This window comes from Adiantum capillus-veneris, chromosome 7 (assembly GCF_014529385.1).
Source record: "Adiantum capillus-veneris isolate H3 chromosome 7, ASM1452938v2, whole genome shotgun sequence".
NCBI classification, from domain to species: Eukaryota; Viridiplantae; Streptophyta; class Polypodiopsida; order Polypodiales; family Pteridaceae; genus Adiantum; species Adiantum capillus-veneris.
This window is the reverse complement of record NC_140937.1, coordinates 52,254,503-52,398,681: the sequence shown is the minus strand read 5'-3', so window position 1 is coordinate 52,398,681 and position 144,179 is coordinate 52,254,503. Positions and strand designations below refer to the sequence as shown.

The 144,179-nt window shown below is 45.1% G+C and overlaps 1 protein-coding gene and 1 pseudogene across 1 annotated transcript; both read right to left on the bottom strand.

The window, feature by feature from the left end:
* Positions 1–23,820: 23,820 nt before the first annotated feature.
* On the bottom strand, positions 23,821–143,752 carry LOC147453852 (cyclin-dependent kinase-activating kinase assembly factor-related / CDK-activating kinase assembly factor-like protein). The gene is made up of 5 exons (XM_086515920.1): positions 143,607–143,752; positions 85,601–85,674; positions 85,378–85,481; positions 24,932–25,009; positions 23,821–24,782 (listed from the first exon to the last, which is right to left on the bottom strand). The coding sequence occupies exons 1-5, from the start codon at positions 143,747–143,749 to the stop codon at positions 24,546–24,548; spliced, it is 636 nt and encodes a 211-aa protein (XP_086372046.1). The 5' UTR covers positions 143,750–143,752; the 3' UTR covers positions 23,821–24,545.
* On the bottom strand, positions 113,028–119,149 carry LOC147453853 (uncharacterized; annotated as a pseudogene).
* Positions 143,753–144,179: the final 427 nt, after the last annotated feature.

Here is a 144,179-nt window from a genome sequence, read left to right as displayed (position 1 = left end):
TTAGCAAGCTTTAAGCAAGTGCTAAGAGCAGAGCATATATTCGATTTCCATACTCAATTCGAGGGGTTTGGAATGACATTAGAAGGAAAAGTTTTGACATGGTTCTAAAACATTCCATCAAGTAGACAGAGACCATACACCTATAATGAAACATTTTCCAGGAAGATCAAAGAAGAGATTGAAAAACTGAAAGAAGCTGAATTCATTTATAAAATTCAACACACAGATTGGGTGTCTCCAATTGTGGTAGTATCTAAGAAGAATGGAAAATTACGAGTGTGTGTTAATCTCAAAAAAGTGAATGCAACTACCATTAGAGACAACTTTCCTCTTCCAATAACTGAGAATGTTTTAGAATGAGCGGCAGCAAAAGAAACTTACAACTTCTTAGATGATTTTTTGGGATACAATCAACTTTTGGTTGACCCAAAAGATCAGCATAAAACTGCTTTTGCAATAGAATGGGGTATATTTGCCTATCGGGTTATGCCGTTTGGGTTAACTAATGCTCCACTCACATTTCAGAGATTGATGAGCCATGCTTTAAAAGAATATCTTTGGAAATTATTGAAGTATACATGGATGATCTATGCGTACATTCGTCAATCCAGGCTGATCATTCTGAACACCTCAAAAAGGTATTCGAGAAATGTAGACTTTATAGGATTTTCTTAAACCCTGAAAAGTGCACATTTATGGGAAGACAAGGGAAATTTCTTGGACATATCGTGTCTAGAAATGGTATAGCTACCAATATTGAGAAGATTCGTGTCATTGCTGATTTGCCTAGACCAACAACAGTCAAGGGGGTACAAGCCTTCATGGGACATTGTGGATATTATCGACGGTTCATCTACATGTATGCTATAATTGCAAAACCCATGTAAAGCTTGATTATGCACTTTGAATGGACCGAGGCATGTGAAGATTCCTTAATGAAGCTTAAGCAAGCTCTCACCTCAGCTCTAATATTGAAACACCAGATTGGGATAAGGTATTCCACGTACATGTAGATGCTTCAAACTTTGCTATTGGTTGTATACTAGCCCAACCAGGAGATGGAAAATTTGACTTTCCTATTTCTTATGCTAGCCGACAATTGAACATGGCAGAAAATAATTACACCACAATTGAAAGAGAAGGACTAGGAATGATCTATGCCATTAAAAAGTATAGACATTACCTATTAGCCAACAAGTTTGTGTTCTTTGTGGACCACCAAGCTTTGTTATATTTGGTCAACAAACCATGCAGCACAGGGAGAATAGTGAGATTTTTCATCATTCTTCTCGAATTTGATTTCACTATGGTTGTAAAAAAAGGCACTACACATCAACGAGCAGATCATTTGTCAAGGATTGTTTCAGGGGAATCACCTAAAGGGGTAGACGATGATCTACCATATGCCTATTTGTTCTTGGTGGAAATGATACCTAGATGGTCGGAAAACATTGTGCCATTGATGACAATAGCTCAAGTGGATTCACAAATACCACTTCCTATCACAATTGATTTAATCGAGCAATCGGCTATGTATCAATTACTAGCTGGACAGATATATAAAAGAAATCGAGAGGGGATATTGCTTTTATGCATTAACCCTGAAGAAAAGGAACAATACCTAAGTTCAAGCACATGTTACCATAGTAGGACTTCACTTTGTTGAAGATCAAACTATGCAACAAACCTTAAGACTTGGAGTATTTTGGCCGACTATGAGGAGAGATGTTAGATCTTTTGTAAAAGATTGCCCTCAATGTCAAAAACAACCACCCATTCCTCATGTAACATTATTGCAAATGTCACATGTTCTTAAGTGGAGTAATTATCTGGTTACTTACTTATCGAGCCGAACATTTCCTGAGGATATGAGTAAACGCCGTCAAAGAGCAATTGAAACTGAAGCAAGAGACTGTGCTCTTATTGGGAACCGATTGTATCGGAGAGGTAAAGATCAACATTTGCGTCTTTGTGCAAATGAAAACGAGTATATTCCGATTATAGAACAAGCACATGTTGGATTAGCTGGAGTTCACTTTTCTAGTGAGACCACCACAAGAGCAATCTTGATGGTAGGCATATGGTAGCCAACACTTTTTGTAGATGCCAAAGAATATGTTCGAAGGTGTGATGCTTGTCAACGAGCAAAAATGCCAACACGAGTAGACAGCATGCCCTTAAGACCAATGATGGGGGCTAGAGCCTTCGCAAAATGGGGTATAGATTTTCTTGGACCAATATAGCCACCTGCTTATAGAACCCAAGCTCAATATATCATTGTAGCTACGGACTATTTGACCAAGTGGCCCGAGGCTAAAGCGACTCAAAAGAATGATGCCAGAACCACTGTTGCATTCTTATATGAGTATGTATTCACGAGATATGGACTGCCAATAGAGATTGTTAGTGATCGAGGAACTCGTTTCCTCAATGAGGTAATAGATTATTTGCTTAATGAGTTTATGGTCATCAATAACCAATCAACTGCCTATCACCCACAAGCAAAAGGACAAGCTGAGCATACGAATAAAATTCTTAGCTCGGTACTGACCAAAGTGGTTAGTTCAGGAAGGACAGACTGGGAAATGAATCTCCATGTTGCTCTATGGGCTTATCGAGTTTCATTCAAAATAGCTCTAAATGCTACACCCTTTAACCTTGTTTATGGTCTTGATGCCATACTGCCAATAGAATTTCTATTGCCGACATTAAGGGTAGCACGGAATCTTGAGTGGACTGGACATGAATTGTCAGAAAGACTTGAAGATTTGGAAAAGCTAGACGAGCAAAGGCTAACTGCTATAGCTCATATCTATGCACAAAAGCGGAAACAAAAACAGTTTTTTGATTTCCACTTAATCACAAAAATTTTCAAGAAAGGGGACTTAGTTCTAGTCTGTTCCCTTAAGCAACTTATTCCCAAGTTTAAGAAAAGGAAAACGGACCATTTACCATTGAAGATGTATCTCCAAGTGGAGCAGTAAAATTGTCCACCCTAGATGGTGAACCAATGGCTAATTGGATTAGTGGATGTCGTTTAAAGAAATATAACTTGACACTAACCAATGATTTGCTAGAGAGAATGCATGCATTCAAACAAAGGAAGATCAAGCGACATCAGGTTATTGATGAAGCCCAAGAGGAAGCTAGACTTCAAGTACTCAAGCGTAAAGCTGCTCTAAAGAATCAATAGATACCGATTCCCATCAACACTTTGGAACTAGATGATCGAGAATGGGAATTACCTAAAGACGCAGTTTCAACAGATGATGACTAGTTAGATGGAATAGATTTGCGCATCAAAGTACAGCTCTACAATCATAGCACCAATGCTTTGATAGACACAGGAGCTAGAGTGAATGCAGTCAATTATTCCACATACAAGAAGGCAACAAGTCAAGCATTGAAAGCAGGAATAGCAACAATCAAAAGATGCAACAAGAATCCAACTCCCACATTGGGAGTAGTCAACTTGAACGTGGTAGTACATGGATGTTCATGTCCGCATCAGTTCGTATGCTTACCATATGAACACATGAATGAGACGATGATTCTTGGAATTCCCTGGATGCGTACATACATAGCAGTACCAGATTGGGATTCGAATCAGCTAAATCTATCTCCTAAAGGAGAGCAACTCATGGTTCTAGTTGCACCAAGCAAGGAGGAATAGAAAATAAGGAATCAGCAGACCAATCCACAAGCAAATCTTCTCCATCTCCTCGACAATCAAATGCTACAGGTAACATGCAAGGAGTCAGGCAGATTTGGGTACCAAAAGCACAACTTAAAGATAAACCAATTCAGATCTGGGTGCCTAAAACTTCATCGAAGAAACAAAAGACGATTCCATGGATTCGAACGCAGTATCGAGTATCTCCGAGCAAGGAACCTAACATGAAACGGGTTTGTAAGAAAAAGGAGCACTTATCTTCTCCACAAACCATGATACCAATCAAACAATGGTGAGTTAAGTCTCAACAGGCTCTAACACACCATGCAGCACCAAGCCGACCGAGCTACCAATGGCGAGAAAAAGCTCGACAACAGTCTAACGTGCTACCAACAGCTCAAGCAATCAGCGTGCTAAAACAACCTGATGGTAAAATCAAACAGAGCACAAAAGCTACAAGATTTGCTCTTTGGAAGACATCAACAGCAAACGTCGACATCGGAAACCCTTGAGTTATTTACTCAAGACCCAGCTCTTACACAGCATATTGGTTTGAATTGCATTGATCTTCATATCATGGTAGAGCCAATCACGGCTATGCATAGACAAAATTGTTCAACCCATGCACGCAGCCATCCCAGAGTACGCCATATAGGAGGGGTGGAAGGGCACTAAGTGAAGGACACTAAGTACTAAGTAATTAAGGACAATGTTTGAAGAGGGAGGAAAAAGCTCCATGTTAACGTGTGATTTTTTGCAAAATTACCTAATAATGCCCTTATAATTCATCATCAAGGGAAAATTCATTGATAAAATCTTTCCGATGAGTGTAAATAGTGTATATACTATCAGAAAATCATCACAATAGTCCCTTTTTGAGTATTTTTCATCATTTTTGTTGATAAGAAGGCTTAAAAATGAAGAAATCCAACAAAAAACAATAAAGCAGTGTTTTTCAAGTGATTTTCTTAATTATTGGATTTCTACTTTACTTTTTTTTAGAGAATTTTGCTTTTTTTCAAATAAACAGGTCAAAATTAATAATAAATAGCAAGAATGCTCAGATGGAAAAATTGAAGGCACGAAGGTGATCAGAAGGACAAGGCGGACAAGCACAAAAATTTTCAATGAAATCAGAAGATGGAAGCGAGAAGCCTAAATTAGACGGCCACGCCTACTTTTGCTAAATTCTTGCAGAATGAGCTACAGGAATCCTATCAGAGAAATTTTTGAGTCTAACATAGATTTCACGGCCTAGTAGGACTAACGAGAGAATCTGGGGAAATTTGGTTTGGGAAGTCCAGATATAGATATCCATGGTAGGCTAAAACCACCTTCCACTTGGAGCCTTTGCAGAGAGAGATTTCGGCCTCTTTGGCGCGACATTTCCGTAGCCCACAGTTGACCTTTTTCAGTGCCGTCTCACACGAGACATGAGGGGAGCAATGCAAGCCACGGAGAAGGCCAAGAAGAAGTTAAACCAAAAAGAGAAACTACAAGAACTTCCTGCGTATCAACTGGACCCCGAGTCAGTCAAGGTGGCAAAAGCATCCTATCTTTCTAAAGAACAGTTGGAAGAACACCACACCACGGTCTTCACTGGCAGATTCAAGAGTGAAAAAGGGCATCAGGTGGAGTTGCAGTTCCTGCCTAAAGAGGTCTATGATGTGGCTGCAAAGCCAGAAACCAAAGAGGCTAACCGCAGGTTGGGGCTCAGACATTTCTACGAACAAGAGCCTTGCGGAGTGGACTTTCAGAAAGCTTACGAGCTTTTGTCCACAATCAAAGAAGACGGAACCGCCCAGATATCAGACACCCAAGGAAACAAGGTCGAGGTAGTAATTACAAAAGAAATAGTGGCAGAGGCACTCAGACTACCCACTGAAGGAATGACCATGCGGGCAAGAGACAGGAAGACCGCAGGCACATTTACCAAGGAGAGAGTCATGGCTACATTCGCCGATCTCATCCACAAACAGGTGAAAGAGCCAGCCCGTCTGTACCATCAACACTTCCATTTCCTGGCAAAAAGGCCACCAAGGTACACGACACCAAATCATGCCGTGGCCACCACCTGTACTCAGGTTCTGAAGTCAACAACAAGGAAGCCTATAGACCACGTGCAGTATGTCTTGATAAAATTGAAGGCCACCAAGAAGGAGGGTAAAATCACATACTTGGGTGCGCCAGAAGTGTTGACAAGAATAGCCTATCATGCCATCGGCATGGCTGATAACCTACCGCCTGCCCCGGATCAGAATACCTGGATCTTGGCAGCACAACCCTCTCCAAGAGCTACAAGATCAGGTAAAAGATCTTTTAAATCAGGTGATGAATTAGATGACAGCTCATCAGAGCGGCACAGTAGCGAAAGCTCTGACAACGAAGAAAAGAGATCTAGGAGGGAAGAGATGAAGAGGAAAGTTGTGGCTGCCCACCAAGAGGAGCCATCTCAAAAACAAGCACGTTTCAAAAGAGAAAAACAGGCTTACCAGTGCAGTAGGCAAGCACAAGGAAAGGACCCAGAAAAGTGTGTACCACAGGACTGAAAGGACTTCGAACAAAGCATCATACAAGAAAAGAGGTCAAGGATCCAAAAGATTATTTAGAAAGAATGTAACAAGAGGCAGAAGCCTTCAAGCTGAAAGAGGCTGAAGAAGCGGCAAAGAAAGCTGAGGATGCGGCTACCCAAGAGCAAAGCCAGGTGTCTCCCCGACCCACCTCACCGCCGCCGAAACAACAGGACCATCCCATGCCCACCACCATCACCGCCAAGCCAAGATACGAATGAAGAAACGGAGACCAAAAAAGGAAAAGATTCTGAATTCACCCACCAAACAGAAGCTACACAAAAAGCTGACCACACCGAAGGACATGAGGAAAAAGAAGCCGAGGAAACTCAAAAGCCGGTGAAAGAAACTCATAAGGAGGTAGATACAGAAAAAGAGCATACCACTACACATGAGACGGAGCCCGAGCCAGAGAAGGTAGAAAGGCCAACACCTGAAGAGACGGTAAGGGTTGAGACCACACCATCTACTTCCACTCAGCCAGAAACTATCGAGGCATCAAAGCCTCAAGATGGCCAAAGAGAAGAACAACCATCTACCTCTACAGAACCACCAGCACTTACAACACAGCAAGAAGCAACACAAGAGGCTGCAAACACGTCCCAACTAGCAAGACAGGAGGAGTGGCAGTCCAATGACGAAGTTATTTTACAAGTAAACGAGTATGCAAGGGAGATGCAAGCCATGACAGAGAAACGCCACTCAGCAGCCTTAAACTGCAACACAAAGGCCAAGGAACTAGAAATAGTCAATGATGCTCTTCAAGTAGAGCTCAATGACAGGATGATTACTATCACTAATCTCCAAAGTCAAGTGCAAGAGCTAAAGACACAAGCGGAACAGCATCAGATAGCCAGGGACAAACAACAAAAGGAAATGGAGGAGTTAGGTGACCTCTTCACTAAATTATCTGATGCCTGCAAAGGTGAAAGACGAGCAGCTCACAGAAGTCACGAATGAACTTCTAAGCACCTCTCTGTTAGCTCAAAAAATTCAAGTGCAGTTAGATTTAGCCAACGCTTCTCTGCAATATTCCGAACAGAGAATCAATGATCAAGCCATTTTCTTGCGGCAAATCAGAGAAAATCCAGTCATGGCCTCGATCAAGGAAACAAATGAAGTGTACAAGGCACTTGAAAAGAAAAACAGGGATTTAGAACTGGAATTAAAGCTTGAACATTCATAGCGCAGAGACCTGGCACTGATGCGGGCCCAAAGAGAGGAGGAGCTCCTAAAGGAGATAGCAGAACTGAAGCGTATAAATCAACTCCTCAGAGATGGAAATCCCGACACACGGGAAGAGGCAGGCACTTCATAGCCGCCCCAAATTGACATTCCCTTGGTCTCATTTGTTGAATTTGAGACGCAGTCCACAGCAGAGCCGAGTGGTGAAGAAGACTTTCAGGTCCACATTACAGATGAAGATACAGTGCCAATGGTCTAGCTGTCAAAAGCTGAAGAAGACTCACTTGAAAAGAAGATCAACTTAGAGGTGGATGAGCAGTGGAAGGCCGCTATGGATTGGGAGTTGAGAGTTTCACACTCTGTCATTGTCACTCAACTCACTCCCAATCAAATCAACGCTCAATGGCACCAACTATCCCTGCCATACCCTCTCATCAAGGTAGAACTTTTACAGGTAAAAGAAAGGCTATACAATACAATGATATGCAAGAAGATGGCACAGATAAAGACCACCCAAAGTGGAGGTTAAGCTGGCTCAACAAGAATCCGAGATACCTGATTCTGTTCACAAGAGCACCTGCAGCCTTACAAAAGATCCCACATTCTGTCATGTACCTAGAGTAAGGACATGGAAAGCACATGAAGCACAACAGAAGAAGAGGCCAACTTGGCTCAACTTCCCCAGGCTGCCAGCTCTAGAGAGAGGCCAAGTGACGGAGGAATACATGGTGAAAACCCTTACGGGCGACATGACATTCTTCAAGAGTCTGCCTGATCTCTCCTGTGAAATGTTATATAAGATCTGCAAGATGCTACTCACATGCATATATGTTTGAGCCTGAGCAGACAGGAGCCCCATGGCTCTCATTCTTGGAAGGGAACAAAGGCCTACGCTACGATCTGAGTGAGCAACCTTCCGAAGAAATCCTTTATGGATTCTATGCCAGATGCATGTTCCTGCCCTCGCATAATATGTTGGCCTTTGAAGAAGCATTCTACACTCGATTCTTCACCTGGAGAACGAAGATATTTGCACCGGTGATAAGCAACCTCACATCTAGATTTGTAGACTACTCACCGGTGGAACTGAAAAACCAAGTCACCATGCAATTTTTGCAAGTGCCTCACAAAGAACGCAGAATTAGATACCAAAAGGCATTGGAAGCACTGAAAGACCGCCTCGCCCACCCTCAACCTGAAGACTACTTCAACCCATAAAGTTGTGTCAAGGGACGACACAGACGAGGAGGGGGGGGATGTTAGCAGCAAGCTAACGCAGACACCATTTTTCGGAGTTCTCCTTGTAAAACAATTATTATTTTGATAAATCGAGAATATTGTAACTCCTATTTTCTTGGTAAACTTTGTAATTAATGAGCCAGGGCTACAAGCTTCCAGATTGTATCAGCCAGTCAATTCCCAGCTTTGGTAGAATTCCAGATTATTAGTTTTGACCACTCAAAAACCTTGGCTAAGGTATAAAAGCCAATTTTTGTAAGTTTTTTAGAAGTTTTGGATAAGAAATACACAGCGTGAGCTAACAATGCTCACTCCTCTCCTTCTCGCGCTTCCTACTCCCTCCCCGGTTGTCACATTGCGATTGCGTTTGTTGCATTGCAACCGCAAGTAAGAGCTCTACGCATTGACGTAAGCAGTTCACAGTATTTCGTAGCTTTTGGTGTCGTCGACCCGCGGCCTAATTTCATCATAGCTAGGAATTTACACTTTCAAATCAAAAACTAAGCATAGGCGGGGTATTGGGGTATCATTGCTAAGCATTTAGATGCATTCTAGGTCGAAAACGACTAGGTCAAAAATCCACTGCTGTTAATAATCGTGATTTCGGAACTTGACCTAAAGTGGGATTTGAGGCCATATGCATGTGTGCTTAGGTCTTATAAACTTGAACTAAAAGTTTCATTACGTTTGGATGTCATTTGATGCTGTAACGGATGTGATTTGCTTGCCGATGAGCGATTGGCTTTTGGTGATTTCAGTCACTTAAGTGTACCTTGAGTTAGATGTGAGTTGTTAGTTATTTTCTAAGAGATTGATAACCTCTTGTAGCCTCTATGCACTAGTCGAGTCAGCTTCGTCCCATGGTTTGACAAATTAATCATGGTTCTCGCTAATAGTGCAATAAGATAGGATGGTGAGGTTAGACATGCGTCCCACAAGTTATCTTCTAACTTTTCTTTTCCTATGACAGCTGCAAGAGCTTCAAACTTCTTAGCAACTTCGGCAATCCTTAACATTTGGGAGCGCATTGCCAAGTAGTAGAGCATGTCTTCCAGGCCTAACCATATTATGAGCTGAAGTAGCATGAGATTGGCAAACCAATCTCTTGGATTGCTATCAATGTAGATAAAAATTTGACAGAAGGGTTATTGGTGACGGATAAGGTAACTACGGTCAACACTCTTCTAACAAGTTGTGCTTCCTAGCATGCTAAAGACGTTGGTCATTATTTTTAAGTAAAAGATTTCCCATTCATCCCTAGACAACCGTGTCACCATATTGTTGAACACTATGGCCAAAACCTCATTTCCCTAGCTAAAGCATTCAGACGTCACTCTGGCAGCCATTCGTTACTACAAAACAAACATTCAAAGAAATTACAATGTCATTGTTTGAACACTTCAACCATAACTCAAACCAAACACTTCCACTCAAGAATACAAGTCAAACAAGTATCACCAACCAATGTCACTTATAGATGCATCATGAATACAATATCTTTTCTCAAACAGTATGCATAAATGCATGCACAATGCATAACTAACCCGACTAGCTTTAGGCTATCTCCATAACCTTAAGCATTGGCTCTAATACCAGGTGAGAGATACCCCTCCCCGGGGGTCTATGCACAAAACATACAATTTACACCTTTATACAATTTATGATATACATCAGAGTTGCGGAAGCATTTGCATAGGGGAGGAGTTCTCAGCGCCTGACCAAGCATGGAGTTTAGGCCATGAGCCAGACTGCATTCAAAGGTACCTACCGACTAGTGCTACCCCTGAATGGGTGTTGTGAATGAAAGAGTATTCAAGAAAAAATATAACATTTTGGAGAGTGAATATATGTGTACACCGCATTGCGGGAAGAGAGAGAGAGAGAGAGAGAGAGAGAGAGAGAGAGAGAGAGAGAGAGAGAGAGAATATAGTGGAGGGTGAAATAGAGTGCACAAAGACGTGAGAGAATGACAACAAAGAATCTTTAAATGCCCCATCTAAATGAAACAGGTAACCATGTATTAATGCAATGACAAAATGTGGGTATACCATAGCATCAAAAGTTTATGACAAAATAACTAATAGAGTAGTGAACCCTGTGTAGGGATCAATCGGTCCACCCATCCACATTCACTCTACTATGGACAAAGAGAATTTCACTTCATCAGGAGCGAGCCAGAACACCTCCAACCTACCTGAGCTAAACATAAGCTAAGGCCGTTTCACCTCCCTCCATGAACCCAAGCTCTAAAAGGATCCCAAGTACTAGCATGTGGTAGGGTATCAACACCAACCATATCAGTTTAGATGCCACGCCTCTTCAATGCCTAGCACCGGGTGTTTAGGTAAATCCAAGGCAAAATCCCTGACGCGTAAGCCATGTAGGTCATTCAACCCCACACATACTAACCGTGTAGATGAGCCTAACAAAAAGAAGAAGACCTAGGCAACACCCCCGATCCAGCAAAGCCCCGGGTCAACGACTCTTTAGCCTAAGGCTAAGCGATGTAGGGGATCCTAGTATTATAGCGATGATGTCATGAGAAACATAACACATGAGTCCAATCACAATAGCACTTTCCACATGCACAAACAATCTTTTCCAAGCAGTTAGACTGTACAGGGTCTCTATCCTTACACGTCTACCATGAACCATCTAGATCACTTCATGATCTAATCCCAAAAACCATAAACCATAATCCCATCATATCACACGGGTGAGCATTCCACCCAACTTGGGTGAGGCACGACCAATCCTGCATAACCACTTTAGAACATAACATGGCTGCAAAAATTTCGGCAGCATAACCATATCCAAAAAAACAAACCATGAGCCACACCGGCTTCCATCATAAAATCACAACCATAATCCATGAGGGAATCTCAGCCCCTAACCGCCAATCATAATTACACTGAACCAACTCCCACACTTGGAGTTTGACATAACCCCTGCAATCAATCGGAGTCCACACACATGTGAATCTTAAGACGAGATTCTTTCATGCATAAAAATATTTTTTATAGCAACTAATTATGATATAAAGATCAATTTTTGACAACATCCAACCACGCAAAGTTAATGCACCATATCTGAACTTCACCTCATTAGCACATAGAGCTAGTTTTGACCTAGAAAGATGGAAAGCAATCATAACCATGCATATGAGGCATCCACACCAATCTATAAGTTTCCATACATCATATGATAACATTCCATCACCATAAACATGATGCAAAACAACTCCGACCTTTAAGTCAACCATAAACCATAACTTCGAACATATGCAAAAAACAACTTTTTATCATTTTTGGGAGCATGCATAACATGTTAATGAAAGTATTCCCAAATCAATGCATCAAGATCAGATCCATAATATAAACTATCACTCCATCACATCACTTTACCCATAAGGTACTTACACAACAAACGGTAACCCAAAAAAAAGGCACTTTAATCATATTTCCCTATGCGGTTCGGGATGTCTAACCATATACCTTCACATAAGTTTATAGGCATCTAATAATTGAAATCAACTCACCAAAAAAAACCCATAAATCATACATAAACAGCTCGGTTAACTCATGTCATATGCTACTCCCCCAAGTCTATCCATGTAGGCAAAACCGGTTATGGAACGATTGATAACTCGCATTCCCGAGGTGATAACGGAAACCTAAATTCATTTATCATCAAGTTTCATCAAAATTTTCAATTGCTTAAGTGGGTTTTCTCATCTAGTGAATCTATATAGTGGTTCTCCAAGGAGCCTGGCATCGAAAAATTTGGTTGTGCAGTGGACAGCAAGCTGTTTTTTGACCATATCTCTTAGCTCATGCGTGATTATCACATGACACCAAAGAGAGAAAATGTTATAAATGATGTGTTTTATCTTTGGTATAAAGGGTTTGAGCTGATTCATAACGGTTTGTGAGTTATAACCAAATTAGTGTTCCTACCGCCTTTGTGACGTGAAACGAAAAGCGCTTTTTATGCACACACGGAATCATAAACACATCATGTGCATAAATCAACGTGCTAAACATGATAAAATAATTATGGCGCGACTTCATATACATACTCAATTAATCCATACATGCACTCGTATACAAAAAAACAATCACTGAGAGGATGACTACTGAGAAAAACGAGAGAGAGAGAGAGAGAGAGAGAGAGAGAGAGAGAGAGAGAGAGAGAGAGGCTATGGAGTTTAGCGCTTCTCACCGTGCTTTAGAATCAATTAAGGGCTGTCAAAAGGCTTCTTGCCTTGCTGCAAGAGAGAGGTGATGAGAGCTCGGTAGAGGTATTCACCACGAAAGCTTCCGGAGAGCACGTACACCATGAAACAAGAGAGGAGATAGTAATCAAGTAGAGAGAGAGTATCCTAAGAGAGAGAGGGAGGGAGAGACAGAAGAGCTTATGGAGATGGTGATGAAGAGCTTTCACCACTCCGTATAATAGATATGTATAGCCTTGCGGTAGTAGACGCAACAAATGGCACTGGAAACTGAGCACTAACTGGCAATTTATAGGCAAGTGCAGCAGGTTATATTGGTCTTTCAATTGAGCTCCCTTTACTTTTCAACATTGCATTTCTCTCTCTCTATCTCTTACTGTGTAATCTATGGTTGTCTACCTTTTTTAAGCCACCTTGAGAACACACACACACACAAACCATTCCCTACAAATGGTATCAAAGCCAATTAATGGAAACACTAGCTTAGCAATCCTATTAACATCACGAAGAACCCCAAGTTGACAAGCTTCATTGAGTAGAGAAATACACGTTAAGTAATGCCACTAATTGGTTTTCTTAATTGGCAAGAATTACGCACTCTATTTTGAATCATATTTTAATAAGCCTCCACGGATGTATTTCTCATGCTAGGCACATCCCAACTTCAATCTCACGCCGATCGGCTTCCATGGATGTAGTCGCGAGGCTAGGGCGACTTTCTCTGTGCTCTCATATCACCTAAAGGCTGAGACATCCACAACTGAAGGCACACTCACCAAAGCACAAATTTCACAAATTCAAGCTAAAGATGAACAAGCTCTAGGTATAATTATCACCTCTCTATATGATAATTACGTACACTTACTGATAATTGCACCACAGCAATTCAAGCATGGACAATCCTAAAAGAAAATTTTGATGCAAAGCAAAAGATGAGCAAAATCAGCCTTAAAAATAACCTTTACAAATAAATGATGAATCAAGGGGAGGATATTTCAAGCTTTGTCAACAGGTTAATGAGCAACATCACTGAATTAACTTATATCGAGTTTCAGGTCCCTAAAGAAGACAAGGTTTATGTACTCTTAAGCACTCTCCCAGAAAAAATTGACAACATAGTCATAGTGCTAGAAGAAAAGGAACCAACACCCACATTGCAATAGGTCATAAATGCCTTAATTGAAAAAGAAACAAAGCAAGCAAAGAAGGCGTCAGCAAGTGGAGGAGCTTACATTGTATCATCATCTAGGAATTTATCTTTATCAACTAGGACCAAAAATAAAAAGTGTTATGGGGATAAACCAGGGCATTTCTCAATAGATTGTTACAAGAACAAGTTTTGATGCAACTGCAGCATCAAAGGACATCCACCATCAAAATGCCTCGGTAGTAGCAGCATCAACAGTAGAGAAAAAGGTAAAATCACCCTTGCAGAGGACGAAGCAAAGACGACAATGAAGACGAAGAGGAAGACAAATGTCTGCATGTCTGTGCCACCTCTACTCCCTTTTGTGAATATACTGATGTACTATAGACATGGATGTTCTTCCGCCTTATTTTTTTGAGGGGAGGATTTCTAAGTCTGTGTGACACCATATCTACTAAGACTATTTGTTTGTGTGACTATAGTCTGCTACCTTGTTTAATGGCACTGGCCTAGTGTTTAGCTGAGGCATTTCAAGCTCTTCGATGCCTTCCTCGATTTGAGTCATTGTTTTTTTATGCCAAATTTCTCAAGGCAATTTTCCACAGTATTCCACATGTTTGGTCTTATTCTAAGAAACTCGGCTAACGTAATCATACAGGTGACTGATGTCGACAAAATGTCTATCAACCCTTTTGCATCAATGACCTTGTTGGAAGACATTCTCTATTATGCTCTCTATTATGTGCTCTCCTGTATAGGACGATAGTGTCTTAGCAAATGGGGTTGAATATCTATAGATTGTATAGATCCTTTGTCTTCCCAATATGATGCACTTCTAGATTCATTTGAGATCGAGTCTCAATTTTCTCTATCGGTGGAAGATACACTCCTCTCCCATCACCAGTCTAGTTTACTCGTCTGCTTATCTCACTTGCTTCATTGGCCTCTCTAACTTGATTTTCGAGTTTGTCAAGACCATCTATTTCTTTGCAACCCTTAGGTATAGCTAGGTTAAATCCCTCAGAAGAGTTATCCTGTGGTATTCAACAGTATCCTTGGTTCTGATGCTGGGTCCTTGAGCTTTGGTATGTGCTCGTGACTGGAATCTAGCTCTTTTTGTTCCTGGTTTGGTGGGATTATTGATGTAGGTGGGACAAGGATCACATCCTCATGTTTTCCAACTGGTGGTTCTAGTAAATCTTAGGCTGTTTGAATCATTTTTTGGCACATTTCAAGCCTTTGCTTTTCTAGTTCCTCATATGGATATGATATCCACCTCTGTTCTTGGGTTCGGTTCTTTTTGAGCCGTGCTTCATAGGCTTTTAGGAGGGCGTCTGATGGCACATTAACCTTTTCTACCAAGATTGATCCTCCTGAACCAGCACTTCTAGGCTCACTTTTTGTGGATGGTTCTTCTGGAGGTTGAGATGTCTACATAAGAGAAGGTGAAACCGTTTCCTCATGTTGTCTTATCTTCTCTTTAGCTTGGGTAAGCTCCTCAGCTAGGGATTTCTTCTCTCATTCCCTTCATGATTTCATCCTAGCCTTTCTAGCTTTTCAACTATTCCGTTTGCTCTTCTAGGTGCATTGGTCTTTGGTTCACCCGTCTTTGAGCTTGTGCCAGTTTTTGTTTTCTATGTCTCTAAGTTCTCATCAGATTCCTTTTGAGCTTGCGCTCTCGTAACTATGACGTTTTCATTTTCCGAGCTACTAGGTAGTTGGACGATTCCTCAGACATTTGTTGTGATCTTTATGACTCGGTTTGGGTTTTTTCGGCAGGCGAGGATCAAGTGAATGATGCCATAGTCTAGACAGTAGGCATTGACTTGTGTGATCTCTGTCTAAGGACATTGTTTGACCAAGTGGTTGTCACGGCTTTTGTGACAATTTTCCTTTGGTTGAGAAGCCTCTTCTTGCATTTCCATCTCATACCTTCTTTCTTCACGTTGAAACAAAGGAGGTGGAGGTTGTACCGGCCTCGCCACTTCATGTGTTTCTCTCATCTTCTGTCCCTTTGAAGGGCAATACCCGCTTTGGTGGTTATATTACATTGTAGTCGGTACTATCACTTGTTTATTAGATGCTTCCATCATTGGTGTGTATCTCTATCTACAGGCATTCTAGCACCTAGCAATAGTGGAGGTTGATGTCCTAAGACAGGTTGTGGCCTTGAATCTCCTCCTGGTCCTAGCGCATTCCCCGTAATGTATCTAGGTGGAGTAGGTGCTACTAGAATAGGTTGTACATACCTCTCCCTAGAATATTCCATGCTATAGTAACACTCTTCCCTCGTATGGTTTGTCCATTTTCTCTCAATTTTGCACCACTTAGGCTCCCTAGGATCAGACCTTACAAGAGGAGTTAACCTCTTGACCATTTCGTCAATAAACTTTTCTTCATTGATATGTGCCGTTGGTTTTGCAATGGACTCACTTATTTGTGAATCATTGTTCTGAGAGGATGTGTCATCCTCTTGACTTCTACAATCCTTTTCTTTATATTCTTTGCAGTTACCACCAGATAAAGAGCTTATTTTTTATCAGTTCGTTTAGCGTCACTCTCCTTATCATATGCAAATCTTTCTGAACATCCGCATGTCTTACTCCTTGGATAAATATCAACATCAATCGTGCCTGCATAGGTAGTTCCTCTCTTGGACAGAACTCGGCATGTCTTTTGAGCCGTAATGCCACTTTGCGTACTCATTCACCCTCTTTTTGCTTGAATCTATTAATTTGTGAGACTGTATTGTGAGCTACTCTGGAGCTTCATTTTGATAAAGAAAAGTTTTTGAATCCGATATCGGTTGCTCAAGTTATGGCCACAACAGTCAACCTGTGCCTGGAGACTTCATATGCATATGATGTCTACTCACTCAGAATTGCTCCAAACTTTAATTGTATAATCTCTTTGATGTACTCTAACCACTCCAAGTCTCAGTTTGTGATTCTGACACTTTTAGACAGGTCTATCACTCCTTATTTTTGTCTGGTTGCTTGCGACTGCCCTGGGAATCCAAAGGTGATCCAAATTAAATGAATCTTGGTCTCTAGGCTTATTTTGTGATGGCAAACACTTCTATGAGCTCAGATGTAAGTTTTGGCTTCCAATTTGGCACTTGAGACATCATACGTGTATGATGTCTTTTGTGGTAAAATGAAGTGACTTTATCCCAAACACTCTTTATCACTCAAGCAACTCTCAACAACTTTCAAAATTCAATTTGAACACTTTTTGTGCAAGTTACGGTCAATACAAGCATGAACCTTGCCCATTTTTTGTCTTTTGGCACTTTTTAGCCCAAATGTACTCCAAATGCAATGAAATTTTGGCTAGGGACTTCTTTTATGCTCTAGGAGACTAGGGTGTACTTAAATGTCTAATTTGACCCAGATCTAGCCTCTAAGACATCATACGTGTATGATATATTTTGGTTTAGATTTCACTGATATTTCTACCCAAGGTACTCCTTGATGCATACAACAAGAATATGTGATCACATCAAATTCTGGATGTCAAAATTGCTCACTTCTTGGATGTGCAAAAAATCTCCTTAAATTCAAAGTTATGTGTTCAATTGAGATGAAATTTTTCAAACATGCTCTCTGTCGCTTCCACGCCTAGCCGAGAAGCTATTGCATGCAAGCCGATTGTTGCGGCTCTAATACCAGTTGAGAGAGAGAGAGAGAGAGAGAGAGAGAGAGAGAGAGAGAGAGAGAGAGAGAGAGAGAGAGAGAGAGAGAGAGTTCGTGTGTTCGTGCATGGATGTGTGTATGCATGGTGTGATGTGGGGAAGGGAAGAGGAGAGACATGCTCTGTTGTGTGGGTGGAGCAACCTCCTAGAAGTTGAGGAGCTCTTTATTCTTTTTGTATATACAAGAATAAGGGTAGTGGTCTCTGACCGCAGGCAAAGGCACAACGCCTTTACCTCAACACGAGGAACCCATTTTTTCATAATCGCACAAAACACATTGAGGTGCATTATCACTATGTCAGAGAGAGAATCTCAGTAAGAGAGATCACCTTGGCTTATGTGCCGACACAAGACAACCTTGTAGATCTATTCACAAAGGTATTGCCTCGTGAGAAGTGAGAAGTGAGAAGTTTTTTGCAAATCTTTGGGCTTGCTTCCCTTTGTGGATTGATCATGTCCTCAAGGCATGGCACTTCCCTATACACTATGTGCTATCTCTCGCTCACCGCATCACTCCCATGGGGGATTTGTTACCATATATGTGGTAGTGATGTGTGTGAACACACTTAGGATTGTGGGGGCATTTTTTCCCTCACTAGGATGTTTTCTCCCCCGTTCAGTGTATATATGCCCATCTTCTAGGAATAACTCATCTTTTCATTTGTGCAATAAGCAATACACTCTCTATTTGTGTGCCTTGAGCTTCTTGATCTTCTCCGAGATGTGTGTGTTTCCCTATAACCCTAATTCCAACATATTTAAGCATCCTCGTGGTTTCGTCAAGAAATGGCAAGACAAGAAAGTGTGCAAATGCAAGAAATCTCTATATGGGTTGAAGCAGTCTCCTCATGGAAAAGCTGACACTCATCTAGTTTAACAAGGCTTTTGTAACAATCCAACTAAAATCACTTTGTATGTCAAACATGATGGTGATGTTATCTCATCCTCATTTTGTTTGTAGATTATTTGTATGAATGAGACACACATTTCTAAATTCAAGGCTGAATTGAATACTGCCTTCAAGATGAAAGATTTGAGGCTTTTACATCATTACTTGGGCATTTAGTTTAAGTAATGTGATAGAGGTATTACTTTGTGTCAAGCAAGATACATAGAGACATTACTATGCAAATTTGGACTTGAGGATTGTAAACCTATTGCTACTCCAATGGAAAAGGTTTAAAATTGAGTCTTTGTGATGCTCAAGATCTTGTAGCTGTCACTCTTTATCAAACTGTTGTTGGATGCCTTATTTAGGTATGCGATGCGAGGCCATATATTCAATTTTTAGTCTCATAGGTCAACATGTTTATGCATAGCCTAGGGTCTAAGCATTGGCAGGCTATTAAAAGGATCTTTTGCTACTTGAGTGGCACTTTACATCATGCGTTGTTTCTATTCCAAAGAGGGATCATTGCCGCGAGATTTGCATGCTTTTTTGGACTCAAATTGGGCCAGTTGTTATGACACATGAGTGTCCACAAGTGGTTTCTATTTTATTCTCGACAGGTCATGCATATCATGGTTGAGCAAGAAGCAACCTACTGTGGCCAATTCCAGTTGGAAGGCTGAGTATAGGCAGTCTTTACACCTACAATGAATGTGTATGGCTCATACGTCTTATGGTTGATTTGGGTGTTAGAAAAGACACTACTAACATTATCTACACTAACAGTCAAAGCGCATTGGCAGTAGCAAGAACCAAGTCTTTCATGCTCACACAAAGCACATTCAGGTGCATTATCATTATGACAAAAAGAGACTTTTAGCAAGAGAGATTAGCTTGTCTTATGTGCCAACACAGAACAATGTTGCAAATCTATTCACAAAGGCATTGCCTCATGAGAATCTTGAAGCTTTCTGTAAAGCTTTGGGCTTGCTTTCCTTTGTGGATTGCATGTCCATAGAGCATGACACTTCCATGTACACTATGAGCCAGCTCTCATTCACCACTTCACTCTCATGGGAATTTGTTACCATATATGTGGTAGTGATGTGTGTGAACACACTCAGGACCATCACGGCACTTTTTCCCTCACTAGGAGGTTTTTTTCCTTGTGCATTTTGTATATGCACCCATCGTTGTAGGGCTAACTTATCTTTCTATATGCGCACTAAGAAATGCACTCTCTGTTGCGTGCCTTGAGCTTCTTCATCTTCTCCAAGCTATGTGTGCACCCCTACAACCGTAATTCTAGTAGCTGAGGATCTTGTGGGTTCCGATTCCATTATTGTTGTGCAAGAGTTACAAGTTATGGCATGTTATTTTCAATGTCAGTGTTGCACTACCTATTATTGAACATATTATTGAGATGGTAGAGATGCTCAAGCCCATGCCTTGATTGCATTATGCCAAATGTTCTATCATTCGAAACATTTTTTCATGCAAGGTAGCTAAAATTGCATGGAATGCACTTGCAAATCTATATTGAGTCAAAAATGAGACTCGTGTTGCTTAGCTTCGAAGAAATTAGAGAGTGACAATATGAATAAGGGTGACTTTATGGATAGTTTATGGACACATAATAAATATTTCAAGGTGAGCAATAGACCTATTATAACCTATACCATCATTCACAAAACCTTTATCCATAAAACCTGGCCTTATATCATAGCCTCACACAATGTTCCAAATGACCTTTGGAAAGATATGTTTCATCATGTATGTGCAAAGAGGGTAGTTGTCTCTATTCAGTTTGTCCTTTGAAGACAAAAAACATCATTGTTGTCATCTAGGATTGATGACTACACCTAATGCAAAGCTTGCATGTGTAGAGGAAATATTGCAAAAATTAATATGTGTTGTATAGCACAAGGCACAAAAGACTACAAAGTAAGTTTTGCAAAAATCTGGATTATCAAGCCATTAGTACTCCCAATGAGTCAATCAAAATTTTGGCAATACCATGCTCTACAAGCTTTCTCATAGGTTATGTCACCATGCAAACGCCCATAAAAAATCACCTCAATCTGAGAAAGTGAGTTAGAAGGCTATTGGAAATACAACTGCAGGAATGTGCTCAAATGTGGAGAAGATCAAGGAAATTCCAAGATCATGCAACATAGGAATTAGTATGTGATTGTGCAAATGCAAAGATAAGGCATGACCTAGTATGATGGGTATATAAACAAGCTGAGAGAAACAAAACCTACTAGTGAAGGGAAAAAATTTCATGGTGCTGCTTATTATGTTCACACACATCACCACCATAATATGGTAATAACAACAATCCCAAAGAACTCATGGTGGGACTAGCTTGAAAGCACAAGCCTAAGAAGCTAAAGCCTACAACCAAGGCCAATATCACACAAGCGATCATGTCTTGGGTTGTACATGAAGCCTTGCTTTGCACCCCTCGTGCAATTTTAAGATGTTATCGGGGGACTTTTTGATGCAACCAAAGACAGAGACACACACACACACACACACACAGAGAGAGAGAGAGAGAGAGAGAGAGAGAGTCTCCATGGCTTCTTCTAAAGAGATGTTGAAAAAGTTTGATTTAAAAGGAAAAAAACTCCTCAAAACAATCTGTATTAACTCATACTATTTTGATAGTGTTTTTTCATCTTCAATTTCTATCCCTTCAACCTTTTGCTTTGGTAATTGGTAAAAACTACATATGACCTGCACAAAATTCAAGCTTGAGGGATTCTTTGTAAGCAAGGGTGGATTTGACATAAGCAACACCCTTTCTTCCTTCCTTTGGACTTTACGCTGATAATGAAGTATTTGCTTGTAGCTATTTGCTTTTCCTTGGTAGCTTTGTTCTCCTCTTTCTTCTACTCCATAAAGAAATTTTAGACCGACTTGTGGGTCATCTTGTTGGCAAAAAACAAAATTGTTATGAGCTTCTTTGGATTGTGTTGCCAAAATTCTTTGAAGTCCCCACATAGTCCCCTCTCTAGCTCGAAAGCTTCACATTCTCTTTCTAGCCTAGCAACTTTTTGTGATGGCTCTTCCACTTTGACTGATGGTGGTACTTTGGCCCTTTTGCTCCGTTGCTCCCTCAATTTTTTCTTACCCTTGGTAGTGCTTTTCTTTTCTTCTTTCATGTCAAATGGTATTTGTGTAGCTTTGGCTATATCTTCTTGAGCCATATCCATGGTAGCCTCTTCTGGTTCATCGTCTGCTACTTCTTCTTCATCACCTTCTTCTTATGATAGATAGATTAGCTTTCTCTTAGAACGGGTGGCAGGTGACTTGGCTAGTTTAGCCTCTCCTTCAGCTATTTTGTTTTTAACTCTTGCAATGAGCTAGTTATTTTGGCCTAGCACAAGCATCAAGTTATCGACCATACCAACTACGTGGTATGCTATCCTTGTAAGAACTTATGAAACTCTAAAGTAGAAACCACTATTGCTTTTCTTCGTACTCTTCAAAGTGTTCAGCACATAGAGTGCATAGTCTATGGGCATTGGTTGTCTTAAATTCAATGCATTGGTGAACATAGAGGCCACCACATGGTTTAGTGTAGGGTGGTCTCTTTACGGAGAAGTGGAAGTGTTGGTGATAAAGCCTTGTGTAGTCTTTTGTAGGTTTGTGGCATATCTATAAATGTTGTGGCTATTGTGTTCTTGGTTAACACCTCAATACCTTTCTTCTCTTTGTGTCTCATTGATACCCCTTCTATGGGCAACTTCAAAGCTTCGGCCCCTACAACTCCTTGGTGATGTTCACCTCGACTGCTTGCCTTGGAGAGTTGGTAATTGTAATTGTGCCATCTTCTAGGATGGTGTTCATGAGTTCATAAGATCTTTGAAGATCTACTTCACATGGTTCCATCTCGTATCATGGTAGTAGTTCCAATCTTCTATTAGCTTCCTTAGTGCTCAGTGCCTTTGCCACATCATAGAATTCTTTTAGCATTAGCTAGAGCTCTACTACTTGGATGTTTACACTTGTAAATTTTCCATGGTAGATGGCCATACTATGCTCTTCAAGATGTGTTTCTACCATGTACATCTTTTTGGTTATCATGATGGACTCTTCTTCCAACACGTCTGTATTGACTGCCAACCCCTTTGAGCCTTTGATTTGAGTCCTTCAAAATTATTGAGATTTATAATTATTCTTTGACGGAACCTCCAAAACAATTTGCACTAGTGTAGCATGTTAGGTCTCTTTCTCTACATATAAAAAGGCAAAGCAACACATACATAGGAATTTTGATTGTTGGCCCTTTTAGCCTTTGCTTTTTGCTCTTCACAATGGTTGGCAGATGACATTAACAAGTATTTGGAACAGATTGAATCTCCTAAAAGTGATAATTTGTGAAAGGAAATCCCAACAGCTTACATGCATAGAATCATGCGCTTACATTGACAAAAGAGGAGAGAATGAATGCTTAGCAAATTTTCTCAACAAGATGAGTTGTACAAAAGTTTACATCTTGCTACTTATAGGGTTAATAGACATGTAGAAATGTTGAATGACTGTTATTTAAATCATTCCTTTCAATGACACCCCCAATCATGAATTAAGACCATGTGTTGGAAGTCTAGGCATGACTATATGCTACGAAACTGTATGCGACTTTCAAGAAGGATACATTTACCCAAGGTGAATGACCATTAATGGAAGAATAAATGGCAAGTAAATATATGATGGCACGAGCCTATGAAATTTGACATGCATGAAATTAGGTTCACAAACATGTCATAAAAGCTAGCTTGCATAGCTAGAAATTGGCATGCAACCTACCGCACAACCAACCAGAACTGATCACAATCACGTCAAAGCTTGGCCCAACAAGAAGTATATCATGCAAAGCATATAAGCAAGCTCTTTTAATGGACGCTTAACCGAGTGATACATCTATGTATCAGAGGCTATGATCGCACAGTAAGCAAGAGAGACTTTCAGCTACTCCAACAAAGTTACACTTTGTCAAGCATGCAATCATGTGACGAAGTGCAAACAAGTCATTATAGATACAATGCAATAAATATAGTCAAATAAAAATACAACCATGTAGCAATTCACTAATGCTTTATAGATACAATCAACAAGAACATGTAAACATTCGAGATTTTTGATGATCAAACGCCCAATCACACCCAATCAAATAGCAAACACATGGCAAATCTTTCTATATTGATTGTTATTGAGCAATGTAGCTATACCTACAGTGTAGTAGAGCATTTGGCCGATCCATCAAACTTGCCCAAAAAAGCGCAGGCCAAATGTCTCCAAATATGCAGCAAAAAGTGCAACAGCGGTGTGTCTTCACCTCCACTTTACAAGGGTTAATATAAATTGCCATCAAACAATACGAGTAGCCACTCATGACAAAATCTGAACATTTTAAGTGAGTCACACTGGTCTTGGCCTCTCAAGCATTAGTTAACTTCTCCTATCAATCACAATAAAACCATTGTCAAACCCTTCATAAAATCTTGAATCAAGCATTAGCAATGGGCATCCAATTGGATTTTCGAAACTCTTCTCATGCTGTTCTGCAATGATTACTCGAAAGTTTGTATGACCAATTCTGGTTGGGCTCATTTCCACCAAGGTTAGCCAAGCTAAAAAGGACTAATGTCATCCATCCAATATATCTTCGTAGCGACTCTCAACGACAAGCTGTTGTTCTACTTCAGCTGCTTCTTTATGACTAAGTTGACTTTACTATCTACCAGCAGTTTGAAAGCTCCACCCACCTCATGGATGAACGGCGTCAAATTCAGACCAAGTTATATACAACATGGTAGTATTCATGCTTACTACAACATATTCAATGCCACCTGGCTGAGACAAACCAAACTGAAACGGCAAGGCCTGAAAGCTACATTTCTTCCTTTCAGTTAACACAAAGACTCGAAAAAGCTTCCTCAAAAGCCCTCCGACGACTCAATTCAGGGGTCCATCCTCCTGCTCTTGCACCTTTTTCTTTTCTCAACTTCTTTGTTTCCTCATCCTCGACCAGCCCTTCACGGTCATGACTACTCGAAGCAGCAGGTTTGGGTTGCATAAAAGTACTCCCAGGTGCCACAGCTGGTGCATACATCCCACTCGGTGCCTGTGCGATTGGTTGAGCCTGCTTGAAGTGACACAAGCTTTTATTATGATCTACTCAGTCTGATGAGCCTGCTTGAAGTGACACAAGCTTTTATTATGATCTACTCAGTCTGATGAGCGCACCTCTTTCTCCCTTTAAAAAAAGGTTATTGAAAGTCCTAAACTTGCCTGTTCTGAAGCTGCTTCAGTGCTCACAGACGATTGTTTCACGGTTTGCTTTCTAAGAGCTGCTGACCGTTCCTCTACCTGTTGTCTTAGCAGCAACATATAAGGAAACTCTCTCTCTCTCTCTCTCTCTCTCTCTCTCTCTCTCTCTCTCTCTCTCTCTCTCTCTCTCAATCAATGAAAGTGGGGCTTTGACCCTTTGCATCACATAAAATCGACCATCGGTCCATATACAAGAAATATTGGATAAACCCTGATGAAGGTACAACGAGAACATGGGGAAAAATCCCATAACAAATTACTAGAAAACATCTCGGGATAAAGATACTTTAACCAGGTGGTGAAGTATAGCTATCTGGGAAGTGATCAAGCCAACACAAATCTGCCCAAAGCTTTGTCCGCCTCAGGCGATGTAGCGAAAACCACTAAATCCAATGCTCTTTATCTGACTGATATAAAGCATCTGATGTATAAACCTCCTGTAGCAGCTCACAAAAGCCAAGGGACTGTGAATCCCCTAGGCCGTGACTCTAAAATCATCTGCATCCATTCTCGTATTTCTTGATGATGGAACTCCACAAAAGGATGCGGATCTACGGCACAACCAAACTGTAAGAGAGGTAGGGGGGACCCAATCACTGTCCACCTCAAACGCCAAGGGAAGGTACCAAGATGCACATCTCTCTGACCAAACCAGCTTCCCAAAGGCCTCTCTAAACTGGCTCTCAAACAAATCTGCAAACTGTCTGATATCCATAAAGTAATTGGCCTCTTACCATTGTCTGCTCTTGTATGGTATCGTAGACAACCTCTCTCGTCCAGAAGGAATCATCATGTAAAACCTGCACTCTGAATCTGATCATGGGTGCTCTTTCTCGGCCGAGAAGAATGAGACGTTTCCCGAATAACTGCAGGAAAAGCATATCAACACATAGTGGCCCACTCCTCAAAGAAGCATCTAGGGATCTCCAAAGGCCAACTGCAAAGAATTGAGCTGGTAGAATCTCAGAAAGTGGGACATCTGCTGGAGGTACAAAGCCTGCTGAATAGTCAAAATCTTCAACAAACTGTGAAGACTCACTATATTCCTCCAGTTGAGCAAGGCCTACTATGAGAAGCACTCGCGACCGAAGCTCCAAGAGATCCAAAGCCTGCTGGACAGGTCTGTCCTTGGGCAACTCAAGCTGCTCCTGAGCTCCCGTCGATTGCTGATCCTCCTCTATCCCTCTGTCCAACTGCCCTGGAACCTCCTCTCGATCCAAGTCTAGTGACCTCTCCTTTGGAGGTCTATCTCGGGGCTTAGGCGAATGGACACATCCATTCGATGAAGAGCCGCAACCATTGGTCGAGGGCAAATGACTGGTCATCGAAGGAGTGTGCTGTTGGTGAAGAGATATGACTTTTGGGCGAAGGGTTGTGAGTGTTCGAGAACAGGAGTCCTTCCGGGTTGGCCACACTTCACATTTGCATCTGTAATGAATCAAGAAGAGTGTAGCAAGTCACAATCGTGACACTTGTGATCCGGTGGACACCTCGACTCTGATCTAGAACGCCTGTAATGCCACATACATGAACAAGGCACTTGTGGAGAAGAGAGATCATTGAGGTAGTGAAACCGGCCCGTAGGGCGGTAGACGTTAGCTTTCACCCGATTCTTCAACACTTGACTTTATGACACAAAGCAATGACTTAAAAAGGAACCTGTAACTGAGAATGGAATTACACTTCAAAACAAAAGCACGGCCAGGAAGCTAGAATGCTCCCAAGCAGACAGCGACACCTGTAGGCCCCAAAGGTTGGCGCCCCTTTCGGTATTTCTTTATTCTTTAACACAGGGAATAAAACCTGTGGTTCCCTACAAGCTACCCCGCACAATCTGGGCTGAATTCCATCTGTTCTGGCCCGATTTCAACAGCATAACTATACTAGGACCCTTCACAATTAGTATCCCCACACATTAGATGACTTTTCCAACGCATACGGACACTTTGCAAAACCTGGCGAGAATCTGCAGCATGCTGAATTCTCTGTTTTCTGCCCCAAAAATGCGCCAGATCACCTGTACAGCGGTCCCCTCGCGTCCCTGAACCTCCTGGGGGTATTAGGGTCCGTTTAGGGCCGAAACCCTAAATCTGCAAAAATACACAGCAGGTGTAATTCCCTGTTTCAGGCTCCGTTTCGCGTGCCGGTCGCATCCGTAGCAAGTCCTCGAGCTCCCGCACCTGTAGGGCTACTTGCCCTTTGAATCGGACGAGATTTCGCACGTGAAACCTCTCTGAATTCACCTGTACCTGCCAGGGATTAGCCGCTAGTTAATCCAGTACCTGTGCAAGAGGCTCTTGCCTCCGCAATCGCGCATGAACCCACATAACTGTACATTGGTCAAATGAAAAGCCCACTAGAGGGGCATAACATACTGCTCATAGGGGAGAGAGAGCACTGCGTAGCGTGCAGGGCATCACTCCCGGCACCGCACTGTACATAAGAGGGAGAGTAGACTCCCCTCAAAGTGGCAGAAGTGCTCACAGAGTGACACCTCGCCCAGTTTCCGATTTTGGCCAACTTGGCTAAAAATATCTCAATTGGTGCGTCAGTTGACTTGGCAACAGAGCAATAAAATGTTCCTCTGGTCATTCCAGAGCTAATGACGCGAACACATTTCACGGCCCAAAATAGCAGTTCCCTAAATTTTAGGCGATGCTTCCACGGCACTCACATTGGTCCTCTGACCCTCAATCACCATTGGAACCACATCGAAAAATGCAATTTCGGCCAACTACCAGGTGATTTACACTTGTAGCCCCACCGTGGCTAACCTTAGTCCATTTGCCCAACTTCAGTGCTCACTAGCCATTCGGCCCAGACTCTCACTGTCCGCCTCACACCATGCAACTCGGGCATTGGCATTTCCAGAGGGGTGCTTTAAAACAAGTCAAATAAAATTCCCCCAAAAAGCAATCAACAAGTAAAGTTGCCACAGACTCGTGACATACCTCCCTCTTGAAATCGCGAACGTCCTTGTTTGCATGAATATCAATCCATTAGTGTGTACAACACTTCGTGGACATCGTATCATGGCTGTCAACCTTTTCGTGTGTACACACGTGGTTAACATGGTACTAGACATACATGCTCATAGTTAACACTCTCGTGTATTCAACACTTGTTAACTCATGTATGGTCTACCTGTGAGATTGTTTCATTGACATAGTGGATAGCTTTCACACTGTGCCACTGACTTTAATAGACTACACTTGGAATCCTTTCAAGCATAATAAACCAACAGTTTAGAAATGCGTTCTCATGTACTCATTAGAAGCAATTGCTGTACTCTTGACAACTGACAAGACATACTTCTATAGCACTGAACAAACTTTTGGACAAAACTTTTATTCCCCAAGGGCAATTGCCAAGCAGGGTACACTTCTATTGCACTAATTCCATAGATACATGAGAAGTGCTAGCTCCTGGATCACCCCCCTCTAGCGCAGGTCTCTTTTCTTTTGACCTTTGCTCTTCTTGAGTTGGAGAATACGTAGGTGGTAAACCAAAGGCTTCAAGGTAGAGCTGCAATACATTTGGTGACTCTAACAGTTCACTCTCTTCCATCCACTTTGGATCCATCGGTGGATAGTTCTTTAACTTCACCAAATATCGCCTTGTAACCTTGCCTTTGACTTTTCTTTCCTTGTGTGCCATGATCTGTTATGGGACCAAATCCTCATCAAGCTCTTCAACTTCTGGCTGCTCTTGAACTGGCATATCCTCTGGCACATCACCAATAAATGGTCTAAGAAGACTCGCGTGAAAAACATTGTGAATCTTCCAATTCTCAAGCAATTTCAGCCTATAACTGACGTCACTGGTCTTCTCTATTACTTGAAAAGGCCCATAGTAATGCATACTAAGCTTTGTAAAGAGACTTTCTTTACCTTTTGCTTCTTTAAGCGTGCCTTTTCAAACCGCAACAGTATCCAATCACCAAGTGAAAACAACAATTCACAACGGTGGAGATCAGCAGCTTTCTTTTGCTTTGCTTGTGTCCTTTCAAGGGCATGCTTTATCTTCTGGTACATTTCATCCATATTCTGTACATATTGATCTGCCTGAAAGTGGTATGCAAAATGGGAGGAACTTTCACATGACCTTCGACAATTTCAAAAGGTGCTTTGCCTTTTGAAGAATGCATTGTACTATTATATGTATACTCAACCAACGGCAAATACTGCTTCCACTTGGCCTTGTGCTCTGACACATAGCACTTAAGCAGATCCAAGACAGTAGAATTTGCCTCTTCTAACTGCCCATCTGTCTGTGGATGAAACGACGATGAGAACTTAAGCGTAGTGCCCATATTCTCAAATATGCCTCTCCAGAATAGACTTGTCATCCGTGGGTCACGGTCACACTAACAATCAATTGTGGCATACCATGGTACTTAAAATATTGTACATAAAGAGACGTGCCATCTGATCTGGTTTTATCTTCTTCCTAACAGGAATGAAATGAGCTTGCTTGCTGAATCTGCAAATAATGGTCCAGATTCCATCATTCCCTGTCTGTGTTCTTGGAAGATCAAAGATAAAATCCATAGCTATGCTTTCCCATGGTTTATCTAGAATCGGCAATGGCTGTAACAACCCTGGTCATTGGGATTAATTGTGTGTACAAATCCTCTTGGTTCATAGCAAGATAACTACACTTACATCAAAAGAAAAGTTATAGTCTATAAGAGGTAGTATGATGGTGTCTGATGAAAGAAGTATTTCATTGAGTCTTTCAGGGCCAAAGAGAAACACTATACGTTGTTGAAAGTGTATATTGCAGCTAATCCATACATGAATTCTAATAGATCGCACAGAGTCGAAGCGATAGAAATTCTCATCAGTGGATTATTCATCTAGGATAACTCTAGTATGTAGATATGAGAGAAGAGAATTTCCCTCCCAAGCCCTATTCTTATCCGTAGGCAATAAGCATATTGCGGGGAGAGATGTACCTGTAGCAAGGAGAACCTAGAATTTGTAGAGAGAATGAATTTCTAAGGGTGAAAGAGATAGGTTTGGTTAAGGAGATGGGATTAGATATATATATGTTGGATTAGAGATGAAAAATAAAACAACAAGAAATCAACAAAATATCAATGTAGAACACATCTTACTTGACAAACCCTTCAGCACCATTTTTGATGGAGAGAGAAGAAGAGGAAAGAACCTTTTGCCTGTCAAACTTGACCTTTTGGCAAATCACGCATGCTCGCACAAAGGCATTCACATCTCTCCTCAAGGTGGCCACTAAAAGAATGTCTCAACCGCTTTCACTGTAGCATCTATGCCACGATGTCCTGCATACGGTGGGACATGACTCTCTATCATGACCTTATGTCGCAATGGCCTAGTGACACAGAGTCTGCCATGCATCATCATAAAACCATCTCTGAGGAGGTAGTGCTCATGACGTTGTTTTTCCTGTAACTATTCGAAGATCCTTGCAAAATCTTCGTAATTTGCATACTGTTCCTTCATGTCATCAAGCTCATGATGATAAGGAATTGACACAGCTGAAATTTGTGGCTTTCTTGATAACGCATCAGCCACAACATTCTTCTTGCCTTCCCTATGCACAATTTGGAAGTGAAACATGGAGAGAATGTTTGCCCATCGCATATGCTTTTCAAATAGCTTTGACTGTGTCAGAAAGTATCGCAAGGTCTGATGATCCGTTTGGACAACAAAATCAGTACCAAGCAGATAGTGTTTCCAACTTAAGGGCGCATGAATCACAATCAGTAACTCTTTTTCATAGACCTGCATGGTCATCTCTGGCCCTTGCAAGATTCTGCTCTCATAGGCTACTACCCTGCCATCTTGGATTAGCCCTGCACCAATGCTACTGCCACAAGCGTCACACTGAACCACAAATGACTTCCTGAGATCTGACAAAACAATGACTGGATCTGAAGTCATCTTTTCCTTAGAGAGATTAAAAGCTGAAATCTCTTTCTAGGTCCATCTAAAAGTGACCTCTTTCTTTTGCAAAGCATGTAAAGGTAAAGCAATCTCTGCAAAGTTGCGAATGAATCTTCTGTAGTAAGAACATAGCCCTAAGAAGCTACGGACATCGTGCACAGTCCTTAAAGCTAGCCATGTTTTGATTGCTTCTACCTTCGCAGGATCCATTCGGACACCATCCTTTGACACAATGTGTCCGAGGAAGTGGATCTCTTCCAAGAAGAACTCGCTTTTCTTGCCATTGATGGGCAATCTGTTCCTGCGCAACTCTTCGAACACAATGGTCAGGTGATGCCTATGCTCCTCTTCATTCTTCGAGTAGACTATCATGTCATCAAAGAATGTGCCAACAAAGTTCTGATATGGACGGAAGATCCTATCCATCATCCTATTGAACGTAGCAAGAGCATTCGTAAGACCAAATGGCATCACTAAGAACTCATAGAGACCAAATGTCGTTCTAAACACAGTCTTGTGCACATCCTCAGGCCTAATTCGAATCTGATGGTACCCACTTTTAAGGTCGATCCTGCTGAAAATTGCCGCACCCTCTAGGCGGCCAAGAATATCATCAATCCTTGGAATAGGAAACCTATTCTTGATGGTATTCTTATTTAACGCACGATAGTCAATACACATGCGCCACGAGCCATCCTTTTTCTGTACTAACAGCACTGGAGAGCAATACGGTGACGAGCTACGCTGAATCAACCCTTTCTCTAAGAGCTCCTCCACTTGGCTCATAATCTCTTTCCATTGCGCCTCACTAACCCTATACGGTGGCCTATTTGGTGGGCTACAACCTGGCACCAAATCAATCGCATGATCCTCGGGCCTCTCTGGCGGTAGTTGAGACGGTAATGAATCAGAAAAACAGCCATTAAACTTTTGCAAAAATGCTAGCCTGTCTTTATCTAGCACAGATAAATTTGACTAGCAACTATCTAAAACATCACGTGCAAAAACCAAGTACGCAGAAAGATGATTCTTTATTACAGAAGTGATAGCAGAAGCAGATACAATAGGGACTGACTCTCCTTTTAGCTTTACATCCAAGATGTGAGTTTTGCCCCTATGCTGTACAGTGATCTTTTTGTTGTAGGCATCCAAGACTTCATGCACTCGGAACATCCACGGGATCCCCAACAAGACATCACATCCTTCCAGCGGCATGATGTAGAACTCTTTTGTGTCCACATACGACTGAATATGCAGACGCAGCTTTCCAATGATGGGAGTAACGCACTCTAGTGACCAGGACATGCCAATCCTGCCTCTGCAATATACCCCATCTCTTCAGCTCTGATGCCCCTTCATAGCTAATTCTAGCGTGATAAAGTTCGCTTTGGAACCTCGATCAAAGAAGATAAGTGCCATCTGGTCTCTAGCTTTACCCCACGCTCTGCATAACTCACTGGCAGCTGTACTAGGCCTGTCGCCCAACATATCTGACACTAAGCCTGTCGAGGGCATAGGCTTCTTTCCTTTCCTGTCCTCTTTGTCATCTGAGTCAGCCGGCCTTTTCTTTTGTGGACAGTTGGTTGCAAAATGACCAGTCTGCTCGCATATAAAGCACTTGTTTTCAGCCATCAAGACCTTCTTTTCCTCGGGCATCTTACACATAAAAGGCTTCCTTTTCTACTTCCTTGCCTGCGCTCTAAAAGTCTCGGCTGAACCTTTGCCTTTATTGAACCTAGCTAACCCCTGGGACGCTTCAGGAGCCACTCTCGTAAAGGGCTGCTTTGCTGAATTTTTCTTTTGCAACCCTCCTTTCTCGTTGCTCAAAAACCCACTGTCTTCTCCTTTCAACAAGGCAAGACCAGTGTTAGCAACTTCCATAAGCTGAGTGAGGGTAGCCACTCTGTTCTTGGTACAATAATCGCGAGAAGCCCTTTAGGCAACCCACAACAGTACTTCTCAATCTGCTCTATCGATGGCACAAATCTATAGGTCACTGAGAGTAGTGCTTTACAAAACCTCCTATTGTACTCCAGCAAGCTCTTGCATGTAGCCGAAGTAAGCTGGTGCCAATCTGTCATGACATCGGCTTCAGATTCATTTGACAGCCAAGCAGATGCAAACATTTGCTTGAAGTAAACCCAAGTGGCGGGTGCCTGTCCTTGCATTAACAATGTCGTCCACCATGTGAGCGCATTGTCCTTTAAGAAAGTGGCAGCTTTCCTTACTTTAGAAGCCTCTGTAAAATTCCCTCCTGCATAAGCTATATCAAACTGCTGGAGGCAAGTGAGAGCCTTTGCTTTATCCTCGAAGCCACTAAAGGTGCTCAACTTCACAGCTGCACCTCCTTCTTTGTATGGTTTTGGCTTCTCTATTGGCCCCAAATTGTCATAGGGAAGCGTTTGCAGCATGGGCATTGTAGTAGGGACCATCTGTGCCCCTTGGTCATTGAGATTCTGCATCAAAGGTGCCATATCCAGCTGTTGTCCAGAAAAACCAGCCATGCCAAAATTGACCCGTCGCACCCCAAACTGGCCCTAATTGCTTTGAAAGCCTTGCTGCATGCCAATGTTACCATACATGGGATTTGGCGTCATGCCATGCATACCCCCAAACACTGTTCCAGGCATGTACTGCTGGTTTCCAGGCGCATAACCAGCCATACTTTGGAACACGGATCCACCCCCGAAATACCCAGGATGTACCGTGGGTGGTGGAAAAACCTGACGCATTGTCTGGAGACTGGTTCCCTGTCCATTCAATGCAACATTTTGACCCTGAAAGGTGGCGGGATGAACTGGCAAAACCTATGGAGTAGGGATCCTCGCCAACTGTTCATGGTCAGGAGGGACCTGTCTAAGAGCCTGACGTGACTCCACAACATGCGAATGCTCCCTATCCTGCTCAGTCGCATGGGACACCTGGGCTGAGCCTCAACAGCCTCTGTACGCTGAGGGCATTCCTCTGTGACTTTAATGGTGCTTGTAGATAATCCATAAACCTGGGATTCTACACCAACTGAGTGAAGACATTCACAGCAGCAACTAATTGTGTCCTGAACGCATCCTCTTCAAAGTGCCCAGTCATGAACCCTTGAACCTGTTCTCGCTGTGCATTCACACGAACAAAAGCCGTAGACAGTGGCGGTCGTGAACTCTCGCCAAAAAGGAATAGCCTGTCTACCCTGGGAAGAGGAACCCTCCTCTCTCGCATTGTCTGTCCTGTCAGCCATAGTGTAATTCCAAGTTCCTGTGCTTTGTGTCTTCGCCACAAACCAACCAAGGCTCACTTCTTAAGGAAAAAAGTGATCTTGTCCCAGCGACGGAACCATGAAACCGGCCCGTAGGGCGGTAGACGTTAGCTTTCACCCGATTCTTCAACACTTGACTTTACGACACAAACAATGACTTAAAAAGGAACCTGTAACCGAGAATGGAATTACACTTCAAAACAAAAGCACGGCCAGGAAGCTAGAATGCTCCCAAGCAGACAGTGACACTTGTAGGCCCCAAAGGTTGGTGCCCCTTTCGGTATTTCTTTATTCTTTAATAGAGGGAATAAAACCTGTGGTTCCCTACAAGCTTCCCCGCACAATCTGGGCTGAATTCCATTTGTTCTGGCCCGATTTCGGCAGCACAACTGTACTAGGACCCTTCACAGTCAATATCCCCACACATTAGATGACTTTTCCGATGCATACGGACACTTTGCAAAACCTGGCGAGAATCTGCAGCACGCTGAATTCTCTGTTTTCTGCCCCGAAAATGCACCAAATCACCTGTACAACGGTCCCCTCACGTCCCCGAACCTCCTGGGGGTATTAGGGTCCGTTTAGGGCCAAAACCCTAAACCTGCAAAAATACACAGCAGGCTGTAATTCCCTGTTTCGGGCTCCGTTCGCGTGCCGGTCGCATCCGTAGCAAGTCCTCGAGCTCCCGCACCTGTAGGGCTACTTGCCCTTTGAATCGGACGAGATTTCACACGTGAAACCTCTCCGAATTCACCTATACCTGCCAGGGATTAGCCGCTAGCTAATCCAATACCTGTGCAAGAGGCTCTTGCCTCGGCAATCACGCATGAACCCACATAAGTGTACATTGGTCAAATGAAAAGCCCACTAGAGGGGCATAACATACTGCTCATTGGGGGGAGAGAGAGCAGTGCGTAGCGTGCACGGCATCACCCCTGGCACCGCACTGTACATAAGAGGGAAAGGAAGCACTCCATAGCTCTTGCAACCTGTTGCAATCCGCCTACTGCTGAAAAATGCGCCCCCTTCCTCTTGTAGACTCCCCTCAAAGTGGCAGAAGTGCTCACAGAGTGACACCTCACCTAGTTTCAGATTTTGGCCAACTTGGCTAAAAATATCTCAATTGGTGCGTCAGTTGACTTCAGCAGAGCAATGTTCCCCTAGTCATTCCAGAGCTAATGACGCGAACACATTTCACGGCCCAAAATAGCAGTTCCCTAAATTTTAGGAGATGCTTCCACGACACTCACATTGGTCCTCTGACCCTCAATCATCACTGGAACCACATCGAAAAATGCAATGTCGGCCAGCTATCAAGTGATTTACACTTGTAGCCCCACCGTGGCTAACCTTAGTCCATTTGCCCAACTTCAGTGCTCACTGGCCGTCCGGCCTAGACTCTCACTGTCCGCCTCACACCATGCAACTCGGGCATTGGCATTTCAAGAGGGGTGCTTTAAAACAAGTCAAACAAAATTCCCCCAAAAAGAAATCAACAAGTAAAGTTGCCACAAACTCGTGACAAGTAGCAAGAGGCAGGACAAATGAGAATGAGAGAGAGATCTTGGAAAGGCTTACCATGCTGATAACAAGCTGCTCATACAAAGTGACCAAGGGTGGTCCAACATAGATCTGTCATGCCCTAATGGATAGACCCGAGGTACACACAATTGCGACTGCTACTGACACTGCCAACTGCTTGTACATGAGATGAGATCACTGACACGGTCTCCACATGGGCTATCACTCTTGGGCTGATCCTCCTCTTTGCATCAAGAGAGAAATGGAGAAAGAGAGGTACATGCCTCAAGGCTACAAGCATGGCTGCCATCTGGTCGATGTGTAGGTCTCTACACTCCTGCTGCACCAAGAACTAGGTGCTTTGCCTCTGCACCGAATGGCAACAGTGAGGAGGAAGCAAGGAGCGGTCACAATGCTGCCCATCACTGTCGATGGTGTTGTCCTCTTGCTGGGGATGAAAAATGCTAGGGCTGAATGGGAAAACGTTGGGGCTGATCTGTCAAGGGCCATTGCACACACTGCTCTCACCGAGAGGTTTGGGTCGGCCAGCTGTCCGCCAGCCCCCACAACCTCTTAAATAGAGAAAATAGCAGGAATAGGTACTAGATGCCCTCAAGGGCTATGTGAAAAATACTAGCAAGGCTGTGAAAAATACCCCCAGTTTGTAGGAGCCTGTTGGCCATGGTACAAAGCCATCTGTTAACCCTCACGGCACACGGACACCCATCACCTACGATGGACGCGTATTATGTATTTGGTAGAGTCAGGTACCGGGCTTGTCGGACCAATAGGGAAAGGTAGAGTGATCGTCGATGAGAGGCGCACTTTAACTTGGACATTCAAGGGATTAGTTGGTTAAGCATGGGCGCCCAAGTGTGAATGGGGTGAGCTCCTATAAAAGCCAACTAAACCTAATTTTTACTCATTCTCTCATTTGTGCAATTGAAGAGTGCTCTTGCTCCATCTCCATCTTCTTCTTCTTCACCTCCTTGTGTGTGTGTGTGTGTGAGAGAGAGAGAGAGGGAGAGTGTGTGTGCGATCGAGCATTACGAAGGCACGACGGCGGCGAAGCGGTTGAGCGCGGCACGACTGCAGCTTCTTCTTCATCGCGGCGAGGAATCCACCACGAAGGCGAGCGTAGAGCGGTGAGTGACACACCCTTTGTTTTCTTGAGCTTGCTAGTTTAGGCTTGTTGTGTGCTTGGAGCCGTTTGTGGCTCGCATACGGTGTATTGGCAAGTCCCTTGCTTCGACAGTGCGGCAAGGAGCGCACATTTTTGGCGCCGCTGCCGGGGATATGCCCTACACTAAGCTCGGTTAGCACTTTACGCTTCCTTGTGGTGCAATTTCTATCATAGGAAAGGCAGGGAAGGAGTGTGTGGAAGATTTCTGTTTTTTGCGTTTTCTGCAATTGCTGTCAAGTTTCAATTTCTGCTATTGTCTGCGTTTTTTCAATTTTTGCAATTTTCTGCATTTCTGTCAATTTGCTGCAATTTCTGCGTTTTTTCTGCATTTTCTGCAATTTCTGCAATTTCTGCGTTTTTCTGCATTTTTTTCAATTTCTGTATTTTCTGCATCAACAAAAAAAAATAAGTAATCTAAAAAAAATTTTGAAAAAAAAAAGTTTTTTGAGAAAAAAAAATAATAATAATAATTTGGGAAAAAAAAAATTTAAAAGGAAAAAAATTCGGAAATTAAAAACGCGACTCTTAAAACGGACGGGTTGGTTTGTATAAAAGATAGATCGGGATCGGGATCATTTTCCCAAGCCCAAGCCCAGGCCCAGGCCTCAGTCCTCAGTCTTATGATATATACTAGACTCACTCTTATATATATACCCTACTCCCTCAAGAGAGAATGAGAGCATGTGGGACAAGTCCTCCACTCTCCTCCTTTCTCTTCCCACTTGCACCCTTAGACTTTCTAGTTTGGGCTTAGTTCCCTACTGGAAAATGACAGTTTTAGGGATTCCGAGGGCATAGAGTGACCAAACGGAGGGCTGTAAAGCACGGCACGACCCTCTGACCGATACGCTCGTTTTGAGCTATCACACGGCCCATTCCACGACACGCTCTAAAAAATCTAGCAAAAAAACAAACAAAAAACACGCTAAAAACTAGTCACAAGGCCTCCTAGAGCAGCTTTTTGACACCTTAGGGTATCAAAAGCACATGCACTTACGCTCTGGGCGGGTGCTAGAACACGAGCATATTGAGGGTGCCTCTGTTCATACGGACACCCATTACCCATCCACGATAAGCTCTAGACCCTCAGCGGGGACACAAGGTAGCACCACCCAAGACCCTAAAATAGCCGCTAGTGATTCCTCCTCCGACTCAGAAATCATGGAAGCATACCCTACCCAAAACACTGAGAGAGAAGGCCATGCACCTCCCGAAGCTCCACAGCCTAGTACTAGTATGTTTAGCCGTTTCATGGAAACATTAGGTAGAGCTACTCGCTCGGAACCTGAGGCAAATGAAGCACACGAAGGGGGTGGGGAAGTGGACTCTCCTTTCACATCGCACGTGGACCCCACACCCCCAAAGAGTGTCCATGTGGATATCCTACCAACTTCTTACCAAGAAGGCCCTGTTGAGCTGCCTCCTTCAGAAGTTCCCTCTAGAGTACCGTTGGTGACAAGTAAAACCACGGGGAGCAACATTGCTTCTACCTCACAAGAAACCATTAACACGTCGACTCTAGAAGGATTGTTCATTAATGATCATTGGACATACGACCTCCACACTGAGGTGTTGACGGATCTACACTCTGGCCACGCCTACCATGTAGGATGGATAGAGATTGTACAATCCACCTCTAGTGCCACGAGCATCGAAGATCAACAGAAAATGATCTGTAATGTTATCCATGGCATTATTCAATCAGAAAGGCAAAACCGAGGGGTAAATATACTCTCAACTGGCCCCATGAGATTTCTGGATACGAGCAAGGCTCAACAACCTACTCTATCACAAATGGAGACTCCTCTAATGAGCCCCATGGACCCATCTTACGTCATTTCACCTGGGGTCTCTATGCAATCTGAGCCTCCGAGAGAAAACTTTAGCTTCCCTAACTTGGCTCAACCCTCTATTAAGGAAAACACAGTGCTCACTCCAGGGATAAGCCTGACAGAGAATGTACCGATGACATCTACGGTTAGCGCAGTGCCACTACCTAGTGTCGTAGTACCTAATATGGGGCCTCGACCATATGTGCCTCTAGCCCCTTATGCACACATGGCCCCCACACCTCCAATTGTACCACTTGCTTATGCTCCTCGAGTGCCGCTCCCTAGCTCTTATCCAAGTGGACCTATGCCCGGTTATGTTCCATATCCTGCATCATCTACACATATGCCAAGACCGGTACCCGTTCCTCTCCCACATATGATTCCAAGAGTACCTCCACCGGCCCTGCCTCCTCACATAGGTGACTTGGCAGCGTTTGCTCAAACCATAGGTCGATCTATCGCGGAAAATATGCGTCATGCATCTGATAGAGAGCCTAGAAGTAAGGCAGTACAAATTGCCAAACTCACGCAAAAATTCAATGGGGACGAAGATGCTAGAAAACACATTGAAGTGTTTGAACAAGTATGTGATTCCTTAGGGGAACACAACGAACTACATAAGTGCAATGCCTTAAGCTTGACATTAAGTGGGAAGGCTGGAGATTGGTATAGGACCCTAAGGGTGGACGAGAAAACAATCTACCCTACTCTTCGAAGGTTGTTTCTAAAGGAGTACATACGAGAAGGTGTGCTTTGGGGTGTAGCATCTCAGCTACAGAAGGCCGAACGTAAGGAAGGAGAGTCAGTAAGGGACTTCATTAGTCGTCTAAAGCACTTAAACTCTCGCTGCCCTGTAAATGAGCGCTTCAACAATAACCAACTGCTTGATCGATTCATTCGAGGGTTGAGGAATGAAGGAATCTATAATGGACTAGTGATTAGAGGTATCACAACCTGGGAAGATGTCACTGCCAATGCAATCCAATTAGAGGACAACTTGATGATAGCAGGCATGAGGGTGTCTACTGACACGAGATCCACTAGCTCACAAGCCATTGAGTATGAACCCATGACTGCAAAGCCCATTGCCAATGAGCCAAAGGTATTTGAGACATTCTTGACAGACCTCACCAAGGCAATCCAAGAGTCTCTTAAGGATAATCGACCCCCTCAAAATAGTCACATGTATCCAAGAAGGGAGCAACAATGGTGTTCCATTTGCTTAGGTCCACATAGCACTAGTGAGTGCCCTACGTTTAGAGTAAAATTTAATGGAACTTGCAACGCATGTGGTAGGTATGGTCACCAAGCTAAGGATTGTTTAATGATCAAACGTATGATGGCAAATAGACCACCTGTAGCCTGGACGGATGCGCCTCGAGCTCCTGTATTGATGCCTACTCCACCTGTTGAGCAACTATCGCAACACATGGTCCCTAGATCTCAAAATGTTGTACAAGCTACACCGTTACCACCTCCTGTGCTGGGACCGCAGCCCCCGCATCCAAGAGTCGCCCCTATGAACCAAGTGGGTTGCGAGCCATCAAATGCTTATCCAGATGGCTATGAGGAGGAAATAGACACTAGTATTGCCTACGGACTTGATACATTGGAAGAATGTCCTATATACTACATGGAAGATTGTTGGGGACAAGTCAAGCCGGTTTATCAAGCTGTTGCTTTCGCATCCAGAGGTCAAAATATCAACACCCAGGCTAGGAGGCCACCTCTTCAATGCTACGAGTGTGGTGGACCACATCGAGTAGCGGAGTGCCCTATTAGGCTGCAAAAGAATGCTGCACAGATGCAAGTGAATCAAGGGAGCACGTCTGCAATGCCAATACTCACATGTAATCGTTGTGGCATAGATCACTTGATTGCCCAATGCCCCTATAACCCAAATGCGCCTAAAATCACACCCCTGAATTTGGTCGAAATTGCTACTGTGACATCACCAATACCACCCGTCGCACCCGCTTATGCGATTACACGGTCCATGCTTCAAGGGCCAGGCCATATCCTCGAAGAGAGAGATACCGCGTTAGTTATCCAAGCAAAGAAAAAGAAGACACGAAGGAAGAAGTCGCAGAATACGGAAAATTCAAAGCCAAGTTCCAAAACAAACATAGGAACAGGAGATGACCCCGTGTATATGAATGACCTCGAGGATGATTCAGATTCAGTCGAGACAATGGAGACTAGAACCAATACCACAAAGAGAAAGACCGACAAAGAAAACCGTAACATGGGACCAAATGAAAACCGAATAAGAGAAAATCATAAAGAGCCTCTGAAAACACCACAAGTGTTTCCAAATCCAATCCAAGACCCCCAAGATAAACCGCAGGGGCAAAAAGGGAAAAATCGTAAAAAGAAGATTGGGACGTACCCAAACCCTGTAGACGAGATTAAGCAGGTGAAACATCTAAGAGTTTTAGTGGAGGAGACTCAAAGGAAACTAGAACCAGAACCCATGCATGTAAAAATTCATGACACTGTTTCCCACACAAGTTCATCCACCCCACATGAACCATAGACCGTTAGCCATATCTAGTATCATCCAAGAAGGGAGTGAGGACAGGACATCAGAAAGTGAGCATACACCCTTCTTGTTGGAAAGGATGTTTAACGAAGGAATACCTGATCCCATTGAGGAATATGAGATTCCATCCTCACCAGTTCCTAGTCAAGGACCTACACCCTGCAAAACGCCAATGAATGTTGCCAAACTAGTGGACTTCATGTCTTCTGAGGACCGAACCACGATCATAGCAAAGCTGTATGGAGATCCTGAGTTATTCCTTGCACTTCGAGCATTCCTTAACGGAGAGCTACGAACGGGATTACCGCAGTTTGCGCAACCAAATAGGCCTGACTCGATTATGATTGATGAGGAAAATCATGTGCAATCACTTGACTTAGATGGACACGAGTCTGTGATCGAGGTACCCATTAACGAATTAGGGCAGTATTTTGAAGGCGACGAGTCTAATGCGACCCTACCCATCACTACCAAGGGATTAACTATAAAGGGAATTCTTGATGGTGGTGCGGGAGTTAGCATCGTTACAAAAGATTGTTGGGAATCCATGGGAAAACCCCGCCTCAGTGTTACTAACATTGTGGTAAAGATGGCAAATGGTACCATAGCCAAACCTATGGGGATGCTCAAGGATCTTAAGATCAAAGTTCTAGGACACAAGGTACGACATACGTTCATTGTAATGGATTTCTCTAAACACCTTATGTCATATGAAATGATTTTAGGACGACCATTCATGAGGGAAGCACAAATGGTTCACGATTGGTCTAAAAATCATGTCTATTTGCAATTCCAAGACTCTGTCCTTAGAGTGGATTTGGTGACTGGTAAGGTACACCCCTTAGGGAGTAACACCATTATTGATCATCGCTCTGACACCACAGTTCACTCGGCCCCACTACAATATTGTTACACTTGTAAGAAGGATACAGACATTGGCCAAGATTCTCCTTATATGGATATCCTACCTGGGATGACTGAGTCGGACAATGTGGATTGGGTCCACCTAGCATCAACCATAGACACTTGGGGAAATAGGGGGACGACCTGGGTAACACCTGAGGGGGATGAAATGCCTATATCCTTAAATATGCTACAAGCAATGCATATCGCTTCTGACAAGACTCATCCTAAGGTAACGAAGAAAACATACAAGTGGGTTCCTAAAGCTTCTTTAGTGACCATAGCTAGTGCTAAAAAACAGAAGCCTTGTAAGAAACGTACCACTCGCTCCAAGAAAAATAAGAAAATGTTGCGATGGATCCCTAAACGACTATTGGAAGCCCAAGGCTACTATCAAGGAAATGATCAAATCTGGGTGCCAAAACGTAGATTGTGCTCTTACCTATCACCTGACCCAAGTGAGCCCAATCCCGTAGCTCCAAAACGAATCAATGATCGTGGAAAGGAAAAAATCACAGAATGCTACACACCCGCTCCCGAGCTAGTTTGGGTACCAAAGAAAGGACGATTTGTTCCACCTAGCTCAGGAAGGGGGGAGTCCCATGAAGATTCTAGCTCCTCATGTAATACATCCATAGAGGTAAAAGATTCTACACAGCCTCCATCTATAGTAGTGGATCTCCATGAAGCTACAAAAGAATCCACACCTCCCAGTGTTCAAGAATCACCTGATGAACCACTTCAAGTTCAATCCTGGGAGAGTACCTTACCACCGTTGCAACTTGACGAGGCACCTAGGGTAATAGAAAACTACTGGCAAAAATCCTCACCTATTACCAACTGGAACAATTGGTTTCAAAGGGTGACAAGCTCATTTCAAACGGTATGATCTACCCAAGGAAGGGGGGAGTGTTTGCTGACAGTCATCATTCATTTGTTTCCCTCTCAACCTTTTTCCCTGACCTCTCAATTCCGATCTTAGGGAATGTACATATAAAGCTTTATACTCACCAAAAAAAAAAAAAAAAGAGCAAGAGCAATTAGCAAACGAGTATGCACATTAAAAGTCAAAACATTAACTCAGACCTACACATGTCACATTTGGTACAGTGAAACAGAAACCTATGCCATAAAACACCTTTGATCCTCATCACTTGAGTGATGGAGGGTAGGTAAGATTAGTACGATAGAGTGTTTCTGTTTTAGAGTTGAGTGATTAGCAAAGATCTCTTTTCCCACTGATGTGCCTCCTAGAGGTATTGTTTGTGTTTCATAGTGTGTACAGGAGCGTGTTGCTATTGATAGGGTTTGGACCTTCATGGAACCTTTCTCTCGTTCACACTTCAGATCAAGCGCGACCATCAACACAAACAGGTGTTTCTTGTCCATTAGCATTGCCTTTATCTTTTTGCATCCATGTTTGTCTGCTTTGATTGTGATTGGTAGCATACTATTCAGCGCATTGGCTTAGTATCCAACATTTAATTCAATGCAATCTTTTGTCATAATCACTTGTTTAGGTGTAAAAATCAAGCAGTCCGACTAAGCTAGTTTGACCAAGCTAGGTATTAGAAATCTTCTCTTAATACCATGGGGAATGCCTTCCTAATAAACAATGGTTACTTAGGTTCTTAATCCGATTTGGGCAGCATTGTGTGAAATGTACTAGGGCTTTCTAGTGGGCTTAACCCTATTGACCTTTAGCGTAAGTATTATAAAGGGAGTTTACTAATGTGATGAGCCTGGGGAGGGTAACAGTGTTATATGACCCCCCAAAGTTACAAAATTAAAATGCTGAAAATGAACAAGCAAAAATCAAAGTGCCACAATGAAAAATTTTAAGCTGGAAGAGAAATCTCAGCTTGATTTGGTACTTCACTCACATGTATTGCCTATGGTACTAGAGCCCTAGAGGTTCCCAGTGTGGGCGCTTTTCCTTGAAAAGCAAAAAACCCAAGGCATACAAAATAAGCACACACATCATAATTGAATCACTGTGAAAAGACCTTGGGGGGTCAAAGAAAAAGTAATCAGTCAGGCAATGATTTCATGAGAAATTCCTTTTATGGTAGCTTAACTACAAGGTTTTCTAGATATAGCCTCTAGTCAGCCCTCGAACATGAATACTTGGCTCTCGCGATTAAACAACTTAATTGACCACTGAAAATTAAGAAGCTTACCCATGGTATTAATATTCGATCTCTAGTGCTTTTCGACCGTCAAATTAGCGACCCCAGACTTGTTTAATTTTCTACCTTTACATCTGTTTATGCATTTGATTACATTGCAATTTAATGTTCATTGCTATCAAATTGTTTGAAATTCTTTTACCAATCAATGTGTCTACCTAAAACTGCATATGCTTTTTAAGAGAATGCAATTACTGTGCCAATGTTGTTTGATTTTGCAGTGACTGAAGAAGGCTAAGGACATTCATCTCAAATGCTCTTCCACCTCGATGATCCAGCTTCAACTCAATAGCTTCCGAGGACGGAATCTACATCAGGAAGGGAGGCATGTTAACCCTCACGGCACACGGACACCCATCACCTACGATGGACGCGTATTATGTATTTGGTAGAGTCAGGTACCGGGCTTGTCGGACCAATAGGGAAAGGTAGAGTGATCGTCGATGAGAAGCGCACTTTAACTTGGACATTCAAGGGATTAGTTGGTTAAGCATGGGCGCCCAAGTGTGAATGGGGTGAGCTCCTATAAAAGCCAACTAAACCTAATTTTTACTCATTCTCTCATTTGTGCAATTGAAGAGTGCTCTTGCTCCATCTCCATCTTCTTCTTCTTCACCTCCTTGTGTGTGTGTGTGTGAGAGAGAGAGAGAGGGAGAGTGTGTGTGCGATCGAGCATTACGAAGGCACGACGGCGGCGAAGCGGTTGAGCGCGGCACGACTGCAGCTTCTTCTTCATCGCGGCGAGGAATCCACCACGAAGGCGAGCGTAGAGCGGTGAGTGACACACCCTTTGTTTTCTTGAGCTTGCTAGTTTAGGCTTGTTGTGTGCTTGGAGCCGTTTGTGGCTCGCATACGGTGTATTGGCAAGTCCCTTGCTTCAACAGTGCGGCAAGGAGCGCACACCATCGCATGCCAGTGCAATTCGCGGAAGTCCATACATCGTGCCGCATCATCAGCGTAAAATGCGGGCGTCCGTACAACTGCCACATCATCAGCAATTTTATGCATCTTCTGTGTGTGTGAGTAAGTGGGTCCTGCTTTATTTATTGTCTTTAGGTCCCCTGGCCCCATCAAACGGGGTCCCATAAGTTGGTGGGAGTTTTTTTTTAAAACTGCCCAATCCGACGAGGTTCTGTAAGTTTGGTAAAACTTCTTCTGTTGCTTCTACTTAGGGGTTAGGCCCAACACCGGGGATATGCAGGTTGGCTCTGTTTTTCAGTGGCTTGACACGTTGGCAGTTTGCGACAACTCCATCTAGAAAAGCCAAAGTAATTCAGCATTGCTACACATCTTGTAACCTCCATCCGGTTCCACTCGATGAAGAGAGGTTGGGTGATGACGAAGTTGTAAACGAAGGTCCATAGCCTCCACATACACAAATCAGCCCCAAACTGGAGAAAAACCAGAAAAAAAAGCAAGCTTCTTCTCTCAATCAAGTCCAAAACGGCACCGAATCAGCCAAATAGGAGCATCCAAGGTGGTCGTGTCACCTAGGGCTCTGATACCATGTCAAAGGTGGCAACGGAAGATGCAATGAAGACAAGAACTGGCTTGTGATAAGGTGGACACTCAACTCCGATCTAGGACACCTGTAATGCCACATACATGAACAACGCACTTCTGGAGAAGAGAGATCACTGATAACTGAGGTAGAAAGAGACCGGATATCTGAGAATGAGAGAGAGAGAGAGAGAGAGAGGCTCTCCATGCTTATAACAAGCTGCTACCAAGGATGGTCCGTCATAGATCTGTCATGCGCTAATGGATAGATGTAAGGTACAGCGGCAGTGAAAGTTGAACTTTGCTCAAGATCAGTGCTTCGAACTATGCTCAAGGGTTCCTTTTACTTACGGAAGGGAGAGCCTTCCGTTCCTTTAGTGAGAGAGTGCAATGGACACAAACAAAGTGGTGAACACTGTGAATGAAGGTGTTGAGACTGAGAGATAGAGAGAGAAGAAAACGACACCAAAATGTTGTCAAACCCCTCCTCCGAAGGCCCCACTCTCTATGGCGAGAGCGGTCTACTATTGATTGCACAAATCTCTACAATGCTTTGGACTTGCCGACGATGTTGACGACGGCGACGACGAGACGGACTGAAATCTGAAAATCTTTATCTGCAGAATTCTGACTCTATGTCGGTGACGATGTCGATGACGACGATGCAACGACAACGCGCTGAAAACGCAGATGCTGAAATCTGCGTTTTCCGGGCTGAATCTCCAAACGCTCGTTGATCTGACCGTGTAGCGAGGATCTACTGCGGGAAGGTGAGATCTACGAGGTTCGGGACTTCTACTGCGATGTGTCTATGCTGAAAACTGAAAACGCTGGTCTATCTTGGGGATTTGTCGCGATGAATCTGCAAAACACTAGGGGCTCATGCTGATGCAAAAACGCTAGGTTTATTCTGCTATTTGATGTCAAAACGCTAGGTGTTGTGCTATTCTGCTACTATCGGGGTTGATCCGCTGTGCAAAAACGCCAGGGCTGCTGTAGGGGAAAAACGCTAGGCTTTGCAAGTTGCAAAACGCTAGGTTTGCTGATGGAGGGAAGTCTTGCTGAGAAGGTGCCTGTTGAACCTTGGTTCCTGCTGCCTCTTCTGCCAGAAAGTGCTAGCGCTAGGTTTCTTTATATACTTGCTTGCTAAAATTGCCCTACCTAGTTCCCAACAAAAGTCACTTCATACTAATAAGTGAAAATTGGCTAAAATAGGGAAAATAGGTCTATGCACTGTAAAAATGCTCCTGATGGGTTCTGATGGAATATGATGATCATGCTATGTGCAACCAGAGGATATGCATCTAATCTAAGTGTCTGGACATGCACAGTCTGCGAACAGACTCGCAAAAGTGCCAGATCACTTCCTAAGCTAGACTGACTGTGTCATGAAGTAGCTTGTCCATGTACACATAGGGTTAGATGTGCATGTGACATCCCCTCCTTTTCAAAGTGAGGTACTGGTACCGAACTGTATGGCGTCGAGGGAGATCGCCAACAGGGTCTAGAATCCTGGAAAGGACTCTTCGCCGGCCCACTCTGATGCGTGGGTCATGCGATACTTGAACTTCATAAAGGTCTGCAATGCTTGCTTCTTTGGGCCGCGCCGAAAGCGACAAAGTCATCTGTGGCTCCTAAAAACATACTTATTCCATGTAAAGTGATTGGAAAAATGCTAGTCTTCTCTACAGATTGTGCATGTAATGTAGATGAACACATTGACGGAGTGCCAAACTGTTCATCAAACACACGCAAACAATGGGGTCGATTCTTGACTTTTTGTGATCTAAATCAATCAACTGTGGCAAAACACAATGGAAATGCGGATGCTTGATGCTCAATCCTTCTTGTGCTCTTTCGATTACTGTGTCATGCCAAGGAAGAGACATGGAATGCGAATTCTTGGAATGCAAACATTTCAGCTTTTCATGAGCAATCTGCATACATCCGTGCTCATTCAAGAATGAATCGTGTTCATCTTGCAATATGTCATGCCTATGAAAAGGGATCACATAAGGACGGTGACTAAAATACAGGACATCATCACAAATGAAACACTCGAACAATGCGTGCTGACTAATCATTCGAACACATAATACTTCCTATGGGGGATCTTTGGAGTTCGACTCGAGAGCCAAGATCGGTACTTTGTGATTGATCGAATCTTCCTATGGGGGTTCTTTGGACCTCGACTCGAGAGCCAAGATCGGTTCTTTGCGATTGATCGAATCTGCAATGAGGTTAGCTTCACTAGAAAAAGCATCAGCTAAACCATCATCCTTGTGAACAATCACATGTTTATCCTGCAAACCATCATGCTCATGAATAATCACATCTTGATCATGTAAATCATCATGCTTATCATCTCTCTTATCATTATCAAGCAAATCATGTGTGTCATGCTTTGGAAAAGAAGAGACTAAGAGAGTCTCCTTCTCCTGATTCTCGTCAATCTGCGCCTCCACACTAGAAAAGAGTCGGAACAACTCTTGCATGTGTTGGGCTCTCTGTGCTTCACGCTCTTCGCGCTTGCGATTCTTTCTTCAGCCGCTCAGCATGCTTGCTCGTGCTCACGCTCTATGACTGCCATTCTTTCTTTGTATTTACACTCTATGGCTGCCATTCTTTCTGCTTGTCTTGCTTCGTGCTCGCACTCAAAAGACGGCGCGTTGCGCTGCTTGTTGTAACTTTTTCCTGTCAATCATTGTCTTGTCGAAAGCCTCCATAGGAGTTAGTGCAATCCTTGGCGTAGATGGGGAAGTGTAACAGACTTGGACACTCCAAGTCAAGAATCAATCATGACAGCAACCAAATAACCACTTCAATACAGTTCACAATTCACAATAGATTTGCGTTGGCCCAACGGAGTTCCGTGCCTAGAGATATTGGCCCCAAAGACTAGTGCCCCTTTCGATATTTCTTTATGTATTAATCAGTTCAAAGTACAAGAGACCGGTTAGGGTTTCACTCTCAGACTCTGCGTCTAGATGCTCTGCAGAGTGAGTGTCCAAACCACTTATTTAAGGTTTACAAAGGTTGCGAAAAGCAGAGCCCCAAAAGCTTCAGATCCAAAAGACTAAAAGCAAAAACTCTTTTTTCTCTCTCAAACTTACTTGAGTTTTAAAATAAAGCAATAGAATTCTCTCTCTCTCTCTCTCTCTCTCTCTCTCTCTCTCTCTCTCTCTCTCTCTCTCTCTCGGCAATTGCGTAGAGAAAATAAAGCAACAGGATTCTCTCTCTCTGTATTCTCCAATTGCGTAGAAAAAATCTCCAATTGCATAGAAAAAAGCTGACGCCAAAAGCTGAAAATCCGCCGCACTTTACGGAAATTTTGCCGCGTCATCATCACGGAAAATCAGCTCTGCTGCCCTTTTATGGTTAGGGTTAGGGTTAGGGTTAGGGTTTAGCTGTTTTTTAGGGTTTGCAGGTTTTAGGGTTAGGGTTTCCAGAATCTGGGTTTTTAGCAGCAGTCAGGGTTCCCGCATACTCTCGGGCAGATACGTCATCACTTTGTGACATACCCCCCTCTTGAAAGCATTCTAATCGTCCTCGATTACGCCTGCAAAACAGACAGAAGTCATAAACCGTCTTAGCAGACACTGACTGTTAGTACCTACGTACTAGGAACACATATCTAGCACATGTACCAATCGACAGTCACATCACACGACATCACAGGACATCACATGAAATTCAACATTCATTTGGATCTTAGATCATGATTTATCGGCAATGTAGCTAGCAATCGCATCTAGATCCAATCGGGACCTCATCGATGTCCGATTGACTAACCCCTATTGCAACCATGTCTATTCGAGATCAATCAGACCAAAATGCTGCAGTCATTTCGTCTATCAATTCCTGCACTTAATAGAAGTCAAGAACAAATCAGTATCATAATCAAGAATTCCATTTCATAAAGTCATACAGCAGAATACTGTCAACTTTCAGTATCCCTGAAGCTCAAAGAGACATCAATGACTCTAGTATCTAAATCAAGGCATCAGTTGACAAAGGAGCGGAGTGACTCCCCTCTTGTGCATCCCATTGCACCAGATCTCCGGCCAAGCTAAATTCTGGGGTCCATTTGGAGTAGAATATGCTAAACCAAAAGCATCGAGGTAAAGTTTCACAATCTGAGGAGTATCTGCTAGGCCCTCCTCCTCCATCCACTTCGCATCCAATGCAAGATAGTTCTTGAACTTAACCAAGAACCGCCTTCGGACTTTTCCCTTATTCTTCGTATCCTTATGTGCCAAAATCTGTTCAGGAACAAGGATCTCCTCGTTTTCTTCCACTTCGGGTTGCTCATCAGGCTCCCCATCATCAGGCACATCACCTTTAAAAGGTTTCAAGAGACTCACATGAAATGCATTGTGAATCCTCCAAGTATCAGGCAGTTTCAGTCGGAAGGAGACATCATTTATCTTTTCAGTGATCTGGAAAGGTCCGTAGTATCGCATACTAAGCTTTGGAAAAAGCCTCTCCTTCCCCTTTTTCTTTCTCAGGCGTGCCTTCTCAAAACGTAAGAGCACCCAATCATCCTCCTTCAATTTCAAGTCGTGACGATGGCGATCCGCTGCCTTTTTCTGTCGTTCTCGAGACTTCTGCAAAGTCTCGCGAACCTTGGCAAAAGCCATATCTAAGTCTCGCGTATATTCATCTGCTTCAAAAATCTTATCTTTCGTGCTTAGGAAGGGTGGAACCTTCGCCAGCACCTTCAACGATCTCAAATGGCGCCTTCCCCGTCGAAGAGTGTATCGTGTTATTGTAGGCAAATTCCACCAAAGGTAGGTACTTTTCCCATTGAGTCTTCTGATCCAAGATATAAGACTTCAATAAATCTAGAACCACTGAATTGGCAATCTCAAATTGCCCATCAGTCTGCGGTGGAACGATGACGAGAACCGCAACCGCGTGCCAATGTTCTCCCAAATTGCCTTCCAAAACAAACTCAAAAATCTAGGGTCTCTGTCGGAGACAATCGTCTCAGGCATGCCATGTAATATGAAGATCTGGGCCACAAACAGTCTCGCTAAGTGATCCGGCTTGACTGTTTTCTTCATTGGAATGAAATGAGCCTGTTTGCTAAATCTGTCAATAACACTCCAGATACCATCATGACCACTTTGTGTTCTCGGGAGATCAAACATGAAATCCATTGCAATACTTTCTCAGGCGCGGGTCGGTATGGGTAAAGGTTGTAACAATCCCTGTGCTTTATGCCTGTCAAACTTGACCTTCTGGCATACTAAGCAACTACGCACAAACTCTTCCACATCCTTTTTGGGTCTCGGCCAAAAGAAGTATCTCTCTACCCCTTTCATGGTGCTAGCAATGCCGCGGTGACCCGTAAAAGGTGGACAGTGGCATTCAGTCATAACCTTTTCCCTCAACGGCTGTGTAACGCACAACATGGTTTTTCTCATCAAGTAGCCATTCTGAATGGAATCCCGCTATTGTCTCCCCATCCCGTATCCGTGTGAAAACGCCTACAAAATCTGTATCTGTGGCATACTAGTCGACCATATCCTCGAAGCTCCTATTATGTATCGCGGAAATAGCCAGAACCAACGGCTTCCGAGACGAAGCATCTGCCACCACATTCTTTTGTCCCTGCACATGGACAATCTGGAAGTGAAACTGTGACAAGATGTTCGCCCACCGCATCTGCTTTTCCCAAAGCTGCTTCTGTGACAAGAAGTAGCGCAAACTCTAATGGTTTGTAAAGACAGTCAAATCCGCTCTGAGTAGGTAATGCCGCCATTGAGTAAGAGCATGGATAACCGCCAAAAGCTCTCTCATAAATCCGTGTTGTCATCTCCGGCCTTCAGAACAATCGGCTCTCGTAAGCAATGACATGGCCTTCTTGCATTAAGATTGCACCCAGACTACGACCACAAGCATCACAATATACCTCAAATGACTTCTGCAAGTCCGGCAAAGTCAAAACTGGTCCCGTAGTCAATTTCACTTTCAATGTCTGAAAGGCAGTCACCTCTGTGGATCCCCACGAGAAAGGGACTCCTTTCTGAGTCAAGACATGCAAAGGGGAAGCAACCTCTGCAAACTTTCGAATAAACCGCCTGTAGTACGAACACAGTCAGTCCCAAGAAGCTTCTAACTTCATGGACATTCTTCAAATCGGGCCAATCACGGATAGTCTCTACCTTGGCCGGATCCATTTGCACTCCTGCTGCTGAGACAATGTGTCCCAAAAAGTGCATCTCTGGCAAGAAAAAATCACTTTTCTTTGCATTAATCACTAACTTGTGATCTTGTAATGCTTGAAAGACCTGAAGCAGATGATCTCTGTGTTCTGCCTCATTCTTGGAGAAAACAATGATGTCGTCAAAGAAAGTGCCAACAAATAGTCTGTACTCTCGAAAAATCCTGTCCATCATCCGGTTAAATGTCCCAGGAGCATTGGTTAAGCCAAAAGGCATCACCAAAAACTCAAATAACCCAAAAGTCGTCCAAAAAGCTGTCTTGTAGACGTCTCCCGGCGCGATTCTGATCTGATGATATCCACTCTTCAGATCAATCCTGCTAAAGCACGAGGATACCTGTAATCTGTCGAGTATATCATCGATCCTAGGAATCGGAAATCTATTCTTGATGGTGATTTTGTTGAGAGCTCTTTAATCGATGCACGTTTTCCAAGATCCGTCTTTCTTCAAAACCAACAACACTGGAGAGCAATACGGTGAAGTACTAGGCTGGACAAGACCCTTTTCTAAGAGGTCTTTCACTTATTTCATAATCTCTTCATTCTGTGCTCGGCTCACACGGTAAGGTGCCCGGTTCGGTGGTGTGCTTCCAGGTATCAGATCAATGGTATGATAATGGTATGATCTTCAGGACGAGCAGGTGGTAACTCGCCTGGTAGGCCCTCTGAGAAGCAATCGGCATGAGAGTGGAGAAAATCTTAGCGTTCTTTATCAAGTTTAGACATATTTGTCCTATCCTTATCGCTCAAGATCGAGTAAACAAACAAACTGAATTTCGTTAATTTAGAAATGGCTGAAGCCGATACAATAGGGACAAACTCGCCCTTCAGTTTAATATGAAGTACAATGGTTCTGCCCTTCTCTGTAGTCAATGTCACTTTCTTCGCCCGATAATCGACCACTGCGTTCTTCTTGTGGTACTAGGGAATCCCTAAGAGAACATCACAACCTTCCAAAGGCATTATGAAAAAGTCCTCATGCCCCAAATACCCCTGACAATGCAACCGAAGTTTGCCAATGACAGGTATAATGGCTACATCCTTGCCGGGTGCCGCTAGAATTGCCTCCGCAAGTGGTCCCATCCGATCGACAGTGATCTCGAGCTGCACCGCCAATTCCGTTGAAATGAAGTTGGTCTTGGCTCCTCCATCAAAGAAGATCAAGGCCTCTTGGCATTTCATTTTGCCCCAAGCTCGGCAAAGTTCTGTACTCTCGTCCATGGTGTTGGGATCGGTACCCACACAATCTGGAACCAGTCCTGTTTTCATCTTGCCTTTTCTACCACGTTCCTCAACTGCTCTCGAACTCTCAAACTTGTCGTCGTCCTTATCATTTTGTTCTTTTTGTGCCTTTTTAGGGCACTTCGCGGAGATATGTCCATGTTCCTCGCATCCAAAGCACTCCCCCTCCCTAATGAAGCCAGCTCTCTCCTGAGAAGTAAGCTTGGGTCTTGCATCCTTCTTCTCTGGGTTGCTCTTTCTCTTTCTACTTCTTCCCTGAAGTAGAAAGCTTGGGTCTTGCATCCTTCTTCTCTGGGTTGCTCTTTCTACTTTTATTCCCTGAAGTCTATTCGGCTCGTTGTGTCATGACCTCATCGGTGGGATAGGTCAGACTGCCAGAGTGAATGGCAAAGCCCCGCTTCGCATGACTCATCAACTCCTGAATAGAAGCTGATTTCTGTTCCATGCAGTGATCTCGGATCTCTGTAGGTAGACCCAAGGTAAACCGCTCAATCTATTCTCTGAACGAGATCTTCTTGAATGAAGAGGCGGGTAGAAAAGAGCTCTAGAATCTCTCACAGTAAGCATCCACTGTATCTCACTTGGTCATCCGAAGATGGTTCCAAGCAACTCGTATATCGCTTTCATACACTTGCTTCAACCAAGAAGAAATAAAAAGCTTCTTAAATTTCAGCCATTTAACTGGCACACTCTTGTTCAAAAGAAGCGTGGACCACCAAGTTCGAGCATTCCCCTTAAAATAAGAGGCAGCTCTCCGAATCTTGGAGTGCTCCGAGTAGCGTCCTTCTGCGAAAGCGATGTCAAACTACTGTATAAAAGACAAAGCCTTCGAAGCATCTTTGTACCTTGAGAAAGTGTCAAATTTGATCAACTGTCCACCTTCCTTCAACTCTCGGACTTTCTTGCTTTTATCTTCCAGAAAGTCATACTGGTTGGTTTTATAAAAATTCTTCTTGTTCGCATAAAATTTTCCGTCATCGCGTTTGAACTGTCTGTAGACGAGTCCTCTGTAGAACTATCACTCACTAGGCGAGATTTAGACTTCTTTGCCTTTTTCTTGCCCTTTCCGAATCGTTGTTTCTTGCTTCGCTTTTTGCCTTTTCTGTCTTCTTCGCTCGAATCTGAAGAGCTAGAAGAACTGTCACAAGAAGAAGAAGAAGAAGAACTGGGTACTTCTTCAAATCGAACACACTTCTTCTGTTTCTTTGCTTTATCAAATATACCTAGATGAATCCAGGATAAGCCCAGATTCACCCTTGAAGGAAAGTGCAAGGTATAGCTATACCCATGGTAGTCACCCACAAGACAATATAACCATCAGCTCCATCATGCATAGTATTGACTAAATACCACGACATCCCCACTAACGTCGTCAGTGCCCAATAGTGGGTGTAGAACTAGGTACTAACATATGCTCCCCGACACAACACACACCACACGCACACACACACATGAGCATACATCAACACAAAGTTCAGCGTGCTGAGTTTCTCTCATGACTCCGGAGATCAAGGGCAGACTCAACCATAATGAAGCCTAGCACTAAACGAAGCATTAAATCGAAAAAATTAGCACAAAAATGAGGTAGTTGATACGGCATACGCACCACAAAAGATAGAAAGAATTAGCACAATATCAACTGGTCGTAACTCGGACAAAAACTTCACAATGTGAAGTCTGCATGTCCGCAATATGACTAAAAAATATACCTAGATGAATCGAGGATAAGCCCAAATTCACCCTTGAAGGAAAGTGCAAGGTATAGCTATACCCATGGTAGTCACCCACAAGACAATATAACCATCAACTCCATCATGCATAGTATTGACTAAATACCACGACATCCCCACTAACGTCGTCAGTGCCCAATAGTGGGTGTAGAACTAGGTACTAACATATGCTCCCCGACACAACACACACCACACGCACACACACATGAGCATACATCAACACAAAGTTCAACATGTTGAGTTTCTGTCATGACTCGAGAGATCAAGGGCAGACTCAGCCATAATGAAGCCTAGCACTAAAAGAAGCATTAAATCGGAAAAATTAGCACAAAAATGAGGTAGTTGATAGGGCATACGCACCACAAAAGATAGAAAGAATTAGCACAATATCAACTCGTCGTAACTCGGACAAAAACTTCACAATGTGAAGTCTGCATGTCCGCAATACGACTAAAAAAATGCCTAGATGAATCCAGGATAAGCCCAAATTCACCCTTGAAGGAAAGTGCAAGGTATAGACCCATGGTAGTCACCCACAAGACAATATAACCATCAGCTCCATCATGCGTAGTATTGACTAAATACCACGACATCCCCACTAAACCGTCAGTGCCCAATAGTGGGTGTAGAACTAGGTACTAACATATGCTCCCCGACACAACACACACCACACGCACACACACATGAGCATACATCAACACAAAGTTCAGCGTGCTAAGCTTCTGTCATGACTCCGGAGATCAAGGGCAGACTCAGCCATAATGAAGCCTAGCACTAAAAAAAGCATTAAATCGGAAAAATTAGCAGAAAAATGAGGTAGTTGATACGGCATACGCACCACAAAAGATAGAAAGAATTAGCACAATATCAATTGGTCGTAATTTGGACGAAAACTTCACAATGTGAAGTCTGCATGTCCGCAATACGACAAAAAAATATATTAGATGAATCCAGGATAAGCCCAGATTCACCCTTGAAGGAAAGTGCAAGGTATAGACCCATGGTAGTCACCCACAAGACAATATAACCATCAGCTCCATCATGCATAGTATTGACTAAATACCACGACATCCCCACTAACGTCGTCAGTGCCCAATAATGGGTGTAGAACTAGGTACTAACATATGCTCCCCGACACAACACACACCACACGCACACACACATGAGCATACATCAACACAAAGTTCACCGTGCTGAGTTTCTCTCATGACTCCAGAGATCAAGGGCAGACTCAGCCATAATGAAGCCTAGCACTAAAAGAAGCATTAAATCGGAAAAATTAGCACAAAAATGAGGTAGTTGATAGGGCATACGCACCACAAAAGATAGAAAGAATTAGCACAATATCAATTGGTCATAACTCGGACGAAAACTTCACAATGTGAAGTCTGCTTGTCCGCAATACGACCAAAAAATATACCTAGATGAATCCAGGATAAGCCCAAATTCACCCTTGAAGGAAAGTGCAAGGTATAGACTCATGGTAGTCACCCACAAGACAATATAACCATCAACTCCATCATGCATAGTATTGACTAAATACCACGACATCCCCACTAACGTCGTCAGTGCCCAATAGTGGGTGTAGAACTAGGTACTAACATATGCTCCCCGACACAACACACCACACGCACACACACATGAGCATACATCAACACAAAGTTCAGCCTGTTTATCAAATGTTGACTGACGACCCAAATGGAAGTCAGTGCCTTTCTTCTGCTTTTTGTCGTGCTTTTTGGCTTTCTTCTACGCGTCAAAAAGCTGAGTAGTCCGTGCATCAACCACCTCTTCTAATTCCTTCTCTGAATATTGCTTATGATCAGAAGAGCGAGTTTCGCGGGTGGTGGTGTAGTTTGCACTTCCTGAAAAGAAGTCCCGCTCATATATTTTGCAAATTTCGGGTCCTTCGCAAAACTGAGCATCATCTTTGTTGCATCGCCGATGAATTGACGACGCTGCATCTGTCGTTGCTCCGCCTGAGTAGGCCGAGGCGGGCCATACTCTCTGCCGAAATCTTCGTTGTGATCCTTGCCCGCATCTCCGGATGCAGAGGGAGTCAACTGATCCTTGCGTGAAGCCATAGGTGCCGCGGAAAAAAAATTTGGGGATCGGATTTCCGTAGAAGAGAAATCGGCCGTGCTTTGATACCACTATAACAGACTTGGACACTCCAAGTCAAGAATCAATCACGACAGCACCAAATAACCACTTCAAAATAGTTCACAATAGATTTACACTGGCCCGACGGAGTTCCGTGCCTAGAGATATTGGCCCCAAAGACTAGCACCCCTTACGGTATTTCTTTCTGTATTAATCAGTTCAAAGTGCAAGAGAGCGGTTAGGGTTTCACTCTCAGACTCTGCATCCAAATGCTTTGCAGAGTGAGTGCCCAAACCACTTATTTAAGGTTTACAAGGGTTGCCAAAAGCAGAGCCCCAAAAGCCTAAAAGCAAAAACTCTTTTTCTCTCTCAAACTCACTTGAGTTTTAAAATAAAGCAATCCAATTCTCTCTCTCTCCTGGCAATTGCGTAGAGAAAAATAAAGCAACAGGATATTCTCTCTCTCTCTATTCCCAATTCCGTAGGAAAAATCTGACGCCAAAACCTGAAAATCCGCCGCTTTACGAAAATTCTGCCACGTCATCATCACAGAAAATCAGCTCTGCTGCCCTTTTAGGGTTAGGGTAGGGTTTCTGTTGTTTTTAAGGGTTTCTGGCAGATTTTAGGGCTTGCAGGTTTTAGGGTTAGGGTTTCCAAAATCTGGGTTTTCAGCAGCAGTCAAGGTTCCCGCATGCTCTTGGGCAGACACGTCGTCACTTTGTGACAGGAAGAGAGAGGGTCGGAAAAACCTCCTGGTGGGGAAAACTCTTCTTCGCCACTCCCATGCTCACCACCTCCATGCGAAGTATCCATTCTGCTTCGGGTGATGACCATCCACTGAAGTCTTGGGTTCTTAAGTTCACGAGGAACTTGGGTTCTTGGGTTCTTGGGTTCTTGAGAGTCTTGAGGTTCTTGAGTTCTTGAGTTCTTGAGGGTCTTGAGGTTCTTCTTTAGCTTGCAATCTGTGTTAGAGAAGGATCTTCTCTTCACCCGAGCTCCTCTTTTCCGCGGGCGCACCCCTAGGCGGCCTTGCGCTCACACCAAGGTTGCTTTTTCCCAGCTCACGTCAATTGGCCGGCCGCTAAGTGCATGGTCAATTGGCCGGCCGCTAAGTGCATGTGCCTCTCTCCATGAGCGAAAAGAGGCACAAGGGGAGGCCGGACAAGCCCTTCTTTCTTGGGTTTCCTGTCACTCTACAAAAACACTATTAGGAATCGACACGCCCAAGAGGACTTGGGTTACGTGCGACCGCAACAAGCAAAAAAAAATCTTGTGGTTCTTTCCTTGAGTGATACAGAACACTGCCAAAGCTATGATACCAATGTAAGGTGCAGCGGAAGTGAAAGTTGAACTTTGCTCAAGATGAGTGCTCCGGACTGTGCTCAAGGGTTCCTTTTACTTACGGAAGGGAGAGCCTTCCCTTCCTTTAGTGAGAGAGTGCAATGGACACAAACAAAGTGGTGAACACTATGAATGAAGGTGCTGAGATTTAGAGATAGAGAGAGAAGAATACAACACCAGAATGTTGTCAAACCCTCCTCCGAAGGCCCCACTCTCTGTGGCAAGAGCGGTCTACTATTGATTGCACAAATCTCTACAATGCTTTGGACTTGCCGACGATGTTGACGACGACGACGAGACAAGCTGAAATTTGAAAATCTTTATGTGCTGAATTCTTACTCTATGTCGGTGACAATGTCGATAACGATGACGCGCTGAAAATGCAGATGCTGAAATCTGCGTTTTCCGAGCTGAATCTCCAAATGCCCGTTGATCTGACCGTGCGGCGAGATTCTACTGCAGGAAGGTGAGATCTGCGAGGTTCGGGACTTCTACTGTGATGTGTCTATGCTGAAAACTGAAAATGCTATTCTATCTTGGGGATTTGTCGCGATGAATCTGCAAAACGCTAGGGGCTCATGCTAATGCAAAAACGCTAGGCTTATTCTGCTATTTGATGTCAAAACGCTAGGTGTTGTGCTGTTCTGCTTCTGTCGGGGCTGATCCACTGTGCAAAAACGCCAGGGCTGCTGTAGGGGAAAAACGCTAGGCTTTGCAAGTTGCAAAACGCTAGGTTTGCTGATGGAGGGAAGTCTTGCTGAGAAGGTGCCTGTTGCACCTTGGTTCCTGCTACCTCTTCTGCCAGAAAGTGCTAGCGCTAGGTTTCTTTATATACTTGCTTGCTAAAATTGCCTACCTAGTTCCCAACAAAAGTCACTTAATAATAATAAGTGAAAATTGGCTAAGATAGGGAAAATAGGTCTATGCACTGTAAAAAAGCTCCTGATGGGTGCTGATGGAAAAATGATGATCATGCTGTGTGCAACCAGAGGATATGCATCTAATCTAAGTGTCTCGACATGCACGATCTGCGAACAGACTCACAAAAGTGCCAGATCACTTCCTAAGCTAGATTGACTGTGTCATGAAGTAGCTTGTCCATGTACACATAGGGTTAGATGTGCAAGTGACATCCCCTTCTTTTCAAAGTGAGGTACTGGTACCGAACTGTATGGCATCGAGGGAGATCGCCAACAGGGTCTAGAATCCTGGAAAGGACTCTTCGCCGGCCCACTCTGATGCGTGGGTCATGCGATACTTGAACTTCATAAAGGTTTGCAATGCTTGCTTCTTTGGGCAGCGCCGAAAGCGACAGTCATCTGTGGCTCCTAAAAACATACCCATTCCATGTAAAGTGATTGGAAAATTGCTAGTCTTCTACTGTGCATGTAATGTAGATGAACACAGACAGAGTGCCAAACCGTTCATCAAACACACGCAAACAATGGGGTCGATTCTTGACTTTGTGATCTAAATCAATCAACTGTGGCAAAACACAATGGAAATGCAGATTTCTTGTGCTCTTTCAGTCACTGTGTCATGCCAAGGAACAGACTCATAAAAGTGCCAGATCACTTCCTAATCTAATTGGATTGAACCCATGCCATGAAGTAGCTTGTCCACGTACACACAGGGTTAGATGTGCACGCAATAATAGACCCAAGGTACACACAACTGCAATTGCTATTGACACTGCCAACTAATGACACGGTCATAGCTACCGGGGAACGACCATTTGGGAGGGGGGGGGGGGGGGGGGGGGGGAGGAGCCCGGAACGACGTTCTAGGCCTAAGGCAAGCTAGGGAACGTTTTAGAACGGCTGGCCGTTCCGGACAAGCAGTTGATACCCGAACGGATGGCTTGGAATCGCTAGATTATCAGATTTTGGTCTTTTGAGCCAAATTTTCATTTTTTGGTTTTCTATCTTGTGAGCCTTTAGATTATAAAATGCCCCTCCCCCCACCCCTTACCTTCACAATGCACACAAGCTTTCAAGTGCCACAGTTCAAGCTCTATCCTCTCAAGTCTCGACTCTCAAGCTCTAGCCTCTTTCAAGCTCTCAAGTCTACATAGTACAAGCTCTCTCCCTATCTCTCTCGAGCTCTCTCCCTTTGTCTCTCCCCCTCTCCCTCCCCCCTCTCTCCCTCTCACGCTCTCAATGTGAGAGTGCGCGTGTGCGGAAGCGTGAGAGAGAGAGAGAGAGAGAGAGAGAGAGAGAGAGAGAGAGAACACAAACGCAAGATATGGTGAAGAGGGGGTAGGTGTGTCTATAGCAAACCACAAGTCACCACCCCCTCTAGAGTGTGCAACCGCCGATAGATGGCTGGAATGAATGGATCTCCCAAGGATGGTATGCCCATAGATGATCAAGTTGATGTCGAAGATACCATGTACTGGAGCAGTCACTGAGAGACCGCATGGACCACCATTGGATGGTGTCCTGGCAGGAGGTAACTTCATCCTCTGTGAAAAGACACAAGCCATGTGGCTACTATCCACCCAAAAACACAACTGCAAGATGATGAAAACGCTGCTGTCCAGCGATTTTCAGCGTGCTTGTACGCTCCCGACAGGGTCCGGAGGGTGTCGGAGGGCTGAAAACAGAGAAAAAACAGCAGGTGTATATGGCTGAAATCTGTAGCAGATGAAGAGGACTCTTGACAGCAACGCACCGGATGCGAAGTCGTGTGGGATAGGCAAGATCTGTAGGGTCGAGAAGTTGAGCGCTGCCCCCTCTGTTGAAAACGCTGATGCTCCCAAAAACGCAGATGGGCTTCAAAAACGCTGATGGAGGGAGGGGTTTTCCAGCGACGAATGCTGCCCAAAAGGGTAGCGCTAGGCAGCCAGGAGGTGATCGCCTTGTGTGAATGCAAAAACACAAGTGGAGAAAGGTTTCTCCGCGACGGACGTGCTCCAAACTCCATCGCTGGCCTGGCTGATGCAAAAACTCTAGCAGATCAAGTTTTCCAAAAACGCTGGCTGATGTGATTACTTGGGAGGAGAACCTGTTGCTAAAGGTGCGCCCTCAACGCTGGCGACTGATACCATGTGAGTGCGCATGAGAGAGAGAGAGAGAGAGAGAGACCACAAACGCAAGATATGGTGAAGAGGGGGCGATCAGCCCCCCATGACTGCCATGAGAAGAAGACCCAATACACAATGACTAGATGATGGAAGTGGGTACCCCCCTGGCCCCATAAATAGGTGCCCAAGGGGAGGTAGGGCAAATGCCTGGAAAATGCCCACGACCCAACAAGAAAATGATATATGGAAATATACGAGGGAGCCCGGCCCCAAACTCAGGCGGCCGGACCAGGTACAACCTAGACTATGGGTGGCCAGCCCGGAGACATACTGTATGGATTTCCATTTTTTGCGTTGCTGCTTTTTGCTGGCAGATTTTGAGATTACTTGCTTTTAGGGGTCTGCTTCTAGCACCCCTTGTAATGTTTATAAGTGACCCAAGGGGGCTCACTTCTCAGAGCATCTAGACGCAGAGTTTGAGAGCGAGCACCCGCGGCAGTTGTACTTTACTCAAATATTAATGTTAATAGAAATACCGAAAGGGGTGCCAGTCTTTGGGGCCAATACCTCTGGGCACGGAATTCCATCGGGCCGTGTCGACTCTCTCTCTCTTTCTATTAAAGTTCAGTGATTATGAAGTTTCTGTTGTTCACGTGTTGCTATTGATTTCTCGCTTGGAGTGTCCAAGCCGGTTACAGTGGTATCAAAGCACAGAAAGATTCTTCTTCTACGGAGGATCCGATCCTTTTTGCAGCGCACACAATTTCTTGTGAAAGAATCTTCGTGTCCCGACCCCAGACTTATTAGCCACTCCCACCCTTCATACATAGCGCATCGGGCGCGTTCCCGTCTTCATCGCTCTGTCTTACAGGGCATAAAGCCATAAAGAATCTCAGATTACACGTGGGTACTCTCGGGGTATCTGACAAAGATAACACCTTAGGAGGGGGCAGGCAAAAGAAAAGTTGAAATCCGACGCGGGAACTGAAAAAAAGAATGAAGATTTGGACAGATTCTTGGTGGAAAATTTTGCCATAGCGGAGTACAAACGTCAACTACAGGTTGACATATCTGTGAAGAGATTGATCAACTACTCCATAGACCCGAGACGTGCGAAACACCTCAAGAATTACCCGATTGATAAGATTTACTCGAGATGGTGTGTGGTCATTGCTTCTCCTCTCAAGTAGGGAGGAAAGCCGAAAGGATAGACTAGTGCAAAAAAGTGGAACCTGTACTCGCAGGAAGAGATGGACAAGAACTCTTTAAAAGAAGATGAACCAAAGGACCACCAGAAGATAAACTTGAGAGTTACACAGTAGCCGTCGAGTGCGGAAGAAAAGAAAAGATGAAAGCAGAACTAGTACCACATTGTGTGGGGACCGACCCGAATCAGATGAACGAAAGCACAAAACTTTGCCACACATGGGGCAAATATGAAAGATCAAAAAGCCCTCATTTTCTTTGATGGAGCAGCTTCTTTTCACTTGAATTGGCGAGGCCATTGGCGAAGGCAGTTCTAGCGGCACCTGGACGGGATGTTGCCGTTACACCGATCATTGGCAAACTTCGTTGAGGGGTGTTTAGGGCACAAAGACTTTTATATCATGCCTTTGGAAGGGTGTGATGTCCTCCGAGGAATCCCTTAGTACCACAAGAAAAACGCCAAGGTTGACTATCGGGCTAAGAAAGCGGCTTTGACAAATGAAGGGCAAAGAGATTGTACTTGATGAAATCCAGTTTTCTTTACTCGATTTTCTTGAAAGAACTGAATGATGATTGAAGGTCGAATATGTTTGACCTCGAAAAGGAACGACAAGATTTTCTGCAATAGAGACTGACTGTTTCTGTGAGGGCGTACCAGGCGAGTTGCCTCCTTCACGTCCTGAAGATCACATGATTGATACCTCGAGGCTGGTAATACACCACCGAACCGCCACCTTACAGAGTTAGCCGAGGCCAAAATAAAGAAACAATGAACCAAAATAGATTTTCACATTACGAGGATCAATGATATACTCAACAGACTTCAAAATTCTACTTGCCAAATTGATATAAAGAGTGGTTATCATCAAATCTGAATTGCTCCTGGAGACGTCTAGAAGGCAGCTTTCAAGAAGCTTTTACAGCAAGAGTACAGATGGACCTAGTCAAAATTGAGACTATCCGCAATTGGCCTGACTTGAAGAATGTTTATGAAGTTCTTACTGCCTGCGGTTCATTCGGAAGTTTGCAGAGGTAGCTTCGCCTTTGCACTTACCCAGAAAGGAGTCCCTTTCTCGTGGGGACTGACAGAGGTGATTGCTTTTCAGACACTTAAGGAAAAAACCATTGAATTGCTATCTCAAATTGCCCATCTGTCTTCGGGTGGAATGAGGACAAGAACTGCAACTGCGTGCCAAGAAGTGGCTCTCGTGCACTCTAGATGGTTCGGATGAAGGCAAAGTGGAGGAAATCATCTTGCTGGGCAGAGGTACTTTCATTGCCATTTTTCCATCAAAGGAACTTGCCTCTAGGGTCATGAGCCGCACACCTCTTGGCTTTGAGGGCAGATTAGTCTTTTTGCATCTGTGGTACGAGGATTTTTCAAGCTGCTTTTGAGGACAGATTTACATTCCAAAGTTTCCAATACAAATAGCTTTCCCAAGCTGCCTGCATAGTTTTGGCTGGCAGATATGCTGAGGCAGATGGGTTCTATCTTCGGCATACCTTTTATACGCTCAGTGCAGCTTCATACATTTGTGCCATCCATTAAGGTGGCAGTCACCCCTTCCACCGTCTTTCCAGATTCCATCACTTTTGAGTGGAAAGGGGTGTTGCACTCGCCAGTGTTATCGGGGAACGCTTAATCGGGAAAAGGGGGGGGGGGTTCCAGGCCTTTGGCAATCTCTGGAACGTTTCGGAACGGCCAACCGTTCCGGACAAGCAAGATACCGGAACAGATGGCTGGGAACGGTTCGGAATGGCCAGATTTTCAGATTTTGGTTTTTTTATCTTGTGAGCCAGATCTTCAGATTTTGGTTTTCTATCTTGTGAGCCTCCCCCTTTTAAAATACCCCTCCCCCCACTTGTTACCTTCAAAATGCGCACAAGCTTTCAAGGGCCAAGGCTCAAGCTCTACCCTCTCGAATCTCGACTCTCAAGCTCTAGCCTCTTTCAAGCTCTCAAGGCTACATAGTACAAGCTCTCTCCCTATCTTTCTCAAGCTCTCTCGCTCTGTCTCTCTCTCTCCCTCTCCCCCTCCCTCTCTCTTCCTCTCAAGCCCTCAAGTCTACACGACACAGGTGTCACGTTTGCCTTAGTAATGTTGAATGGTCTTCAAATCAAGGTTTTTGTGAATATTAGAGTCAAAGGACTCTAATACTACTTGTTTTCAATCACACAGAGCTAAAAATTGCATTATTTGGGTGTTCTTAATGCCTCCTGTTCCACGTCATTCCCGTTCCCCCGTTCCACAGGTATCCCGTCATCGTTCTCGTTTCGCGTTCCGGGTAACTTTAGCACTCGCACGGGACGGGCAAATCAAACCAGTGCCTTAGATGTCATGAGATGGGGCACTTGGTGAGGGACTGCCCTAGAGGGCGACAACAAAGACAGACTGGTTAGAGGAGGAGACAACCTTCACAGCCACATCAGAGCTCTGTACAACAACGGGACCCCGCGTAGAGATAGCATGAGCAGAGTGTTGAGCAACAACACAATGTAGAGCAGACAGAGAGTCAGACAAGCAGGTAGACATGTCAGACACAACCTATCCTTGTTTCCAGAAGAGTAGTGAGACAGAGGTTGGCAGAGGTTGAGCCTATATAAGGAGCCCTTGTATCACACATTCAATCAATCAAACACCGAGTCTTCTAAGTCTTGTTTCGGAGTTCAATTCAGGTTTCTTAAGTCTTAATCATGATTTTAAGTACTTAATTAAGGATTAGCACCTAGAATCCTTATAGTGGTAGCAAAGCAAATTTTTTCCCGGGACCCGAATTGTGAGCCTCTCACACTCGCCGCTACCCTCTCCCCCCCTTCCCGGAGTTGCATGGAAGCAAAAGAAAGATGGACAATATACAACCCAGCATGAGGTAACCTTCTCTTCTAAATAAATACAGTCAAGCAGAAGACAGAAGACAGAGATGGGTGTTGCGGCATACCGGCTGCACTCCTGGAGTAAGCCTCTCCAGCAGGAGGTACCTCTTCGCGTGGATGAGTTGCGTCTTTTCCCATGAAGAGTCGCACCCCCCCCTTGCGCATCTGACGTGAGCATGTGCACCTTGGTGGTCCCTTCACCCGGCATCACACACACTGCAGCCTACGCTGGTAGCGTTTGGCATTTTTTTCCTACGCAGCGTATCGTTTTCACTTACCAGCGCTGGAGTATATTGTTAAATTGCCACCCATTAAAATTTTAAGGGGTTTGGCCGGCCGCCCAAAAAGTTCAAGTGGGCACCCTCTTGGTACCAAACATTCAAAAAATACTCCACGATCAGCCAGCGAAATGAAGAAAACGACCCAGCGTATGAATTTGGTGCCGCAGCCTCTTCTGCCAACTTCCAGCGCTGCACAATCTGGCCATCACCTGGTGCACATGCGGGATTTTTCACCATCATGGCCGACGATGCCTTCGATGTTCCAATCTCCTTTCTCTCGTACATAGACAAGGTTCCCGTAGACATCTTGCCGGAAAATCCTCCTCCTGTTCACTAAGTAATCGTTATACCAGATACCCCGGAACCGAAACCCGCATACGAGCAGGAAGTGATTATCATTCCGGATTCCCCGTCTCCAGAACCCGCACCAGTCCCAAAAGAGATACCAGTTCCCGAACCCGTTCCGGCACTCGAACTTGCTCCTGTTCCTGTACTACAACCAGCAGTTTTGCTGCAGAATTATCTAGTATATGTTATCCATCGACACGCCTCTCGATTACAAGTTTGGGTGGTATGGCACATAATTGTTACGTGTGAACCTCTTCATTTGCCACATTTCGAGCACATTCTTGGACGGTACCCTCACTTGGCCTATTCATTGACGGAGTGTCGAGTGGATACAGTGAACAAAATCATCTCACAGCGGCCTCTAGTTCGGGTTCACAGGGAGTTGCAGCTTCCGGACTATACCCCTTTGACCCCAAACGACACACCTCCTACCAACGAGGTGGAAGATATAGAGGATTCGGACCTTGGGGCATATTTTTTGGAGGAGTTCAACGCAGCAGCTTCGCCTTTTTACGGCAACCACACCTCTCCAGCCTCTCCGAGATATTCCCTCTGAGCTGTCAGAATGTAAGAGACAGGCACTGCTCCTATTCCACCCGACAATCCGATAGCCATCCTCAGAGCCTCAAGCGCCAGAGGTGCATGTTAACAACATCCAACACCTCTTCTAGGTGTCTTTCAGGCACATGAATATTCATAGTCATCCCTCTTTAACCAAGTACCCATTTAGTATGTGTACCTATTCGAATGAAGCGAAGCCCACATGCTAATTCTTCACAGCTAGCCCCTTCAGCAAAGTGACCTTTTCTACATTGCAACAATTTACGTATGCAACTTTGGAGCTTATTAAATCACCACCAAAGATGGATGTTGGTGCACCTAAACCATGTCAACACAAGGAGTTGACCAAAGTAGGTGTTTTCTAGCGTGATGCAGCACTTGGACACGAGCCGAGAGTAGGTGGATGCATGCTGGTGCACTAGACGGTGGAAAAAAAAGGTTTTTGTGTGAACGATCTCCTCAACCATGCAGAGCAAGTGGCTAGGATTTTGCCAAGGGTGAGTTATGAAGAGGAAAGTGAGTGAGAATTAACTCTCGTGCATCCAGGGCAAGGATCTCCCATGCAAAAAAAAATGCTGATTAGAAAAAAAATTGTTAGAAAGCATATTTGGAAAGACGGCTCGCATAGAACAAGGAAAACCGCATTTCGAACATTTTTGCCCCTCACACAATCGACTTCTGCATTGTTTAGGAGATATTTCAATTTTCCAATTGTGGAGTTTTTGAAGCTACAAGAAGAGAAAGTGGAGAGTAAAGAGAGAGTCTTGCGAGCAGGGAGAACTTCTCCACCCTTGTACACATACAATCTATGCCGTGAAGCTTTCCATAGCCGGTTTTTTCCCTCTCTAGTGTCGTCTCTGTGGTTTTCTTGATCTCTTTTTCAGTTTTATTATGTCCGCAAGTGTGTGTGTGTGTGTGTGTGTGTGTGTGTGTGTGTGTGTGTGTGTGTGTGTGTGTGTGTGTGTGTGTGTGTGTGTGTGTTTTCCCTTGTGTAGGTCTAATGTGTGCAAAGGAGAGAGAGTTTGTGGAAATTTAAGAAAAGAGGAGAGATTGTGATTGTTTGGCGGTGTGGGATTGCTTATTTGTGAGTGATAGTGTACCGGGTGAGAGAGATTGTGTGGCTCTGTGTGTCTTTGTTAGTGGATTGAGATGTAGAGTGTATTTTGGCCTATAGATAGGCATTTGTGTGTGTTTCGAGTGTGTGTTCTATTCTCCCGTTACATCTTCTGATGCCCCCATAGGGGAGCATTTGATTTCTCCTTGGTTATGTGTTCATGATCGAACATGATGCCGGATTACGGTCTTGTGTTCATGGGAGACGAAGGCCGAAGAATGAATTTTGGACGTACCATTGTAACTCATGTCGCTGCTGATGGTGATCGACAAAGCAAATTTGAAGGCTATGCCGTTGGTGATGCAAGGGAAGGCCGAGAGTTGGTACCACTTGAAGATTGCAAATCGGCAATCGTGGAAGATGGTACAGACGAGATTCATCCAAGATTTCAATAAGACCGTTTCTCGTGCAAAATTGGACACTAAAACATAAGTGGTGATTTTGCAATATTTTTGAAGCAATTTGAAGATCTTTGGTGATAGTTGGAAGCTGCTACACAATCATGAAATTCTTCAAGCTGGAGAGATTTCTAGCTTGTCTACATCCGAAGATCAAAGAAAAGGTGGAATTTGGCGGTGCGGATCTCATGATGCTATGGAAACGAATGAAGCTCTTGTTCTGGATGAAGGCTTGGTCATGTGCAAGGTGGTGTTGTGGAAAGCATTATGGCAAGGATTATGCTATGCATGACTTTTTATGGCGTTTGGCGGTATAATTCTAAGCTTCAACATATACTGGATACTTATACCAATGACGTGAAGCCACAAGCAGACTCTTTTGATAGTACATGCATTGATGATGAGGTTGATCAAGGGTTTGATGACTCAATGGTTGATATGGATGAAGAATCACAACTACTTATTGATAAACCCTTAGCCGGGATACAGGGATACAGGTTAAGCAAGGGCTTACCTCCCGACGAATTTAGGTTCCTTTGGGCAAGCAATTGCTAGCTACTATGGTTATGCATAGAATTTTTGTACCAGCTATGGGCCCTTTTGAGGAGATTTCTTGCATGAATATTGTTTCCCTACATGCTTGGGCACGAGGGTTGGATGTAGTTTTTCCATATTTGATGTGCAAGTTGATGCTGTGATAGGAGGTAGCTTAAAGATGCAGGTTAGTGCTTGGATGAGGCAACACAAGGTGATGTTACAGATGTATGGCTATGGTCAGAGCTACTTGTTTGATCCAAGAGGAGGCCAATGTTGCTTGTGGAAAGTAGGAGTGCTTGCTTTTGACACAGGTTGTCAGTTTTAGTGCTTATAGTGTGTTGCAAATATCTGGCCGTTTGATAAAGGTGGATATCAACAGGTGATGCAAGGGAGTGGGCAATCCATCTGATTGCACCCTCAGATGGTGATTATGAATAAGAATATGCTTGGCGTTTTTTGGTTTGTAGGTGTTTTTTCAAGTTGACACTATGTTTGTCGATAAGCTTGGCTATGGTTGAACATAAATGCTCAACTTGGAAGTGGGCAATGATGGTACACTTAAACCATGTCGACACAAGAGTTGACCAAAGCAGATGTTTTCTAGAGATTTTGAAGGTGATGCAATGTTTGGACACAAGCCAAGAATAGGTGGATGCAAGCTCGTGCACCTAATGGTGGGAAAAGAAGGCTTTTGTGTGAACAATCTCCTAAACCATGCACAGCAAGTGGCTAGAATGGTGCCAAGGGGTGAGTTATGAGGAGGAAAGTGGGTTATAACTAACTCTAGTGCATGTGAGGACATGGATCTCTCATGCAAAAAAAAAGCACTAATTAGAAAAAAAAATGTTAGAAAGCGTGTTTGAAAAAACAGCTCACTCGAAGGAAGGAAAACAGTGTTTTAGACATCTATGCCTCTCACACGCAAAGTCAAATTCTGCACAATTTAGAAGATATTTCAGTTTTTCCGTTATGGAGTTTTTTAAGCTGCAAGAAGAGAGAGAGAGAGAGAGAGAGAGAGAGAGAGAGAGAGAGAGAGAGAGAGAGAGAGTGTGTGTCATGTGACACATCTAACCCTATGTGTACGTGGAGTCTGGACAAGCTACTCCATGACAAGGGTTCAGTTAAGTTCAATCAGTCTAGCTTAGGAAGTGATCTGGCACTTTCGTGAGTCTGTTCGCAAACCGTGCATGTCCAGACACTTAGATTAGATGCATATCCTCTGGTTGCACACAGCATGATCATCAAATTTCCATCAAAACCCATCAAGAGCATTTTTACAGTGCATAGACCTATTTTCCCTATTTTTGACATTTTTCACTTATTATTTTTAAGTGCCTTGTTGAAAACTAGGTAGGACAATTTTGCTAAGCAAGTACATAAAGAAACCTAGCACTACCACTTTCTGGCAAAAGAGGTAGCAGGAGCACTTGCTCAACAGGCACCTTCTCAGCAGGACCCCCCACACCTAGCGTTTTGAGAGCAACCAACCTAGCGTTTTCTGCATCAACCACCTAGCGTTTTCAGCATACAGGCAAGTCCAGCGTTTTGCATGGCAAAGCAACCTGGCAACAGCAGATCGAGATCAGCCCTGGCGTTTTGCATTGCAGATCAACCCCGACGACACCACAACCAGCAAAAGCCATAGCGTTTTTGCCAGGAGACAGTTTTCAGCCCTAGCGTTTTGGTTTGCAGATCTGCCTCGGCGTTCTACAGTTCCATCGCAACAAAATCAACAGTAGCATTAGCGTTTTCAGTTTTCAGCGTCAAGACACAGCAGTAGAACCCCCAAACCTTGCAGATCTCACCTTTCTGCAGCAGATCCTCGCCGCACGGTCAGATCCCGCAAAGTTTGCAGGTTCAGCCCGGAAAACGCAGATTTCAACAATGAGTTTTCCCCACTAGGAAGGGAGTTTTACCCTCCCCCTTCCCCATCTACTCCAAAGATTGCACTAACTCCTATGGACGCTTTCAACAAGATGATAATGGACAGGAAGCTAGAAAGCGACGAAGGAATGGCAGCCATAGAGCGTAAATACGAAGAACGAATGGCAACCATGGCACGTGAACACGAAGAAAGATTGGCAGCCATCGAGCGTAAGTACGAGCAAGCACGCTTGGAAGCCAAAGAAAGACAAGCAGAATTTGATCGCAAGAACAAAGCAAGAAAAGAGAAGAGCGACCAACACATGAAAGAGTTGTTGCGACTCTTTTCTATTGTGCAGGCGCAGTTTGAACAGAATCATGAGCACGAGACTCTCTCAGTCTCTTCTTCTCCAAAGCATGACACACATGAAGATTTGCATGATGATGGGCATGATGATTTGAATGAAAATGATAAGCATGATGATTTGCATGATCAAGATGTGATTTCTGACGAGCATGATAATTTGTATGATAACGATGTGATTGTTTACAAGGATGATGGGTTAGTTGATGTTTTTTTTAGCAAAGCTAACCTCGTCACAGATTCAATCAATCACGAAGAACCGATCTTGCCTCTCGAGTCGAGGTCCAAAGAACCCCCTCAAAAAGTTTCAATCCCTCATGAAGAACCGATCTTGGCTCTCGAGCCTAGGTCCAAAGAATCCCCACATGAAGTATTATGTGTTCGATTTTAGTCACCGTCCTTATGTGATCCCTTGTCACAGGCATGACATATTGTACGATGAACACGATTCACTCGTGAATGAGCACGGATGTATGCGGATTACTCACGGAAAGATGACATGTTTGCATTCAAGGAATTCACATTCCATGTCTCTTCCTTGGCATGACACAATATCAGAAAGAGCACAAGAAGGATTGAGCATCAAGCATCGGCATTTCCATTGTGATTTGCCACAGTTGATAGATTTAGATCAGAAAGTCAAGATTCGATCTCATTGTTTGCGTGTGTTTGATAAACGGTTTGGCACTCCGTCTCTATGTTCATCTACATTGCATGCACAGTCTCTAAGGAAGGCTAGAATTTTTTCCAGTCACTTTACATGGAATGGGTATGTTCATGTTTTTGTGTTGGAAGTGGTTTCACAAATTTTCAGCCTCGGAGATTCTTGAAGAAGGCAGATCCATGACTATAGACGAAGTTGAAGCATTGAAGGAGCCATAAATGACTTTGTGTCGCTTTCGGCGCGGCCCAAAGAAGCAATCATTGCAGACTTTTATGAAGTTCAAGTGTCGCATGACCCATGCATCAGAGTGGGCCGGCGAAGAGTCCTTCCCAGGATTCATCCAGACGCTGTTGGCGATCTTGTCACGTGACACATCCAACCCTATGTGTCTATGGACAAGCTACAGTATGACCAGGATTCAGTCAGTCAAGTCAATCTAGTATAGGAGGTGAACTGGCACTTTTGTGAGTCTGTTTGCAGACCGTGCATGTCCAAACACTTAGAGTAGATGCAGATCCTCCGGTTGCACACAGCATGATCATCAACATTCCCATCAGAATCCATCAGGGGAATTTTCCAGTGCATTAAACCTATTTTCCCTATTTTTGACATTTTTCACTTATTTATTAAGTGACTTTTGTTGGAAACTAGGTAGGGCAATTTTGCTAAGTTTGTATATAAGCAAACCTAGCGCTTGCACTTTCTGGCAGAAGATGTAGCAGGAGCACCTTGCTCAACGGGCAACTTCTCAGCAAGACTCCCACAAAGGCCTAGCGTTTTTGCAAGAGACAGCAGAACCTAGCGTTTTTGGATTCAAGATTAGCCCTAGCGTTTGTGCACAACAGATCAGCCTCCGCGACAAAAGAAGACAGCAGATCATACCTAGCGTTAGCAAATCCCCACAGCAGGTAGCAGATTTCCCCGCAAGATCATTTTCAGCCCTAGCGTTTTTGCATCAGCCTGGCAGTCCAACGTTTTGCAGATTTATCGCGACAAGACCTCAAGAAGGACCACCGTTTTCAGTTTTCAGCGGTCAGTTTCCGCTGTAGAAGTCCCGAACCTCGCAGATCTCACCTTCCCGCAGCAAATCCTCGCCGCACGGTCAGATCCTGCGAAGTTTGCAGATTCAGCCCGGAAAACGCAGGTTTCAACATCTGCGTTTTCAGCGCGTCGCCGTTGCATCATCGTCATCGGCCTAGCGTCAGAATTCAGCAGATAAAGATTTGCAGATTTCAGCCATTAGCACTTTCAGATTTCAGCCCGTCTCGTCGTCGTCCTCATCGTCGTCGACATCGTCCGCAAGTCCAAGCATTGTAGAGATTTGTGCAATCATAAGTAGACCGCTCTCGCCATAGAAAGTGGGGCCTTTGGAGGAGGGTTTTTACAACATCTCTAGTGTCGTATTCTTCTCTCTCTATCTCTCAATCTCAACACCTTCATTCACAGTGTCTATTCACTTTGTTTGTGTCCATTGCACTCTCTCACTAAAGGAACGGAAGGCTCTCCCTTCCGTAAGTAAAAGGAACCCTTGAGCACAGTTCGGAGCACTCATCTTGAGCAAAGTTCAACATTCACTTCCGCTGCACCTTACATTGGTATCAGAGCTTTGGCAGTGTTCTGTATCACTCAAGGAAAGAACCACAAGAACCACATGATTTTCTTGCTTGTTGCGGTCGCACGTAACCCAAGTTCTCTTGGGTGTGCCAATTCCTAATTGTGTTTTTGAAGTGTGACAGGAAACCCAAAAAAGAAGGGCTTGTCCAGCTCCCCTTGTGCCTCTTTTTCACTCATTAAGAGAGGAACGTGCACTTAGCAGTCGGCCAATCAACGTGAAGTGGGAAAAAGCAACCTTGGTGTGAGCGCAAGGCCACCAGTGCGCCCGCGAAAAAGAGCAAAACTCGGGTGAAGAGAAGATCCTTCTGTAACACAGACTGCAAGCGAAAGAAGAACCTCAGGAACCTCAGGAACCTCAAGACCCGCAAGAACCTCAAGAACTCAAAAACCCCAAGAAACAAGACCCCCAAGAACGCAAGTTCCTAGTGAACTCAAGACCACAAGAACCCACAAGAACTCACGACTTCAATGGATGGTCATCACTCGAAGCGGAATGGATACTTCGCTTAGAGGTGATGAGCATGAGAGAGGCGAAGAAGAATTTTCCCCACCAGGAGGTTTTTCCGACCCTCCCCCTTCCCCAGGTACGCCAAGGATTGCACCAGATCCTATGGAGGAGTTGGTGTCACAAAGTGATGACGTGGCGGACAGCAGAAACCCTAATTTCTGCCAGAAACCCTAAAATTCCTGCAAACCCTAATTTCTGCCAAAAACCCTAATTTCCGGAAATTGCAGAGGCTGAAAAAATTTTATAAAAGAATTTTATTTTTTTTTTGGAGATGATGAGCGACGCGAATCTTGCTTTTTTTATAAAAAAAGAGAAAAGACTCTCTAAGAGAGAGAGAGAGAACTGATGCTTTTTATTTTAAAAGCTTTTGGGGCTCTGCTTTTGGGCATCCCTTGTAACCTTTAAATTAGTGGTGAGGGCCTCACTTCTCAGAGCATCTGGACGCAGAGTCTGAGAGTGAAACCCTAACCACTCTCTTGTACTTTGATCTGATTAATATAAAAAGAAATACCGAAAGGGGCGCCAGTCTTTGGGGCCAATATCTCTAGGCACGGAACTCCGTGGGGCCAGTGCAAATCTATTGTGATCTGTGAATTGTTTTGAAGTGGTTATTTGGTGCTGTCGCGGTCGATTCTTGACTTGGAGTGTCCAAGTCTGTTTACAGTGGTATCAGAGCACGGCCGATTTCTCTTCTACGGAAAATCCGATCCCCGATTTTTTTGTTTTCCCGCGGCACCTATGGCTTCAGGCAATGATCAGTCGACTCTCTCTGCATCTGGAGATGCGGGCTGGGATCACAACGAAGATTCAGATAGAGAGTATGGCCCGCCTCGGCCTACTCAGGCGGAGCGGCGAGAGATGGAGCGTCGTCAATTGATTGGCGATGCAACAAAGATGGTGCTCAATTTTGCCAAGGACCCGAAGATGGCAAAATATACGAACCAGACCTCTTTGGAAGAGGTACAGATGGAGTGGCAAAGAACCACAACACCACTCCCGAAACCCGCTCTCAAGAAACCTTCTGCCTCCAAGAAAATATACGGAGAAGGAACTGGAGAACGTGGTTGATGCACGGTTTGCTCAGCTTTTCGACGTGCAAAAGAAAGACAAAAAGCATGGCAAAAAGCAGAAGAAAGGCACTGACTTCCCGGGATGTTTGGGTCGTCGGTCCACATTTGACAAGGCAAAGAAACAGAAGAAGCGTGTTCGATTTGAAGGAGTACCCAGTTCTTCTTCTTCTTCTTCTGATAGTTCTTCTAGCTCCTCGGATTCGAGCGAAGAAGACAGAAAAGGTAAAAAGCGAAGCAAGAAACAAAGCTTCGGAAAGGGCAAGAAAAAGGCAAAGAAGGCTACATCTCGCCCAGAGACTGACAGTTCTACTGAGGACTGGTCTACAGACAACTCAAATTCCGATGACGGAAAGTTTTATGCGAACAAGAAGAATTTTTACAAAGCCAACCAGTATGACTTTCTCGAAGATGAAAGCAAGAAAGTCCGAGAGTTTAAGGAAGGTGGCCACTCGATCAAGTTTGATACTTTTCAGGATACTCAGATGCTTCGAAGGCTTTGTCTTTTATACAGCAGTTTGACATCGCTTTCGCGGAAGGACGCTATTCAGAGCACTCCAAGATACGGAGAGCTGTCTCTTACTTTAAGAGGAATGCTCGTACTTGGTGGTCCACGCTTCTTTTAAACAAGACTGCGCCAGTTAAATGGCTGAAATTTAAGAAGCTTTTTATTTCTTCTTGGTTGACGCAAGAATATGAACGAGATATACGAGCTGCTTGGAACCATCTTCGGATGACCAACATCGATACAGTAAATACTTACTATGAAAGATTCTAGAGCTCTTTTCTACCCGCCTCTTCATTCAAGAAGATCTCATTCAGAGAACAGATTGAGCGGTTTACCTTGGGTCTACCTACAGAGATCCGAGATCACTGCTTGGAACAGAAGTCAGCTTCTATTCAGGAGTTGATGAGTCATGCGAAGCGAGGCTTAGCCATTCACTCTAGCAGTCTGACCTACCCCAAAGATGAGGCCATGACACAACGAGCCGAACAAACTTCTGGGAATGAAAGTAGAAAGAAAAAGAGCACCCCAGAGAAGAAGGATGCACGACCCAAGCTTACTCCTGAGGAGAGAGCTCGCTTCATCAGAGAGGGGAAATGCTTTGGATGCGGGGAACATGGACATATCTCCGAAGTGTCCTAAAAAGGCACAGAAAGAACAGAATGATAAAGAACGACAACAGGCCTGAGAGTTCGAGAGCAGCTGAGGAATGTGGCAGAAAAGGCAGATAGAAAAGCAAAACTGGTACCACATGGCGTGGGACCTGCACCGAATCTAATGAATGAAAGTACAAACTTTGCCGCTTTTGGGGCAAAGTGAAAAATCAGGAAGCCCTTTTGAAGGAGCCAAGGCCAACTTCTTTTCACTTGGAATTGGCAGCTCGATTTGGAACTATGCCCGACAGACTGACGCCACAGGCGCCACAGGCGGAGGTCGTTCGACTAGCACCCGGATGGGATGTTGCCATTACACCGAGCATTGGCAAACTTCGTTTGCAATGACAGGGGTGTTCAGGGCACGCGAGTGACGTTCTAATCGGGATCCCTTGGTAGCCCAAGAACTACGCCGTGGTTGACTACCGGGCCGAGAAAGCGACTTTGATAAATGAAGGGCTTAGAGATTGTACTTGATGAACTTCAGTTTTCTTACTCATTCTTTTGGGAGAACTGAACGATGGATAAAGGTTGAATATGTTTTGACCTGAAGAAAAGAACGCCAAGATTTTTTTCTCCACACTCATGCCGATTGCTTTTGAGAGGGCCTGAAGATCATACCATTGATCTGATATCTGGAAGCACGCCACCGAATCGGCCACCTTATCGTGTGAGCCGAGTACACAATGAAAAGATTATGAACCAAGTGAAAGACCTCTTGGAAAAGGGTCTTGTCCAGCCTAGTACTTCACCGTATTGCTCTCCAATGTTGTTGGTTTTGAAGAAAGACGGATCTTGGAGAATGTGCATCGATTATAGCGCTCTCAACAAAATCACCATCAAGAACAGGTTTCCGATTCCTAGGATCGATGATATACTCGACAGGTTACAGGGATCCTCGTGCTTTAGCAGGATTGACTTGAAGAGTGGATATCATCAGATCAAGATAGCGCCAGGAGATGTGTACAAGACAGCTTTTCGGACGACTTTTGGGTTATTTGAGTTTTTGGTGATACCTTTTGGCTTAACCAATGCTCCTGCGACATTTAACCGGATGATGGACTGGATTTTTCGAGAGTACAGGCTATTTGTTGGCACTTTCTTTGACGACATCATTGTTTTCTCCAAGAATGAGGCAGAACACAGAGATCATCTGCTTCAAGTCTTTCAGGCATTACGAGATCACACGCTAGTGATTAATGCAAAGAAAAGTGAATTTTTCCTACCAGAAATAACACTTTTTGGGACACATTGTCAGCAGCAGGAGTGCAAATGGACCCGGCCAAGATAGAGACTATCCGTGATTGGCCCGATTTGAGGAATGTCCATGAAGTTAGAAGCTTCTTGAGACTATGTTCGTACTACAGGGGGTTCACACGAAAGTTTGCAGAGGTTGCTTCCCCTTTGCATACCTTGACACAGAAAGGAGTACCTTTTTCGTGGGGACCCACAGAGGTGACTGCCTTTCAGACATTGAAAGAGAAACTGACTACGAGACCTGTTTTGACTTTGCCGGACTTGCAGAAGTCATTTGAAGTGTATTGTGATGCTTGTGGTCGTAGTCTGGGTGCGGTCTTGATGCAAGAAGGCCATGTCATAGCTTACGAGAGCCGTTTGTTCTCTAGGTCGGAGATGACAGCACCGATCTATGAGAAAGAGCTTTTGGCAGTTATCCATGCTCTTACTCAGTGGCGGCATTACCTACTCGGAGCGGATTTTACTGTCTTTACAGACCATTAGAGTTTGCGCTACTTCTTGTCACAGAAGCAGCTTTCGGAAAAGCAGATGCGGTGGACGAACATCTTGTCACAGTTCCACTTCCAGATTGTCCATGTGCAGGGACAGAAGAATGTGGTGGCAGATGCTTTGTCTCGAAAACCGTTGGTTCTGGCTGTTTCCGTGATACATCATAGGAGCTTCGAGGATATGGTCGATCAGTGTGCCACAGATACAAATTTTGCAGATATTTTCACACGGATACGGGATGGGGAGACGGTAGCTGGATACTCCCTTCGGGAAGGCTACTTGATGAAAAAGACTATGTTGTGCGTTACACAGCCGTTGAGGGAAAGGGTTATGACTGAATGCCACTGTCCACCTTTTACGGGTCACCGCAGCATTGCTACCACCATGAAGGGGGTAGAGCGATACTTCTTTGGGCCGAGACTCAAAAAGGATGTGGAAGAGTTTGTGCGCAATTGCTTGGTATGCCAGAAGGTCAAGTTTGACAGGCATAAGGCACAGGGATTGTTACAACCTTTACCCATACCCACCCACCCCTGGGAAAATATTGAAATGGATTTCATTTTTTTGATCTCCCGAGAACACAGAATGATCACGATGATTTTCCGATTACATGGCACGTCTGAGACGATTGTCCCCGACAGAGACCCCAGATTTATGAGTTTGTTTTGGAAGGCAATTTGGGAGAACATTGGCACGCGGTTGCAGTTCTCATCATCGTTCCACTTGCAGACTGACGGGCAATTTGAGATTGCCAATTCAATGGTTTTAGATTTATTGAAGTCTTGTATCTCGGATCAGAAGACTCAATGGGAAAAGAACTTACCTTTGGTGGAATTTGCCTACAATAACACGATACACTCTTCGACTGGGAAGACGCCATGTGAGATTGTTGAAAGTGCTGCGAACGTTCCATCCTTCCTGAGCACGAAAGATTAGATATTTGAAGCGGATGAATATTCGCGAGATTTGGATACGGCTTTTGCCAAGGTTCGCGAGACTTTTCAGGAGTCTCAAGAACGACAGAAAAAGGCAGCGGATCGCCATTGTCGCGACTTGAAACTGAAGGAGGATGATTGGGTGCTCTTACTTTTGAGAAGGCACGCCTACGAAAGAAAAAGGGAAAGGAGAGCCTTTTTCCAAAGCTTAGTATGCAATACTACGGACCTTTCCAGATCACTGACAAGATAAATGATGTCTCCTTCCGATTGAAACTGCCAGATACTTGGAGGATTCATAATGCATTGCATGTGAGTCTCTTGAACCCTCTTAAGGGTGATGTGCCTGATGATGGGGAGCCTGATGAGCAACCCGAAGTGGAAGAAAACGAGGAAGTCCTTGTTCTTGAACAGATTTTGGCACATAACGATACGAAGAAAGGTAAAGTCCAAAGGCGGGTTCTTGGTTAAGTTCAAGAACTTTCCTGCATTTGATGCGAAGTGGATGGAGGAGGAGGACCTAGCAGATACTCCTCGGATTGTGAAACTTTACCTCGATGTTTTGGTTTAGCATAGTCTACTCCAAACGGAACCCAGAATTCAGCTTGGCCGGAGATTTGGTGCAGTGGGATGCACAAGAGGGGAGTCACTCCACTCCTTTGTCAATAGATGCCTTGATTTTGATACTAAAATCACTGATGTCTCTTTGAGCTTCAAGGATACTGAGAGCTGATAGTATTCTGCTGGATGACTTTATGAAATGGAATTCCTGATAATGATACTGATTTGTTCTTGACTTCTTGTGAGTGCAGGAACTGATAGACGAAATGACTGCAGCATTTTGGTCTGATTGATCTCGAATAGACATGGTTGCAATAGGGGTTAGTCAATCGGACATCGTTGAGGTCCCGATTGGACCTAGATGTGATTGCTAGCTACATTGCCGATAAATCATGGTCTACGATCCGAATGAATATTGAATGTCATGTGATGTCCTCTGATGTCTGGTGATGTCCTGTGATGTCGTGTGATGTGACTGTCGATTTTGTACATGTGCTAGATGTGTGTTCCTAGTACGTAGGTACTAACAATAAGTGTCTGCTAAGACGGTTTATGGCTTTTGTCGGTTTTGCAGGCGTGATCGCGGTCGATTACAATGCTTTCAAGAGGGGGGTATGTCACAAAGTGATGACATGGCGGACAGCAGAAACCCTAATTTCTGCCAAAAACCCTAAAATTCCTGCAAACCCTAATTTCTGCCAAAAACCCTAATTTTCGAAAATCGCAGAGGCTGAAAATTTTTATTTTATTTTTTTTAAAATTTGGAAAATGATGAGCGACGCGAATCTTGGTTTTTTATATAAAAAAAAGAGAAAAGACTCTCTAAGAGAGCGAGAGAACTGATGCTTTTTATTTTAAAAGCTTTTGGGGCTCTGCTTTTGGGCATCCCTTGTAACCTTTAAATTAGTGGTGAGGGCCTCACTTCTCAGAGCATCTGGACGCAGAGTCTGAGAGTGAAACCCTAACCACTCTCTTGTACTTTGATCTGATTAATATAAAAAGAAATACCGAAAGGGGCACCAGTCTTTGGGGCCAATATCTCTAGGCACGGAACTCCGTCGGGCCAGTGCAAATCTATTGTGATCTGTGAATTGTTTTGAAGTGGTTATTTGGTGCTGTCGCAGTCGATTCTTGACTTGGAGTGTCCAAGTCTGTTACAGTTGGAGCAGATGTTTATGGACAACAAGTTAGAACGCGAAGCAAGGAAGTTAGAACGCGAAGCAAGAAAAGCAGAAATTGATCGTAAGTACGAAGAACGAATGGCAGCCATAACACGTGAACGCGACGAAAGAGAGGCAAAATTTGATCGCGAGAACAAAGCAAGACAAGCAATGAATGACCGACACATGAAAGAGATGTTGCGACTCTTTTCTTAAGTGCAGGCACAGATGCAGCAGAATCAGGAAAAGGAGACTCTCTCAGTCTCTTCTTCCCCAAAGCAAGACACACAGGATTTGCATGATGATAAGCATGATGAATTGCATGATAATGATGAGCATGATGATTTGGATGATAAGGACAAGTATGATGATTTGCACAGTAAAGATGATGTGATTGTTCACAAGGATGATGGTTTGTTTGATACTTTTTATAGCGAAGCTAACCTCGTTGCAGATTCGATCAATCACGAAGAATCGATCTTGGCTTTAGAGTCGAGGTCCACAGAACCCCCACAAGAAGATTTGATAGATCCTGAAGAACCGATCTTGGCTTTGGAGCCTCGGTCCCAAGAACCCTTACAGAAAATATTATGTGTTCGAGTGATTAGTCAGCACGCATTGTTCGAGTGTTTCATTCGTAAATGTTTCCTGTATTTTAGTCAACGTCTTTATGTGATCCCTTTTCCTAGGCATGACATATTGTACGTTGAGCACGTTTCACTCATGAATGAACATGGATGTATGCAGATTGTTCATGAAAAGCTGAACAGTATGCATTCAAGGAAGTCACATTCCATGTCTCTTCCTTAGCACGACAAAGTCGTAGAAAGAGCACAAGAAAGTATGAACACCAAGCATGGGCATTTCCGTTGTGATTTGCCACAGTTGATTGATTTAGATCAAAAATACAAGATTCGACCCCATTGTTTGCATGCGTTTGATGAACGGTTTGGCACTCCGTCTATTTGTTCATCTACATTGCATGCACAGTCTATAGAGAAGACGAGACTTTTTCCAATCATTTTACACGGAATAGGTATGTTCATGTTTTTGTGTTGGAAGTGGTTTCAAGAATTTTCAGCCTCGGAAACTCTTGAAGAAGATGGACCTACGTCCATAGAGCAGTGGAAGCATTGAAGATGACTTTGTGTTGCTTTTGGCGCAGCCCAAAGAAGAAGGCATTGCAGACCTTTATGAAGTTCAAGTATCGCACGACCCACACAACAGAGTGGGCCCGCGAAGAGTCCTTTCCAAGATTCCGGATGCTATTGGCGATCTCCCTCGACGCATATCCTCCAGTTGCACACAGCATGATCATCAACATTCCCATCAGAATCCATCAGGCGAATTTTCCAGTGCATTAAACCTATTCTCCCTATTTTTGACATTTTTCACTTATTTATTAAGTGACTTTTGTTGAGAACTAGATAGGGCAATTTTGCTAAGTTTGTATATACGCAAACCTAGCGCTAGCACTTTCTGGTAGAAGAGGCAATTGGAGCACCTTGCTCAATAGGCAACTTCTAAGCAAGACCCCCACAGAGACATAGTGTTTTTGCAAGAGACAGCAGAACCTAGCGTTTTTGGATTCAAGATCAGCCCTGGCGTTTGTGCACAGCAGATCAGCCCCGGCGACAACAGAAGACAACAAATCATACCTAGCGTTAGCAGATCCCCACAGCAGCAAATAGCAGATTTCCTCGCAAGATCATTTTCAGCCCTAGCATTTTTGAATCAGCCTGGCAGTCCAGCGTTTTGCAGATTTATCGCGACAAGACCTCAAGAAGGACCAGCGTTTTCAGTTTTCAGCAGTCAGTTTCCGAGGTAGAAGTCCCGAACCTTGCAGATCTCACCTTCCCGCAGCAGATCCTCGCCGCACGGTTAGATTCCGCGAAGTTTGCAGATTCAGCCCGGAAAACGCAGATTTCAGCATCTGCATTTTCAGCACGTCGTCATCATCGCCGTCGTCATCGGCATAGAGTCAAAATTCAGCAGATAAAGATTTGCAGATTTCAGCCATTAGCACTTTCAGATTTCAGCCCGTCTCATCGTCGTCCTCATCGTCGTCGACATCGTCGGCAAGTCCAAGCACTGTAGAGATTTGTGCAATCATAAGTAGACTACTCTCGCCATAGAGAGTGGGGCCTTCAGAGAAGGGTTTTTACGTCGTCTCTGGTGTCCTATTCTTCTCTCTATCTCTCAATCTCAACACCTTCATTCACAGTGTCTATTCACTTTGTTTGTGTCCATTGCACTCTCTCACTAAAGGAACGGAAGGCTCTCCCTTCCGTAAGTAAAAGGAACCCTTGAGCACAGTTCGGAGCACTCATCTTGAGCAAAGTTCAACATTCACTTCCGCTGCACCTTACAAATCTCCCTCGACACCATACAGTTCGTTACCAACACCTCACTTTGAAAAGGACGGGATGTCACGTGCACATCTAACCCTATGTGTACATGGACAAGCTACTTCATGACACAGTCAGTCTAGCTTAGGAAGTGATCTGGCACTTTTGTGAGTCTGTTCGCAGACCGTGCATGTCCAAACACTTAGATTAGATGCATATCCTCTGGTTGCACACAACATGATCATCAAATTTCCATCAGAACCCATCAAAAGCATTTTTACAGTGCATAGACCTATTTTCCGTATTTTTGACATTTTTCACTTATTATTTTTAAGTGACTTTCGTTGGGAACTAGGTAGGACAATTTTGCTAAGCAAGTACATAAAGAAACCTAACGCTAGCACTTTCTGGCAGAAGAGGCAGCAGGAGCACTTGCTCAACAGGTACCTTCTCAGCAGAACCCCCCACACCTAGCGTTTTGGGAGCAGCCAACCTAGCGTTTTGTGCATCAACCACCTAGCATTTTCAGCATACAGGCAAGTCCAGTGTTTTGCATGGCAAAGCAACCTGGCAACAACAGATCAAGACCTTGGCGTTTTGCATTGCAGATCAGCCCCGGCGACAGCAGAACCAGCAAAAGCCATAGAGTTTTTGCCAGGAGACAGTTTTCAGTCCTAGCGTTTTTGGTTTGCGGATCCGCCTCTGCGTTTTACAGTTCCATCGCGATAGAATCAACAGTAGCATTAGCGTTTTCAGTTTTCAGCATCAAGACACAGCAGTAGAACCCCCAAACCTCGCAGATCTCACCTTTCTGCAGCAGATCCTCACCGCACGATCAGATCCCGCAAAGTTTGCAGATTCAGCCCGGAAAACGCAGATTTCAGCATCTGCGTTTTCAGCGCGTCATCGTTGCATCGTCGTCATCGACATAGTCACCGACATAGAGTCAGAATTCAGCAGATAAAGATTTGCAGATTTCAGCCATTAGCGTTTTCAGATTTTAGCCCGTCTCGTCGCCGTCGACATCGTCGGCAAGTCCAAGCATTGTAGAGATTTGTGCAATCAATAGTAGACCACTCTCGCCATAGAGAGTGGGGCCTTCAGAGGAGGGTTTTGACAACATTCTCGTGTCGTATTCTTCTATCTCTCAGTCTCAGCACCTTCATTCACAGTGTTCACCACTTTGTTTGTGTCCATTGCACTCTCTCATTAAAGAAACGGAAGGCTCTCCCTTGCGTAAGTAAAAGGAACCCTTGAGCACAATTCGGAGCACTCATCTCTAGCAAAGTTCAACATTCACTTCCGCTACACCTTAGAGAGAGAGAGAGAGACAGAGAGAGAGAGAGAGAGAGTTTTGCAAGCAAGGAGAACTTCCCCACGCTTGTACACATACAATCTACGCAATCAAGCTTTCCATAGCCGATTTTTTTCTCTCTGACATCGTCTCTATAGTTTTCTCGATATCGTTCTCAATTTTGTGCAAGTCCGCAGGGGGGAGGCCCTGTGGGGGGGAGGGGGGGTTCTACGTTCTCCTGTGTTGGACCAGTGTGCAAAGGAGAGAGACTTTGAGGAGAGTTTGTGAGAATTTGAGCAAATAGAGGAGGGATTGTGATTGCCTAGCGGTGTGGGATTTTTTGAGTGGTAGTGTACCAGGTAAGAGAGACTATCTGGTTCTATGTGTCTTTGGCATTTGCTAGTTGATTGGAGTGCAGTGTGTATCCTTGGCTATAGAGAGGCATTTGTGTGTATTCCGGGTGCGTTTTCTATTCCCCCTTTCAACCGGGATTCTTTACAAGGTCTTTATAGTACAAAGACAGTTCTCAAAGCCTCATCTCTACACGTCAACCAACCTCTTGTAGTCAACCATAAAGGCAAGTAGCCGGGCTAAGTATATGGTGAGACCAAGTGAGTTGTTGTGGGGGTAGGCCTGGCTGAAAGTGGTTGTGCAGCATGTTGTAGGGTGGGGGCCCCTGGCTAGAAGGGTTAGGCACCGGGTTGCATGATGGCAGCTATGTCAAACCTGGGTCCTAGCTTTGTAAATTGCTTGGAGCTCTTCAAACTCCTTCTTTAGTAGCTCAGCCACTATCTCGTTTTGAGGAGACCTTTCACTACATTTTTGACTCTTTGCACATAATATCAAAAGCATTTTAAATAAAGCTGGGGGAGATCACTATGGGCATCATTGAAAACCTCCTAGCACATCTATCCTGAAGCCAATAGCAATCAATTCATCTAAGGAAGGGTCCTACTTCGATGACTCCCTCACAAGCTTTTGGGGTATTTTAGCCACAAAAGTCTTAGCCCGGGTTGGAGTACCATTTCTTTCATTCAGCAAGAGCCTTTTCTTGATAGTCTCCTGGTCAAAATGCACTGCAAAAGGAAATATTCAACACATCCCACTTGGTAAACTGGTTATTTCCAAATTGGTTGTACCATTTGTTGGTAAGGATATCAAGCGAGGAAGAAAACAAAACAAGATAGGTGTCTTAGCGGCTGACACCACAACCTCTCCACAATAAGACATAAATCATTTTACATCCAAATAAACCACCGCATTCATAGTTTGAGTGAAAGCGAAAACACCTTTCGTGCATTAGATGCAATTATTTGATCTGCATTTTGGTCCTGGTATATCTTTATTTTTTCTTCAATGGCTTGAACATTCACTCCATCTATGAGATTAAAAACTGCAAAATTACCAAAACCAAATGACATCTTAGTTGAGCTGGCACAATGAGCGTGCACTCACAAGAATTAATATAGAGTTACTGGAGATATGGGAAACATGTTTGTCAGAACCACTCACTCATTTCCTCAACCTCTTCCAGATAGTCATTGTAAGCACGTAAAGTGGGGAAATCATCTTGTCTCTTGTTATATCTACAAAAGAAAAGTTAATAAAACACTCATTAAATCAAACAGGTGATACATTGCATGAGAAAATACACTAAGATACATACATGCAAACGTGAAACTCAGATATGCAAACAGGAGCACTTTAATAACTTCAATAGAGTTTAAGAACAATTTTTAGAAAGCTCTCTTTTTTTTTTATGTTGAGCATGTACCCTTTTCATTACATAAGGCAACTACCAATTATTGAAAAAGGCCGTAGCCGGATTACAAGATACAACCATAGGTTAAGAAAACCCTCAAGGTCTTCAAAGCTGAGGAGAAACAAAGCTGATTGGCACAAGAGAGAGACGCATGTAAATGGGGCTAGGATGGAAAACCAAGAGATCCACACGAGGATCAAATACATTTGTCACATGCACATCTAACCCTATGTGCATGTGGACAAGCTACTTCGGGTCCTGGGTTCAAGTCAGCTTAGGGAGTGTTCTGGCACCTTTGTGAGCCTGTGAGCAGGCCGTGCCTGTCCAGGCACTTAGAGTAGTTGCATATCCTCTCGTTGCGCACAGCAAGATCATTGACATGACAATCAGTACCCATCATGAGCATTTTACAGTGCACAGAACGCATTTTCTCTATTTATCCATTTTTCACTTATTATTTAATAAGTGACTTTGTTGGGAAACTAGGTAGGGCAATTTTGCTAAGTTCGTATATAAGAAACCTAGCGCTAGCACTTTCTGGCTGAAGAGGCAACAGAAGTTCCACCAACTTACAGTGCACCTTCTCAGCAAGACTGGCAGGAGGCCTAGCGTTTCCAGCCAATAGCAGAGCAAGACCAGCGTTTTTGCTAAAGTTCCTCTGGTGTTTTCAGTTGCAGACTTGACCTAGCGTTTTGCAGATTTCCGGCGTCAGATCAGCCCTAGCATCAGCGTTTTCAGTTTTCAGCACTTAGACACCGCAAGATCAGCCCCTAGCCTCGCAAATCTCACCTATCCGCAGCAGACCCTCGCCGTACCGTCAGATCAGCCAGCGTTTTCAGATTCAGCCTGCTGCTCGCAGATTTCAACATCTGGGTTTTCAGCGCATCGTCGTCACGTCGTGCCATCGCCGTCCTCGCCGACACAATGTCAGAATTTAGCAGAAGTCAACATTTTGCAGATTTCAATCCTAGCGTTTTCAGATTTCAGCCCGTCCTCGTCGTCGTCATCATTGTCGTCGAAATCGTCGGCAAGTCCATTGCATCTAGACCATTGTACTAGATTTGTGCAACCAATAGCATAGACCTCTCTCTCCATAGAGGGGGGCCCTTGGAGGAGGGTTGACAACCGTCTGGTGTCGTATACTTCTCTCTCTCTCTCTCTCTCTCTCTCTCTCTCTCTCTCTCTCTCTCTCTCTCTGACTCGGCACCTTCATTCACAGTGTCATTCACTTTGTTTGTGATCATTGCACTCTTTCACTAAAGGAACAGAAGGCTCTCCCTTCTGTAAGTAAAAGGAACCCTTGAGCACAGTTCGGAGCACTCATCTTGAGCAAAGTTCAACATTCACTTCCGCTGCACCTTACATTGGTATCAGAGCTTTGGAGTGTTCTGTATAACTCAAGGAAAGAACCTTTTGCTTGTTACGATCGCATGTAACCCAAGTCCACTTAGGCGTGTCGATTCCTAATCGTGTTTTTGAAGAGTGACAGGTAACCCAAGAAAGAAGGGCTTGTCCGGCCTCCCCTTGTTCCTCTTTTCACTCATTGAGAGCAAACAGTGCACTTAGCGGCCGGCCAATCGACGTGAGGTGGGAAAAAGCAACCTTGGTGTGAGCGCAAGTCCGCCAAGGGGTGCGCCCGCAGAGAAGAGTCGAGCTAGAGTCAGAGAAAAGCCTTCTCTAACACATATTGCAAGCTAAAGAACTCAAGACCCTCAAGAACTCAAGAACCTCAAGAACCCAAGAACCTGAAGAAACCAAGTTCCTCGCGGACTTAAGTACCCAAGATCTCATTGTATGGTCATCACCCGAAGCGGAATGGATACTTTGCGTGAAGGTGATGAGCATGGAGGTGGTGAAGAGGAATTTTCCCCACCAAGAGGTTTTTCCGACCCTCCCCCTTCCCCATCTACGCCACGGTCTGCGTCAAATCCTATGGAGGCTTTGGTCAAGACGATGATAGACATGATGCTACAAGAGGCGCAACACGCCACCTTGGATTGTGAGCGTGATCAAGCACGCTTGGCGGCTGAGGAAAGAAAGGCAGTCTTGGATCACGAGCCCGAAGAAAGAAAGGCAGACTTGGATCGCGAGCGCGAAGGAAGACGGTTAGCCTTGAAGCGTGAGTGTGAGCAAGCGCGCTTGGCGGCCGAAGAAAGACGGGTAGCCTTGGAACACGAGCGTAAGCAAGCGCGCTTGGCGGCTGAAGAAAGACGAGTGGCCTTGGAATTAGAACGTGAGGCACAAAGAGATCAACGCAGGCAAGAGTTGGTCCTACAGGTACTCACCTCGAAGTCTGAGCCACTCAAGGACATGGGCGAATCATCACGTAGCACAAGTCGAGAAGCGGATTCCAACAACCCCGTCACTGAGAAGTTGACGTTCAATAAGTATGACGGTAAGATAGATGCTACTATTATTCATTCTTGGTTGCATCAATTTAATGCTTATTTTGCAACAACTAAGAAGACAGAAAATAGCAAGGTTTTGACAGCAGCCATGTACCTTGTCGATGATGCCATTAATTGGTATCACGCATCGCAAGAGGCATAGTTGACCGCGCACCTAGAGGAAGCCGAAGAAAGCGTGCCCCTTTCCTTCAATTGGGCCGACTTCCAAGACAAGCTCAAGGCGCGGTTTATGCCACCTCAGTACCTAGCACGGTTGAAAGACGATTGGCGCAGTCTAAAGCAAAATGGTATGCCAGTTATGTCTTTCTCTAATCGTGTTTTGCAGCTCGGCCCCAATTACGCAAATCGGATGATGAGCGCAAAGAGTCATTCCTTTGAGGATTGGACGAGTATATCAAGTTTGATGTCGAAGTACTCCATCCAATAGATCTCAACAAGGCGGTAGCGATTACTCTCGCACAGGAGATGAAGCACAACAAAGGAAAGCCTAAGGAGAACAAGTCTTCGCACAGTACCTCTCAGACTCCTCAAAATCCACAGAACGGTAAGAATGGTAAGAACGGTAACTTTTCTAACCAATCTTCCTCTAATCCTTCGGAAAAGAACTCTCAAAATGAATTTAAGGGTAAAGCTAACACACCTGCTAAACCTAAGCTAACCCAGGATGAAAAAGCCGCACAAGGAATTGTAGGAGGATGCATAACGTCAGAAGAACAAGTCCTTTATTCTAAGGAAAGAAAATGTTATCGATGTCACACTAAGAGACACATAAGACAAGATTGTCCTAAGAACGAACCTAAAGAACCCACAAAGAAACCCACACAATTCACATCTTCTTTTAATGCAATCAGAGAGCACACTAATGTGTCCCAAGTTTCTCACGATCATGACGATGCATCTCTCATGCATTGTTATGGTTATGTGAATGGTCAACGCATTGTGGTCTTCTTTGATTCTGGTAGTATGCATGATGTGATTAGCGACTCTCTCGTGAAGAGCGCACGTCTAGAAGCTCAACCCATTGATCACATTGCAGCCTCTGGGTTTGCTCCTGGCATGCACTCTTCGTTTATGCAGGAATGTCCTGATGTGACCGTGTCCATTCAAAATGTCCGTTTTCGTCATAAGTTTGTGATTTCTCCTCTCTCAAGAAACGATGTGATTTTTGGTATTAAGTGGTTTAAAGGTCATAATCCACAAGTTTGAAAACACTCTCAGTCTCACAGTTAAAGCAGCACCTCTCGTGGTTCTTCAATGTGACACTAAGATTCCATCTATGTCACTAATCTCTCACTCTCATGTTTTGGACAAGGATAAAACACGTAGTCTCATTCTAGAGAAGCGTGATTTGTTGCATGACAAAAACAAGAAAAGACACATGAAACGGACCCCGAAAAGAAACAGGAGAAGGAGACTCTCTCAGTCATTCCTTTTCCTAAGCACGACACACTTTTTTTCCATAATAGAGATGTGATTGTTAAGTGGTTTCAAGAATTTTCCTCCTCGGAGATTCTTGAAGAAGGTAGACGCACGACCATAGCCGAAGTTGGCGCATTGAAGCAACCACAGATCCCTTTGTGTCACTTTCAGCGCGGCCCAAAGAAGCAAGCATTGCAGATCTTCATGAAGTTCAAGTATCGCACAAACCACGCACCAAAGTGGGCCGACGAAGAATCCTGTCCAGACGTTGTTGGCACTCTCCCTACCAATACCTCACTTTGAAAAGGAGGGGATGTCACATGCACATCTAACCCTATGGGCATGTGGACAAGCTACTTCAGGTCCAGGGTTCAAGTCAGCTTAGGAAGTGTTCTGCATGACAGTTAGTACCCATCATGAGCATTTTACAGTGCACAGAACCCATTTTCCCTATTTATCCAATCTTCGCTTATTATTTAATAAGTGACTTTGTTGGGAAACTGGGTAGGGCAATTTTACTAAGTTAGTATAAAAGAAACCTAGCGCTAGCACTTTCTAGCAGAAGAGACAACTGTCACAAACCAGTGACGTGGCATAACCCTGACACATAAATGGGTTGGAGATTGGTTACACACACCCTCCCCTTAGCATGGGCAGTCCCCGAATTTTTTGCTAAATGCTAACGTGGCATTGCCGTACGGACCCTCGCAAATTGCGACACAAAACGCGGAAACCTGTACGGACTGATGACATAGCAACAGCGTACGGGCTGGCAGCTTTTGGCTACGCTTTTCTCCTATGCAAGCAAGGCTGCAAAAACTTCTACGCAAAAGCTTTTGGAACTTGCTTTATTTACCAAGCAATGGCTTGTGAGAAGACTTGCTTTATTTTAGCCTATTTTTAAAAAGTATGGCAGCTTTTGGGGCTCTGCTTTTGGCATCCCTTGAAAACCTTTATAAGTGTGGGTAGGGCTCCCACTCTGCAGAGCATCTGGACACAGAGTCTGAGAGTGAGACCCTCCCACTCCCTTGTACTTTGTGCAACAGATTTAATATAAAAAAGAAATACCGAAAGGGGCACCGGTCTTTGGGGCCAATACCTCTTGGCACGGAACTCCGTTGGGCCGGTGTCGAATCAAAATTGTGAACTGTTTTGAAGTGAATTCTTGTCGTGTCGCGGTAGATTCTTGACTTGGAGTGTCCAAGTCTGTTACAGTGGTATCAGAGCACGGCCGATTTCTCTTCTACCGAGAAATCCGATCCTTTTTACGCGGCACTTATGGATTCAAGCAAAGGACGGTCATCTTCCTTTGCATCCGAAGATGCAGAAAGTGATCACGAAGAAGATCCATGCGAGGAGTACGGCCCGCCTCTGCCTACTCAGGCAGAGCTTGAAGAGATGGAACATCGGAGATTGGTCGATGATGCGACAAAGTTGATGATGAATTTTGCGAAGGATCCTAAACTTGCAAGATTTTTCACCCAGACCTCTCCGTCAACGATGTGCGCTCACCCAAAATTTGCAAAATATATGAGCGAGGCTTCTTTCCAGGAGGTGCACGCACAATGGCAGAAAACCACAGCCACCTCCAAAACCCTGTAACAGACTTGGACACTCCAACTCGAGAATCTACCGCGACAGCACCAACTAACCACTTCAAAACAATTCATAGTTCACAATTTATTCGACACTGGCCTAGCGGAGTTCCGTGCCTAGAGATATTGGCCCCAAAGACTGGCGCCCCTTTCAGTATTTCTTTTTGTATTAATCTGAGTTCAAAGTACAAGAGTGCGGGCAAGAGCTCACACTCAGACTCTGCGTCCAAAGGTTTGAGCTGTGAGAGGCCATTCCGTTAATTTAAAGGTTACATGGGATGCCAAAAGCAGAGCCCCAAAAGCTGAAAATTAAAAGCTTTCTAAAAATAAAGCAGAAGATTTCTCTCTCTCTCTCTCTCTCTCTCTCTCTCTCTCTCTCTCTCTCTCTCTCTCTCTCTCTCTCTCTCTCTCTCTCTCTCTCTCGCTTAATAAAAATAAAGCAAAGAGGCTTTTCTCTCTCCCAATTGCGTGGAGCAAATAAAGCAAAGGCTGCCAAAAACCTGCCGTACAGCACTGCCACGTCAGCAGTACGGAATTCCGCAATTTGCGTTGCGTTTTGCGTTGACATCCGTATGGCCTGCCACGTGTCATTTCTGCAACCAGCCAGCCCGTCACCTTTTAGGGTTTCCTGCACCGTCACCTTTTAGTGTTTCCTGCAGGGTGTGTGTGGATGTGTACTAGCACGCTGCGTCACCAGTTTGTGACATTGCCCGACCAGCCTCTATTTTCCTATATACAGGAGGGGGGACACCCTCTTCTCATTGTATTGTCTCACACCATATAGCTATCTGGAGTTATTGGGCTACCAGCCTTTCCACCATCTCTCTCTCTCTCTCTCTCTCTCTCTCTCTCTCTCTCTCTCTCTCTCTCTCTCTCTCTCTCTCTCTCTCTCTCCTTCCGTTGCACACTCTGACATGGTATCAGAGCTCTAGGCTAGGATCTGCCATCGCCTACACCTGGGAGGACTCTGTGGAGGATTTCATCGCGAAGAAGTACTTCTTCCCCATCGTTTTTTGGGATCTAGCGTTTTTTTTGTTGCAGCCCTGCGTTTTTTGGTGGCGAGCCATCTCTTCTGCACCCTTTGCTAGCGCAACTCCCTCCCTCTGCCTCATAGCCACCACCTGCCCTCTCCTCTGTCTTGCGTTTTTCCCCATCCTTGGCCTAGCGTTTTTCATTTCAGCCTATACTTGGACAGCCGGAGCCTCCCGCTCCTTGCCCCTTGGTCTTCTTGCTTGGAAGTTGAGCAGTTGTGACTATTGCCGACGATTTCCCGATCACTTACTTGCTGATTTTCAGCCTGTTTTGGTGTATTTACAGCCCTCACCTTACACTCTCGGCATCCGTTGATTCCATCACCTGGCCTTTTGCTCAAACTCCTGCCTTCTCGCGGTGTTTCCAACTCCCTTTTGCTGCGTTTTCAGGTTTTGGACAGGACCTCTACTTTGCCCCTTCAGCATCCCTTTGTGTTCCCCTTGCCTCTCCCGTCACTTACACCCTACTTCGCGGTCATTTGGCGTTCTATCCGGCGCAGTTATTCAGATCCTCTTTTCAGCTTTGCTCCTCCTTTCGACATTGAGACGTGGACTCAGATATAGGTTCTGGCACAATGGACGGATCTCCCTCGACATTGCAGATCTTCCCTCCTCGAGGTTCTCTTGCCCTCCGGAAGATGCAGGGGATTGGATTGTTACAGGTACTTATGTGGATGTGGCTTGTATTTTCCACTGCTACTTCTCCCTCAGTAACCCTCCCTCCCTCTCCCTCGACTGTTGTCTCTCTATTTGGGATTGCCCTATCCACCTCCTTCATTGGTTCTCTGTACGATAGACCCGTGCCTCTTGGCACGTCAGACACTTCTTTTGAACATGTTCTCCTAGATGTGCGTATCCTTTGGCATTTGGATGCTTGCATGGTTTCTTCCGGCACATTGCTCCATGGTGGCTCTTTTTCCTTGCCTCTCCATGGTAGAGCTTCTTCCTTGCTTCTACTTGGTCATGTGGCTCCTCCACTTGCAGTTTGGATGTACCTATGCACTGCTTACACGGTGAAGACCTCATGGATGTTCCTTGCTTTGCTGGTCTACTCCAAGGCTAAGACTTCTACAACACCGGTCATTCTTCCCAATGCATCCTCTCAACCGTTCTTTACCTCACCACATTCCATTGCCTTCCCAAGGAGGGAAGTTCTCCTATGTCGCGTGTCCTCACGACTTTCACTTGCAGACTCTCTTGGATATTTTGTCCAGACCCCGATGGTGGATGTGCTCCCACAGGTTGACTTTTCCCTGGATATCCTCTGACTCTTTTGTCCGATATTGTGCGTCTGCCATGGAACGCCAGATCATATTGCAGCTTATATATAACATTGAGACGACTCCTCTCCCGGAAGATTGCAGATACTACGGTCTCTACATGGATGAATTGCTAATCCTGTCACCTTGTCTACTATGGTGGACAATGCCTTTCCTATTGGGCCTCTTCTTCCTGCTCTTCCTCTTCTGCTCTAGCTTCTTTGACTTGGATATGCTACCGGTTTCCCACTTCGGCGGTTTTCCTCTTCTCTTGGTCAGAGTGCTCCTCTTCAGGGGGGGTCCCCATGTCTTGTCTCCTGCTGCTACGTTGGGTCCCTCCAACCTAGTGGTGATCATCACCGATGGGCTATTGGACGCTCATCTTAGGTTACTTCCTCATATATATCCTCTTCAGTGACTTATTCCGTAGCTTGCCTCTCCATCAGCTTCCTCGTGCAACTTAATCAAAGTTTCCTCACACTTGGTCATCATCACATTGGTGCTGTACGGATTGTCATGTTGTTTGGCTGGCGCTCCTCATCCTTTTCTCCCGGGATTTACATCTTCTCCACATTTACCAAGCGTGTTGCATTCTCCTTGACAGCTTCTCCGTATCTGTTGAGGGGGTGTGTTAGATTTTTCATCTCCAGATGCTTCGCACACTGTCTAGAGGCTTCACACACATCACGTGCACTGGCACTTTATTGTGGGTCAGCCACCCGTACACCTGCTGGACAGGGATCTCAGGCACACTTAGAGTTGTTCAGCACATTTCCCACTTTAGACCTGTTTTGGTCACATATTCCCCCATTTATATTGGAGGGTCATATTTTTAGGTCATTGGACTATATTGAGGATTATTGCCCGACCAGCCCCTATTCTCCTCTATAGGAGGGGGGGTACCCTCTTTCTCGACTCTCTCAGTCTCTTTTTCTCCAAAGCATGACACGCATGATTTGCATGATTGTGAGCAGCATGATGATTTGATTGACAATGATCAGCATGATGATTTGGATGATAAAGACAAGCATGATGATTTGCATGATCAAAATGTGATTTCTCACAAGCATGATGAGTTGCATGAAGATGATGTGATTGTTCACAAGGGTGATGTGTTAGTGGATACTTTTTCTAGCAAAGCTAACCTCGTTGTAGATTAGATCAATCACGAAGAACCGATCTTGGCTTTCGAGTCGAGGTCCAAAGAACCCCCACAGGACGATACGATCCTTCAGGAAAAATTGATCTTGGCTCTCAAGCCTAGGTCCAACGAACCCTCACAGGAAGTATTATGTGTTCGCATGATTGATACGGACGCATTATTCAAGTGTTTCATTCGTGATCGTTTCCTGTATTTTAGTCAGCGCCTTCATGTGATCCCTTTTCCTAGGCATGACATATTGTATGTTGAGCACGTTTCTCTCATGGATGAGCACGAATGTATGCGGATTTCTCATGAAAAGCTGAAAAGTATGTATGTAAGGAAGTCACACAGCAGCAGGCCAACATTTTCGTTAGACAATTTCAGTGTTTTCAGCAGCATAAAAACAGCCTCGAAATCAACGTTTCAACTCGCAACAGATTTTCAGCAAATAGCGTTTTTGGACAGCCATCAGAAGCTTGCAGATTTCAGCCCTTAGGTCATTGTCGCCATCCCCGATGTCACCGACTTAGCCCCGAGTTGCATCAATTTCCATGCATCATCATTCTACCACTTTGTGCAATCAATAATAGACCACTCTCGCCGACGAGTGGGGCCTTCGGAGGAGGGTTCTACAACGTCTCTGGTGTCGTATCTCTCTTCTCTCTCTCTCTCAGTCTCATACACTTGCACGCACAGTGTCCATTCACTTTGTTTGTGATCATAACACTCTCATTAAGAACGGAAGGCTCTACCTTCCATAAGAACAAAAAGGAACCTTGAGCACAGTTCGGAGCACTCATCTTGAGTAAAGCGCAAACAATCATTCCGCTGCACCTATTAGTATATGCATGTGTACTCTATGATGTCATGAAAAGTTTCATTGTGGAGTTGCATGGTTTTTTGTAAACCCACTGTGCGGGTGAAGAAGCCGTGAAGATCATTGCGTCCAACATATTCGGTGTCCTCTAAGAAAAGAAGGAACCGCAAAAGGGGGGAGGTGTGGCTCTTCCAACGCTGCTACTGTGTGGGAAGAGGATGCGCTAGCATGTGCTGCTCTCTCTCTCTCTCTCTCTCTCTCTCTCTCTCTCTCTCTCTCTCTCTCTCTCAAGTGTTGACAGAAAATAAGAAGCCCTCTCCCCTTTATATACACCCCCCCCCCCCCGTCCCCACCCCGCTGCAGAAAAAGATACCATCCCAAAGCTCTTTGATATACATACAAACACACACAGGTGCGCACACAAACACCCAAACAAAATCTAAAAAACTTAAATCAATGAAGGTGATACTATATCATTGCGTCCAACATATTCGGTGTCCTCTAAGAAAAGAAGGTCATTGCGTCCAACATATTCGGTGTCCTCTAAGAAAAAAAGGTCATAGTCGTGAAGATCATTGCGTCCAACATATTCGGTGTCCTCTAAGAAAAGAAGGAACCGCAAAAGGGGGGAGGTGTGGCTCTTCCAACGCTGCTACTGTGTGGGAGGAGGATGCGCTAGCATGTGCTGCTCTCTCTCTCTCTCTCTCTCTCTCTCTCTCTCTCTCTCTCTCTCTCTCTCTCTCAAGTGTTGACAGAAAAATAAGAAGCCCTCTCCCCTTTATATACACCCCCCCATCCCCACCCCGCTGCAGAAAAAGATACCATCCCAAAGCTCTTTGATATACATACAAACACACACGGGTGCGCACACAAACACCCAAACAAAATCTAAAAAACTGGATCAATGAAGGTGATACTATAACGACAAAAAAGTTTTGAATTTCCATTAAACAGAATGCTTTACAACGTGGCATTAGAGCCGGTTACATTGATCTATCAGATCAACTTAAAGACAGTGAGCTGCCAACCCTCCACTCCTCTTGCACTTTCAAGGTTGCCTCCATTCGCCCACCAATCTGAAACAAAAAAAAAAATGCTTTTATTAAGACTAACAATTGGCACATATAGACAACATCAAAATTAAACTAACCTTTTGCCGATTGAGATGAAAGTAAGCATCTTTGATATCTTCGTAGCCCAAGATAATCAAGTGTTCCCGTATGTTGGTGACTATCCAATGTTCACTAACTTGCACAATCTCAAAAACACCATTTGACAAAGTAACGGACATGTCAAATGTCACAAAATTAGCAAAACTGGATTGTAAGGGCATCCACTTTCCACTCTTACATATCCAACGCTCATAGTGGAAACGTAGGCACAAAGTAATGCGGACTCTCAAATATCGTATCCCTATACCTGAAGCCCCTACCTTACACTTGTATTTATCTCCTTGGTGCACTCCCTCAACCATTCCCTAATTATCTCCAAATACCAGTTTTAGTGCTTCATACATGACATTCTTGCTACAAAACATAGTAGGTGTGACACTGAATGGCAATGTTTTGAACAAGTGTACAAAAACATGCACGGGGCAACACCAACTGAGCCCTACTGATCTGGAGGTCTTCCCAAATTTTAATGAGGAGCAAATATCGGAAAGCATCTTCTCCTTCACTAAGAAGAGTGACCACACATCAGGTTGTGGCCATTCCAGGCTTAGTAATGAAGGTTTGTCAATAGCAATAATCTTACCATATCCATCCTTCGAGGCCGGCACTACATACGTGTGTGAGTAGAAGAAGAATCTGCGTTGCAGCAGAATCGAAGGTGGCGAGTTGGGAAGCATCATAACACCAATGTCGGCATGAAGAGTGTTGAAGATTCCTGTGAGACTCTTGATTGGTTGTTTCTCGACAAAGTCGAATGGGAATATGTCTATGACAACACCAAAAAACTATCAAATAAAAAACAAATAACAAGCATTTACAATCAGCAACCAACAATGTTTTACGACTTACAATGTATTGGGAAATCTCTTGAGCTTCCATTCCTCAAGCGCATGCAACGCCAAGAGTACACGTGTTGAACAATGGCCACTGTGCCATTGACTCTACGGTTCTTGAAACTAAGAAGTCTCCCCTTCCGATGTTCGTCAAGGTTGCCACGGTTTCGAACTCGATGAGACCCGATAGCTGCAAGTTGCATGAAGATCCAAGATCCTTTAGAAAACACTTGCGGCACGCATTTCCCATAAGAATCCCTAGTGTTATGCAAGCAAACCGCCTCTATCTCATCCTTTGGCTTGCTTAAAGTAGAGGGGGTTGACATGGTAGCACCAGATAAGAAGAGTTGTGGTGCTAGAGAGAGAGGCATGTTGCTTCAAGAATGAAGTGAGAAGGAATGGTTGAATGGGAAACAAGGGGAGAAGTAGTACTTCAAATGGATGGTGTGGATGAAAGGGAGAGATAGGTGGTGCAGCTATGGAAAGCTTACATTTATGATGCAGCTATGGAAAGCTTCGAGGGAGGGGGAGAAGTGGCTCAATGAAGAGCAAGGGGAGAAGAAGTAGTTCAAAGGGATGGTGTGGATGAAAGGGGGATATGTCACGTACACATCTAACCCTTTGTGTAGGTGGACAAGCTACTTCATGACATGGGTTCAGTTCAGTTAGATTAGAAGTGATCTGGCACTTTTGTGAGTCTGTTTGCAGACTGTGCATGTCCAGACACTTAGAGTAGATGCATATCCTCTGGTTGCACACAGCATGACCATCAGATTTCAGTCAGAACCCATCAGGAGCATTTTTTCAGTGCATAGACCTATTTTCCCTATTTTAGCCATTTTTCACTTCTTATTATTAAGTGAATTTTGTTGGGAAACTGGGTAGGGCAATTTGACAAGGAAGTATATAAGAAACCCTAGCGCTAGCACTTTCTGGCAGAGAGGCAGCAGGGACCAGACATCCAACAGGCATCTTCTCAGCAAGACTCCCCCACAGGGCTCCCCTAGCATTTTCATCAGCAACCAAGCCTAGCGTTTTTGCATTGCAGATCAGCCCCGGCATTAGCAGAAGCAACAGATCCATAGCGTTTTTGCAGCAGAGCCCAAATCAGCCCTAGAGTTTTTGCATCAGCCTGACAAACCAGCGTTTTGCAGATTCACCGTGACAGATCCCAGAAGAGCACCAGCGTTTTCAGTTTTCAGCATCAAGACTCCGCAGTAGAACCCCCAAACCTCGCAGATATCACCTTCCCGTAGCAGATCCTCGTCGCACGGTCAGATCCAATGCAGTTTGCAGATTCAGCCCGGAAAACGCAGATTTCAGCATATGCATTTTCAGTGCATCGTCGCCATCGACATCGTCACCGACATAGAGTCAAAATTCAGCAGATAAAGATTTGCAGATTTCGACCATGGCGTTTTCAGATTTCAACCCGTCTCGTCGTCGTCCTCATCGTCGTCGGCATCGTCGGCATCGTCAGCAAGTCCAAGCATTGTAGAGATTTGTGCAATCAATAGTAGACCGCTCTCGCCATAGAGAGTGGGGCCTTCGGAGGAGGGTTTGACACCATTCTAGTGTCGTATTCTTCTCTCTCTATCTCTCAGTCTCATGCACCTTCATTCACAATGTTCACCACTTTATTTGTGATCGTTTGCACTCTCTCACTAAAGGAACGGAAGGCTCTCCCTTCCGTAAGTAAAAGGAACCTTGAGCACGGTTCGGAGCACTCATCTTTAGCAAAGTTCAACATTCACTTCCGCTGCACCTTACATTGGTATCAGAGCTTTGGCAGTGTTCTGTATCACTCAAGGAAAGAACCACAAGGAATTTTTTTTGCTTGTTGCAGTCGCACATAACCCAAGGCCTCTTGGGCGTGTCGATTCCTAATCGTGTTTTTGAAGAGTGATAGGAAACCCAAGAAAGAAGGGCTTGTCCAGCCTCCCCTTGTCTCTCTTTTCACTCATTGAGAGCGGACCGTGCACTTAGCGGCCGGCCAATCGACGTGAGGTGGGAAAAAGCAACCTTGGTGTGAGCACAAGGCCGCCAAGGGGTGTGCGCGGAAAAGAGAAGAGCTCGGGTGAAGAGAAGATCCTTCTCTAACACAGATTGCAAGCTAAAGAAGAACCTCAAGGACTCAAGAACCCAAGAACCCAAGAACCCAAGACCCTCAAGACCCCCAAGAACCTCAAGACCCTTAAGTCTTAAGAACCCAAGACCCACAAGACCCCAAGTTCCTCGTGAACTTAAGAACCCAAGACTTCAGTGGATGGTCATCACCCGAAGCGGAATGGATACTTTGCATGAAGGTGATGAGCATGAAGAAGGTGACGAAGAATTTTCCCCACTAGGAGATTTTTCTCACCCTCCCCCTTCCCCAGCTACGCCAAGGATAAATCCTAGGGAGGCTTTGATCAAGACGATGATGGACAGGAAAAAGTTAACACAAGAAGCGCAACGCGCCGCCTTGGAGCGCGAGCGCGAAGCAAGACAAGCAGAAAAAATGGCAGCCATAGAGCATAAATACAAAGAAAGAATGGCAGCCATAGAGCGTGAGCGCGAGCAAGCATGCTTAGTGGCCGATGAAAGAATAGCAGAATTGTATCGCAAGCGCGAAGAGCATGAAGCGCAGAGAGCCCAACACATGCAAGAGTTGTTCCGACTCTTTTCTAGTGTGCAGGGGCAGATTGACAAGAATCAGGAGAAGGAGACTCTCTCACTCTCTTCTTTTCCAAAGCACGACACACATGATTTGCATGATAATGCTCAGTGTCACGTGACACATCTAACCCTATGTGTACGTGGACAAGCTACTTCAAGACAAGGGTTCAATCAGTTCAATCAGTCCAGTCAGTCTATTCGCAGACCGTGCATGCACAGGCACTTAGAGTAGATGCATATCCTCTGGTTGCACATAGCACAATTATCCGCATTACCATCAGAATCCATCAGGAGCATTTTCCAGTGCATTAAACCTATATCCCTATTTTGACATTTTCCACTTATTATTTTAAGTGACTTTTGTTGGGAAACTGGGTAGGGCAATTTGCATAAGACAATATATAAGCAAACCTAGCGCTAGGCTTATCTGGCAGAAGTGGAAGAAGTGGAAGAAGACCAACCCCAAGGACCTAGCGTTTTCAGCATAAATACTTCAGCAGTTCTCCATCGCCAAGCAGCACTCAGATCAGCGTTTTGGAAGCCCAGCAAGCCAGCATTTTTTGGCCGGCTGTTACAGCGATTTCAACCCCCCTCTACCAGCATTTTCTAGCCCTACATTGTAGCGTTTTTGCAGCCAGCATATCAGCATTTCAAGGCAGCATTCCAGCGATTCCAAAACCCAACAGATCAGCGTTTTTTTGCATGTTAAACAACGTTTATTAAGCAGGTCAATTAGCGTTTTTATACCGCTTAAAACCTGTGTTTCATAGTCAGCAAGTCAGCGTTTTTTAAACAGTAGCAAATCAGCGTTTTTGGGACAGCAAGAAGTTAGTGTCCTTAGCATTCAGAGCTACATCCAGCAGATAGAAGTCGTCGCCATCAAACCGAGTTCCCCATTGCATCATAGCCTCACAATTTGTATTAGCATCTTGTACCAGATTGTGCAATCAATAGCGTTGTCACGTGACACATCCAACCCTATGTGTCCGTGGACAAGCTACAGCACAACAAGGGTTCAGTCATTCCAGTCAGTCTAGATTTAGAAGTGTTCTGGCACTTTTGTGAGTCTGTTCGCAGACCGTGCATGCCCAGGCACTTAGTGTAGATGCATATCCTCTGGTTGCACACAGCATGATCATAGGCATTCCCATCAGAATCCTTGAGGGGAATTTTCCAGTGAAATTAGCCTATTTTCCCTATTTTTCATATTTTTCACTTATTATTTTTAAGTGACTTTTGTTGGAAAGTAGGTAGGGCAAATTGAGTAAGTTTGTATATAAGCAAACCTAGGCCAACACTAATTGGCAGAAGAGGCAGCAGGAGCACCATCGCTCAACAGGCAACTTCTCAGCAAGAACCTCCCTTGGTGGCGTTTTTCCTCCAAGCACAGACTTCCCTAGCCTAGCGTTTTTCATGCAAGCAACCCTCGCCACAAATCCCAAGCATTAGCGTTTTCATCAGCAAGCTTCATCGCCCAGAAGACCTCAGCCTAGCGTTTTGATCCAGTTGCATCGCCATACCACCTCATGGCCTAGCGTTTTCAAGAACCCCCAAGTCGCCCCCATTTGCATAGCGATTTCAGCAGATAAAGAACTGGCAGTTTTCAGCCTTGGCCGCCTCAGGACCAGCAAATTTCAGCCCGCAAGAAGCAGCCCACAATAGCGTTTTTGATCCCATCAGATTTCAGCCAACTGCGTTTTTGAATAGCAGGTCAAAAGCAGCAGATTTCAGCCCATTGCGTTTTTGGACAGCAGATAGAAAGCCTCAGATTTCAGCCCTTAGATCGGTCTCGCCATCCCCGTCGTCATCATCGATCTAGCATAAACTTGCATCAGTCACATGCATCCACTTTGTACCGGTTTGTGCAATAAATAGTAGACCACTCTCGCCGACAAGAGCGGGGCCTTCGGAGGAGGGTTTTACAACGTCTCTGGTGTCGTATTTCTCTTCTCTCTCTATCTCTCAGTCTCATACACTTGCACGCACAATATCCATTCACTTTGTTTGTAATCATTGCACTCTCTTATTAAGAACAGAAGGCTCTCCCTTCCGTAAGAACAAAAAGGAACATTGAGCACAGTTCAGAGCACTCATCTTGAGCAAAGTTCAAACATTCATTCCGCTGCACCTTACAATGGTATCAGAGCTTTGGCAGTGTTCTGTATCACTCAAGGAAAGAACCGCAAGAATCACAAGATTCTTTTTTTTTGCTTGTTGCGGTCGCACGAACCCAAGTTCACTTAGGCGTGTCGATTCCTAATCGTGTTTTTGAAGAGTGACAGGAATTCCAGGAAAGAAGGGCTTGTCCAGCCTCCCCTTGTGCCTTTTTTTACTCATGGAGAGCGGACCATGCACTTAGCAGCCAGCCAATCAACGTGAGGTGGGAAAAAGCAACCTTGGTGTGAGCGCAAGGCCGCCAAGGGGTGCGCCCGCGAAAAAGAGCAGAACTCGGGTGAAGAGAAGATCCTTCTCAAACACAAATTGCAAGCAAAAGAAAACCTCAAGAACCTCAAGACCCTCAAGAACCCAAGAACCCAAGACCCTCAAGAACCCAAGTTCCTCGTGAACTTAAGAACCAAAGATCATAGTGCATGGTCATCACCCGAAGGGATACTTCGCATACAGGTGATGAGCATGAGAGAGGCGATGAAGAATTTTTCCCACCAAGAGGTTTTTCCGACCCTCCCCCTTCTCCATCTACGCCACGAGTTGCACCAACTTCCATGGAGGCGATGGTCAAGGCGATGTTGGACATGATGACCCAACAACAAGTGAATCGCGAAGAGACTCGCGTTGCTCTGGCACAACAAGAAGCGAATCGCGCGCGCGAAGAACGAAACGAAAGAAATGCCATACAACAAGAAGCGACTCGCATTGCCTTGGAACGCGAGAGCGATAACGAAAAGAAAGAAAGCACAGACATGAGGAAGCTGAAGCAAGACGAGCGGCCTTGGAAGCCGATCGGGAGGCTCAAAGAGACATCCGCACTCAAGAATTGGTTCGACAAGTTCTTGCCTCGAAGTCTGAACCAGCCAAAGATGTTGGTAGTTCTTCAAGTGGCGCAAGCCGTGATGCGGACTCCAACAACCCAGTCACAAAGAAGTTGACTTTCAGTAAGTATGATAGTAAGATGGATGCTACGGTTATTCATTCTTGGTTGCATCAATTTAATGCTTATTTTGTGACAACTAAGAAGACAAGGAATAGCAAGGTTTTGACGGCAGCTATGTACCTTGCCAGTGATGCCATCAATTGGTACCATGCATGGCAAGAGGCACAGTTAGCCGCACACCTAGAGGAAGCTGACGAATTCACGCTCCTTTCCTTCAATTGGGCTGATTTCCAAGACAAACTCAAGGCGCGGTTTATGCCACCTCAGTACCTTGCACGATTGAAGGAGATTGGTGTGCTCTCAAGCAAAATGGTATGCCGGTTATGTCTTTTTCTAATCATGTTTTGCAGCTAGGTACTCAATTACGCAAGTCGGATGATGAGCGCAAAGAGACATTCCTTTTTGGGTTAGACGAATATATCAAGTTTGATGTAGAAGTCTTCGATCCAATCGATTTCAACAAGGCGGTAGCGATTGCTCTCGCGAAGGAGATGAAGCACAACAAGGGAAAGCCTAAGGAAAACAAGACTTCCACAAGCACCTCTCAGACTTCTCAAAACCCTCAAAACGGTAAGAACGGTAAGAATGGTAAGAACAATAACTCTTCTAACCAATCTTCCAAGAGTATCTCAGAAAAAAATTCTTCCAATGAACCTAAGGGTAAGGCTAACACAATTGCTAAACCTAAGCTTACTCCATATGAAAAGGTAGCATAAGGAATTTTAGGAAGATACATCACAACCGATCTTGGCTCTCGAGCCTAGGTCCAAAGAACCCTCACAGGAAGTATTATGTGTTCGCATGATTAGTACGCACGCATTGTACGAGTGTTTCATTCATGATCGTTTTTTGTATTTTAGTTAGCGTCTTTATGTGATCCCTTTTCCTAGGCATGACATATTGTACGTTGAGCACGTTTCACTCATGGATGAGCACGGATGTATGCGGATTATTCATGAAAAGCTGAAAAAGTATGCATTCACGGAAGTCACATTCCATGTCTCTTCCTTGGCACGACACATTCGTAGAAAGAGCACATGAAAGTATGAGCACCAAGCGTGGGCATTTCCATTGTGTTTTGCCACAGTTGATTGATTTAGATCCGCACGACAAGATTCGATCTCATTGTTTGCGTGTGTGTGGTGAACGGTTTGGCACTCCGTCTATTTGTTCATCTACATTGCATGCACAATCTTTTAGGAAGACAAGATTTTTTCCGGTCACTTTACATGGAATAGGTATGTTCATGGTTTTGTGTTGGAAATGGTTTCAGGAATTTTCAGCCATGGAGATTCTTGAGGGAGAAAGAAGCATGAAGTTGAAGCATCGAAGGAGCCTCAGAAGACTTTGTGTCGCTTTCGGCGCGGCCCAAAGAAGCAAGCTTTGCAAACCTTTATGAAGTTCAAGTATTGCACGACCCACGCATCAGAGTGGGCCGGCGAAGAGTCCCTTCCAGGATTCCGAATGCTATTGGCGATCTCCCTCGACGCCATACAGTTCGTTACCAGTATCTCATTTTGAAAAGGAGAGGATGTCACGTGACACATCCAACCCTATGTGTCTGTGGACAAGCTACAGCATGACAAGGGTTCAATCAGTCCAGTCAGTCTAGATTTAGAAGTGTTCTATCACTTTTGTGAGTCTGTTCGCAGACCATGCATGCCGAGGCACTTAGTGTAGATGCATATCCTCTGGTTGCACACAGCATGATCAGAGGCATTCCCATCGGAATCCTTCGGGGAAATTTTGACATTTTTCACTTATTATTTTTAAGTGACTTTTGTTAGAAAGTAGGTAGGGCAAATTGAGTAAGTTTGTATATAAGCAAACCTAGGCTAGCACTAATTGGCAGAAGACGCAGCAGGAGCACCATCGCTCAACAAGCAACTTCTCGGCAAGAACCTCCCTTGGTAGCATTTTTCCTCCAAGCAAAGACTTCCCTAGCCTAGCGTTTTCCATGCAAGCTGTCACGAGGACGTGGCAGTTATTAACCATGTCACAGAGATGTGGCAACTGCTAACCTTGGTTGTTGGTTTCTTTCCAATGGGGTTTATTTTATTTGTTTTGAGACCCTCTTTTTGAAGTAGCAAACGGTCGGACATTGTATGGCCAATGTGAACGGTAGATTCACCCGCAGACGGGAAGTGGTCGGCACTGGAATTCGTATGGTAAGAGGATGTCTAGGCTCAAAGCACATAGTTACAGGGGACGGGGGGGACGGGCCCTAGGGCCGGGGAACGGCCGTAACCGGGCCGGGAACGACTGGGAACGCCGAGGGACGGACGGAAAACAGGCCGGACGGGCGGGTCGCAGGGGGGACGGACCGGGGACGGCCGGGGCCAGACCGGGGTCGGACGGACCGGACGGGGACGGCAGGGGTCGGATTCAAAAAAGTGACCGTTTTTTACCGTTTGCAACGGCTCTGTGCAGCCCCAACTGCTATATTTTTTAAGCCTTGGCCCTTGGGAGGCTATAAAAGGCTCCCTTGGGCCTCTTAATACTCATAGTCTCAATGCTCAATGCTCATTCCATTTCCCTCAAGCTCAAGGCTCAAGTTTGAACTTTGAAGCTCTCCTCTCCCTCTTCTACCCACTTTGAAGCTCTCCTTTACTCTCTCTCTCCACACAAGCTCTCCTCTAACCCTTCTAACTTCTAAGCTCTACTCTCTCGAGTCTCTCCACCATCATGTCATCTCAAGCCAACTCCACTTCTCAAGCCGCTTCTTCTCAAAGGAGGCCCGCCGTGCAAACGTGGTCGTGGTGGGATGAAGTCGACTTTAGCTCGCGTGGCAAAGGTGGCGGTGCAAGACCATGGACGTGCAAGCTATGTCCATACAAGAGATCGGGTGGTTCAAACAAAGTGCGAGCCCATCTTCTTCATGAACCCGGTCACGAGGTGAAGTTTTGCCCTCATGTAGCTCCCGAGAAGAGGTTGGATCTTCTTGAGAAACTCACGGTGTATGAGGTTGCGGAAGCGGCCAAGAGGGGCCGTTTTGTTGCCGTTGATCCCTCCGCCACGGCGACACCGCGAGAGCAAAGGGAAGCCAACCTTGACGACATCAATCGAACCTTCAAGAGCCATGGATCTACACCGTCCTCTTCCCTTCCGCATCGCCAAACCACTCTCAACGAAAATTGGAATCCTAAATTGAAGGAAGAGGTAGATAGGTCGGTTGCCCGATTCTTCTTCCACGACCACATTGCCTTCCATGCTTCGCGGTGAGTTTCCCTTGGCATATGCACATTGCAATCTTCCATTTTGTATTCATAATGGGTTATAATTTCTCGACTCTCCATACTAACGCAACATGCTCTATTTTGTGTGGATAGGTCTCCATACTTTCGAACCATGGTTACGAAAATAGGGGAATATGGCTCCTCTTATGTGCCACCTTCATCGGAGAGGCTTCGCACCACCCTTCTTGACAAAGAGAAGCTTGCCGTGGAGCAAGCGGCCCAAGCAACAAAGGATTTGTGGGAGACCAATGGCGTCTCTCTTCTTGTAGATGGATGGAGCGACACCCGCAAGCGGTCCATCCACGGGGTGGTGGCCTACTCTCGAGGGGAGATGTACTTTGTGGAGTCACATGATGCATCCGATAGTGGCAAGGCCGCCGAGATGCTTGCTACGGAGTGGACAAGCACCATAGAGATCACCGGCCCGGAGAATGTCCTTTGTATGGTTGCAGATGGAGAGGCGTCAAATAGGGCAGCCGGAGCTATCATTGAGGGCATGTATCCCAGCATCCATGTCACATTTTGCATGGCGCATTGCCTCAATAACCTCCTCAAGGACATAGGGAACTTGTCATGGATTTCACCCACCATTGGTGACGCCTCTCGAATTGTCTCCTTTGTGCTCAACCATCAAAAAGTGCGCCATGAATTCTCAAAGAGGAGCCAGTTGTCTTTGCTCAAATATTCAGAGACAAGATTTGCATTCAATTGGCTTATGCTAGGCCGCTTGTCTACATGTGGCGGAGCCTTAAGGGGCCTCTTTCTCAGTGATGAGTTCCAGGCCATGCCGGAGTCTACATCAGCAGTAGGATTGAAATGCCGAGAATGGGCCGACGACGCCGCTTGGTGGGAGGAGGTGAAGACTCTTGACGCCATGGTCAAGCCTATTCTACACCTACTTCGAGTGGTGGATGGCTTGCAGCCATGCATTGGCAAAGTCTACGAAGCCATGGATCGGATGATAGAGGCACTTGAGAAGCTTGTGCCTGACCCTGTTCAGTATGCGGAGATTCATGGCTTGTGTGAGTCGAGGTGGAATGGATACTACTCTCCACTTCATGCGGCAGCTTATGTGCTTGACCCTGAGTTTCAAGGAAGGCGTCAAGAGACCGACAAGGAGGTGAGCAAAGGATGGCGGCTTGCATTGGAGCGCCTTGAGCCTAGCAGTGACATTAGGCGCAAGATTAGAGACGAGCTACTCAACTACAGGCAAAAGAAGGGCTCCTATGGATGTGTAGATGCACAGCTTGATCGCAACAAGATTGGCTCGGTTTTGTGGTGGGAGGACTATGGAGGAGATGGCCCACATTTGCAGCGCTTGGCTGTTCGTGTCCTTAGCCAAGCATGTACCACTAGTTGCTTGGAGCAACTATGGAGTGTGTACAGCCACATTGCCTCTAAGAAGAGGAATCGCCTTGGCGTTCAGAGGGCCAATGATTTGGTGTTTGTGAGCGCTAACTTGCGCATGCTTGCCAAGAGCATCACACACAAGGCAGATCCTTTCACTGAGTGGGAGATGGCACAAGAGAATCCATCTATGGCCGATACTCTTTTGGAGGAGCTAGAGGAGGATTTCGAGCCTCAATGCGAGCCTCCCGAGCCGGAGCCCTCATACGTTGCTGACGACCTCGACTACGACGACGATGTGGAGATTCAGCAGGCGAGCACTTCTTGAGTTTGATGATCATTGATCACTCGACTCTCGAGTCTAGACTCTTGAGTCTACGACTCTACCTACTACATAGCCCTTTGTACTTTTTGTTATCCTTGAGGCCTCAGGCTTGTCCTAAGTCCTTTAGGCTTTTTGACTCTTGAGACCTTGTGGCATGCACTTCTCATTTTGTATCCATCGATCATCGATCTTTTATTAGCACATTTCAGCCTATATGACTCGTGTTCTTTGGTCTATTTAGTGTAAATTTATGGTCAAAGTGATGCTCTATGTGTGTGGCATGTGTGTAGGTCAAAAAATGCCAAAAAAACTCTCTTTTTTTTTTTGCCGTTCCGACCCCCGTCCCCGTTTCCTGACTTTTGCCGTCCCGACCCCGTTCCCGACCCCGACCCGCCGTTCCATGTAACTATGTCAAAGCAAGATCATATAGGTCCCGCCCATCACACTTAGCAAGTTGGTGGATACTAGGAAGTGAACTCAATTAAGGCGTAAAGTCAAGGTGGGACTACCAACAAAAAGTATCCAACAGTTGGGCCACATTGCACTTTTGGATGCGGTCCCAATGAGGATAGATGGTCAGAAGACCAATGGGAGCCCAACGGAAGCATCTCCTAAAATTTAGGGAACTGCTATTTTGGGCCATGAAATGTGTTCGCGTCATTACCTCCGGTATGACTAGGGGAACATTTTATAACTCTGCCGTGAAGTCAACTGGGCAACCGGTCAGGATATTTTTAAGCGGCGAACCCGAAACGGGCAAATGCTTGTAAATGCGCCAAGTGTCGAATTTTCATGCACTTTCCTCTTGCAGAAGAAGTGGCGCTGAATTTTATGCTGGGAGAGACCTCATTTCAGCTTTTGTCACAGGTTAAGAGCTATGGAGTGCTTCCTTTCCCTCTCATGTACAATGTGGTGCTAGGAGTGATGCCCTGCACACTACACACTGCTCTCTCTCTCCCCTACGTGCAGTTATGTGATGCCCCTCTCATGTACAGTGTGGTGCTAGGAGTGATGCCCTGCACACTACACACTGCTCTCTCTCTCCCCTACGTGCAGTTATGTGATGCCCCACAAGAGGGCTACTCATTTGACTGATGTACAGTTGTGTGGGTTCATGCTTTTGTGATGAGGCAAGAGCCTCCTTGAGCAGGAACAGGGGTAGCTAGCATTTCTTCGATCAGGCACTGGTGAGGGATAAAACAGGCACTGGTGAGGGTCATAACCTCACCGTACAGGTGCAAAATCAGCGCTGTGTATGCACTGTAATTTTACTGTTTTTCAGCCATACGGACGCCAAGACCATTGGGAATCGTGCCCCACTGGCAGAGGACAGTTAGGGGACTGTTTGGGGCTGAAAACAGGGCAAAAACCAGTAAATACAGCGTGCTGAATTTACTGTTTTTGGACAGGAATCAGAGGGTATACGCCAATAGAAGCGAGTTCCAGCAGGGGAATTGGTTTCGCGCAAGTTTTGGGGCTGTTATGCTGCCGAAATTTGGCCAAAACAGGCGGTATCTAGTGGGCTACAGTCAAAGGATTCCCAGGACTCTTCTTTGTACTTTACCCTCCTAAAGAATAAAGAAATACCGAAAGGGGCGCCAATTTTGGGGCTTACAGGTTGTCGGCGTTTGCTCGGAGCATTCTAGCTTCCGAGCCGTGTGTGTGATTAAGTGTTAATTCCCGTTACAGGTCTCCTTTGCAAGTGCTCTGTGTGTGTGTGTCTAAAGTAAAGAATTTCGGGTGAAAGCCAACGCCTACCGCCCTATGGGCCGGTTTCATGGTTCCATTGCCGGGACATCAATCACTTTTTCCTCAAAGAGTGAGCCTGGATTGGTCAAGGTAAAGACACACAGTGCAGGAACACGGGGATTACACTATGGCCAACAAGGGGAAGGGAATTATGGAAGAGGGTTCCTCTTCAAAGGACAAGCAGGAGATTCCTATGGTTTTTGAGATTGGCGAAAGCTCACGGCCACGTCAGTGTGTACCTCCTGTCAACGTGAATGTCCCTCTAGTAGTACAGGGCTTTATGACAGGGCAACTTGAGGATGATGCGTTCAAGACTCAGTTAGTTGCCGCGGTGAATGTCTTTTCGTAGCTGGTGCAGAATCCGAGGTTTATGGAATTCTTGCAAGCGCCACCAGTGCAACAGCAAAATAGGCAACCTACGCCGCGTACGGAGCTTGTTGATGCTCAAGCCCAGGTACTTCATGTGACGCAGGAGGGAAGGGAACACTCGCATGTTGCGGAGTCAGGGGCTCCAAAGCAGGTTCCTCCCGTGCTTGAACAGGTGGCTAGAACGCCTATTCCACAGGTTATGCCAGTTCAGCCTGCCACCTTTCAGACCCAGCATGCTGTCTTGAATGGACAGGGAGCTGGATACTAGGCTATGCACTCAGTTTTTCCACCACCCATGGTACATCCTGGGTATTTCGGGGGTGGATCAGTGTTCCAAAGTATGGCTGGTTATGCGTCTAGAAGTCAGCCGTACATGCCAGGAACAGTGTTCGGGGGTATGCAAGGCATCATGCCAAACCCCATGTATGGTAGTATCGGCATGCAGCAAGGTTTCCACTGCAACCAGGGTCAGTTTGGGGTGCCAATGGGTCATTTTGGCATGGCTGGTTTTTCTGGACAGCAGCCAGATATCGCACCTCTGACGCAAAATGTGAATGGCCAACACGTGCCGATGATGCCTAGTACAGTGCCCATGTTGCATACCATTCCGTATGACAATTTGGGGGCACTAGAGAAGCCGAAGGCTTACAAAGAAAGTGGTGCAGCGGTAAAGTTCAGTACCTTCAGTGGTTTCGAGGACAAGACAAAGGCACTCACTTTCCTCCAGCAGTTTGATACAGCTTATGCGGGAGGGAATTTTACAGAGGCCTCGAAGGTCAGGAAAGCTGCCACTTTCTTAAAGGACAATGCGCTTACATGGTGGACGACATTGTTAATGCAAGGACAGGCACCCGCCACTTGGGTTTACTTCAAGCAAATGTTTGCATCTGCTTGGCTATCAAATGAATTTGAAGCCGATGTCCTGACAGATTGGCACCAGCTTACGGCAGCTTCGTGCAAGAGCTTGCTAGAGTACAATAGGAGGTTTTGTAAAGCGTTACTCTCAGTGACCTCCTACAGATTTGTGCCATTGACAGAGCAGATAGAGAAGTACTGTTGTGGGCTGCCTAAAGGGCTACGCGATTACTGTACAAAGAACAGAGTGGCTACCCTTACTCAGCTTATGGAAGTTGCGAACACTTGTCTTGCCTTGTTGAAAGGAGAGGACAGTGGATTTCCGAGCAATGACAAAGGAGGGCAGCAAAAGAAAAATTCAACGAAGAAGCCCTTTGTGAAAACGGCTCCTGATGCGTCACAGGGGTCAGAAAAGGCCATCAAAGACAAGGATTCAGCCGGGACTTCTGAAGCGCAGGCAAAGAAACAGAAAAGGAAGCCTTTTGTGCGCAAGTCGCTCGAGGAAAAGAAGGTCCTAATGGCTGAGAACAAATGCTTTATATGCGAGCAGCCTGGTCACTTTTCTATCAATTGTCCACAAAGGAAAAGGCCAGCTGACTCAGAGGATAAAGAAGACCAGAAAGGCAAGAAGCCAAAACCCACGGCAGGTTTTGTGCCAGACATGGTGGGTGACAGGCCCAGCACAGATGCCAGTGAGTTATGCAGGGCATGGGGTAAAGTTAGGGATCATACGGCACTCATCTTCTTTGATCCAGGTGCCAAAGCCAACTTTATCTCACCAGAGTTAGCTATGAAGCTGGGCATCATAGCTGAAGAGATGGGGTACACAGCAGAGGCAGGGTTGGCATGTCCTGGCCACTCAGAGTGTGTTACTCCCATCATTGGAAAACTGCGTCTGCATATTCAGTCGTATGTGGACACTGAAGAGTTTTACATCATGCCACTGGAAGGTTGTGACGCCTTGTTGGGGATCCCGTGGATGTTCCAAGTGCATGGAGTCTTGGATGCCTACAACAAAAAGATCACTGTACAGCATAGGGGCAAAACTCACATCTTGGATGTAAAGCTTAAAGGAGAGTCAGTCCCTATTGTATCTGCTTCTGCTATCACTTCTGTAATAAAGAATCATCTTTCTGTGTACTTGATTTTTGCACGTGATGTCTCAGATAGTGATCAGTCAAATTTATCTGTGTTAGATAAAGAAAGGTCAGCATTTTTGCAAAAGTTTAGTGACTGTTTTTCTCATTCATTACCGTCGCAAATGCCGCCAGAGAGACTTGAGGACCATCGGATAGATTTGGTGCCAGGGTGTAGCCCGCCAAATAGACCTCCCTCCAGGGTTAGTGCGGCGCAACAGAAAGAGATTATGGGCCAGGTTGAGGAGTTATTAGAGAAGGGGCTGATTCAGCCTAGTTCTTCACCCTTTTGCTCCCCAGTGCTCCTAGTGCAGAAGAAGGATGGCTCATGGCGCATGTGTATTGATTACCGTGCGTTGAATAAGAATACCATCAAGAATAGGTTTCCTATTCCTCGCATTGATGATATTCTCGATCGTTTAGAGGGTGTTGCAATTTTCAGCAGGATAGACCTTAAGAGTGGGTACCATCAGATTCGTATAAGGCCAGAGGATGTGCACAAGACTGCGTTTAGAACGACATTTGGTCTTTATGAGTTTCTAGTGATGCCATTTGGGCTAACAAATGCTCCTGCCACGTTCAACAGAATGATGGACCGGATTTTCCGCTCGCATCAACAGTTTGTTGGAACGTTCTTCGATGACATGATAGTGTATTCGAAGAATGAAGAGGAGCATAGGCGTCACTAGACCATTGTGTTCAAAGAGCTGCGCAGTCACAGGTTACTTGTCAATCCTAAGAGAAGTGAATTCTTCCTCGAAGAGATTCACTTTCTGGGCCACATAGTCTCAAAAGATGGTGTTAGAATTTTTTACTTTTTACTTTTTTGGGCTAGAGCCGGCAAGCCAGCAAGGAACTGCCTTTGCTTCGCGTGCACGCAAACGAGTCAAAGACAAATACCTTGCGGACTTGCCGACAAAGGGAAAAGCGCTTCCATGCCGTATCGTGGCATGTCAACGGGGAATGGAAGCAAGTTTCCCCCTCGGGGGAGTAAAAAGTCTTTTCATGCCATGTTAGTCAGTCCATGTTCCCTTGTTAGTCACGCCACCCGAGGGTAACGTCGGGAAATCACCAAACGAATTCAGTGATGCATTTAAGGACCAAGGCTGAGAGAGAGGGACAAACCCTTGTAACTCACAGACCGTACTGAATCTTGCCCAGGTACTCCAGGATTTTCGCCTGGTAGAAAAAGGCCCCCGTCCAGCAGATGTCCGGTAGGACTGCCATACCCAAGGTGGGCGTCGGCTCAAAGGAGGCATCCCGATCCGGCCAACCATGGTCACCAAGGCCCGCTCGGAAAGCCCCAGGACCATGTTAGGCGGGACCGCACCGTACGCAATAACTACAAGCCCTACAAGCTTTCAACACCCTCACGGGCCAGAGCATTGTAGTATCGCGGTACGGCCCCGCAGAGGAATGCTGCAACGTTATCCGCATAGGCACTCCTCAGCTGCGGTCTACGACGACCATTATGGGCCCCACGGGGGACAACCCATCCTGGCAATCGCTTTCCGCTAATCTCCCCTCCCAGGAGTAACACTTCGGTATCTTCACCGCTCGGATTGTTTAACAGCCGTCTAGCATGTTCCAAACAGGGTCGTATTGAGCTTCTGAGATTGTCCAGTTCAGGGCACTGTACCAACAAGTGCGTAAGTGACCTTGAACCTTCTTCCATTCCGCATAACGGGCAAGTCCTCGACTGTGCCCGTTCAATCTTATCCTTAAGCCTTAAGCCATCCACTCTTGCTAGTAACAAGACTTTCTCCTCCATCCCACCGGGGTTCTTCCCAATGCTCTGCCTATAGAGGTATCCACGCGTGTCCTCATACTTCCTCTCGATATAAGGATCAAGGGAGACACATTGATGTGAGTGTTCCCAAAGCTTCCAGCTCTCCTGCCTTGCGGTTTCAACAGAAGCGCCGTTGATATACCTCTGCCCCCAAAACTTTGTCCTTTTACACCACTTCTTGAATTGGTTCCATTCTGGTATATTATTAACCAAATCTGCAATCCAAGTCTTTAGACCTGCGTACTTGGTAAAAGCTCGTACCCTCTGTCCTGCACAGTAAGCTGGTACGGGGGGGAGCCCTAACTCCCGGTGAAGAGTTGCTGCTGCCACAGAACTCGACTTCGCGGCCTTACCGACTACCCACCTCATTCCAGTTGCTATAAGCGTCTCTAATGGGTTCAACTTCCTCATGTCATGTGAGCCCATAATCTCCGCTCCATAAGTCGCCACTGGGAAGACGCACGCCTTGAGAAAGGCCAACCTTGACCACATCGGAATTTTCTTAGAGCATAGAAGGTGTTTATGGGCATATAAAGACTTACGTGCGCTCTCAATCCTATCCTTAAGGATAGTATCGATCGAGACTTCGCTGTCTATTAAGATGCCCAAGTATCTATATTCCGAAGCTACCTGAATCTCCTCAGGTCCGATGTGGGGTTTGAAGGCAATAAGTTCCTCAAGGTCCCCGTTGAACACGGTCGCCTGGCATTTCTTTATGCCGAACTTCATCCCCCACTTCTCCGCCCAACTATGCAATCTATCTAAACTAGCCTGCAACTCCTCCTTAGACTCCGCAAATAAAACTAAATCATCTGCAAAAAGCAGGCCCTGGATCTTCAGGAGTAGGCTTGGAATAGCCACCCCAAGGTCAGTCGCACTCTCATCCAAGATGTCATTAATGAATATATTAAAGAGAGTAGGCGACGCGGGACACCCTTGACGCACGCCACGGGCGATTTGGACCTCCTCACTCAACTTCGCTCCCACCCGCACTCTGACCTTGGAAGATTGGTACAAGGCTCGAAAGAAATTCAAGCAGCGACCTCCAATCCCTATGGCTTCCATCTTTAAAAAGAGCGCCTCGTGTGGCACTGTATCGTACGCCTTTTCAAAGTCAATATATGCCGCAAACGTCGGTTTCTTAACAACCTTTCGTCTGAGCACAATCTCTTTCAAGGCAATCACTTGTGCCACACACTCCTCCTGAGTCCGAAATCCGGCTTGACCACGCAAGAAGAAGTTTCTTTCCTCAAGTTTCACTGAGATCCTATTGATCACGAGTGAGGTCAAGAGCTTCAGAGAGATTGGAATCAGAGAAATCCCTCTGTAGTTGTCCGGATTAGAAAGATCACCCTTCTTCGGGATATACACCACTACCGAGGTAGATGATGCCTCCGGCAACTTCCCTGAATCAAACCAAGTACATAGCAGTTTGAAGACTGCTCTTCCCATGTCTGTATTTGGTTTAAATCGATCCGATCTAGTTCCCTTGTCTTGCATAAGGATCTTGAAAAATTCAGGGGGAATGCCATCTATCCCAGCTGCTTTATGCCGCTTGATCTTGCGGCATACCTCTCGAACTTCAGTCCATTTAATAGAGTCATTGATGTCCTCTATTCTAGGCCAAAGTCGCACAGCATGGTTTTGCCAGTGTTCTGGGTCCTTGCTGTGTCCGGAGGGATCGGCGAAGACGCGAGAAGCATGATCCTTCCAAATGTCTCGGATCTTCTCTTCGTCCGCCTGCAGCTCGCCGTTCTGGTCTCTTAGGGGTTGAGCGGGCCCTCCTTTTCTGCTCCCCCCTAGAACGGCTTTCATATGCTTCCACCAAGCATACCATTCCTTGCGTCTTGCCAATTCGACGCTCTTGAGCATGAATTGTTTGAGAGCCTCTCTCTCGCTTCTCTTCGTTTCAGCTCGCGCCTCTTTTCGGCATTCAACAAACTTCCTCCACGCCCTATCTTCACTAGAGGAATCACTCTCTGCATCCCGCAGAGACTTCCACGCTTCCCGTCTTCGGTTGATGGATCTCCGGGCTCTCGGGTCTAGCCTAAAGCCTCTATTAGGCCTCTTGGGGGGCCTTACGGAGAACGCACCAACATCTCGAGAGACTCTTTCAGCTGCCTCCTCAAAGCTCTTCGACTGACGGTTCACCGCCGCCTGCGTGATTTCCCCCTCCTCCGCTGCTTCTGGTAGGGAATCCCAGAAGTTGTGGTGTAAAAAGAGTTGAGCCGCTGGCTCAATTCTAGTCGCATCAATGGAAGTGGGGGGGGTGGTGGGGGAGGCTCCGCACACACCGCATCACACACCAACTTCACCTTAACAGGCCAGTGGTCCGAAACATCCACCGATCTCTGGACACTGGCATGGCCGAGGAATTGAAGGGCCAGATCATTGGCCAAAAAGAAGTCAATGTCTGATCGTCCTTTACCACGGGAAGAGTGATACGAGAGTCCAGAGCCTCTCGTTTGGACAATCTTAAAATCAAGGTCTTCATTCCCCAGCCATCTCTTCATCGGGCGCCGTCTAAGATTCCAATCCCCTCCGATCAGGAGAGGAAGGCCCTTTCTGCCCAACCTACGAAGCTTCGAAGCTAACGCACTTAAGACGTCTGCTCGCTCATCCACTAACTGCCTCTGCGGGACATAAACATTTCCATAAATCCAACCATCCTTCATATTTAAAGGGAAGAGTTGAACAAACAAGGAGTTTACGTCCGACATTCCCAACTCAAAGGATCTGAGCTCCTGGGAGACCAAGGTCACAAGTCCCCTGGCCCCTGGTTTATCAGACCCTGGCACTTGGAATGTCGAATACCCCGCCATTCTAAGGGGCCATGCACCCTGAAATAGTCGAGTCTCTTGGAGACCCACCACATTCCAAGTCTTTTGTAACATTATGTACTCCAACTCCCCCCGCTTCGACCGGAGTCCATTAATGTTAAGCGTGGCAAAGATCGGCGATTTCAACACTTCCATCGCCGGCCTCAAACGGTTCCTATCTCTCCTAGCGAAAGGAAGCGAGATCTTAGCAAACCACCTAAGCCTACTCTCCGATTGGATGACCTGGAGGACATCTAGGGCTGCTTGTTTACTAGAAGTGAAAACATCAAAGCGGGTGCTCCCCGTCCGATTGTTAAGGAATCGATCCAAAAGCTCAATACTTGCAAACAGGGAGGTTGATCTCAGTGCACGCCTCAAGGCCTTGCTGAATGACACTTCGGTGTGTTCATTAGCGCCCCAAATGCACAGCTTGCCAACCGTCCCTTCTGAAACACCCCTCCCAAGCCTGCCTCTCATCATTACCCGTTCCTCTCTAGCCGGCCTGCTTGGGGCGGTGACCGGGTCAATCTCGGGTACCGACAAGGATCTTAGCCTGTTGGTTTGAAGTTGATCGGCATTCATGACCTCAATGTACCGTACTTCCCTTGTTGAGTTCGTTCCATCTTGGTCTACGCCCCCGCCCCTCAACTCCTCAGGTGGTTGCCCTTCCGAGTTAACTGTGAGGCGTCCAGTCTCAGCCATAGCTAGTGAGTTTTGCTGCCCCGCTACGCACTGGTTCATCCCGTCCTTCCCGGTTTCTGTGAGTTCGGGTTCACCGTAGCAACGACCAGCGGGGCCCCGCTCCCCACTTTCTGGGGTGCTGTCGATCGCAGTACTCGGGGAAGCTCCCAGCGCCCGCCTCCCCGAGGGTACCTGGTAGCAGCCCTCTTCCACGTCAGCCCAGGTACCCTTAACTGGTGCTCTTGGATCGTTTATATAATATGGTTGTGAATTCATAGAAAATGCACGACTATACTTAATGAACAGGTTGTTCACCTTAAATTTGGAGGGGTCCGGGTTAGGTATGTCGTTCCCGGGGGATCGACCACCCACTTTCCGGACTATGGTTATCCTGCATGTAAGATTTCATGGTCACAACTGCCAACGTGTTGACGAATCAACTCCATCCTCTAAATTCGTGGATTCACATGAGGTATCGGTACAATCCGCACAACGTTTTGCTTCTCAATCGGTGGGCGAGACCGAGGGACAAGCGGGTCCTTGATCTGGGTGTGGTCCATAACGGTCCCGTGTTTAGCAAGACTTTAGAATCCACACCCTACTGTAACTCATCACGTAGTTGGTACACTTGCGGGTGGATCACCAAGCCCGAGGGTCCATGATTTTGGCTCGAAGTAGAGGGTGTTCCGTGAAATGGGATGGGTCAGGGGAACTCGGCGCCTCACCTCACCCGTCTCCCGTTTCATGGTGCACCCACCCTTCCGCAAGCGTTGACTGTTCCGTGGAGGGTGACATTGGCACCGCCCCGAGGGAGGGTGGATCGTGAAATGGAGTGGGTCAGGGGAACTCGTCGCCTCACCTCACCCGTCCCCCGTTTCACAACCCACCAGTCCGTCTCAGGACGTCACCGCCACCCCTTTAGTTTGGAGTTTACTCTCTCCGTGAGTCAAGGGGGGGACCAGCGGAAAGGTTACACAAGGAGCGCTTTCAACCCACCAACCTCAGCTGTATGAAACACCCATCCGCTGGTGGGTCGTGAAATGAAGTGGGTCAGGGGAACTCGTCGCCTCACCTCACCCGTCCCTCGTTTCACAGTCCACCAGTCTAGGTTCTGGTCTCAGGCCGTCACCGTCCCCCCTTCCGCTGGGTAAGTGTTTCACACTACTGGTGCGGAATTACGGCCAAAAGCCTCTCCCCCCAAGCGGTCCTCCAGGGATTATGTCCCTCTTGGCTACCACTGGTTGTGTCATGAGGTACATTCCTTCTCCCCTTGCATTCAAATATGAGAAGCCGAGCCTTTACACCTAAGGGGGTTGGTTGTAAACCGACGGAAAGTATCTGGGCGTTCAGGGTGTTCCCCCCTCGAGTCCGCTCGACATCCTTGTATGATTTTTACAGAACTTTCCCTGAATGGGTCCGTTCGACATTCTCGGATGATTTTTACAGGGCTTTCCCTAGGTCCGACCATCCTTCTTGCCTTCCATATTCTCCCAATTTCAACCCCACCCCGATCTAGCTTTGCAGCTCATACTCGTCTTTAAGGCATTATGATCACTAATGTCCTCCCCCCTCCCCTTTGGGATTTTACTCCTACACACGGCGAGGATTTTTCAACCGTACGTGGTCCCCCCATTGAGGTTTTGGGAAGCACTTAGTCGACGTCCAGTCCCGCCACATGGAGGCGGCTTCCCGTTGGGACCATGGTGTTAGAATGGATCCCGCAAAGGTCGAAGCTATCAAGACATGGCCAGACTTGAAGACTGTGCACGATGTCAGAAGCTTCTTGGGATTGTTTTCCTACTATAGAAGGTTTATCAGAAATTTTGCAGAGATAGCATCGCCTCTTCACGCATTGCAAAAGAAAGAGGTCACTTTCAGATGGACCCAAAAAGAGATTTCAGCTTTTAGTCTCTTAAAGGAAAAGTTGACTTCAGATCCAGTTATTGTTTTGCCAGATCTCAGGAAGTCATTTGTGGTCCAGTGTGACGCGTGTGGCAGTAGCATCGGAGCAGTGCTAATGCAAGACGGACGGGTGGTAGCTTATGAAAGCCGAATTTTGCAAGGGCCAGAGAGGACTATGCAAGTCTATGAGAAAGAGCTCTTGGCCGTGATTCATGCGCTTTCTAGCCGGAAGCACTACCTCTTAGGTGCTGATTTTGTTGTCCAAACAGATCATCAGACCTTGCGATACTTCTTGACACAGTCAAAGTTATCCGAAAAGCATATGCGATGGGCAAACATTCTTTCCATGTTCCACTTCCAGATTATGCATGTGGAAGGTAAGAAGAATGTTGTGGCTGATGCGTTATCAAGAAAGCCACAAATTTCAGCTGTGTCAATTCCTTATCATCATGAGTTAGATGACATGAAGGAACAGTATACTGCTGATGAAGATTTTGCAAGGATCTTTGAACAGTTACAAGAGGGGCAACATCACGAGCACTACCTCCTCAAAGATGGTTTTATGATGATGCACGGCAGACTTTGTGTCACTAGGCCACTGCGACATGAGGTCATGGAAGAGAGTCATGTCCCACCGTATGTAGGGCATCATGGCATTGATGCAACAGTTAAAGCGGTAGAGACGTTCTTCTATTGGCCTACCTTGAGGAGAGATGTGGATGCCTTTGTGCGAGCATGCATAGTTTGCCAAAAAGGTCAAGTTTGACAGGCAAAAGGCACCAGGGTTGTTACAACCACTGCCGATTCCGGATAAGCCATGGGAAAGCATTGCTATGGACTTTATCTTTGATCTTCCAAGGACACCAACAGAGAATGATGGTATATGGACCATTATCTGCAGGCTCAGCAAGCAAGCCCATTTTATCCCTGTCAGGAAGAAGATAAAATCTGATCAGATGGCACGCTTGTTCATGTACAATGTGTTTAAGTACCATGGTATGCCACAATCGATTATCAGTGATCATGATCCTCGCATGACCAGTTTGTTCTGGAGAGGATTGTTTGAGAACATGGGGACTACGCTCAAGTTTTCGTCATCGTTTCATCCACAAACTGATGGACAGTCAGAAGAGGCTAATTCTACTGTCTTAGATCTGCTGAAATGCTATGTGTCAGATAATAAGGGCAAGTGGGAACAGTATTTGCCTATACTTGAGTATGCGTACAATAATACGGTGCATTCGTCTACTGGCAAAGCACCTTTTGAGATTGTTGAAGGCGGCAAAAAGGTTCCTCCCATTTTGCATACAAAGGACAAGATCTTTGAGGCAGATCGATATGTTGAGAACATGGATGAGATGTATAAGAAAATTAAAGTTGCCTTGGAGAAGACTCAGGCAAAGCAGAAAAAGGCTGCTGATCGTCACCGTCGTGAATTGTTGTTATCACCTGGTGATTGGGTTCTGTTAAGGTTCAAAAAGGCAAGGTTAAAGAAGATGAAGGGCAAGGAACGGCTGTTTCCTAAGCTCAGCATGCGTTACTATGGGCCTTTTCAAGTGCTTGACAAGATCAGCGATGTGGCTTACAGGCTGAAACTGCCTGATGCGTGGAAGATTCATAATGCGTTTCACGTGAGTCTTCTAAGACCCTTCGTGGGTGATGTGCCAGAAGATATGCCAGTTGAGGATCAGCCAGAAGTTGAGGAACTTGATGAGATCCTGGTACCTGAGCAAGTTTTGGCACATAAGGACAGAAAAGTTAAAGAACAAGTTGCACGACGCTATTTGGTGAAGTTCAAGAACTATCCGCCTATGGATGCAAAGTGGATGGAAGATCCTGAACTGTCAGAGTCACCAAATGTATTGCAGCTTTACCTTGAAGCCTTTGGGTTACAGCCTACTTATGCCCCAACCCAACGTGTGCAAAGGAGGGGTAATGATAGAGCTAGTACATCAAATGTACATATGAATTCAGTGCCATAGATGGAAATGGCAAAAGTATGAAGGCCTCATTAAGTCATTTGTATCTATGTATGTTACGACCTTTCTTGCGGATATATGCGATGATAAAAGAGTGTTAATAGCACAAGATCATCACTGGCGTGTATTTATGGTATGCAATCGAGGACGTTTGCGATTTCAAGAGGGGGGTATGTCACGAGGACGTGGCAGTTATTAACCATGTCACAGAGATGTGGCAACTGCTAACCTTGGTTGTTGGTTTCTTTCCAATGGGGTTTATTTTATTTGTTTTGAGACCCTCTTTTTGAAGTAGCAAACGGTCGGACATTGTATGGCCAATGTGAAGGGTAGATTCACCCGCAGACGGGAAGTGGTCGGCACTGGAATTCGTATGGTAAGAGGATGTCTAGGCTCAGAGCAAGATCATATAGGTCCCCCCCGTCGCACTTAGCAAGTTGGTGGATACTAGGAAGTGAACTCAATTAAGGCGTAAAGTCAAGGTGGGACTACCAACAAAAAGTATCCGACAGCTGGGCCACATTGCACTTTTGGATGCAGTCCCAATGAGGATAGATGGTCAGAAGACCAGTGGGAGCCCAACGGAAGCATCTCCTAAACTTTAGGGAATTGCTATTTTGGGCCATGAAATGTGTTCGCGTCATTACCTCCGGTATGACTAGGGGAACATTTTATAACTCTGCCGTGAAGTCAACTGGGCAACCGGTCAGGATATTTTTAAGCGGCGAACTCGAAACGGGCAAATGCTTGTAAATGTGCCAAGTGTCGAATTTTCATGCACTTTCCTCTTGCAGAAGAAGTGGCACTGAATTTTATGCTGGGAGAGGCCTCATTTCAGCTTTTGTCACAGGTTTAGAGCTATGGAGTGCTTCCTTTCCCTCTCATGTACAGTGTGGTGCTAGGAGTGATGCCCTGCACACTACACACTGCTCTCTCTCCCCCCTACGTGCAGTTATGTGATGCCCCACAAGAGGGCTACTCATTTGACTGATGTACAGTTGTGTGGGTTCATGCTTTTGTGCTGAGGCAAGAGCCTCCTTGAGCAGGACGGGGGTAGCTAGCTGCTGCTCCAAAGCAGGCACTGGTGAGGGTCATAACCTCACCGTACAGGTGCAAAATCAGCGCCGTGTATGCGCTGTAATTTTACTGTTTTTCAGCCATACGGACGCCAGGACCATTGGGAATCGTGCCCCACTAGCAGAGGACAGTTAGGGGACTGTTTGGGGCTGAAAACATGGCAAAAACCAGTAAATACAGCATGCTGAATTTATTGTTTTTGGACAAGAATCAGAGGGTATACGCCAGTAGAAGTGAGTTCCAGCAGGGGAATTGGTTTCGCGCAAGTTTTGGGGCTGTTATGCTGCTGAAATTTGGCCAAAACAGGCGGTATCTAGTGGGCTACAGTCAAAGGATTCCCACAACTCTTCTTTGTACTTTACCCTCCTAAAGAATAAAGAAATACCGAAACGGGCGCCAATTTTGGGGCCTACAGGTTGTCGGCTTCTGCTCGGAGCATTCTAGCTTCCGAGCCGTGTGTGTGATTAAGTGTTAATTCCCGTTACAGGTCTCCTTTGCAAGTGCTCTGTGTGTGTGTCTAAAGTAAAGAATTTCGGGTGAAAGCCAACGCCTACCGCCCTACGGGCCGGTTTCACAAGCAACACTCGACACAGATCCCAAGCATTAGCGTTTTCATCAGCAAGCTTCATCGCCCAGAAGACCTCAGCCTAGAGTTCTGATCCAGTTGCATCGCCATACCACCTCATAGCCTAGCGTTTTCAAGAACCCCCAAGTCGCCCCCATTTGCATAGCGATTTCAACAGATAAAGAACCGACAGTTTTCAGCCTTGGCCGCCTCAGGACCGGCAGATTTCAGCCCGCAAGAAGCAGCCCACAACAACGTTTTTGATCCCATCAGATTTCAGCCAACTTTGCTTTTAGATAGCAGGTCAAAAGCAACAGATTTCAGCCCATTGCGTTTTTGGTCAGCAGATAGAAAGCCTCAGATTTCAGCCCTTAGATCGGTCTCGCCATCCCCGTCTTTGTCATCGATCTAGCCTAGACTTGCATCAATCACATACATCCACTTTGTACCGGTTTGTGCAATCAATAGTAGACCACTCTCGATGACGAGAGTGGGGCCTTCGGAGGAGGGTTTTACAACGTCTCTGGTGTCGTATTTCTATAACAAATTGCTGACATGTCGACCTACTGAAGAACGGAGCTACCGGCCGAGGGGCCTAAACCCTAAGAAGAACAAGTAACAAAAGAAGTGTCACAAAGTGATGACGTGGTTGCCCGAGAGCAAAAACCCTAACCCTAATTTTTGCCAGAAACCCTAACTGCTGAAACCCTAATTCTGAAAACCCTAACCCTAAAACCTGGAAACCCTAATTCTGGAAACCCTAACCCTAAAACCTGCAAACCCTAATTCTAGAAACCCTAACCCTAAAATTGCAGAAACCCTAACCCTAACCCTAAAGACAACAGGGAGAATTCTGAAAATTGCGCTGGCTGATGACGTGGCAAGTTGTACGGATTTCCGTGATTTACGCTGGCAGCTTTTTGGCTTTGCTTTTGGACCATAAGCTTTTGAGTTTTAAAGGCTTTTTACTGTAACTGCTTTTCAGGCCAAGGGCCTTTAAATATGAGGCTAGGGCTCATTCTCTGGCATGCTTCCTGGAGAAGGTGCAGAGTCTACAGTACCGGCTTGTACTGTGTTGATGCAATATAAAGAAATACCGAAAGGGGCGCCAAGGTTTGGGGCCTGGGTGGAATTCCACCACTCCGTGTCGCGTGTCGTCTCTCTCTTTCAGTTCAGCTGTTATTGAAGTGCTAAAAGTTTGTTCAGTCTGTTCTTTTCTATTGGCACATGGTGCCCGTCTTGTGACAGTATTATCAGAGCATCAGGCATGTGCTTTTCTGAAAGCATACCGATCCTACAAAAGAGCACACAGAGCTATTTATTAGCCACTCCCACCCTTACTTCATCGCGCATCGGGCGCGCTGCCGTCTTCACCACTCATGTCTTACACGGCATAAGCCATTAAGATCACTTGCAAAAGAAGGATCCCAGATTTGTTTCGAGTCACTGTTTTTCTCAGAAGCAATGCCATGCAGATGTTGATGTCTATAGCTACCAAGCTGCACACTTCCAAGGACTTGGCAAGCTTTCAAGAAAAATTTTGCCCGAAGTTATATGGTTTTTGACATCTTCCTTCGGAGTGCAACTTCTGGCAGAGTGGGGTATCCTGAATTGCTTGCCATGGAAACCCTAGCAGATTATATCTTTAAATTTCTCGACATCTCTCGGTAGATATCTCTTCACGAGCAGATGACCTTGGAGGTTCGGCGTGATTGCTATCTCTTGGGACTACCATCGCCGCCAAAGAAACACTCTGTCCAAGAGCTGATGGACCATGATGTACTCGACTATGACCTCATGGAAGGAACCTAACCCTAATTTTTGGTGCAGGTTTCAAGATGAAAAATCAGTTGACTTTTCGAGCTCGACTGATGTCGAGATTGCTTTTTAAGTTTGAGTTCTGTTTGATCTTGTTTGGTGATCCTGTTTGGAATTTGTTTGAAATGGATGGTATCTGTTTTGAACCTGTTTTGGTGCCGATTTGAATTGTTTGACTCTAATTTGATACCGGTTTCAATGATTGGTGATTTTACTCCTGGGTGGAGAAGTGAGAAATACTGTATTGTTTGAACCTCAGAACGACGCAGGCCAATGCTTGGGGAGCGTTTCGTTGTATGTCTGAAAACCTCGAAACGACGCAAGCCGATGCCTGGGGAGCGTTCCGTTGTATGCTAGCAAACCTCCGAACAACGCAAGCCGATGCCTGGGTAGCGTTTGGTTGTATGCTTGAACCTCCAAGCGACGCAAACTACGGTCTGGGAAGCGTTTGGTTGTACAATCCTCTCAGCTCATGGCCCGGACCTTTTTAGGTTATTTGCGGGGGGAGTGACGATATAGTCGTTGAGTAGCTTCATACCGCACCTCTTGTCTCGGGGGAGTGCTCAGCGGCACTGTTTGTTGTGTCTTGTAACATGCATATGTAAGCATTTGTTTTGCAGTGTGATGTGTCAATTACTGAATATTCATAATTGGATGAGATTGCTTGGGTATGTAATTTTAGTGCATCAAGACACCCGTGGAAGATCAGTACTGTAAGGTGCAGCGGAATGAATGTTGTATTTTCTCAAGATTAGTGATCTTTATTGCTCAAGGGTTCCTTTTAGTTCTTAGGGAAAGAGAGAGCTTTCCGTCTTATGGAGAGTGCTATGATCACGAACAAAGTGAGTGGATATTGTGCATGCAAGTGAATGAGACTGAGAGAAGGAGAGAGAAGAGATACGACACCCGAGAGTTTGTAAAACCCTCCTCCAAAGGCCCCACTCTCGTTGGCGAGAGTGGTCTACTTTGATTGCACAAAGGTGTACAATGCGTATGCAATGGACTGATGCAATGGGACTATGCCGATGACGACGACGGTGATGACGACGACGACTTGGTGGCTGAAATCTGAGATCTTCTAATCGCTGAATTTCGGACTGTTTCGGTGGCTGAAAATGACTGTTTTGGCTGCGGTTTTATGGCTGAAAATGGGGGGAACATCTGCAACCAACTTGGGTGGTTCTACTACTATGCAGAAGGCTGAAAACGCTGGCAGGATCTGTCCTTTACCAAAACGCTAGGCTGATTTGTATCTGCAAAAACGCTGGTGGCTGAAAGGGAAAACGCTGCCGATCTGCTGAAATTGCTACTGCTTGGGATCGCCAGTGTTAGTGAAGGGCTGAAATCGCTGATGATGGTGCTAGGGAAAAAACGCCAATTGATGGAAGATGCTGGCGATGGCTGATGGTAATGGTGGCGACTCTGCAGTGGAAGGAGGCGCCAAGTGCTGAGAACTGCCCGCGAGGATGGATGTCCAAAAACGCTGGGGGTGCTGGGGGGGTACTGCTGAGAAGTTGCCTGTTGAGCGGGAAGCTCGTGCTGCCTCTTCTGCCAGAAAGTGCTAACTTGGGTTTGCTTATATATTAACTTAGCAAAATTGCCTACCTACTTTTGTTGGAAAGTCACTTAAAAATAATAAGTGAAAATAACCAATAAATAGGAAAATAGGCTAAATGCACTGGAAAATTCCCCTAACTGATGCTAATGGATTCTGATGGGAATTCCGATGATCATGCTGTGTGCAACCGGAGGATATGCATCTATGCTAAGTGATTGGGCATGCACGGTCTACGAATAGACTCACAAAAGTGCCAGATCACTGCTAATCTAACTGACTTGACTGAAGGGAACCCTGCTATGGTGTAGCTTGTCCACGGACACATAGGGTTTGGATGTGTCATGTGACATCCCCTCCTTTTCAAAATGAGGTACTGTACCGAACTGTATGGCGTCGAGGGAGATCGCCAATAGCATCCGAAATCCTAGGACTCTTCGCCGGCCCACTCTGCTGTGTGGGTCGAGCGGTACTTGAACTTCATAAAGGTCTGCAACGCTTGCTTCTTTGGGCCGCGCCGAAAACGACACAAAGTCTTTTGTGGCTCCTTTGATGCTTCAACTTCGTCTAGAGTTCTGCTTCTTTCGTCTTCAAGAATCTCCATGGCTGAAAATTCCTGAAACCATCTCCAACACAAAACCATGAACATACCCATTCCATGTAAAGTGAAGGAAAAAAATCTTGTCTTCTCTAAAGACTATGTATGCAATGTAGATGAACATAGAGACGGAGTGACAACCCGTTCATCAAACACATGCAAACAATGCGATCGAATCTTTTCTATTTGATCGAAATCAATCAACTGTGGCAAATCACAATGGAAATGCCCATGCTTGGTGCTCATACTATCATGTGCTCTGTCAACAATTGTGTCATGCGAAGGAAGAGACATGGAATGTGACTTCCTGACATACAAACTTTTCAGCTTTTTACGAAAAATCCGCATACATTAGTGCTCATCCATGATAGAAACGTGCTCAACATACAATATGTCATGCCTAGAAAAAGGCATCACATAACGATGCTGACTAAAATACAGGAAACCTTCACGAACGAAACACTCGAACAATGCGTGCGTATCAATCATGAGAACACATAATACTTCCTGTGAGGGTTCTTTGGACCAAGGCTCGAGAGCCAAGATCGCTTCTTCGGGATCTATCGAATCGTCTTGAGGGGGATCTGTGGACCTCGACTCGAAAGCCAAGATCGATTCTTGGTGATTGATCGAATCTACAACGAGGTTAGCTTCGCTAGAAAAAGCATCAACTAACACATCATCCTTGTGAGCAATCACATCATCTTCATGCAATTCATCATGCTTGTCTTTATCATCCAAATTATCATGCAAATCATTATCCATCAAATCATCATGCTTCTCATAATCATGCAAGTTCTGTGGGTCATGCTGTGGAGACAAAGAGACTGAGAGTCTCCTTATCTCGAATCCTTTCAACCTTGTCCTGCAGATTAGCAATGAGAGATGGAGAAGGAGAAGTATCCACTCCATGAAAGACAGTAGGAGAATCACTGTCGGCATTGAGAGTTATAGTGTTCGCCGAAAAATTTATGAAAGCATCAGTTTCACGAAACCACTTAATGCCTAAAATCATATCACATTCTGAGAGAGGAGAAACAACAAATCTTCTAGTGAAGGCAGTCTGTTGAATTGCAAACAACACATCAAGGCATTCCTCGGTGATGAGAGCGTCCATACCGGGACGAAAGCCAGAGACCTCGATAGGAGACCTCGGACTAACTTCGAGGTGGGCTCTCTCAAGAAGAGAGGAACTGATCACATCATGCAGACTACCTGGGTCAAACAATATGACAAAAAGTCTTGTTCTCCTTAGGCTTTCCCTTGTTGTGCTTCATCTCCTGTGCGAGAGCAATCGCTACCGCCTTGTTGAGGTCAATTGGATCGAATACCTCGACATCGTACTTGATATACTCGTCCAATCCAAAGAGAAAAGCCTCTTTGCGCTCATCATCCGACATGCGTAATTGGGTACCTAGCTGCAAAACACGATTAGAAAAAGACATAACCGGCATACCATTTTGCTTGAGAGCGCGCCAATCATGCTTCAATCGTGCGAGGTACTGAGGTGGCCTAAACCGCGCCTTGAGCTTGTCCTGGAAATCAGCCCAACTAAAAGAGGGGCGTGAAATCGTCGGCTGTCTCTAGGTGCGCGGCTAGTTGTGCCTCTTGCCATGCGTGGTACCAATTAATGGCATCACCGGCAAGGTACATAGCTGCCGTCAAAACTTTGCTATTTCCTGTTTTCTTAGTTGTCGCAAAATAAGCATTAAATTGATGCAATCAAGAATGAATAACTGTAGCATCCATCTTACCGTCATACTTACTGAAAGTCAACTTTTCTGTAACTGGATGATCGGAATCCGCGTCGTGGCTTGTGCCACTTGACGAACTCCCATGATCTTTGGGTGGTTCGGTCTTTGAGGCTAGGATGTGGGAAATAAATTCTTGATGACGAATCTCCTTTGAGCCTCTCGTTCATCGCGCTCGCGTTCGAAAGCAAGTCGATGTTCTTCTTGTTTTGTGGCAAGAGCAATGCACTCACGTTCCTGAGCAAGGCGCTCACGGTCCTGAGCAAGGCGACTTGCTTCTTATCTATCCATCATGGCCATCATCTGCTTGACCACTGCCTCCAGAGGGTTTGGCGTAGATGGTGAAGGGGGAGGGTTGAAGAAATCATCTCCGGGTGGGGACGAGTCTTCGTCGCCTCTCTCATGCTCATTACCTGTATGCGAAGTATCCATTCTGCTTCGGGTGACGACCATGCACTATAAGCTTGGGTTCTGAAGTTCGCGAGGAACTTGGGTTCTTGAGTGTCTTGAGGTTCTTGATTCTTGAGGGTCTTGGGTTCTTGGGTTCTTGAGGTTTTCTTTCACTTGCAAATCGCGTTGAGAAGGATCTTCTCTTCACTAGAGTTCTACCCTTTTCTGCGGGCGCACCCCTTGGCGGCCTTGCGCTCACACCAAGGTTGCTTTTTCCCACCTCACGTCGATTGGCCAGCCGCTAAGTGCACGGTCCGCTCTCAATGAGTGAAAAGAGACACAAGGGGAGGTTGGACAAGCCCTTCTTTCTTGGGATTCCTCTCACTCTTCAACAAAACACGATTAAGAATCGCCACGCCCAAGTAAACTTGGGTTCGTGCCATCGCAACAAGCAAAAAAATTCTTGTGGTTCTTGTGGTTCTTTCCCTGAGTAATGCAGAACACTTCCAAAGCTCTGATATCAATGTAAGGTGCAGCAGAATGAATGTTGTATTTTCTCAAGATTAGTGATCTTTATTGCTCAAGGTTCCTTTTAGTTCTTAGGGAAAGAGAGAGCTTTCCGTCTTATGGAGAGTGCTATGATCACGAACAAAGTGAGTGGATATTGTGCGTGCAAGTGAATGAAACTGAGAGAAGGAGAGAGAAGAGATACGACACCCGAGAGTTTGTAAAACCCTCCTCCGAAGGCCCCACTCTCGTCGGCGAGAGTGGTCTACTTTGATTGCACAAAGGTGTACAATGCGTATGCAATGGATTGATGTAATGGGACTATGCCGATGACGACGACGGTGATGACGACGACGACTTGGTGGCTGAAATCTGAGATCTTCTAATCGCTAAATTTTGGGACTGTTTCAGTGGCTGAAAATGACTGTTTTGGCTGCGGTTTTATGGCTGAAAATGGGGGGAACATCTGCAACCAACTTGGGTGGTTCTACTACTGTGCATAAGGCTGAAAACGTTGTGGTCTATTGTAGATGAAGGCTGAAAACAAAAACGCTGGCAGGATCTGTCCTTTACCAAAACGCTAGGCTGATCTGTATCTGCAAAAACGCTGGTAGCTGAAAGGGAAAACGCTGCCGATCTGCTGAAATTGCTACTGCTTGGGATCGCCAGTGTCAGTGAAGAGCTGAAATCGCTGATGATGGTGCTAGGGAAAAAACGCCAACTGATGGAAGATGCTGGCGATGGCTGATGGTAATGGTGGCGACTCTGCAGTGGAAGGAGGTGCCAAGTGCTGAGAACTGCCCGCGAGGATGGATGTCCAAAAACGCTGGGGGTGCTGGGGAGGTACTGCTGAGAAGTTGCCAGTTGAGCGGGAAGCTCCTACTGCCTCTTCTGCCAGAAAGTATCCACAACCATGTATAAAGGACACTGATCTGGTAAGAGCTTCAATTTCTATCGGAGGGGCAGCTAGTTCCGCTCGGATAATCGCGTGTGGTACGGAGGCCTTGGCTCTAATCATTCGGGAAATCATAGATACCAAAGGTCTCTCCATTGGCTTCCAATTATCCTGATCCACAGATGGTCCCCAAATCTGGACCCCATAGAGCATAGCCGAAGCCACCACAGTATCAAAGAGCCAAAGTTTTGTTCGTGGTTCCTGAAATTGCACTTGTGAACACATCCTCTCCAACCCTCCCAAGGACGCAGAGAATCTGGACAATCTAGCCTCTGCTGCTTTCTTAAGAGTAAACTTCGGTCCTGCAAATACCACACCAAGGTATGTGTATGCATCTGTGTACTCTACTTTATCCTGGCCATATGCAAATGTAGGTGCTGATCTCCTAACCCACTGCGGTGTGGTGTTAAACGCAAGCTTGAAGGTGCCCATAACTTTGCTATATGGAAGAAGCAATGTTATAATGTGATGTTGCAGAAGAAACAGGCGAAACCTATTAAGTTACAGGGTGTGAAACCGGTTGATATGGAGGTTGAAGAATGGGAAGAAGTGGACGAGTTGGCTCGCTCCACGATCATGCTTTCGGTGTCTGACAATTTACTCTTCAATGTAGAGAATGAGCAGACAGCATGGGGCATGTGGAAGCGTTTAGACGAGTTGTATGCACAGCAGAGTGCTGCCAGTAAAGTGTATTGGCTTAAGAAGCTTATGGATCTCCGTATGAAGGAGGGCACGCACATGTCAGTTCCGTAAGAACAAAAAGGAACCTTGAGCACAGTTCAAAGCACTCATCTTGCGCAAAGTTCAAACATTCATTCCGCTGCAACTTACAAGCGTAGACCTCTCTCGCCATCGAGAGAGGGGCCCTTGGAGGAGGGTTTGACAACTTTCAGGTGTCGTATTCTTCTCTCTCTATCCCTCAGTCTCAGCACCTTCATTCACAGTGTTTATCCACTTTGTTTGTGATCACTTGCACTCTCTCATAAAGAACAGAAGGCTCTCCCTTCCCTAAGTAAAAGAAACCTTGAGCACAGTTCGGAGCACTCATCTTGAGCAAAGTTCAACATTCACTTCCGCTGCACCTTACACTAAGCATGATGATTTGCATGATCAAGATGTGATTCTTCACGAGCATGATGCTTTGCATGATATAGATGTGATTATTCACGAGCATGATGATTTGTATGATCACAATTTGATTGTTTACAAGGATGATGGTTTAGTTGATGCTTTTTCTAGTGAAGCTAACCTCATTGCAGATTCGATCAATCACAAAGTATCAATCTTGGCTCTTGAGTCGAGGTCCAAAGAACCCCCACAGGAAGATTCGATCAATCACGAAGAACCGATCTTGGCTCTCGAGTCGAGGTCCAAAGAACCCCCACAAGAAGTATTCTATGTTCGAATGATTAGTCAGCATGCATTGTTCGAGTGTTTCATTCGTGATGCTTTCCAATATTGTAGTCACCGTCCTTATGTGATCCCTTTTCACAGGCATGACATATTGTACGATGAGCACGATTCACTCATAAATGAGCACGGATGTATGCGGATTACTCATGAAAAGACGAAATGTTTGCATTCAAACAATTCACATTCCATGTCTCTTCCTTGGCATGACACAGTATCTGAAAGAGCACAAGAAGGATTGAGCATTAAGCATCGGCATTTCCAATGTGATTTGCCATAGTTGATTGATTTAGATCAGAAAGTCAAGATTCGACCCCATTGTTTGCGTGTGTTTGATGAACAGTTTGGCACTCCATCACTTTGTTCATCTGCATTGCATGCACAATTTTTCGAAAGACTAGAATTTTTCCAGTCACTTTACATGGAATGGGTATGTTCATGTTTTTGTTTTGGAAGTGGTTTCAGGAAGTTTCATCCTCGGAGATCCTTGATGAAGGTAGACGCATGACTATCGAAGAAGTTGACGCATTGAAGAAGCCACAGATGACTTTGTCGCTTTCGGCACGGCCCAAAGAAGCAAGCGTTGCAGACCTTTATGAAGTTCAAGTATTGTACGACCCACACATCAGAGTGGGCCGATGAAGAGTCCTTTCCAAGATTCTATACACTGTTGACGATCTCCCTCGACGCCATACAGTTCGGTACCAGTGCCTCACTTTGAAAAGGAGGGGATGTCACGTGCAAACCCTGTGTGTACGTGGATAAGCTACTTCATGAAATGGTTTCAGTTCAGTTAGATTAAGAAGTGATCTGGCACTTTTGTGAATCTGTTTGCAGACCGTGCATGTCCAGACACTTAGAGTAGATGCATATCCTCTGGTTGCACACAACATGACCATCAGTTTTCAGTCAGAACCCATCAGGAGCATTTTTACATGCATAAACCTATTTTTCCTATTTTAGCCATTTTTCACTTCTTATTATTAAGTGACTTTTTTTGGGAAACTGGGTATGGCAATTTGACAAGGAAGTATATAAGAAACCCTAGCGCTAGCACTTTCTAGTAGAAGAGGTAGCAGGGACCACACATCCAACAGGCACCTTCTCAGCAACACTCCCCCACGGGACTCCCCTAGAGTTTTCATCAGCAACCAAGCCTAGTGTTTTTGCATGGCAGAACCAGCCCTAGTGTTTTGCATTGCAGATCAACCCCGGCAGTAGCAGAAGCAGCAGCTCCATAGCGTTTTTGCATCAGTCTGATAAACCAGCGTTTTGCAGATTCAACGCGAAAGATCCCAGAAGAGCACCAGCGTTTTCAGTTTTCAGCATCAAGACTCCGGATTAGAACCCCCAAGCCTAGCAGATCTCACCTTCTCACAGCAGATCCTCGCCGCACGGTCAAATCCAACGTAGTTTGCAGATTCAGCCCGGAAAACGCAGATTTCAGCATCTGCGTTTTCAACGCGTCGTCGTCGCCATTGACATCGTCACCGACATAGAGTCCGAATTCAGCAGATAAAGATTTGCAAATTTCAGCCATTTAGCGTTTTAAGATTTCAGCCCGTCCCGTCATCGTCGTCAACATCGTCGGCAAGTCCAAGCATTGTAGAGATTTGTGCAATCAATAGTAGACCGCTCTCGCTATAGAGAGTGGGGCCTTCGGAGATTCGGAGAAGGGTTTGACAACATTCTAGTGTCGTATTCTTCTCTCTCTATCTCTCAGTCTCATGCACCTTCATTCACAGTGTTCACCACTTTGTTTGTGATCATTTGCACTCTCTCACTAAAGGAACGGAAAGCTCTCCCTTCCGTAAGTAAGAGGAACCTTGAGCATGGTTCAAAGCACTCATCTAGAGCAAAGTTCAACATCCAATTCCGTTGCACCTTACAGGATACAAGTGGTGCAGCTATGGAAAGCTTCCTTATTGTAACTAAGTCAGACTTTGTAAATAATTAATTTATTTACGAGAAAAGAATTATCTAATTAGTTGTGTGCACACCAGAAAAAACCTAGCAGTTCTAAGGCCTCAGGTGAGCCTAAATGCGGGCTAGAACACTTCAGAGGGACCTTAGCAGAAATTACCCTGAAGCCCTAGTGATTGGGAAATCGGGTCTTCAGAAAGGGGTAAGCAGTAGCCTCAGATTTTAGGCTCAGAAAAATACGCGCGTCAGTACAAGCACATGAATGAGATGGGGTCCTTAGAACAGTGACCCTAAGGCTAATAAAGCTAATAAAGCCTTACGGTAAATTTCGTGAAATTAAATTTAACGGTCCGTGCCCGGGCGGGCGGCCGGACAAGTGTGAACAGGTAAAGGCGATGCAGTGCCCATGCGGCATTGCGCCGGCAGACCTTTGGTGTTCTCATAAAAGAATCATTGGTAGCAGTTGTTAGTTAGTTGCACATTTTTAATTAATGAGCTAGAAGTTTTTAAAGTCAAAAGTTGAATGGTTTTTAAGTTTTTAAAGTAAGTGTGCCAAGTGGCACACTTACCAATGCAAACTAACTCTCTCTCACTCTCACCCTCTCTCTCTTCCTAGCGCCCCCTCTCCCTGATGGCTATTTAGGAGCCCCCCCTCTCCCATTTTCAGGGCTGGCAGTGCACCTACCCCCCCTAATGTGAGCGTGCTCTACGCGGTGGAGCCCTCCATTGAAGCTTGAGAGCAGCCCCTTGCGACATATGTGGTAGCCTTGTGCTCCCATTGTCAAGAACAAGGGATCTCACAGTCATAGACACCTTCTGGTGAAGTTTCATCGCGAGAAGCTGCCGTAGACACTCTCTTAGCAGCGTGCGGCTGCTGTAATTCTCTGTTTTCAGCCCCTAATCACCTCGATTAGGGCTGTTTTCAGCAAATCAGCCATAGAAATCCTCTTCTCTCTCCTTATCCTAAGTCTACATCAAGTTTGGCGCGATTCCATCACGAAGAAGACCTCTGTTTCGGCGTAGGGGTGCGCACAGGTAAGAATTTCAGGTTATGTGCAGAAAATTACAGCAAGCATGTGCGTGTGCATTTTGCTTGTTTCTCTTTTGTGTTCTATGCATGAAGGAATGAGCATGAAGGCAATACATAACAGAAGATGGACTCTCCTCTGTGAGAGCTTCCGATGAGCTGTTTCGGAAGATAGACTCTCTTTTCGAGTGCTTCCAACCAGTCTCGCAGAAGAGGGGAAATCCCCTAAGCAGTAAGAAAGTGGAAACACTTTCTCAGTCAGTAGTCAAAACAGAACAGAAGAAAGAATAGAGGACGGGCGTATGCCCCGTTCCTGTGCTTGTAAAGATTCTCCCTTAGTAATAAAGATATTCTCTTTACGGGGGGGGACCAGCCCATCTTCTGGTCCCCAATGAAGTGTCAAGTTTTCTCGCTCCCTCTAATTCTCTTGAGTATTTGAAGTGCAATTAAACGTCAGTTTATGCTTCCGTATTTTTGTCAGTGGTATCAGAGCAAGGTCCTCTCTCTCTTCCTGAAGGGATTGACGACTCTTGGCAGACTGCAGAAATGGGAGGACGCGAGATAGAGTTATCTCTCCTTCAACAGCAGGTGGAAGAGTTGCAGAAAGCTCTCTCCCATCCAGAAGTCCAAAAGATTCTCCATACTCTTGAAAAAGGGAAGGAGAAAATGCCGATGGGGTCGGGAGAAATTCCGCAGAACCCAAAGGCGCCACAACCAAGAAAAGATCCTTTGATTGGAACTTCCCGCATGCACGAGAGGCAGAAGAAATCTCCAGAACGTCATGTGCGGTTTAATCCAAAAGTTCAAGAGCAGGATCCCCCTGATTCCCCTCAGTTCTCTTTCATGAAGGATCTGGAAGACATAGTTTCTCCGGAAGACATGTTTCTCGACGATCCGTCGCAGCAAGAAGTACATTCAAGGGAAAGGACTCCTGTCCCCAAGGAGTCTAAGCATCGAAAGAAGGAGCACCATAAGAAGAAGCACCACAGGCAGAAAACATTCAAGTCGGGAGATAAAGATGTGAAATTCGACACCTACAATGGACGGCGTGATAATGACAAAGCTTTGGCTTTCATCCGCCAATTTGAAGTTGCATTTGCTGAAGGGAATTTTAAAGAAAGATCCAAGCTTCGCCATGTTAGTTTGTACCTGAAAGGCACCGCAAGCAATTGGTGGTTAACCCTTATCTTGGAAGAACGCAAACCCCAAGATTGGACCGCTTTCAAGAAGGACTTCTACGCACAGTTCCTTCCTCCAGACTATGAGGAAGAGGTAAAGAAAGAATGGGATCGACTTTCACAGTCAGAGAACGAAACCGTTCCACGCTAAGTGGATAGGTTTTGGGACGTTCTCTTGAAAGTCACTCCATTCAAGAAGATTGACGATTCGGAGAAGATGCGCAAGTTTGAAGCAGGTTTGCATGAAGCCTTGCAAAAGGCTATGAAGCTTTACCCTCGAGGTAACTTGCAGATACTTATGGAATCAGCCCGCATAGCTGATGGAATACATGACAAGGGTACTCCCAGGAAGATGGAGCAAAGCACTTACCATGCTAAGCAGAAGGCTCTCCATGAGCAGCCTACCTCTTCTACTTCTTCTCAAAAGAAGAAAAGAACCGCCTCCGAAGCAGAAGCAAAGCCAAATCAGCCCAAGAAAGGGAGATATCTCTCTCCTGCTGAGTTGCGAACATACATTAGTGAAGGAAGATGCTTCAAGTGCGGACAAGTTGGTCATATGAAGGGTGACTGTCCTACCAAACCTCCACAACCACCCTCTTCCAATGCAGTCCCAGATGTACAGGGAAATACAACCAAGGATGGAAAAGAAAGAGCTCTTCTCAAAGCATGGGGTAGTATCAACAACCAGCGGGCTCTTATTTTGTTTGACCCTGGTAGCACAGACAACTTCATCTCTACCAAGCTAGCTGACGACCTAAACTTGCAGCCCAATCGTTTCGGAGTCTCTATTCAAGCGCAATCTGCTTTCAAAGGGCAGAACTCAAACTCTACTCCAATCATAGGGAAGTTGAATCTAAAGGTCGACGACTACAAGGATCAAGAGTCTTTCTTACTAGCTTCACTTGAAGGATGCGATGTTATCTTGGGAATGCCCTGGCACTACAAGACGCATCCCATTCCTGACTATGTTCAGAAAACCTTATCTTTTGCTCATAAAGGAAAGGAGTATCTTGTACTTGCAGATGCAGGTGATTGGCGTATTCCTATCGCCAACCACATTGCCATCAAGAAAGAAATGAAAAAGTGTGTTTTAGCGTACTTGATTTTTGCAAGAAAGAGAGATGTGGCTGTTTCACAACTTTCTTCCTCTTTAGAGCAAAAAAGACTTAAGTTAATAGAAAGATATAAAGATTGTTTTGCAGATGAACTTCCAAATGAACTCCCACCTTCGCGACCTGAGGATCATACCATTGATTTGATCCCAAGAAGTTCTCCTCCAAATCAGCCCCCTTATCGAGTTAGTCTAATGCAGCAAGAGGAAATTCTCAAGCAGGTTAACGAACTTTTGGAGAAGGGCTTAATAAGGCCTAGTACTTCTCCATATTGTTCACCTGTCTTGCTAGTACAGAAAAAGGATGGCACATTCCGCATGTGCATAGACTATAGATCTCTAAACAAGATCACAATCAAGAATCGATTTCCAATCCCTCGGATTGACGACATTCTTGACAAGTTACAAGGAGCAAGTGTCTTTAGTCGTATAGACTTGAAGAGCGGTTATCATCAAATCCGCATAGCTCCTCAGGATGTGCATAAGACTTCATTTAGAACAACCTTCGGGTTGTATGAATTCTTAGTGATGCCTTTTGGACTCACTAATGCACCAGCTACATTCAACAGAATGATGGATAGAATCTTCCACTCATATAGAAGTTTTACAGGCGTTTTCTTTGATGACGTCTTAATCTTCTCAGAGACGGAAGACGAACACTATAAGCATCTCGCCTTAGTGTTTGAAGAATTACGCAAACACAAATTATTTGTGAATGCTAAGAAGAGTGAGTTCTTTTTAAAAGAAATCCACTATTTGGGCCATATAGTATCTCACAACCAGGTGAGAATGGACCCTGAAAAGATTCAAGCAGTTGTAGAATGGCCTACGCCAACTACAATACATGATGTACGAAGTTTCCTTGGCCTCTGTTCTTATTATCGACGTTTCATTCGAGCTTTTGCCGCGATAGCAGGTCCCCTCCATGACCTGACAAAGAAGCGGATTCCATTCCATTGGGGGTCTGGACAAAAACAAGCTTTCGAAAAGCTTAAGTATCTACTTAGTCACGGACCTGTTCTCAACGTCCCTGATCTTCGCAAACCTTTCGAGGTATACTGCGATGCATCTGGAGATTGTGTAGGAGCAGTTTTGAACCAAGAGGGTCACGCGATAGCCTATGAAAGTCGGCGCCTTAAAGATGCAGAGTTGCATGCCTCCATATACGAAAAAGAGCTACTGGCAGTAATTCATGCTCTTTCCATTTGGAAACACTATCTATTAGGAGCTGATTTTATTATCAAGACAGATCATCAAAGTCTTCGCTACTTTCTCACACAGAGAAAGTTATCAGAAAAGCAGATGAGATGGGCCAACTTTCTTTCATTATTTCATTTTCAGATTTTACACACTTCTGGAACAAAGAATGCAGTTGCAGATGCTCTCTCCAGGCGTCCAAAGATCAATGCACTAACAACAATTTATCATGAGGAACTAGAATCTCTCAGCGAGATGTATCCTCAAGATCCAGACTTCGCCACAATTTGGGCAGATCTTCAAGCTGGTCACTCAAAGCCACCTTATTCTATCAGGGATAATACACTCTATCGTCAACAAGCAATATGCATAGCTCAGCCCTTACGACAAAAGGTGATGGATGAAGCACATAATTCTCCTTATGCCGGGCATCGGGGAATTGCTTCCACCACTAGTGCCCTCGAAAGGTATTTCTTTTGGCCAACACTCCGTGCGGACATTGAAAAACATGTACGTGAGTGTTTAGTATGCCAAAAAGTGAAATATGACAGACATAAAGTTTATGGCAAGCTTCAGCCGCTCCCTGTGCCTAACACGCCATGGGAAAGTATTGCCATGGATTTTATTACGGATCTTCCTCGATCCAAGAATGGAAATGATGCAATCTGGACTATAGTAGACAGATTCAGTAAGCAAGCCCATTTCCTTCCAGTAAAGAAGACGATCAAAGCTGATCACATGGCTAGAATATTTCTAGCTCAGATTTTTAAACACCATGGATTGCCAAAGACTATTGTGAGCGACAGAGATCCCCGCATGACTAGTCTATTTTGGCAGGCATTGTTCGAAAACTTGGGAACTAAGCTTGATTTTTCATCAGCTTATCATCCTCAAACAGATGGTCAAAGCGAAATCGCTAATGCCACTGTTTTAGATCTCCTCAAGTGCTATGTTTCGGAACGACAATCCGAATGGGAACAGTACTTACCAATAGTTGAGTTTGCGTATAATAATACCATACATTCCTCAACTGGTAAAGCTCCCTTTGAAATTATTTACGGGAAGCCACTCTTACTTCCTATTATGGTGACCAAAGAAAACATCTTCGCCGCAGATGAATTTGTGCGCAATATTGATATTGCCCATCAACAAGTAAAGCAAGCAATTCTTCGTACTCAAGAGCAACAGAAGAGAAAAGCAGACAAGCACAGAAGGAATCTCAATCTTGAAAAAGGACAGTATGTCTTGCTTCGGTTTGAGAAAGCTAGATTGAAAAAGCGGGTCGGCAAAGGGAAAGTTATCAAACTTTCCCATAGATTCTACGGCCCTTTCAAAATTACAGATAAAGTCAATGATGTGACTTTCAGATTGGATTTGCCTTCTCACTGGCGCATCCACAATGCTTTTCATGTCAGTCTCCTCCGACCATATGTTGAACCTCCTCCAGTGGCGCCAGTACAAGAAGATCCTCCAGAAGTCGAAGAGACTGAGGAAATCCTTCAACCTGAACAGATAATACACCACTCGGAGAGACAACTCAAGTCGGGGAGTCTACATCGAAAGTATTTAGTCAAGTTCAAGAATTACACTCCTTTAGATGCAAAGTAAATGACTGAGTCCGATCTCAAGGACTACCCTGACATCTTACACAGTTATGTTGACGCTCTACAGTTGAGGTCAACTGTTTAGAACCAAGAGGGATATAACTAAGTCAGACTTTGTAAATAATTAATTTATTTACGAGAAAAGAATTATCTAATTAGTTGTGTGCACACCAGAATAGACCTAGCAATTCTAAGGCCTCAGGTGAGCCTAAATGCGGGCTAGAACACCTCAGAGGGACCTTAGCAGAAATTACCCTGAAGCCCTAGTGATTGGGAAATCGGGTCTTCAGAAAGGGGTAAGCAGTAGCCTCATATTTTAGGCTCAGAAAAATACGCGCGTCAGTACAAGCACATGAATGAGATGGGGTCCTTAGAACAGTGACCCTAAGGCTAATAAAGCTAATAAAGCCTTAGGGTAAATTTCGTGAAATTAAATTTAACGGTCCGTGCCCGGACGGGCGGCCGGACAAGTGTGAACAGGTAAAGGCGATGCAGTGCCCGTGCGGCATTGCGCCGGCAGACCTTTGGTGTTCTCATAAAAGAATCATTGGTAGCAGTTGTTAGTAAGTTGCACATTTTTAATTAATGAGCTATAAGTTTTTAAAGTCAAAAGTTGAATGGTTTTTAAGTTTTTAAAGTAAGTGTGCCAAGTGGCACACTTACCAATGCAAACTAACTCTCTCTCACTCTCACCCTCTCTCTCTTCCTAGCGCCCCCTCTCCCTGATGGCTATTTAGGAGCCCCCCCTCTCCCATTTTCAGGGCTGACAGTGCACCTACCCCCCCTAATGTGAGCGTGCTCTACGCGGTGGAGCCCTCCATTGAAGCTTGAGAGCAGCCCCTTGCGACATATGTGGTAGCCTTGTGCTCCCATTGTCAAGAACAAGGGATCTCACAGTCATAGACACCTTCTGGTGAAGTTTCATCGCGAGAAGTTGTCGTAGACACTCTCTTAGCAGCGTGCGGGTGCTGTAATTCTCTGTTTTCAGCCCCTAATCACCTCGATTAGGGCTGTTTTCAGCAGATCAGCCATAGAAATCCTCTTCTCTCTCCTTATCCTAAGTCTACATCAAGTTTGGCGCGATTCCATCGCGAAGAAGACCTCTGTTTCGGCGTAGGGGTGCGCACAGGTAAGAATTTCAGGTTATGTGCAGAAAATTACAGCAAGCATGTGCGTGTGCATTTTGCTTGTTTCTCTTTTGTGTTCTATGCATGAAGGAATGAGCATGAAGGCAATACATAACGGAAGATGGACTCTCCTCTGTGAGAGCTTCCGATGAGTTGTTTCGGAAGATAGACTCTCTTTTCGAGAGCTTCCAACCAGTCTCGCAGAAGAGGGGAAATCCCCTAAGCAGTAAGAAAGTGGAAACACTTTCTCAGTCAGTAGTCAAAACAGAACAGAAGAAAGAATAGAGGACGGGCGTATGCCCAGTTCCTGTGCTTGTAAAGATTCTCCCTTAGTAATAAAGATATTCTCTTTACGGGGGGGGACCAGTCCATCTTCTGGTCCTCAATGAAGTGTCAAGTTTTCTCGCTCCCTCTAATTCTCTTGAGTATTTGAAGTGCAATTAAACGTCAGTTTACGCTTCCGTATTTTTGTCACACTTATGTGCTGCAACTATGGAAAGCTTAGAGGCAAAAGGGGAAAGAGAAGAAGAGGTAGAATAGAGGGTATTGCTTAGAAATGCAGATTCTGATCAAAGAAAATAGTTTTTAAACCATGTATTTGGTTAGAAGAGCTTTTGGAGAGTGAAAAGTGAGATTTAGAGATTTTCAAAAAAAAATAAAATTTTAGGGTTACTTTATGGGCGCCCATGAAAATGGAGGGAAAGCCCCCCTCCCCCTTTTCCCTCTTCTCTCTCTTTCTAGGGGACAAAGCTATAATGAGGGGAACAAATAGGTCCCCATGCCCCCTACTACCCTACCTTTTGAGAGGGTATAACTGTGGCCTCCACCCTCTTCCTATTGATCCATGCTTAATCACCCCTTAAGCTAAAGGGCCCTTTTGAGGTTCATACTTTTCCTAATGATAATTGAAAAGCTTCCAATTGTCCCAAAAGCTTCCAAAAATCAGCCAGCGAATTCAGCCAGCAAAAATCAGCCTCTGTAATTTGCAGAGATCCGTACGCTGCTACGACAGCCTGTCAATGCGTTTTGCGTCGCAAAATCCGGAAATTCCATACAATAGCCACGTTAGTTTGTCGGTGCATATTGCGGAGATCCGCACTGCTGCCACGTGTCAGTGTGTTCGGGGTCTACTGCCACGTCACCAGTTTGTGACACAGAGAGACGAGGCATGTCTCCTTTGCGGATAGATTGCATGATGCTCTAGTTTGTGAGCGTGTTGAGCCAGTTGTGCAACGGAGCATGTTATTCGTAGATGTGACGACGGATTTGGATGGCTTGAGCGTTGAGGATTAAGTCATGATTCAATCATTCATGGATATGCTTAGGCCAGAGGCTGATGCGTGTGAGTTGGAGCTAGGTATTGCTCTTGTCTCACAGGGTTTAGGACAGAGAGATGCTCTTAGTGCACATGTGACATGCGATGGATACGAGTATGGATTCCAGGGATCAGAATTCGGGTATCAGGGTGATTGCCATGAGTGGAATTCTGAGCTAGATTTGACTGAGATGGTCAGAATAGCATAGATTGCCAGGATTGCTTCAGCATTCGGGAGTCTCATGTACGAGATACTGATCTCAAGACCCGAGATTGCATTTGCGATAGGTGCATTTGCAATGGAAACAGTGAGCCATGCAGTGGCTGATATTGGCCTTGAGCATAGGGGCACTTTACAGCAGATGGTGAGATAGCGGGATGTGTGCGACTTGGTGAGGAATATGTAGTCGATCGCTCTATACTTCCTCTACAATTAGAGCTCGATGCACACATATTCAGAGAGCCAGTGGACATTGGCTGAGGTCATACTTGTGTTGTGATTGCCTTATACATGTTTTGTACGGTTTTCTTTTGTTCTCTCCCTCACGGCCAAACGTCATGGATCCGTCGCCCAAGTGTGATAAACATACCAATTGTCTGGTACTTCTGGTGGCTGATATCTTGCTCCTTCCTGTGGCTCCGAGCGGTCGGGAATGTGACAGTCCATTGCCTATCCAAAGTCCATTTTGAGATAAACCAAACGACAATAAAATTTTGGTGCTTGATAGCAAAGGACAACTGATTCCAAAGAAGCACTCTTAATATGAACCAAAGAAGGTCGTCCAAAAAGCTGGAGACTCCATATCATCATGGACACAAATCTATCTTCACAATGCCCTTTTTCATCTATCACTGAACAGCTAAATCACAATACCTCTTCTACGGTTCCGTGCAATCTCTCTCTCTCTCTCTCTCTCTCTCTCTCTCTCTCTCTGTGTGTGTGTGTGTGTGTGTGTGTGTGTGTGAGAGAGAGAGAGAGAGAGAGAGAGAGAGAGAGGGGGTCACCAACCCACATGTTGAGAACCTTGCGACGTATGACGAGGTCTTTGTTCATTCTGACGAGGTCTTTGTTCATTCTGGCGACACTCCTAGCCGAGAGAGAGAGAGAGAGAGAGGGGAAATAAAAATGACCTATGAGATCAAAATTTACAACCATAGTCAGCCATACGACTATTTTGAATTAAAATAAATAAAAACTAGGGTAGAGAGGTCGGTAGATAGATAGTCACGAGCTCGCGCCACCCGCCACTCGAGCTCGCTCTTACCAACTGTTTCGAAAAGTCAAGCGTATGCATGATTTTTCAAGCATAAAACAAAAAGTTGCAAAATATTAAGGAAGCGTCCTTCATTTGAGAGAGAGAAAGAGAGAGAGAGAGAGAGAGAGAGAGAGAGAGAAAGCGCGGGTGGCGGCAGTCAATGACCCTATTCTCTGTATCTACCCGATCAATTGGATTATTACCACTCTTGACTATTTGCACCCACCACGACTCCCGTTTGTTGCTTTGAGCCACGTGGAGGGGCCTGAAAATGGCTCTCCATATAGGATCTATTCATCAATGAGCTCAGCATGTGTGTTAAAAAATTAT

What these genes read in the sequence shown, in the direction of transcription:
- LOC147453852 (XM_086515920.1), bottom strand. Translation starts at nt 143,749, where the DNA reads ATGGTTGTAAATTTTGATCTCATAGGTCATTTTTATTTCCCCTCTCTC. An exon ending in GGAAGAGGTTGAGGAAATGA is followed by an intron (nt 85,482 to 85,600) that starts GTGAGTGGTTCT and finishes GTAATTTTGCAG; the next exon opens with TTTTTAATCTCATAGATGGA. An exon ending in TTGCATCTAATGCACGAAAG is followed by an intron (nt 25,010 to 85,377) that starts GTGTTTTCGCTT and finishes CTAAGACAACAG; the next exon opens with GTAGAGGAACGGTCAGCAGC.